The sequence below is a fragment of the Notolepis coatsorum genome (genome assembly GCF_963971535.1).
Source record: "Notolepis coatsorum genome assembly, chromosome: 1".
Classification (NCBI taxonomy): domain Eukaryota; kingdom Metazoa; phylum Chordata; class Actinopteri; order Aulopiformes; family Paralepididae; genus Notolepis; species Notolepis coatsorum.
Window position 1 is genome coordinate 220,623,797 of NC_140165.1, and position 144,179 is coordinate 220,767,975.

At 44.8% G+C, this 144,179-nt stretch overlaps 3 protein-coding genes across 6 annotated transcripts; 1 reads left to right on the forward strand and 2 right to left on the reverse strand.

Annotated features, from left to right (window-relative positions):
• Positions 1-358: 358 nt before the first annotated feature.
• LOC311239347 (NADPH--cytochrome P450 reductase-like) lies at positions 359-85,787 on the forward strand. Of its 2 annotated transcripts, XM_084327652.1 has the most exons (16): positions 359-806; positions 21,780-21,967; positions 36,828-36,876; positions 38,049-38,177; positions 45,573-45,725; positions 47,897-48,021; positions 48,658-48,747; positions 52,238-52,336; positions 54,441-54,557; positions 56,622-56,740; positions 58,173-58,354; positions 58,715-58,864; positions 72,135-72,402; positions 82,082-82,227; positions 82,476-82,561; positions 83,599-85,787. In XM_084327652.1, the coding sequence occupies exons 2-16, from the start codon at positions 21,789-21,791 to the stop codon at positions 83,741-83,743; spliced, it is 2,037 nt and encodes a 678-aa protein (XP_084183778.1). In that variant the 5' UTR covers positions 359-806; positions 21,780-21,788; the 3' UTR covers positions 83,744-85,787. The 2 variants fall into 2 exon arrangements, with proteins under 2 accessions (XP_084183778.1, XP_084183779.1); XM_084327653.1 differs by lacking the exons at positions 359-806; positions 21,780-21,967 and adding an exon at positions 33,700-33,948.
• Positions 85,788-90,618: 4,831 nt separating this feature from the next.
• On the reverse strand, positions 90,619-98,139 carry mrpl44 (mitochondrial ribosomal protein L44). The gene is made up of 4 exons (XM_084316991.1): positions 97,958-98,139; positions 94,802-95,270; positions 92,617-92,795; positions 90,619-90,913 (listed from the first exon to the last, which is right to left on the reverse strand). Exons 1-4 carry the CDS (start codon positions 98,128-98,130, stop codon positions 90,739-90,741), a joined length of 996 nt encoding a protein of 331 aa, XP_084173117.1. The 5' UTR covers positions 98,131-98,139; the 3' UTR covers positions 90,619-90,738.
• A 9,579-nt stretch (positions 98,140-107,718) lies between these two features.
• On the reverse strand, positions 107,719-120,439 carry mffa (mitochondrial fission factor a). 3 transcript variants are annotated; one of them, XM_084317542.1, is made up of 8 exons: positions 120,257-120,439; positions 119,349-119,557; positions 117,422-117,600; positions 116,719-116,810; positions 115,584-115,751; positions 110,272-110,331; positions 109,530-109,614; positions 107,719-108,947 (listed from the first exon to the last, which is right to left on the reverse strand). In XM_084317542.1, the coding sequence occupies exons 2-8, from the start codon at positions 119,551-119,553 to the stop codon at positions 108,816-108,818; spliced, it is 921 nt and encodes a 306-aa protein (XP_084173668.1). In that variant the 5' UTR covers positions 119,554-119,557; positions 120,257-120,439; the 3' UTR covers positions 107,719-108,815. The 3 variants fall into 3 exon arrangements, with proteins under 3 accessions (XP_084173668.1, XP_084173669.1, XP_084173670.1); XM_084317543.1 differs by lacking the exon at positions 115,584-115,751; XM_084317544.1 differs by lacking the exons at positions 110,272-110,331; positions 115,584-115,751.
• Positions 120,440-144,179: the final 23,740 nt, after the last annotated feature.

Below are 144,179 nucleotides of genomic sequence, written 5' to 3' on the forward strand. Positions count from 1 at the left end.
TTTTTTGCACGTTGACTGGAAGCAACTCACTGACAATCGACGGCGTTATTATACCCATAGCTATAATATAAAATATAGGTTTAGCTCTACAAACTACAACTACGTTTACATGGGGTTAATGGACGGCAAGGCCAGGTCACTTCCCGCCCGGAGTATTTCTAAGAAAGGGAACTGTGTATTTCTTCCAAAGCAAAGAGGAAGAGGCGTGTTCCCTTGTCTGCTCTTATGAGCGGCGAGCCAAGCCTCCCAAGGCCGGTCACGTGACTTTGTTGATATAGGTCTCTCGAGGATAGTTAGATGATGGTATCGTTCAAGGTAAAGTCCGTGGCGACGGTCTGAGGTGGACTGGAAACAGATACAGGCGTCAACAGTGTGGAGGATCCTTTAAACCAGAGCCTGCCTCACGGACGTGGAGACATATCGTTCCGTTGGGCGGATGATTACATAACCGTGACCCCTCGCCCGCTGCACTTTAGCAGCTATTTATTATTGCTCGTTACATGTGTCCGGCATCGGCATTAGGTAACGCCGTCAAGGATTCGTCCACTTCTGTGAAATAGGTGTGCTGAGAAAATTAAAGGAAAATCGCTAGTCTAATAAAGTGCGTAAACTAGCCAAAAACTATTTAGGAGGAAATACACATCTAGACGTGTTCAGGAGAAGCGTCCGTTCCGTTTATTAAGCTACCTGCGCTGAGGAGTAAGTTGTGTACACCCCCCGCGTCGAGGCTGACTTGGTTTGGTCCTGTGTGGCGTAAAGTTTCCTTCCGCATTGTGCACAGTGTGCCTGACAGTGACGACGAGAAGGTAAGCACAAACCTCAAGGTACATTACAATGTGTTTTCTATATTGTTGTCGCGTGTGTCAAGTCACAGGATTGACAGGGGAGTAATAATAGGGTAAACTAAAGTTGTTCTACCTTAACTCAGAAGTCGAGCCTCTCATCATCAGAGTTCACCAGCCAGCCAGAGTGAGTAACAGTGCTTTGACACTGCGTTATGCAAAAATAGTATGTTCTTCTCTTGGCACCATTTACTAATTGTTTATTTTCTAACTTATATGTCAGTCGATGCATATAGGTGCAATGCGATTTGTACGTTGTTGGGTAACGTTGCTGTGCCTACAAACCAACGTTGTTGCATTGTAGTATCATCAGTTGTAGCCAATGTGATGATCTCGGTTCCAGGGAATAGTCAGAGCCTGGCTCTTACGAAACCTACCCCCATTCATAACTACTTAGCCTGGCATCCCCCCCCCCCACATAAAGTATTATACTACAGCATTGTGCTCAAATTCTAGTTCTAGTAGTTCCTCTTTTCAGACAGATTTCCACATGGCATGTGATGCAATTATATAGATAATAGTTGAGATTTGTTACATCATCATGCTGATATGCTGACTGTGACTGCCTCCCCTCATTCATGCTCAAGATAAGCATATTAAAATGAACTCTAGTGACCTGTTGTGCTCCACCAAACACCCAGCATGTGAATGGATCAGCATTCAAATATATTGATTGATCCCACGCACCACCTACCTTAGCAACACCTTGACAACCACCTTTAACTTGTCCTGCATGACCCGGACACCAAGCTCTTTGTTTTTATGTTTTTCTAAAAGTAGCCTACTTGGATTATCTCCAGTGGAGGATGTTTAAAATATGTACATGGATAGTAGACGCATGTAAGGGAGAGGGTTCTGTTACTAACCTTTCCCCAAACATTTTATCAAATGTCAGCATTGGTCTTAGTGTATTGTGATGTGGGAGATCAATCTAGTGTGGGAAGACCTTCATCAGATGAAAACAAAACACAAGATCTAACTTTATGTCTGGTCAGACAGACTGACTGCAGGGTGGCCACAGGTCCTTAAAAAAGTCTTAAAATCACATTTACTAATAAAAGGCCTTAAAAAGCACTACATAATCTTAGATATATTCATGGGAATGTCTTAAATATTTATATATTGATTGCTCTAAACGGGATCCAAGATTAATGCCAAGCGCCAAATGGTGGTATCAGGTAAGAGAGATGAGGTAAGGAAGGGGGAGGGGGGGTCTAGTTGAGAGGATGAGGGGAACATGGTTTGGGGGGCTGGTGGGGGGTTGAAGGTGGGAGACAAAAGATGAATGGTAATAGATTGGGGGGGAGAGGAGGACTATTCCCTCACACTAACCGGCAAAACACTCCATGTTTCACCAGGGCTGTGTCCCTGAGCTCTCAATTAGTTAGTTCTCCCCTTAACTCATTCAGCGCCAGCCCTTAGCCGGGTCCCGTTGTAGCTATGCCACGCTTTAAAGATAGGAGTGCGTCACCTTGTTTGTATACTATCTATATTTGATATTAGGCCTAAAAAAAATGTTTGGTCCCTGTTGCCGACCGACCCTGCAGATTTAGGTGTGACCCAAATTATTTTATGAGTTAAAAAATATATATAAATAAAGTAAAAAAACAGGAACAGGAAGAAGAAAAATGAAATGAAATAAAAATATATATTAAAAAAAAAAACAGGAACAGGAACCAATTTTTTTTTGTTAGGCCTTATAGCTAGGGGACAATACTATGGTCATTTGACACTGACTTTTTTCCGTCCAAGATGCAAAAAAGAGAATTTTTTCATGCACACGCTCACGCGTTATCCCGTGGTGAATATAAGTATAATTTCAGAGTGATACGGGATAATTCCTGGGAAGCGAGTAGGCGCAACGTGAATCCTACTATAAGCATTGGCGTTTCTTGCCTGGACACGCTACTGTTTCCAAATCAAATGTATATAATAGGTATTATGTTTCATCATGAATGCATGAATGGGGGGGGGGTCGTTTCTGGTGCTTTGATTGCCAGTAACGGCATTCGTATTGAACACTAAAAACGCTGATCAGCTGGATCGGTATCAAAACATTGTTGGATCAAGCTGTAATTGATGTCGGATAGTCCTTACCTGTGGTCGGTGGTATTCCAATTTTTTTTTTTTCAATTGTCTGATCGCGATTTCCAGTATCGCTGTCTGTCTGGTCCCGGACATAATTTGGCACAACTTATGGATAGAGAGTGCCAGATGCGAGCTCTGAAGGCTCATGGCGTTCCATGGGACGTCCCACTAGAGTGACACCGATTTCACAAATTCTTTTATGACAGGGAGACATCGAGAGGCACTTACTTATGTCCTCATATAAGGACCTGCCCCTAGACACGATTTGGAGAAAGGATATCCCTGGGTTGGATATAGATTTTGATTGGGATGCAGTCTGGGAAAATGTTAGGCTATCATCACGCAACCCAGATCACCAACAGATTCATCTACATTTTGTTCATAGGACTTATTTGACCCCCAGGCGATTGAACCTAATGGACCTCAGAACCTAATGGGCCTCAGACCTGACTCTCGATGTACCTTGTGTCCAAACGGTGCCATTGGAACATATATGCATATGTACTGGGAATGCCCTCCTGTTGAGGTCTTCTGGGAAAACGTTACCTCTCAGCTATCAGAGATTTTCGCTTTGACCATACCAACCTTGCCTTCTGTATTATTGTTAAATGATGTTTCTCAATTGCCGACGTCGGTACATGTAAAGAGACTCATTTTGGCCGGCCTTACGGCTGCCAAAAAGCTGATTGCTTCACGCTGGATACAACCAGATAAGTTATGTCCGAAGCAGGGCGAGCGAGTGCCATTGTCCACTTGTGTTTTTTATTTTTTATTTATTTTTTGTTATTATTATTTTTTCTCTTCTCTTGTAATTTTAATGATGTATATTTTCGGGACCCCCTTTGGCTGTGGGTCTGGTGGCCGTGGGCTCTGACTGGGGGGGCCGTGGTTGGGGAGTCTCTGCGGGTTGAAGCATTAAAGTGGCGTGGTGCTTTGGCCCGTGGGGGCGCCGGACTCCGGGTCCTTCGGGGTTGGGGTTCGCAGCTGCCGGGCCTGGGGATGGAGGGGGCTCAGGAAGCCTTATACTTTGTGACAGCTTATTTGAACTAGATATGTATGCAAATGTATATTCTGTCTAATTTATTGTCTGATCATTTTGGTTAGTTTATGTTTTGGATATCTTTTACGTATTATTGTTATTATTGTGTTGTGAGTTGTGATGTTTCATGTTTGAAAAATGGAAAATAAAAAAATTTGATCACAAAGAGAGTGCCAGATGCGTTTGGAAGTGCTCGGATGAAGCGTCTTAGGGCCCGCGTCCACCTAGCGCCAGGGTTTCCGTTAGAATTTTTTTTTGCAGGTCTGAGTGTCCGGTAGATTTCAATCTACCGGACAAATGGGATAAATTCCGGTCAGAGTTTATTGAGCTTAAAAACAATTGATATGCCTATATAAAGAATGACATCATCAAGGCATTTATAATATTTTAACTTAAAACTAGGCTACTTTTGCGTATATACAGTCATTAATATATTCCAAATAAAATAAGTCCCTCGAGACTTCGTGCTGCTGCCGACTTGAGGTGTCGGTGGGCAGTCTGCCCGACCTTAATAAACAGCAGTCTGTTATAATCACATTTTTATGAGCTAACGAATTCCGTTATATTGGACATTTATATTAATTATATCAAGCGAAGAACTGAACATTATCGTGGGTTTGCGTGATTTATATCTCCACCTCCCAACGACTTGGTGCTGGTCATAATGTCCGGTGAAAATAATTCCCTCTAAACACAATTTGATTATTTGAATTGTATTAAAATAGGCTAAAATTAAATAGCCTATGCGATTAACGAAACAATCATTTGTTTCATCGTTGCTTCACCAAGCAGCCGGTCTAATAATGACATTCTGTTGTCAGCGCGAGCTGGCTGCTGATATATTTACGTGAAGCATGGAGCAGCAGTGTTTTTAGGTCCGGTCTGGAAACCGCTCAGCAGCGCCCCCACCCAACAGCTGAATTGCCAATGGCTGAATTGGAGTACTGCACCCTGCCGGCCGGCAGATGGATGCTTCTCGCAAATATATCAGCAGCCAGCTCGCGCTGACAAGACAATGTCATTATTAGACCGGCTGCTTAATGATTGTTTGTTTCGTTCATCGCATAGGCTATTTAATTTTAGCCTATTTTAATACAATTCAAATAATCTAATTGTGTTTAGAGGGAATTATTTTCACCGGACATTATGACCGGAGAGATTAAATATGTCGGACTTCAACAGATTTTGCCGGTCAAAAACCGGTAATTACCGGCTAACGGAAACGCTGCCTAGCGCATATTTCTCCGTGAAACATGCTGGGAGTGCGCCGGCAGCGCTGGCTTGATGTGCATCTTGTAGATGACAGAAAGAAATCTACAGCCATGCCGCGGTTTTGCACATATTATAGCATATTTGAATAACTTTATTGTATATTAATTATATATACAGTTATTGCCTGACACCACAGTTCGCCCTTTGCTTTTTATTAGCTTTTTAGTAGTGTATTCGTGTAGTTATTATTATTAGTTTTGTCGCGAATCTCAATGGTCTGTGTGGAGACAGCCAGACAGGCAGGCAGCTCCGGTGTCAGGTTACAAACAGAGTGGTAGATGAATGGCTGTGATTGGTTGTCTGAAAATGCGCTCAGCGCCTCGCTCTGAAAGTTCAGAAAGTTTCAACTTTCGTCCGCACAAAAACGCTGAGAAAAGACGCCGACGGCAGCGCATTTCCTAGAGGCGGCCGCATGCGGCCGCATGCGCTCCCTCCCCATTGTAATACATTGAAAACAGACGCGTGCGGTCCTAAATATGCGCTAGGTGGACGCGGGCCCTAACTCGGCTCTGTCTAAATATAGCGCCCAGTGACATTTGAGTGTAACACAGAGTTAGATATAAGGTTTCAAAGGGTGGGCGACACTGCCATCTTGCAGGATGCGGCCGGTATTGCACTTTGGCAATCTCAAAATCCCTTCCTATGGCAACACCATAATTGATCAAGAATGGATGAATAATGAATAAAAATAGCGAATAAAAGAAAAAACTACCAAAACCCGAGATATCTCGGGTCTGGCAATTAAAGAGTTAACCTCCTGTATTTCAGAGCAACTCTCATTCATGATTTAGTGTCACTGGAGCCGTGGTAAAAATAGCCTTGTGGTAGTTAACGCTACCACGTTAGCCTTTGCTGGACATCTGCTTCACAGAATGTTATTGTGGATAGCAAACATGGTCCGTCATCATCGGGCCTATGAAGTAGTGTTGGAGCAATCATAGGGAATCCAGGTGCATGTTCAATCTGAGAAGGTTTTGTCAGGCTGAATGCGACTGTGGTCAAGCTAAGGTGCTTAGCAATGGTGGTTAAGGCATGATGTGGAGGGGAAATAAGGCGGTGCTTGGGATCGGTCAGTTGCAATGACTGCCTCCTTCACTTGATTTCAGGTTCATATGATTCGGGGCCGGGCTACATCAGGTTAAACAACCGTTGGGCATTGCAACATACTTTATAGGTATGCGCAGTGACCTGACCTGCAGTTGCCCTAGCTACAGTGTACCTTTCGATTTGTTATTTTGTCTGTATCTGACATGCAAATAGTTTTCTTGGACAGCGTTGGGGCCTAAAGTTGGGGAGATACAAATTGGCTCCCAAAAATTATTCTGAACAGCCAGCAGAGCAACCATTGGGGAAGCTACTCTCAAAACGTAGTTTTCAACCAATTACTTCACACTGGAAGAAGTTGAACTACAGCAAAACTACCACCAAAAGTAATAGTTTTATTATAGTAGATTTAATTAAAGTTACTTAGAAAAAGTAGTTAATACTACTTTATAAATATGTAATACAAAATTGTAACATACCGTAACACAAAATGAGTTATATGACTACCAGAGAATACGACTCTGGTGCATCCTCTCTTTATTAGCTTTAATAGATGTTTGCCAGTCAGGCATGAACCAGCACAAAATAACCACAGAACAAATAAATCAAAACATTAAAACATGGAAGACTTTATTTTGAATTGCCACCTTTTTTTGTTTGCCAACTTTCCCATGGCAGTGGTCTACTCAGCTTATTTGACAGAATGACAGGGAAAGGGATGAGGTTGGTCAAAGGGGTTCTCACTCAAAATTATAAATAAATATAATTTACATATATTTGTGAGGGGAAAAAAACACGTGTGGGGGGGCTTTAATTTTTTTTAATGTAGGCTTTAAATAATTATATACAGTTATATCCACATAAAACTGTGTCCAACAGAGTTTTTTCGGTTTAGTTTGTTTGTTTTAATTTTCCTAAATTGAAATGTAACCTTCTTACTTCTAATTTACTGTCTTTACTACTATGTGCTATGCTACTATCTATACTACTATGCACTCAAAGGAAAGCACCCAAATTCCCACTGCTAGACGGACAGTACCACTTAATAAAATGAAGCTTGTCTAACCATTTATGAGTTATGCAGTGATGTAGTTATCAGAAAAGTAAACAGACTATCTCTTCTGCGTCAGGAAACCAGCGGTGCCCTTCTGGCGTCCTGTCTGAAAGGGCTGTTAGGGTTTTTCTGAGGCCATCCACCTGTTGCCCAGGTTCAGATAGTTCAGATTGCCTAAAACTGCATTTCCCAGATTTGTGATTCTTCATTCAATAGATGCATCTTTTTTTTAGACTGTCGGGCCATATTGGGACAACATGCCTTACAACTTCCTGTGCTTACTATCTTACCAAACAGACAGGCTACTAGCTGTGGCAAAAAGGGGAACAAAATCAAACTTAAATCAAATGCCATTTCTATTACTACCTCAAGCAATCAAGATGTATCCCGCTTCTATTCCGCTATGCTGTGGTTTCTGATACAGAGAAACCTGTTCAGCTGTTTCTGTTATATTGTCTTTGGTGCCAAATACCCCAGAGTTGTCAGTCAAGATGCTGAATGAACCCTTTGCTGCTGTTCCAGACAGTGTGGACTGATACATAATCCGCTGGTAGTAGGCGTCCAACGGGGAGATCTAAGACCTAAGTGAAGTAGCTGTCATGGATACCAAGTTGCAACAAACTTGAAACAGAAACTTGGCACACGCTGCTGCACTTTATTGTTAAGGCCGTTTGTATGGCAACTGACTGTGGCACCAGCAGCTATAATTCTTTTGCAGTGCAGTTACAAGAGATTGGCTTAAAAACAAGGGCTCCCACAAGGGAAACCAAACATCTGCCAGTCCGCCAAAGGAGAGTTTCTCTGGCTAAAGGTACGTGCAGACACAACGCGGTACCGCTATGCACAAGTTATTTTAACTGGACCATCGACGGCAACCATGCCGCCAAATCTTGTTGAGCATAGTTCAATATTTGCCGCCAGCCGCAGCCAAGAACCAACCATGTAGCGCGTGGGCCAGGGTTTCCACTAGCTATGTCTTTGGCCGACCATGTGGCCATCATGTAATACACGTGCAGTCATAGAGAAATGCCTGAAAACATGGTTAGGCCATGGCTACATTGATCTGTCACTGAACAGATCTTTGACGTAAGGTATTACACTCCGTTTGTTTATTTTTTAATTTAGACGTAATGATGGTAACGTATCATGTCGGTTCCAAAATGTCACCCCATTCGGACCTTTCTGTCCATCAAAACAGACACAAATCTGACAGAAATTAACACGGCGCTGTCAACCCTGTAAGAGCTGTCCCCCAAGCCTGTTTTTGGGCTTCCAACTTCGTCAGGGTTTTTCGAACAGACGTTCGAACCTTTGTTTTTAATAATGAAATTTTTTATTATTATTTTTATATCTTCAAACTAAATCCTCAATTTGAATAAAGTGATTAATCTGATTAAATAAGTCTTAAACAAAATTAAATCAACTTTCTTTAATGAATATAACTCATCAGTTTCGTCAACATAAATAATCCAATAAGGGCACGGTTGGTAGGAAAGTGATGGTGACGTCTTGATGGAGTTCCAAGTGGATACAGATAGGCTACATCATTTATGATAAATGTTTTATTTAAATTTGTATGACAAGTGTAGCCTAATTTTTATCTGCAACTGTGAAGAAAACCCCCATTGGTTTAAACAGAATGAATAGACAATTTTTTTTGAATTTTGAATTTTTTTATAAACCATTTCAAATTCGAATGTTGATTTAGAATTCGAACACCAACGTAACGAACGAAGGTCCGAACGTTCGAACGTTTGGGCTCAGCCCTACAACCCTGTCCAACAAACGGATGATACTCAAATAAAAATGAATTGAAAACCGATGTAGACGGGACACTGTAACGTTAGCTGTAGCCTACATTAGCAGAAGTAACGTTAATCATAAGTACTTACCGGTAACAGGCAGTCTTCATTAACACTTTAATCGCCATGGGTTAAATTCATAATTTACCATCCCTCGCCAGCTCTATTTGTCTATGGAGAAGTTCCCCTTCTTTGCAGGGCTATAACTTTTTAAATTCTATTGCTAAATTGCCATTATTATGGCCCATTCAATGTCCTATATGTATTGTTCAGGGTGTAGCAACGTTAAACTTTTTCATTCACATATTCATACTAAAATAGTCTAAAGTATAAGTATTTTTTTATCGTTTTCTGCAGCTTTCTTCAGAACGTGATTTATAGCCCTAAATGCATTATATTGATGATCAAATACAGTTTGGTAGGAATCTGTGCGAGATAAAAAATTTCAACTGGACGTGGTTCTAGAAGTTTCTACGCATCATCTGATGATGACCGGATGGGCGGGGGATCGTTTATAATTCCGTGGGCAGTGTTAGATGATTCATCCAGAGTGGGTCATATGTTCATCATAGCAGTTTATATAGAACACGTTAGAATATAACGCTGAATCTTACCATGGCTTCCTCGCGCCGCTGGCAAATGAGCGTGGAACAGAATCTTTTCTATTATGGGATGGAGAAATGCCCGATCCATTTCCAGGTTGTATAATAGTATATACGTCCAAATCATGTTGTTTTTTCGAGTTATTTGCACCGATCGATGTTCACTGTGTCAATACGGAATCTCTCTAACGATAGCGTGCCCGGACCACATATGGATGAGCACTACCGGTTCAAAGGTTAATTTCCGGTTGGCGATCTGCCGATCGGCCACCAGATGGCACTCTTGAACCCTAGAGAGTTGAGTGGAGCTTTGCAGTGTGTCTCAGGGCTCCGGAAAGGAAATATGATTTCGATGACAGATTTTTGAAATATTGACATCAAAGACGAGTTACGGCGTCTTCGGCAGAATGAGCATGGCTAGGAATGACGTGTAAACTCGTCCACGGCGATCATAGTGTTAAGGTTGGTGCCATTTTGGTGATCCATTTTGTGAAGAAATTAGTTCTCTCTGATGTACTATGATGTAACAATATCTTTGTTGGCAGACTGACAGACTCCTTTGGACAATCTCACGTTTAATGTTAACGGTTACCTAACGTTAACATAATAGGTTTGTTTTCTGTTTTATTTCACTGGTTCTGCTGCCTTAATGTTTTCCACTGTCCATCTTCATTGTTAACGTTAGTAGTGGGTAATTCTTTCTGTATAAAGGAACGTCTTGTTTACTGTAGTCTTCCGCAACCATAGAGCCATATGGAATCCGCGATCACGGAATCGCGGACGGAATCGCGGAATTGAGCAATAAAATGGAATCAACTATTTTTTTTACTTTTTTTTTTAATGTTGTGGGACTTGTACAGCACTTTGTTCAACTTTGTCAGTGCTGTAAAGTTTAAACCTTTTTAAATCTTAGACAAACAAAACACTTTGCTTTCATGAAATATTGTAAGCAGTCATTTGAGGCTTTATAAAAGCAGCACAATGAACACAAATCTGTCAGTGCCGAGTCCGACCTCATCTTAAATAACAAACAGCATTGCTTGTTGTAGTTAACAAAGAGAGGCAGAGTTGATTTTGCAAAAATATATATAATTATTATAATTTTTTTTTTTATAATCGAATTTTATTTTCATATTCGAATCCCATGCCCATCGAACGAAGCTTCGAAGTATTTAAGACAGCCCTATTAAATGGACTATTATATCTTATTAAATTGTGGACATTTATTCATTCCCACTTATTAGACACTCTTTCTGATGGTAAAATTTGCATACAAAGCAAAATACAGAATTCTGAAATATTAAAACGGAATCTGGAAAAAAATAAAATGGAATTTGGAAAAAAATTAAACTGATTTCATATGGCTCTACCATAGAACTATATCAAACTGGAACGCAACGGAGGGTTTTGTGATTGTTGTTGAACTTGCGAGTGTGTGTGTTGCCAGAAGGTGATGTCACTGCCAGAAAATGCTCTCTCCTCACAGGACAGTCTACTATGGGTAGTCTAGTCTACTATGGGAAAATGCTTTCCTTCTCTCATCACAGACAGGGCAGTAGTCTCTCTCCCTCTCTCTCTCCCTCTCGTCACAGACAGGGCAGTAGTCTCTCTCCCTCTCTCATCACAGACAGGGCAGTAGTCTCTCTCCCTCTCGTCAGAGACAGGACAGTAGTCTCTCTCTCTCTCTCATCACAGACAGGACAGTAGTCTCTCTCTCTCGTCACAGACAGGGCAGTAGTCTCTCTCCCTCTCGTCACAGACAGGGCAGTAGTCTCTCTCCCTCTCTCGTCACAGACAGGACAGTAGTCTCTCTCTCCCTCATCACAGACAGCACAGTAGTCTCTCTCTCTCGTCACACACAGGGCAGTAGTCTCTCCCTCTCTCGTCACACACGGGGCAGTAGTCTCTCCCTCTCTCGTCACACACAGGGCAGTAGTCTCTCTCCCTCTCTCTCTCTCTCGTCACAGACAGGGCAGTAGTCTCTCTCCCTCTCGTCACAGACAGGGCAGTAGTCTCTCTCCCTCTCTCTCTCTCGTCACAGACAGGGCAGTAGTCTCTCTCCCTCTCGTCACAGACAGGGCAGTAGTCTCTCCCTCTCTTGTCACAGACAGGGCAGTAGTCTCTCTCCCTCTCGTCACAGACAGGGCAGTAGTCTCTCTCCCTCTCGTCACAGACAGGGCAGTTGTCTCTCTTGTCACAGACAGGGCAGTAGTCTCTCTCGTCACAGACAGGGCAGTAGTCTCTCTCCCTCTCGTCACAGACAGGGCAGTAGTCTCTCTCCCTCTCGTCACAGACAGGGCAGTAGTCTCTCTCGTCACAGACAGGGCAGTAGTCTCTCCCTCTCTTGTCACAGACAGGGCAGTAGTCTCTCTCCCTCTCGTCACAGACAGGGCAGTAGTCTCTCTCCCTCTCGTCATAGACAGGGCAGTAGTCTCTCTCCCTCTCGTCACAGACAGGGCAGTAGTCTCTCTCCCTCGTCACAGACAGGGCAGTAGTCTCTAGGGCTGACCTTCGAAGCTTTTTTTGGCAATCGAAGCTTCGGGGCCGAGCTTCGATTTTAATTCGAAGCTTCGAAAAAAAAATAAAAAAATATATTTTTTTTTAATTTTTTTTTTTAATATTTTTTTTTAATATTTTTTTTATCTTATGTTGTGGGACTTGTACAGCACTTTCGTAAACGTTGTTGTTTTTAAATGTGCTCTATAAATAAAGTGGGTTGGATTAATTAATTAAGTAGCCCCTTTCGTGACTGACTCATCCAACAAGGTTTCACTCGGCTGTGTGATTTAATTCAAGGTGGATCGCTGTTGTCGTTTGAACAACTTCAGATTTCATGGGAACTACCAATCCCCCAAATCAAGAATGTTTAAGATGAATGAAGTAAGATTTTGATTATTTGAAATATGGCCTGTGTAGACTAAACTATGCACAGAATTATGTCAGTCTACAAGGTCCGGATTCTACATGGTCCGGCAATGTAGACCTTGTAGACTCCACTACAGACCAATTATCAGTGAATGTTCATGCATTTTTAAGAAGGGCAACTTCCACAAAAAAACAAAGAACTCACCAAAACATCTCAGTAGCACCTTATCTAAATGTTATATTTCATATATGGAGATTCATATTTATTTATGTATTGCATGCATTTCTACATTTTATTTCCTATTTTGTTTATTCATCCCAGTATCTTTCTTTCTTATGTGTGGAATTCTACAAGGTGCGCGCACACACACACACACACACACCTACACACACACCTACACACAGACACACACACACACACACACACACACACACACACACTTACATTTAGTCATTTAGCTGACGCTTTTATCCAAAGCGACTTACAAGTTCTGTACGACAAGACAGCAAGAAGGGTACAACTCTATCAGCTGAGTAACAATGTTCATCAAAGTGTTGCGTGTTACAGTGTAGGTTAGTTTATTAGGACAAGTGCATGACAGTAAGGTTAGTCACGGTTAGATTTTTTTTTTTTTTTTTTTTTATCATTTCAGATAATGGTTGAAGAAGTGAGTCTTTAGTCGACGGCGAAAGATTGGACGGGATTCGGCTGTAGTTCACACACACACACACACACACACACACACACACACACACACACACACACCTACACACACACACACACAAATCGAAGTAAATTTTTTTTTTTTTTTTGATTTTTTTTTTTTTTAACTTCGATTTTTTTTTAATGTTCGAAGCTTGTGTCATCGAATCGAACGTTCGAAGCTTCGAAGCATTTAAGACAGCCCTAGTAGTCTCTCTCCCTCTCGTCACAGACAGGACAGTAGTCTCTCCCTCTCTTGTCACAGACAGGGCAGTAGTCTCTCTCGTCACAGACAGGGCAGTAGTCTCTCCCTCTCTTGTCACAGACAGGGCAGTAGTCTCTCTCGTCACAGACAGGGCAGTAGTCTCTCTCCCTCTCGTCACAGACAGGGCAGTAGTCTCTCTCCCTCTCTTGTCACAGACAGGGCAGTAGTCTCTCTCGTCACAGACAGGGCAGTAGTCTCTCCCTCTCTTGTCACAGACAGGGCAGTAGTCTCTCTCATCACAGACAGGACAGTAGTCTCTCCCTCTCTTGTCACAGACAGGGCAGTAGTCTCTCTCGTCACAGACAGGGCAGTAGTCTCTCTCCCTCTCGTCACAGACAGGGCAGTAGTCTCTCTCCCTCTCCTCACAGACAGGGCAGTAGTCTCTCTTGTCACAGACAGGACAGTAGTCTCTCCCTCTCTTGTCACAGACAGGGCAGTAGTCTCTCTCGTCACAGACAGGGCAGTAGTCTCTCTCCCTCTCGTCACAGACAGGGCAGTAGTCTCTCTCCCTCTCGTCACAGACAGGGCAGTAGTCTCTCTCGTCACAGACAGGGCAGTAGTCTCTCTCGTCACAGACAGGGCAGTAGTCTCTCCCTCTCTCTCGTCACAGACAGGGCAGTAGTCTCTCTCTCTCTCTCGTCACAGACGGGGCAGTAGTCTCTCTCCCTCTCTCTCTCGTCACAGACAGGACAGTATAGAGCATTATAAGCTGCTGACTTGGAATTTCGGTTAAATATCAATGATATCGTAATTATAATTTGTGCTGTCTGAATATGCTGTCCATCTGAATGGCTCCTGACGTCCGCTGTTCAGAAGTGGACAGATGACAGCTTCAGAGCGCTGCACCTGGTATACTTATAGTCACTCTGTTTGCATAGTACTGCTACTTCTGCTCATTCAGAGCTCTGTTACAGTTAGCCTACCTCTCCACTGTCAACTGTACTAGAACTGTCACACGGATATCTGAGATCACATTACAGTGTCATAGTATAACAGTGTAGTCATGCAATGGCCAATGCTTAGGATTAATAATCGGTGTATTGCAGTTTGTTTTACACACTGTGGCAATGTGGAGACCAAGGCCCTAATAACAAGTCCAATTAGCTATTAGCTTGTGGATTAGCTATCTTTACAAAAAATGTATCCCTAGTATTCTCCGCTTCTCTAACCAGAGTGTAATCTGAGAGACTCAAGATCATCAAGTTCCCCTCAGTATTGAGTTGGGAGGAGCTGTTGCTGCATACTTGTTAGGAAAGAGCTTTGTGCCGTGTGTGTTTGTGTGGTTCTAAAGAGATGTTATGGCAACCTTTGACTTGACACGTCTGCTTTACAAGGGATTTCTCATGTAACCTATTGAAGGAAAATGGTAGGCTAGTAGGGCTGTACCGAATTCTTCGAAGCTTCGATCATAATGTTGACATTCAAATTCTAAATCAACATTCGAATTCTTTATTAAACAATTTTTTTTAATCTTTTTTTCTTCTGTCTATTCAATCTGTTTAAACCAATGGGGGTTTTCTTCACAGTTGCAGTTAAAGATTAGGCTACACTAATATTATAATATTATATAAGACCGTGACGTCACCATAACTTTCATACCAACCGTGCCCTTATTGGATTATTTATGTTGATGAAACTGATAAAAAAAAGTTGATTTAATGAATGGCGGCTGGGTGGTGTAGTGAAGATTGCGCTCGTCACCAATGCAAGAAACTCCGGTCTCGACTCCCCGAGTCGGCATTGCCTGCGGCTTGGGCCAGTCGTCATACTATCTCAATTGGCAGAGGTAGCGGGTGGAAAGTCGATGGGTGGGGATTGGACGTTGTGGACAGCGACTCCTACAGGTCGGTTGGGTGACGCCTGTACATCAGAGACAGGAAGTATCGGGGGCAGCGTGAGCCTCCCACGCGTTACTCCTCGCTACTGAGAGTCCGCACTGTCTGGTGGAAAGATGCGACAGGCTGCCTCCTCGTGTACCGGAGGGGACACGTGATGCAAGGCTTCTATCCTCACTACAGCCGACCAGTGGGAGGCATAGTCTAGCAACGTTCAAGACGGGAGGGGAGAATTGAAGGGGAGAATTGGCAATACGAAATTGGGATGGGAGAAAAATAGAAAAATAAGGAGAAAAAGTGGATAAAATATATATATTTATTTTTTACCCATGGAATCGATGGGAGCCCCGCATTTTGTGAACGCAGAGCATGAGCAAAATATTGAAAATAAGGAGAAAAAGTGGATAAAAAAAAGTTGATTTAATAAAAGAAAAAGACTAATTTAATCAGAGTAATCACTTTATTCAAATTGAGGATTTAGTAAAAAAAAAAAAAAAAAAAAAAGCAAGTTGTAGTATATTCAGCCAAGAGTGCGATTTATACTGGGGAGAAGGAGAAAAGCATTTTGTAATGCTCGCATTCGACAGCAATAATGCCTATTCTTTGTAGTGGCAAAACCAGTTTTATGCCAAGTGGTAAGGTGGTAAGAGCCGGCAACTGCACCTCCTCATCCATCACGCTCAACATAGGGGCCCCCCAGGGCTGTGTTCTGAGCCCCCTCCTCTACTCCCTGTACACACATGACTGCGTAGCACAGCGGAACAACAACACCATCATCAAATTTGCTGATGACACAGTAGTGGTGGGCCTGATCTCTGCCAACGACGAAAGGGCCTACCTGGAAGAGGTAGAGAACCTGTCACAGTGGTGTCAGGAGAACTGCCTCTCCCTGAACGTCAGCAAAACAAAAGAGATGATTGTGGACTTCAGGAGGTCGGGGGTCAAGGACTACAGCCCCCTCAGCATCGACGGGGCACCAGTTGAGAGAGTGAACAGTTTCAAGTACCTCGGAGCCCACATATCCGAGGACTTGACATGGACCACACACATTGACAGTGTTGTGAAGAAGGCACGACAACGCCTCTACTTCCTCAGGCGCCTAAGGAAGTTCCAAGTCAGTCAGAAGATCCTTAGGAACTTCTACTCATGCACAATAGAGAGCATCCTGACCGGCAACATCACCTCCTGGTTTGGGAATAGCACTGCACAAGACCGTAGCAGACTACAAAGAGTGACACGTTCAGCCGAACGCACAATTAGAGGGGGGCTTCCCACCCTCCAGAACATTTACAACAAGCGGTGCAAGGGGAAGGCTAAGAGAATTATTAAGGACTCGAGCCACCCGAACAACTGCCTCTTTGAACTGCTGCCGTCAGGCAAGCGATACCGGAGTCTTATGGCGAGCACAGAAAGACTCAGAAGGAGCTTCTATCCCCAGGCCATCAGGCTGCTAAACGAACAATAATCGCTAAACGAACAATAATCACTATGCAACAACCATCAAATGCACACAGCACACACACCCACACGCACACACTCACTCAAACAAACAACACACTGCAGCACCCACTCTCCACACTTTAGATCACACAAACACACTTACACTTTATATTTATTGATAAAGGATTTGCACTACAACTCGTACACCTACTGTGAATTGTACCTAAACTGCACCTCGTCCATTTATGCCTTGCACTATATAGTATTGTATATTAGTACACTGCACAGTATTGTATATTGTATGGTAACTACGTCTACGAACATTGTACATATGTCTAAACTGAACACTGTGACCTCTTTTTTTACTTCTAATTTTTACTATGTTTTTATTTCATACTTATCTTGTCATGCACAGTCTCTGGAGTGCAACAGTAAGAAGCATTTTGTACAAAAGTATTCTGTACTTCTGTATGACAACTATTAAAGAAACTTGAAACTTGAAACTTGAAGTCCCTGTGTAGTTAGTGATACTTGAGAGGTAGGTTAGCTGAGTAGCCTTGCCTTGAGCCTTGGGAACCCAACCTACTGTAAATACCTCTGGTAATAGGGAATTCTCCTTTGTCCGAACAATAGGGGTGTACACGATGCGGATGCACACATTTTCAGATCGAGTACCAATTTCGATTTTGAGGTCTTGATTTGATTAGATTTTTTTATTTCTTAATGCTTTAAAATGTATTCATACTACAGAGCTCTAATTCTGAATTATATAGACCATGGCAAAAAAAATTATGTGTAAAATTGTCATTTAAACATTATGCTTACTGTCTTGAGTCGAGCCATCATATATATATATATATATATATATATATATATATATATATATATATATATATAAACCCATTTAGTTCATTTTTGTACATCAGTGCCCACATTCATCAAATAAAAAAACTAATTTGTAAATTATAAACTTAAAGTGTGCATGGAATTCGCAGTACAGAACAGCTTAAGTTTAACTTTCATTTCTATAGTAGATTTAACTTCACGTGAAAGAAGGGTCTAGAGGCGAAGTATGAAAGTATGTTTTAGTGATGCACTAAATAACGGTTAGCTACATGATATGTCAGATAGAAAATGTAAGGTATATTTTTCAATTGGAACATAATGTCAACTCTGTCTGTCCAACAAATGGATACTGTAGTAATTGAAAATGTATTAAAAACAAAACCGATTAGACACAGCGGATCAAAGTAGCTGCATAATGTTAAAGATCAAAGTAAGCACTCTACAGATATTGAACAGTGACACCATTATCAATGTTCGGTGTCACCGGTATTACCAGTGTTGTCATACGTTTATTATGGAACTTTATTAGAGTTTATTAGTCATGGGCGGCAACAACCCTACTCATTATTCTGAAATAAAAACAAATCCACATGCAGGCTAATTAGGGGTGTAACAGTACACAAAAACCACGGTTCGGTACGTACAGTGGGGGAAAGTTTGGATTTCCATGTTCCCCTCAGGGGTGATGTAGTGTGCACTGTGCAGTAACTAATTGTACTTGTAGGGCTGTCAATGCATATTCTATATTGAAATTAATAATCGACTTGTAAAAAGAAAAAAAAATAATGACCGGTAATCTCTGTGTTGTGTGTGGGTTGAACGAACACCCGGCCCTTTGCGCAAATTATATTTTGGGAATGAGTGAACTTGGGAGTTTTTAATAAAATTCTGCATGCAAAAAATAGTTCTGCACGTGCGGTCGTTAGTGGTTAACATACCTGTAACTGAGGGGTACAATTCCCTGACTGTATTGAGAGTATGGTATATTAAACCACTACTTAGTTATGTACTTTAATTACTGGCCATACAGTACATGAATATATATGGTGAACACCCACACAAGAATACGGCAATGACACATAAAGTTATATTTGGAGGGTATTTATTATTATCAGAGCAAGCAACGTTAGGTTACAGATTGAGAATTATACTCGCGCTTGTAAGGCGAAGAACACACGTAAAGTAGGTCAAGAGCGTAAGTCAATGAGAATAGTAAGATGGGTCTAAACTGACGCCACCTGTGGCATAGCAATTACATAAGGCACACTAGTACCAGCTGGAGACACTGGGGGGTTCCCTCCGGGTGTAAGGCCGGCAGGGTAGAGGAATGTTCGGGTGCAAAGTCTGGGTCAACGCGGAATAACGAGGCTCCAGATACAGGAGCCAGTGCAGTACTCCCTTGATTGGTAGACAAAGCAACAGCTATAATCCAGTATGCTCGACAGCATGGATGAAAGCTAGCCAGCCTCTTCCTAGAGGCGGGCTCGAGTGATGCTCCTCACGGGGGGTAGATCCCACACGATAGTGGGGTAGACGGTTCTCTGCTCCAGCAGTCACGGTACCAAAGCAATATAATCCAACCAGAAAGGGTTCTGCCGTCGCCGGTGTAGGTTCTCCGGTGTACATATCCAACGGTTCTCGTCTAGGACTCCTCGGGTGGGGGCACGAGTTTAGGCCGCCCAGCCTGGATAAGTGCACTAGCTATATACACGACGAACCGGTGGTAATGCTGGTCACTGAAGAACGGTAGCCGCACGATACACTATAAATGATAGACTATTACTTCACATTAGAATAAGTCGAACTCAACGGTACTGCGTTAAACTCTGACACTTTAGCAATCTATTCGCACGCGGTTCTCAAGGCTCTATTCAGAGGCAAAGTTGCCCACTTCACTGCACGTTGTCTCGTGGTGAAGGCTTTACTAGTAATGAACGAATTGCTGCTGTTTCCACCTGCGCCGTATTTATACGTAAGGTGAATTATCTAGTGCCAACCTCAGTTCTGTCTCGTATTACTGCGCAAACCTGGACATGTTGAGACATGCCTTGGCGTTGCCTTTGAACTTGCCGTTGGGGGTATGGTCGTTGGCGCCTAGGGGTCGCTGTCCAATAGGAGAGCGAATATTATGGTCTGGTTTGTACCCAGGTAAAGGGATATTCCGTGTATATATACAAAGAATATACAAGGGATATCAAACGATATACAAATATTATACAAGGGATCTCAAGCAATAAATATATATATTCGGTTTAATCTGACCCTTTGTAACAATACCGTTGTATTAGTTCGGTACACAGCCGTACTGAACCTAAGGTCCAGTACTGAAACGGTTCGGTACGGATAGGATACGTATACCTTTACACCCCTAAGGCTAATGCATTGTTGGCAATTCACATTAATCATCTGGCATCATATGCAGTTGTCTTAACGGATTTATTGATTTTAAATGCTAAAAAAAAAGAAGTCGTATGACTCTGTTGCACTTGACTATGTTAACATATAGTCCTGCATCAATTTCAAGATCCTCGTCAACACCTACAAAGCCCTTCACTCCCTTGCCCCCCGGTACCTAGCGGTCGCGGACCTCCTCCATCCCTACATCCCGCCCCGGAGGCTGCGGTCCTCTGACTCCGGTCTCCTCTCCATCCCCACCACCAACATGCGGACTGTTGGTCCCAGAGCCTTCTCTGTGGCCGCACCCACCCTCTGGAACTCACTCCCTCCAAACATCTGTAGTGCTACATCCCTGCACTCTTTCAAATCCCAACTCAAAACCTACCTTTTCACCAAATTTGTAAATTACTCTGCCTGATTTCCCTTTTTTATTTTCTTTTATTAATATGTTGTTGTTATGTTGTTCCCTGTCCCCCTCCCTTAGCTGTTAAGCGTCTTGGGTCTCCTGAAAGGCGCTATATAAATTTAAGATATTATTATTATTATTATTATTATTATTATTATTATTATTATTATATGCTAGCGCTGAAGTGCATGCCAATGTATTTAGTCTTATGAATAGACTTTTTCATTTATTTATATAAATCAAATCATCATATTGTAACCACTATATACCCCCACAGCCTACTGTATGTAACCACTATATACCCTGTATGTAAGTTAATGTAACCACTATATACCCCCCACAGCCTACTGTATGTAACCACTATACCCCCTGCAGCCTACTGTATGTAACTACTATATAACCCTCACAGCCTACTGTATGTGACCACTATGTACTCTCCTCATAAATACCAACTTGTAACTCAGTGAGTACTTTTGTTGGCAAATACGAGGACACCCAAATCGGTAGAGATGCACCGATAATATACCGGACCCGGTAGGATATGGGGACAATTTCACCCTTACACAGCAAATCAATAGCAGTGAATCTCCCCAATAACAGAAAACCATGGTAGTTATGAAGGACCCATAAGGATGCTAGATATCTCTTATGTTGAAAAAACCTAATTTGGATCTCAATCGTTTTTGTCCAATAAACCAGTAAAACAATGGATCAGATGCAGGTCGGTACTTGGTATTGGCAGTCGAGCGAAGTTGGTGACCCAGAATCCGTACCGCCAGTGAAAAGGGGGTGCTGTTGAATCCCTACGTCATTATTTAGGAACCGTTTCTTTAGGTCTTGTGCTTTTTGACGTTATTTGACTCGAACGTTATTTTTTTTTTAAGTTAAGATCTCTCTCAGGCTGGGAGGTATAGCGAATATTAAGGTATACCGTCATGGTTCCATCTTCCATGCAAATACTTTTACTTTACTGTCGTCAATGATGTATAGCAGTCGTACAATTATACATGTATTTCTTTTTTAAGTTAATCGAAATATTGTAGATGGTAGAGGTAGATATAACAGTATTATAAAGATTTTGGGTAAATTTTTTATAAAAATACAGGCCTACCATTTTGAATGAAATGGCACCATGATAATAATATTACCAAAAGATTAGAGTGGAAAAACCAAATACAGTTAAATATCTTTACATCGCCATGGATGGGAAATTGTATTGCCATCACATTTTGACCCTATTGCCCAGCCCTAACCTCTCTCCTCTCTTTCTCTCTGGCAGCGCGCAAACATGGCGGACCTGGAATCCGAGGCGACCACCCCCCCGGAGCCCATGGCGGAGGAGGAGGAGTCCCTCTTCAGCAACCTCGACCTCTTCCTCTTCTCCCTCATCGCCGGCCTCCTCATCTACTGGCTTATGTCCCGCAAGAAGCCTGAGCCCATCCCTGAGTTCAAGAGGCTTGACCCACTGTGAGTACCGACCTGGGATTTCTTAAGCATTGGGGTCATGACGCCAAGTTCGGTCCCCTGATGTGAAAATAAGGTCCCTTGGGAATAATTTTTAAATGTAGCCTAATACTACTAAAACTACCACTAGCACTACCACTTCTGTCTGAGCTCCTCCTGGGGGGTCATCAAAGAGAAGCAGGCTATTCTCGGTCCTCGCTCCACAATGACTTACTTGACTTAATCTTCTTTACCCCATTGGGGGGCATAGGGCATCCACCAGAGCTCTCCATCTCACTCTCTTGCCAGGGCCTTTGCTTCTTGCCAGCACACTCCGATGTTCTTTAGGTTTTCGAGTGTGGAACGTCTCCAGGTGTTTCTCGGCCTACTGCCTTTCCTCTTCCCCTGCGGGTTGTAGTCCAAGGCCTGTCTAGTGATGTTGTTTGAGTCCTTCCTAAGGGTATGCCCTAGTATCCACAATGGTGGAATGAAATTCCCACCACAGTCAGAACAGCTGAAACCCGCAATTTTCCACCGTTGACTAAAAACACTTTTTCAATCAATATCTGAGATGAAGGAAAAATAAACTACTAACCTTATTGTCTTTTACTATTATGCACTTTGCTACTAAGGGATCTACCTTGCCTATATTACTACCTACTGTACTATACGAATATGTCTATACTACTATGCACTCACGACTGTAGCACTCAAGTTCGACACCGTTTGATGAACAATCTTACTTACCCTTAGCTGCCAGAGTTGTACCCTTCCTGCTGACTTGTACAGAACTTGTAAGTTTCTTTGGATAAAAGCATCAGGTAAATGACTAAATGTAAAAAGTAAATGTAATGGGTGGTAATGTGGATGGGGAGGGGATTTGTGTCACTTGAATGTGAAGTGAAGACCCTGAAAGCAACCTTTAGGACAAACTATTTAGAAACTGAGCAAGTTAAAGGCACTAGTGAAAGAAATGTAGATGACTTTATGAATGAATGAATGATGTTTATTTTTCGGTCTTGTTTACAGACAAATCAAACACACCCGTGTGGACTTACAAAAGGAAAATTAAAAATAAATCACAAATGTACTATTCAAGGCAAGCTCACACACAAAATCCAAAATCAATGACAGAAAAAAAGGAATAGGCTGAAGCACATGCTTATTTTTGCCTATCCCTTACAAATTCTTAAACTAAATATTTTAATATAAGAAAGAAAAACTTAAAATATGCTGCAAGATGTAATTTTGTGAAAGAAAAAACAAATGTTTGATGTTTTTACTCACAACTACTCCTGAATTATTTGATCCTTTAAGGCTTTTTTAAATCTCCCCTAAACACATCTAGCTTTTACATTAGTTCTTACCTTTTTACATGTTTTTAGAATACATAACCCTCTTAAATTATAATTTCCTTCTCTTGGTTGAAAGCGACATTGAATACAAACTGGTAGGCTTTTACTCTTAGCACCAAAAATTATTTCCAAGGTTTTTAATAATAATAATACATTTTATTTGGAGGCGCCTTTCAAAACACCCAAGGTCACCTTACAGGGCATAAAAACAAAACAGTCAAGATTAAAACAATGATCTTGGCAAAAGTGTCAGTTGAGTTAAAAAAAACAAGACAAACAATGTATAAGTATGAAATATAAAACAATGGCACACAAGGTACAGTTATAGTGCAGTGTTTCCCATTAATTACCTAGACTGTGGCAGGCTAATATTCTTTTTTAAATATAAAGTTTGCCAATAGGGATGTATCGGTAGTATTGGCAGTGGTAGTAGTCTTAATAGTAATCCAGTATATATATTTTTTGTTTCAAACAGGTTCAACACAGGTAACCACTTTTGCTTCATTTCTTTGATGGCTCAAATGTATGCTCTAGTCAATTTTGTGTTTTGAGCACAAAGTTCATCATAGATCTAGCCTCTTTATTTTGCTCTCAAAGTGCACCAGATTGATGCATTTAACTTACATTTTTTTTTTTATAATAATACGTTTCGGGTCCTATCAAACCATTTCTTTAACTTTATCAATTCCCTTTCTACTGTTTTCAATCATTCTTTTATGTCCTCCCCTGAACAAAGTAAATTAGTATCATCAGCAAACGTAAATTTTTTCTAATTATTCGATACTGTAAAAATTTCTTAAGTAAAGTATAAATAACTTGGGTCCCAATACGGAACCCTGTGGAACACCACAAGTTACTCTTCTAAGATGTGATTCTGTAATATTAATATTTACATATTGAAACCTATTCTTTAAATAACTTCTTAACCAATGACCACTTTAACACTACATTATATTTATCTATTTATTAAAGAGATTTGCACTACATTCATACCTCATTTGCACCTTACCTTAACGTTTTGTACCTCATTTTCTGCATTGTACCTCACTGTTTACTAATTTTTACTCACTGTACTTAGATTGTACCTAGGTTGTACTTTAGATTGTATATTGTACTGTATATTGTATATTCCTCTTTACTTACTTTTTTTACTTACTTTTTACTTACTTTATTTTGTATTTCTTTGTACTGTACGAAGCACACTCTCAGGGGCTCATACAGAACCAAGCATTTCACTGTAAAGTATGTGTATTTTATATTGTGATGATTAATAAACAAACTTGAATACAATGAACTGAAGTTTGCATCTAACCAGAGTGCAAAGGAGCAGTAAAGTGCATTCCAATGTACATTTGTATATATATATATTAGAGGTGGGCATAGATAATTTTTTTTAATCTAGATTAATCTATCTGCAATCCTGGATTTAATCTAGATTAATCTAGATTAAAATGGCAAAAAAAAACTGCCGAAGGCATTCAAAATATGTGTGTTCTACCCAAATAATGACCAGAAGTAAGTCCTTACTTTTTCTTTCCTCCTTATGTTTCTCAGGCCAGGTGGCCCATTACACCATGAGCCCATCTCCCGTTTCCAAAATGCATTACAGACTGTTTGAAAAAGCTGTTTTGCTATGATAATTGGTAATGAAATATCAAAATAATGTTCAATAAGATATACTTGTGTTTAATAAGTTGTTTTATTCAGAAGTTAACACAAATAAATAATATTACCAGTACAGTATCTAGCACACTCTCAGGAGCAAAACAGAAAGAAGCATTTCAAACTTGAACTACCGTAATTCCTCTAGTAACCGGTATTCAATTAAAAACCGGGTCTCTATTAATGACCGGGTGCGCTGTTGAGCTAAGCAATTATAAGCCGGCCTCCTAATACAAGCCGGGTTTCATGTATATTAGAGGAATTACGGTATTTCCCTCAACGGATTTACCATAGGTAATATATTTTGTTATTGTTGTTATATGCTGGCCTGGCTGTGCAGTAAATACCATAATGGTATGGTGTTAATGTTTACCAAGAGAGTAAGCCTACCTCAGAATTGTATAAAACGAAGTTATTATTATTATTATTATACCAGTATTGTGATTGCACTATTTTACTTTATTTGACTTTTTTTGACCACCTGTAATTGCACTGTTTTCTACCGTATTTCATACAGTACTTGGTTTCAATAAATGAAACCAGTACATTTTACTGGGTTCAAACTGACACAAATGTTGATTTATTCATTATGATCTGTTTGAAAATTTGAAATATAGGCCTCTCTCTTATACATGCCTCCTCCTAATACAAGCCTGGTATCCGCTACAGTTGAAACAAATACAAGCCGGGGTTACTATTAGAGGAATTACGGTATGTGACATGGCTTGACTCAATCAGTCCAATCTCTATTTCTCCTTCTTCCACCAGTCACTCAGGCAGACCAGCTTGTTTTATGTAGCGATGTCTACTTATAGTGCCTATAATATTTTTCCCGTTGGGTGCCAATGCAAATCAACTGCTCCAGTGGAGTTGCTCAGTGGCCAATGGTGTCAACTGTGGTTGTACTGGGCAGCTCCCAGGTGTGAATGGAACTGTGTGAATGTGAAGCAGGGCGTTCCTGAAAAAGAGCATCTGTGCTCAGCGAACCTACCCTGGGTAAATAAAGGTAAAATTTTTTTTTTTTTTTTTTTTATAGATTAATGCGTTAATTATATTATCGCGCGATAATAGTATCGCGTTAACGCAGCACGTTAACGCCGTTAACGCCGTTAACGGCCCAGCTCTAATATATATATATATATATTAGAGGTGGGCATAGATTAATTTTTTGTATCTAGATTAATCTATCTGCAATCCTGGAGTTAATCTAGATAAAAATGGCTAATTTGAAGTCTGCTGAAGGCATTCAAAATATGTGTGTTCTACGCAGTGTTGTGCTAGTTACTGAAAAATAGTAACTCAGTTACTTTACTAGTTACTTCATTTCAAACATAACTCAGTTACTTTACTAGTTACTTACACCCAAGAGTAATGCGTTACTGTGAAAAGTAACTATTTAGTTACTTTAAAAAATATATATTGCTCCCATTGATGCCCTTACAGATTCTTACAGTCAATATCTGTTGATCATTTTGACAGTTTCCCCTAATCTCTCTCTCCTAGTATGTCTCTTGCTCTGTCTCTCATTCTCCCCCTGTATGTCGCGTATGTCCCTATACCATAAATGTCATGATGTCATATATGTTGTGTATGTCATAAATGTCACTATGAATTGAAAATGGGGGACCCTGATGTAAACAAGACAACGTCTTTCCCTGGTCTGCATCCCCTTAACAATTGTGTGTATTGAGCTGTACTATATTGTACCCATTCTGCAATCTGTTAAATAAAGTTTTCATTCATTCATTCCTCACTCCCCCACCACTTCCTTCCTCCTTCCCTCTCTCACACACAGAAGAGAGAGAGAGAGTTCTAGGTTGAAAATAAGTGCACGCTAGGTTGAATGAATGAATGAACAATTGATGTCGCCGTTGGAACGTTTCATTATAAGCGCCTTGCAAGTTGCAACGTTGGTTAAGATATGAAAATACTTGCCAGTAGTGATGATGCATTAGTCATTAGCTAGCTTACTTACAGAGACTTGTGGTGGAGTGAGCTGTGTTCAACTTCGAACGAGCCTGCCAGCTTGATTTGAGCCAGGCAGAAAACTGGTCAAGAAACGAACGTTTAATCCACACCACAATATGTAAACAAAGGTTTTAACCATCCACAACAGAATACTGCAGTCCAAATGTATTTCCGATGCTTGATTCTTCTCTCAGACCGACGCAATGTCTTGAACTATTATGTTTATTGGCGACGCGAGTGTAGTAGCAGTATGTAAACAAACACGCCCACAACGTGTCTCCGCACACAGCAGTTCTATGCACACAGAGTAATTCGACCAGGTATACATCAGCTAATGTAATTGGCTCCCAGACCCAATTTTGAGAATAGATTAACGGCGGTAATTTATTTATCGCGCGATAATAGTCTGCCGGGTGGTGCAGCTCTTCAGTATTTGAATAAAAAAGAAGAAGATCCACTGCCTGAATTGGTTGAGTTGATAATAACTCGACCCCCCCCCCCCCCCCCCCTTATCTACAGTATGCAAAATCATGCTCTTACAGTTAAGATCATGTAATTATATGGTTAGAATTCCCTATGCAGGTCCTAGACTTATAAGTAGAGGATGGGTCACGACCCATTATTTAGCACTGGGAGAAGAAGACGCTATTTCTTACAATGCAATTAGTCTCTTAGTGGTAACAGAGATGCCATTTTTCTTTTCTTTTTTAGATTAGATTCAAATGTATTGTCATTATACAGCACAAGTACAGTACAACAAAAAGATGTTTGGCATCCAACCAGAGTGCAAATGTAACAATAAAGTGCAATAGTAATATACAATGTACAGGTGATTAAACTGGGTATAAAAGATATAAATTGGTACTACCGAGTAATGGTGCAAAATGCAGAGTTGTATTACTATGTACAGTGATACAGGTATAAATGCACTGGTATTAAGTCATACTGGCCAGCAGCGTAACTAGTAAGAGTAGGTAAGGGATGTACAGATACAGATACTGTATGTAAAAAGGATTACAACCAGGTATGTACAGACAGATGTGGATATATATACATACAGTAAGAATAAATATATGATATATACAGCATTATACAATAGTTATATGGGTTATAGGTAGGTATATAGAAGCATTATATTCATTATTCAGACAGATGAATATATATATGCAGTAAATATAAATGTATATATACGGTATATGCATCATACAGAGTTATATGGGTAGACTATAGTATGAGGTAGGTAGTAGTGTTGTCACGATACTGGAATTTTGAACTTCGATAACGATACCTTAAAGTATCGATATTCGATACCATTTTCGATACCACAGGGAAAAAGGTTCAATCATAAAATGTAAAAAAAATATATATATATTTTTTTTTAATAAATTTTGCTTTTGTTGCTGGTTGATTCTCCTCAGCTTTTCTCTGGTACTATAAGAGAAGATAAATATAACACTTTTAAAACACCTTGTTTATCTTTAGATCACACATTTAAAAATAACTGTTCATCTCACTTCAATAATTTTTATTGCAGAACATGGTATTTTCTCAAGCAGACAGATGTAAACACTGTAATCTGTGTTGCATGTACCTGATAAACTGAACTGTTTGTATTACAGTCATATTCCGACTTAACTGAATGCACATGTGTGTATTACAGGTATTGAAATGAACAATGCAACTTCCTTATACAAAAATGAGTATTGAAACCGGTTAAAATATTCAGAATCGATATGTATCGATTTTTCGATATTTTAGACAACACTAGTAGGTAGTTATGATTATTGTTACAAAGGGTCAGATTAAACCGAATATATATATTTATTGCTTGAGATCCCATGTATACTATTTGTATATCGTTTGATATCCCTTGTATATTCTTTGTACATATACACGGAATATCCCTTTACCTGGTACAGGACAGACCATAATATTCGTTCTCCTATTGGAAGCGATCCCCTAGGCGCCACGGCCATACCCCCCAATGTCTAGTTCAAAGTCACCGCCAAGACATGCCTGGACATGACCGGCTCTGCGCAAGAATACGAGACAGAAATAAGGCTGGTACTAGATTGTTCACCTAACGTATAAATACGTTGCAGGTGGATACAGCAGCACTTAGCCTAAAGTCAAGTTAACCTAGAAACGTGTTACCCTCAAACGTAAAGCCTTCATCACGAGTCAACGACCAAGTGAAGTGAGCAACCGTGCATCTAAATAGAGCACTTATAACCGCGTGCGAATAGGACAGTAAAAGTGTCAGAGCTTAGTGGAATAACGTCAAGTTCGACCTAGTTAATGTGAAGTACCGCGCACCGGAGAATCTACACCGGTGAATGCAGAGCCTTTTCCGGCTGGACTATTATATTGCTTTGGTACCGTGGCTGCTGGATTAAGAATCGTCTACACCCACTACTGTGTGGGATTTACCCGTGAGGAACATCACTCGAGCCCGTCTCTAGGAGAGGCTGGCTGGCTTTCACCTATGCTGCACGCATACTTGGATTATAGCTGCTGCTTTCGTCTGCCGATCAAGGGAGTAATGTACCGCCTCCCGTAGCTGGAGCTTATTGATTCCCCGTTGATCCAGAGTTTGCATTCGAACATTCCTCTCCCCTGCTGGCCTACAACCGGAGGGACCCTACTAGTATCTCCCGCTGCCCTACTAGTGTACCATAGATATAATTCCTATGATACAGGTGGTATTCATTATCTCCTGCGTAATATTCTAATGGACTTACGCTCTTGACCTATTCATGCACATTCTTCGCCTTACAAGCGCTATTCATAGTTATCATTCTGTAACCTACCGTTGCTATAATAATAAATATTCTTCTAAACGAGTACTTGTGTGAAACCGTGTTATTGTGGATGTGTTCATCTCATATACCTGTGTACTGTATGGCCAGTAGTAATGTACATAAGACAGTAGTGGTTTAATGATACCATACTTATTCAATACAGTCAGGGAATTGTACCCCTAAGTTACAATTATTATGATATATATATATATATATATTATATATATATATAACATGGACACCCATGGGTCTCTGACATCATGAAACAAACATCTCCATAGAGTTCTTTTGCACTCATCGAAACCGGGAAACGGGTGAATTCTAAAAGTGATATTATATGATGTTGAAAACAGTGGTGGTCACTGTTTATTTTGAACTGAATATAAGCGGCTGTTTTGTAATCCCTTGAGACCCACTGGTTTTTATGTTGCACAGGATTGCCACTAGTCTTGGTTTCCTCCAGAGGAAGGTGGGGCATAGCAGGACTCTTTTCTGGATCCTCCAATCATGACTGTTGACAAACAAAGTTGTGATTGGAGGATCAAGAAAAGAGGGCCGGGTTTGAGATGGGTAAATGGGTAAGCTCTTCAGTGACAAACTTCCCCTCCAGAGCTTTTGAAAACCTTTGGTACACCACACGTCCAGTCCCACGTGGAAATACAGTGAGACTTTGTGAGAGCTTCCTGCCGGACTGATCTACCAAGACCTGACAATGGTATCGAAAACAACACCACGCAGACCAAACCAGACATGTTTCTATGTTACATAACTTCTTATGCTGTGTGTGTGTCAGCTGAAGAATAGGCCCCTCTGGTGTTGCATAAGGCATTATTTGTCATTAATTTGACAAGGGGAGTGTCTGTTCAGTAGGTTTGGGCGATATGATGAGATTATCATGCACGTATCGTGCACGTGACCACCATAATGGCTCTCATGTGTCCCCGATAACGGAATGATATTCAATCATGCAACTTGTGCTACAGTCAGTCTCTCTCTTTCTCTCTTGCTTTCTCTGTTTCACTGCATTTTCACTGCATTGTTGTAGCCTATCAAAAATAAGTAACATTATGTGAGCCCACGTTCTGACCCTGTACATAATGTTACCCTATGTAGTGGAGAAAACCTCGGAAAGATGTCGGCTCTCGTTAGCAAAACATAATGCAAATGCGCCTATTTGGCGATTCTTTGTTTGTAAACCAAGCTTAGAAGGGGAGCCAGAGAGCGTGAACAAAGTGGCTTGTAAGCTGTATGATAAACAAGTCTGGACTAAAGATGGAAACGCCACAAATCTCCACTCCCATCTTAAAAATCACCATCCAACAGAAACCGCAAGTCTGCCTCAGACTCCATCCGGTTGAAAAAGACACTTTCAAGTTGAAAAAGACACTTTCAAGGAAATGGTAAATACATTGGATTCCCAATATTACTTACCGAGCCACAGATGGGTCAGGTGTGGAAAAGGCGGTCGAGGATGCAGAGTTCTATGCACTGACTGCAAACATTTGGTCAAAGTGTAAATTTTACAGCCCTATATGTCCGTCACTGCCCACTTCATCAATTCTGATTGGAAGTCGGAATCAAAATTCTTGAATCTTCCCCCGAGACATGCAGGGGTTGTAGCAAAGGCCTGTGTCAAGCGAGCAGCAGGATTGTTTGAACTATTTTTTTTATCCACTTTTTCTCCTTATTTAAATTTTTTTTTTCTCATCCCAATTTCGTGTTTCCAATTCTCCCCTACCCTGTCTTGAACGTTGCTCGCATATGCCCCCCACTGGTCGGTTGTAGGGAGGATAGAAGCCTTGCATCACGTGTCCCCTCCGATACACGAGGAGGCAGCCTGTCACATCTTTTCACCTGCCAGCACGGACTCTCATTGGCGAGGTGTAACGCATGGGAGGCTCACACTACCCCCGCTACTTCCTGTCTCTGCTGTGCAGGCGTCCCCCAACCGACCTGTAGGAGTCGCTGTCCCCAACGTCCAATCCCCACCCATCGACTTCCACCCTCTAACTCTGCCAATTGAGCCAGTATGACGGCCGGCCCAAGCCGGAGGCAATGCTGACACCGGATTCGAGACCGGAGTCTCTTGCATTGGTGACGCCACCCAGCCGCGATTGTTTGAACTTTCTAAATAAAAGCTGCAATATATTATGTGTCTTTTCAGCTTTTTGGGGGGAGGGGGCAATAATATCTTATATTGTTGTTTTTCTTAAAGCAAATGAAGGGAATTTCAGTATGACCCAAGCCTGAGAGGTACATGCTCTGTAGCCTGTTGTTCAACAGGTGTTGCTCATAAAGGAGCCGGTAAAGGAAGTTAGTCACTCTGCCTTAAAAATAATCGGTAACTTCTCGTATGTTTGCATGCTTGTAGTTATTAAACAAACCCTTAAGGGGAAAGTGTGTGAGTGCACAGAACTCTGGAGAATTTAGTAAACGTTCCAGCGGGAGTGACCTTTGTTCTCTCTCTCTCTATCACTCACTCACTTCTGTCACGTCCACTGGCCCTCCCTCCCTCCCTCCACTTCCCGCTGTCCGTCTCTTATCTCATCAGTGCGGTGATGGGAGCTCAGCCTGGGTCTCGGAGGCCGCTACTTCCACCGGCCACGGCACAGATCCCTCCTCCCCGAACACAGCGCCAGTCTGGGGCTCTGATTTGTTTCAGTGTGCGAGGGGGGTGGGGTGGGGGTTGGTGGGAGGCACAGGGGGCGTGGGTGGGGACTGGGAACAGTCACGTTCGCTGAGTGGCTGGCCAGGGGCCTGCGCACTGGTCATGTGAATGGAGACAGTGTTGGGAGGGCGGAGCTGGAGGGGAGCGGATCACGGCCAGGCTGCTGATCTCAATCTCTGGGAGGGAGACCCTGACCATGTGTGAAAACAGGAGGCAGGCTGGCTGGTGGAGGGGAAAAGCTCCGGAGAGGGGGAGCGAGAGCATGTTCAGCTCTAAGAAGAGGGTTTTCTCGCACAGAGGATGGGGGGGTTCAGGAAGGGAACGCAGCTCGTAGTCTCCCCTCCCCTCAGCTGGTTACCTAACTGTGTTATGAAGGGGGTGTAGCCCTCCGTGTCTTTCCTGTTCAGGCTTTTGTTTTTGGCCCCAAACCCATTTTGAAAGTTCCCTGGAGAGCCAGCGAGGACGGCCGGCCAAGTCTCTTTTGTAAGTCCTCTCCAAAGGTGGAAAGTTGAGGCAAAAGACAAGCAGCCCTTTCTTTGCCCCGAGTTACTTTGTTTTCTTTCCCCCCGCCCCGCAGAACCCCCCCCACCCCCACCCCTCCACACACACACACACACACACACACACACACACACACACACACACACACACACACACACACTCTTTGGAAGCTAAGCTTCTCTGCCATTGGACTAGAAGGACCATGTCACAAATGGAATCCTTTTATGATAAATGAGGTTGCCATAGTAATGACATTCCCCTGTCTCTCCTCCAGCGTGCCGGGCTTGGGGGGTGGGGGACACTTCAGTAAAAAAGAAACTACCATTCACAGCTCTGCCTCTTCAATGGTCCACGAAGGAGTCCCTCCGAGAGCTCTCGCCAAGCGCCTCGAACGGAGCGGTGGACGTTTTCCTGTTCCTAACACCTTTCAGACTGGGAGAGGGGAAAGGGGTGGGGAGGAGGAGGGTGGGTGGGTGGGTGGGGAGGAGGAGGAGGAGGATGAGGAGGGAAGGGATTTTCAACCCCTGAGTGCTTCAGTGTGTGTTTGTGTGAGTCAAAAGTGCGGGTCCCGCAAACTCCTCGTTTATAATTTTTTTTTTATGGGAAAGTCAGTTTCCCACCATTGTGTCTGTCTTCGGTAGTTGCCAGACGTTGACAGCGCTCGCAGACTTTGTGTGTGTGTGTGTGTTGGCTCTGGGGGAACGGACGCTGTTGGGCTTTCAGAGAGAGAGAGAGAGAGAGAGAGAGGGGGCACAGGAAGAGAGGCAGGGTTCAGATCGTGCTGGGAGCTCTCAGGTGACAAGCAGACAGCAGTTTCTTGGGAAGCCGTGTCACGGTGCTGCTGTGTGTGTGTGCCTCCCACACCCGGTTTGTTTTCCACCCGTGGTCGTGGAGCGCTGCGCCTCCGCTCTTGGGTTTCTTGCGCCCCGCGGCGGTTCCTGGTGTGGCCGGGCCGGGCTGGCGGTGCCGGTGGGACGGCGTGCCTAGCGGGCGACGTGCGATGGGCTGTGTGTTCTCCCTGCCAGAAGACAGGATAGATGCTGCAGAGAGGTCAGTAGAGGAAAAAAAACAACCTTTTTGATAGTTCCAGTGTTTTCTGTAAAACAGAACCTGCATGTGTTAGTCGTATGGCTCTTTAGAGACTGCTTACTCAACAACTCTGTCCAAGAGTGAGAAACGGGAGACTGAGAGCCTCTTGGGGATGTCGTCATGTTATTTCTTTTTTTCTTTTTCTTTTGGTCAGTCGGGATCCAAATTGGGTCACACGGTCGGTCTCTGGTGGGTCTTCACGTCATACGAGGTCAAGCATGTTTTTTAATGAGCCCCGGTCCCAGGGTGAGACTTAAAGGAGTCTCTCGTGATTTTACATGGTCCAGGGATTGAAAAGGTCTAGGAATTCTTGGAATGATCGAGGATTCATTCATTCGAATGCGTTTTCTTTTTTGACATGGCGTAGAAAAAACCCTGTACATGAGAGTAATCATTAGGAGGATAACACTCAAAAGACATTCAGCCAATTTCCATTGTGGTCTTGTTGGGAGGGAACCGTTTTTAATGCCCTTTAGCCGTCTGGCTCTAAGCTAACGACACAAATAAAACCCTTGTTGAGTGATTCTGGAGCCGGCGGAACAGGCCTAGTTGATAATGGTTCAGACGGAACATGTTTAGCCATATTGGAATGCAGGGGCTTGAGGGCAAAGGCTTGCTTCGAATTTCTATCAGGAATTCACACCGCTCCTGGGAGTGCAATTCATATCAACCACGGGGGCCCCTTCATGGTGTGTTCAGCACTGATCCCACATGTCTGCAGCTCTGCCTCATTCATGCTCTCCGGAGGGATTCCTAATGTCGCACATTTGTTGTTATTTTGGCCTTGAGACGCGGAGCTGAAATGATGCGGATGTTTTTTTGTTTGTTTCGTTTTTCTATAAAGTTCTCAAGATGCAGCTCAAACTGCGAATAGCCCAACGATGAGGTCATATATTCTGGAAAAGTACATTTAGGATTCATCCAGTTTCTTCCGAAGCACGAGAGTTCACTCCATTAAATAACACGGGTCAGGCCCTTGTTGGGCTAGAAGAAGCGGGAGGGGGGGGTGGGAGCTAGTGTTCTCTCTTATCTTCCTGGGAATCTCTTGACATTGCACTCGGCTCCTGTTGGCTACCCTGTCGCCATAAGCCTATGAATACTGATGAATTAGAAATGAATTAGTTTTACTTTGGGATGCCGTCTACTATGCCGGTTGTCTTCTCATTATAATTTTCAGTTCATCAAGACCTTTGATGCCGAACGCTGCAGCTCTGCCTTTTATTTGGGGAGATAATGTCCCCCCCCCCTGCTTCCTTTCCCCTAATGGTGTTTGATCTGTCCCCTTTCCATAAATTAATTAGTGGATATAAATTGAATTAAAGGTCCACCGGGTCATTTTGGGGGGGTGGGTGCTCTGATAAGTCAAAATAACGTATGATATATCTTTAAAGGAACATCCCAAAATTATGGGAACTGCAGAGACTCATCTTAAGCGCAATGTTGGTTCACTTTGTTTCAAAGGGTGATGTTTTTGGATTTGTGTTGAGATTTTAAACGCCATTCAAGCATTTGTAACTACCGAGTTTCTGTAGAGGTAAATCTTTACACAGCTTTAGACTTGAAGAAAATCACGAGGTGTAGGCTAATCCATAAAATAAAGCCATTCCTCATCTTACTGACGTATTCCTATGTATCTGGAAGTTTATATAGTTGTCTGAGGTAGTTTGTTCTTTTCTGCTGTTTGTTTACTTTATGAGTAGGTCTAATACTTTGTGATTGCTCAATGCCTTGTTGAAATACTTGGTTGACTAATAGTCATAGACTAATCAATGTTTATTTTATTTAATAGACAAATATTTGAAGTTGTGTTTCCCACATACAATCATGCAGAGGGATCAACTAACAAGTCCTTGGTCAACTGGTCAATCACTGATTAATCCACTAAAAGGGAGTAGTCTTACAACTTAAAGGAGCACTCCAGACAAGTGTGTCCAAGTAGCCTCTGAGAGCGGTCCAGGTACACGCTAGCCTAGCTTAGCACGAGGACTGGAAGCAGTAGGGAGCAGCTAGAACTAGCTCAGTCAAAAGTGAACAAATACAACTTCCAACAACTGCTGCACAGAGATGAAACCGATGACGATCTTCTCGTCTGACTCTGGAGAAGATGGCAAATAAGTGCATTTCCCAAAATGTTGGAGAGTTCATTTTAACTTACCCTGGCCACGGCTTCATTTGCTCTTACAAGTTCATCTACAATTCATAGTATTCGAGACATCTTGGAAGGTAAACGACATGCGACTAATCGATAAAACAACACGTGATTTATTATAATTTAAAGGACAACCCCAGCCAACAAGCTCTGTTGGTGGCATTGTGCCATTTTGGTAGGAGGTGAGAATCCTACTGTATGAGGGGAGTGAGGACACTGTCGCCAGGCTGGGAGCCTCGTGCCCAGAGACGGTTTAGTACCCAAGACACCCTGGCTTAGGAGAAATAAAGCAGCAGAACCTTGTCTCTTGTGTCTCCTAAACCTGCGTGTTGTGTATTCCTAAACCTGCGTGTTGTGTATTCCTAGCCTTGTCACAGCGCAGCCATCCCAACCTCCACCAGTTAATGTTTACTTAGAAGATAGAAAGTACGTCTGCCTTTTCTCACATCCAAGGCCACATGGAAAATTTGAATGTCTCGTCTATCCCTGCAGAGAAGGAAAAGGATCAACCAACAACCTTTTTAATGTTTTAATAACATCCCAAAGGAAGTGTATGATTTAACATGTCGGCTACTTTTTGTGTTCGCAGTTCAGCTCAATGTTTTCATTGTCATTTTAGGCAACTGCTAATAACAGTTGACGATTGCCTGAGGACTCCGGAGTAAATCGTGTTTCACTCTCTTTCTTCCAGACCACCCTCCACACGAGAGACTAGTTTCATTGAGAAGATGAAAAAAACAGTGAGTAATTATTTCTTTTTGACTTGCTTCGATCAATGTGGTCAAAGAGCACGATGATTTATTAAACGGTCCTACCTACCGATCTGGCTTTGTCTAGACCTGTGTCTGGAAAGAGACTTCAGAGTCTGACAGGGTTTTCTTTCAAGTTGGCCTTGAGAAATGGCATTGGTTTTGACTGAATTCTTGTGGTTTGGCTAGGAGTTCAGACATCAAGAGGATGGCAAAAGAGAGCCCTCTATGTTATAGTTTTGTCTTTGTTTATTATGAAACATCATGGGAACATCGTAGAGCAAGGATAATGTACTCAATGTTTGGCACTCTGTGTGTAGTACTAGTGATGCACTCTATTCGGTTTGAATCGTGATGAAGAATAAATAATTATATTGTGTGTGTATATATATACAGGGTATCTGCGGGGTATTGAAACATATTCAATTCTCAATTTAAGGCCTTAAAAGGTAATTTGCACAGGTATACATTTTTGGGGGCGGGTGGGGCGGCTCAGCCTTATGATTCCTCCAAGATGATTGTAAATAGAAGCCATTTTGGCCACATTGAATTCCCAATAAGTGACGGCGCAGCGCACCCATCGCCTTTTGGTTGAAAACTCAAAGGTCCCAAACGGGAAGAATAATGCAATTACACCTGGTTGTAGTCGACATGGGGCAACATTTTTATGCAAAATGCATTTGACTATTTAAAGGAACACGCCAACATTTTGGGAAATTAGCTTATTGTCTTCTCCAGAGAGAGACAAGAAGATGGATACCAGTTTCCTCTCTCTGCGTTCAGTAGAAAGCTATCTGGCTGCATGTTAGCCTAGCTTAGCACAATGAATGGAAGCGGACATGACCAGTTAGCCAAGGCATTGTCCAACTAACACCTCTCCTGAAGGCTAACCGGTCATGTCCGCTTCCATTCATTGTGCTAAGCTAGACTAACATGCAGCCAGATAGCTTTCTACTGAACGCACAGAGAGGAAACTGGTATCTATCTTCGGTAAGCTAATTTCCCAAAATGTTGGCGTGTTCCTTTTTAAGGGGAGTAGCCTTTTCAATGAAAAACTGACAGGAATTTTTCCAACAAATCATCAATTGGCAAAACTGTCGAGTTGAAACCGTCTATGAACTAATCTTTGGGAGCGCGCTGTAAACCTGTCTGCATGTCAACAGGGGAAGAACATCGTGGTGTTCTACGGCTCTCAGACGGGCACGGGGGAGGAGTTTTCCAACAGATTGTCCAAAGACGCCCAGCGCTACGGCATGAAGGGCATGGCGGCCGACCCCGAGGAGTACGACATGGTGAGGACAGCCACAGTGGAGCCAAGAACATAAAACCACATGACCGATTTAACCGTTTCACTGCCCCACTACCAAACGGTTAACCCTTTCACTGCGACAATACAGAAGGTTAACACTTTCACTGCCACACGACAGCAGGTTAACCCTTTACTATCACACTACAGACGGTTAACCGAACGGTTAAACTGAGAAAAATGGCTTTAAAGTTATTTGACTATCCAGTGATTTTGTAGTTACTGCAATTCTTTATACCATTTTCCTCCTAAACAGAGCAAGATCGAACTCTGAAACTTTTGTCACAAGATAAAATGGATATTGAGGAGTTCAATTTAACTTAAATATACCATGGGTGTCATGGAATCCTAGGGTCATAACACTTCCTCAGCACATACATGATCACGGAAACAATCAATTCTTATTCACCTTATGTTTCTGTACAACAGCGATGCTGGTAGCTTGCCACCTTTTGTAATTCCACATCCTATGTGCCTGTGGCACCATATCTAGAAAGGGGTATATTAGCCTCTGGCAATTTTGAATGAAAAAGGGAATTGTTCTCTTTCTTCACAATTATCTTTTTACATTTGCGCAGAGAGACGCAAGCTCTACAGATGAGCTCCTCAAGAGACCTACTGTACCATGCCATTTGACCTGTGTTGTAAAATGTAGGTAGGAGGAGCTGAGACAATAGAGGGAGGGGTTGGTCTGCTTGCTGGCGGGCGTTTCACATTTCACGTTGTGTTGAGGCCATGCTGTACTTTTTCATGGGCATTTGGTTTTGAATTAACCATTATCACAGGGTTCGCACAAGGTCCTTGAAGTGCTTAAAGGAACACGCCACATTTTTTTGGGAAACCACTGCTGCGTGGGCTATTGTTTTTTGAAAAACAGGGCTTTTGAGGTGATGAAATCACTGCGCCCAGGCAGCAGTGGTTCAGCAAAATATATATCTGTATATATCTGCTTGGAAAACTAAAATGTCATTTTTTTATTAAAAAAATTCTCCACGTGGTAAATACATAGGTCACAACATGTTTACAGGTTTTAGTTTTAGGAGTTGTATTTTAGTGTATTTCGTGACTGTTGGGAACTAGGCTACACTGGCACACCTACTTTCAGTGAATGACGCTAAGCTAGGCTAACGGTGCGGCTGTTCCCTAAGCCTAATGCATGCACAGAGAAGAAAAAGGTATGTATCTACTTGTCTAACTCCAGGGTAGATGGCAAATAAGCTAATTTCCCAAAAAGTTGGCGTGTTCCTTTAAAGCTTGATTTTTTTTAAACAAATAAATCACTGAAAACTGAATCAAATCTAACTAATCGCTGTTTCGCACGCTCCAACTGCTTTTCCTCATTTCTTCGCGTGTGATGCTCTAGCTTGCTATAGCTGGCAAGCAGGCCAAGAAGATGCTTAAAAAAAACAGCATTTAAAAGTGAATTGTATCCTTTGAGTAACATCCTTGAAAATGAAAAATAGTGCTTGGAAAAGTACTTAAAAGTCATTGAATTTCATTTTGCGATGTCTGTGGGAACCCTTTTTTATCATATACAGCTATTTTGTCAAATGCAAAAAGAGAGTGGAAGCGATTGAGTCGGAGAGGAAGAGGGATGACATGTTTTTTTTTTTTTTTACGAGTTTCAAAGCCTTTCCTTGTTGTTAACAAGATGAATGTAGGCGCAACAGCGAGAAAGGAGTTAAAATATTTCTGTCTACCTCTCTGACTCGATCGCAGGTAACTTTTTATTAAGATCCAGCAATTTTCCTATTTCTCAAATATTTGAGTGACCCGTTTAGGTGATTGGATTCTCTCATTCCCCATACGTTATGCTCTTTCTCCAAAGCCTTGTTGATTACAAGTTGAACGGAGGCACGGCAGTGCGAAAGTGTCAATAAATAGCGATCTTTACTCTTTATCTTACATTCAACCTGCAAACATTTCACCTGCTTAGTTCATACATCTTCGTGTAACTGAACAATTATTGCTTTTGTGCATAGATTTATCAGTTTATTATACGATTTATCAGTTTATTATATGCCACATTTCATGTTGCTGAGCTTGTAGTGCAATCTACTCTGCCTGCCTTCTAGTAATGGACAATAACAATCTTTAAATACTTGACCTGCCACCATTTCACTTGCTTACTTCATACAATGTAATTGTAGCTAAGATATTAGCTGGAGCTTGTAGTGTGGTGAAATACCACAAACATCAACATGGACTGACGACGGCTGATTTCCATTGACCAATCAACGGTCTGCAGGTAGAGTTCCATAAAGCTGCCATGACATCAGATGGGTTATGTGAGGCAGCTCACAATGCAAGGCAGCCGGCTGTAATGTGGATGCCGGCTGAACTGTCCTGTCTTTGGCTAACGTTAGCTAGCTAGCAACATGCCGGCAATGTGGCAGTCCGTTGGCCACTTTTAGCCGCTCAATGCGCAATCGATATGTTTCCCCCCCCCCCTCGAAATGGTTGAATATGTGTGGTCCATGCTCAAACTACTGAGACACTTGGCGTTACCAAGACTGGAGGGTGATGTGGCTAGAAGACATTTCAATTACAGCCGGCAATGTCCTGTGAGCATTGTGCATTGTGGACTCCTCACACGACCCACCTGACGTCACGTCAGCTTTACGGAATGCTGCCTTTGTGTAGATGTAAATAAAAACACAGACAAAGATTGCCCCACAACAAATTAAACAATATGTTATAGGCAAAACCCAGAAATAAAACCAGAAAAGAACAGAGGTTAAAACTACCTCTAGTAATGTTGGCATGACATAATTTGTTACAGATTTGGTGCATCATTTAACCATTGATTTAACCAATTGATGAACAATTTATGAACGATCCCCCCCAAATCACCAAGACCTTGCGGAACACCTTAGAAAAGATTTGCATTCATCGGCGATCAGATGGCGAGTGCTTCTGTTCTAAAAATGGCTCAGAACCCCCCCAACCTCACCCAACCCGCTCTTTAAACAATGGAAGAGGCCCTCTGCCTCTCTCTCTCTCTCTCTCTCTCTGCAAAGTTGCAGCGCTCATGCTGTCATTGCTGTGTGACTTTTAGTGAGTTTTTTGTTGTTTTTGTGCAGTAGCTCATTCAGGACCTTAATTCAGGGCTTTAGCTGCATATGCAACCTTTTGGGGGGGAAATGTGAGTTCATATTTGACTTGGTGGCACTCGTTAAAGATTAAGATTAAACTGGACTTTGAACATGTCTTATTCATTCCACACATTGACAATGTCACCATGCACCGACACAAACACCCATCCTGTCGTCCTTCCCCCAAGGGCAGCCGAGAGCAGATAGGGGCTGCGGCGTGGGGCCGAGCCCGGGGACCAATCCAAGTGCTCCTATCCGTCTTAGTCAGGGATGCGACAGCGTTAGCGATCTGTTCTGCATGTTTTTCCACTGCGTTTATATTCTGGAGGGGAAACCCTTGCGAGCATGGGGAGAACATGCAAACTCCACACAAAGGCCCGGGAGATACCCCACCTGGGTACCTGGCAACGCAGAAACCTGGTCCCCAAGCGGGAATCGAACCCCGGACCTTCTAGCTGTGAGGCGACAGTGTTAACCACCACAAACTCGCTTGTGCAAGTGAGGGAGAAATCCCACACGGACGACGCAACTGTCTGGTCTAGTTCACAAGGAGAATGAGCTCAACTCAGCAGTTTTGTCCATATAGATGTATTATTTATTTTGTTATCCGCACTACTAGGGCTGGGCGATATGGCCTAAAATTTTTATCTCTGATTTGTTCACACCACATCCGATTTATGATTTTAATCTATTTTTTTCTCTTAAAAACTAGAAACGCCAAGGAAATCATTCAAATAAGCTTTGTTTTTATTTGACACAAAAAAACCAAGATGATTTTCCCTATTGGGATTGAAGTGCAAACCTAACTTTCACCAATCTTCACTTAAAAAAATTAAATAGTAATATATTAGGGCTGGCAATTTATCGCGTTAATTAGATTAATTAATTACACAGCAAATTATCGCGTTATGAAAATTAACTCAAAATTAATTACAAAAAATAAAAATAATAAAAAATCTTTAAGAATTTAATAAGAATGTAGAATACACATTTACAGACTTTTTTTTTAATATGGTCCATTTGCATGTTCTTGGTATCTGATTCTAGGGACATCTATGAATCTCAGGGAATGTATTTCCAGTGTCAGAAATACTGTGGGCTAGATCCACAAAGAATGGATTGCAAGTTGCACCCTTACTTACAATGCATTATGAATTGAAAATGGGTCTGCATCCCCTTAACAATTGTGTGTATTGAGCCGTACTGTATTGTACCCATTCTGCAATCTGTTAATAACATTTTCATTCAATTAATCAATCTGTGCGGTGATTGATTGAATGAAAATTGTATTTTGAGTAAATTGTAATGAACCAAATGAGAATATCAATACATTTTTTTTTTATCTTTGACTGTGAATAACACCATGCTCAAATTGACCAGACCTGAAAAATCTAAGCAAATTAATAGATGGAAGATGATTAAACAGAAGGTTTTGTAGATACAGTACTGAATTCTGCCATCCGGACACATATGATTATAGAATATAGAATATCAGGCATCAAATGGTTATGCGATTAAAATGCGATTAATTAGATTAATTAACACTATGATCGCCGATGACGAGTTAAGACGTCATTCCTAGCCATGCTCATTCTGCCGAAGACGCCGTAACTCGTCTTTGATGTCAATATTTCAAAAATCTGTGACCGAAATCATATTTCCCCTCCGGAGCCCTGAGACACACTGCAAAGCTCCACTCAACTCTCTAGCGGTTTAAGAGCGCCATCTGGTGGCCGATCGGCAGATCGCCAACCGGAAATGACCCTTTGAACCGGAAGTGCTCATCCATATGTGGTCCGGGCACTCGCTATCGTTAGAGACTCCGTCTTGACACAGTGAACATCGATCGGTGCAAATAACTCGAAAAAACAACATGATTTGGACGTATATACTATTATACAACCTGGAAATGGATCGGGCATTTCTCCATCCCATAATAGAAAAGATTCTGTTCCACGCTCATCTGCCAGCGGCGCGAGGAAGCCACGGTAAGATTCAGCGTTATATTCTAACGTGTTCCATATAAACTGCTATGATGAACATATGACCCACTCTGGATGAATCATCTAACGCTGCCCACCCCATCCGGTCATCATCAGATGATACGTAGAAACTTCTAGAACCACGTCCAGTTGAAATTTTTTATCTTGCGCCGATTGCTATCAAACTGTATTTCATCATCAATATAATGCATTTGGAGCTATAAATCAAGTTCTGGAGAAAGCTGCAGAAAACGATAAAAACATACTTATACTTTAGACCATATTTTAGTATGAATATGTGAATGAAAAATGTTAACGTTGCTACACCCTGAACAATAGATATAGGACATTGAATGGGCCATAATAATGGCAATTTAGCAATAGAATTAAAAAAGTTATAGCCCTGCAAAGAAGGGGAACTTCTCCATAGACATAGAGCTGGCGAGGGATGGTAAATTATGAATTTAACCCATGGCGATCAAAGTGTTAATTACAAATCCTGTAATTAATTAGATAAATTCTTTTAATCGCCTGACAGCACTATAATATATATATAAATGGTTACTCTTGATCAAACAAAGATGAATGTCCCTATTGGGATTAATAGTGCAATAACTTGCTTTTTCCCCAAACTTCACTTAAAACAAATAAAAGGTGCCTGTTGATCATCAAACGAGAATGAATTTCCCTATTGGGATTAATAAAGTGCAAATATAACTTTCACCAAACATCACTTTTTGTAAAATAAAAGGTGACTCTTGAAAAAAGAATTTTGTTGTTGTGAAAATCGATTTTCATCTAAAAAAATAAAATCTTCCAAAATCATGAATTCAAATTCATCGATTAATCGCCCAGCCCTACGCACTACTTGGCATCTTTGCCACAAAGTCCAGCAACCAGAAACGGAATCACAATTGGGAAAGTGGGCAGAAGTCATAGGTGATTTCCTGAGGGTGACGTACGAAAGGAAAAAGAATGTTACCTTTTGTTCTGCTTGTCAATCTGAAATGGATCTGATGAAGATCTAGAAGCGGTTCCGATTCACCGTCTCTCATTTTAACACTTTAAGTGCCGAAAACGTGTTTAGGCGTCCTTCCCCGCCATGCTCAAGTTGCAGAGGACGCCGTAACTCCTCTTTAATATCAATATTTCAAAAATCTGTGATCGGAATCATATTTTCCATCCGCAGCCTTCACACACAGTTCTGAGCTCCTCTCAAACCTCTAGCGGTTCAAGAGCGCCATCTGGTGGCCGATCGGCAGAAGCGCCAAACAGGAAGTTATGTGGTTGAAGTGCTGATCGTCCATATTACTTCCGGGCACTCTCTATAGGTCCCGGGACTCGATCTCGACACAATACATAGCGATCCGTTGCCAATAACTCGATAAACAACATGATTTGGACGTATATACTATTATACAACCTGGAAATAGATTGCGTATTTCTACATCCCATAATAGGAATATTTCAGTTGACACGCTCATCGTCCAACGGCGCGAGGAAGATACTGTAAGATTCAGCGTTATTTTTGAACGTGTTCGATATAAACTGCTCTGATGATCATATCACCCACACTAGATGAATGATATAACGCTGCCCACGGAATTATAAACGATCCCCCGCCCATCCGGTCATCATCAGATGATACGTAGAAACTTCTAGAAGTACGTCCAATTGAAATTTTTTATCTCGCACAGATTCCTACCAAACTGTATTTCATCATCAATATAATGCATTTGGGGCTATAAATCACGTTCTGGAGAAAGCTGCAGAAAGAGATGAAAACATACTTATACTTTAGACCATATTTTACTATGAATATGTGAATGAAAAAGTTTAACGTTGCTACACAATGAACAATACATATAGGACCTTGAATGGGCCCTAATAATGGCAATTTAGCAATAGAATTTAACAAGTTATAGCCCTGCAAAGAAGGGGAACTTTTCCATAGACAAATAGAGCTGGCAAGGGATGGTATATCATGAATGGTAGCATCAGAATGCAGACTTGTTGGTCTCTTTCAATACGACGTTCCATGGAGCCCGACTAGACTCAACATCGTTGGTTCAACGATCATAATCTCTTTAGTGTCATTGCATAACCACTTTCCAAGTGCTGTATTTACTAAATGACCATACTGATTTGATATCGTTTTCTTAATACGAATATTAGGCGAGTGATATTAAATATTAAGTGAGACAATATTTGAAACTATATTTGAGCTGAATGCATGTGAAACAAAGAAAACAAAGCCATCACATCCTTCCACTAACTCGTACTCTTGCTCTTGTGTGGCTCCAGGGTGAGTTGTCCCGTCTGTCGGAGATCAACAACTCCCTGGCCATCTTCTGCATGGCCACCTATGGGGAGGGAGACCCGACGGACAACGCCCAGGACTTCTATGACTGGCTGCAGGAGAACGACGACGAGGACCTGTCCGGAGTCAACTACACCGTGAGTGTTTCCGCCTTTAAAGCTACAATGTGTACGATTTAGGGATGCACCGGTCCGACTTTTTCAGTCCCGATACCTGGGCTTTGGGTATCTGCCGGTACAGAGTACCGATGCGATACCCATTGTTCAATTAATAAACTGTATGCCTCACTGTGTGGAAGAGACTGGGATCATTCTTTTGTGCAAGGCAACATCAGGCTTGACTTAAACCATTACTTTACTATCTTAGCAAAACAAAATGTAACAAATTAACACATGGATATAAATGTACTGAATTGTTATTTCTTATTTAATTTTTTTATAATATTATTATTAAAAAAATTATCCCATATATATATATATATATATATATATATATATATATATATTCCCCCCCCCCCCCCCCCCCCCCGATACCCGATCCAGCTATTTTAGTCATATCGGGGCCAATATCCGATATCAATATCGGACCGGTGCATCCCTAGTAAGATTGTTCCGTTTGAGTTTTTCTTTTGCTCCAAAATACATCTTAACATGGACACACTGACTTGACGGTCTACTGTGAGCGAGTTTCATTGACCAGAGTAGCAGCAGTGCAGAGATATTCCATTCCCAAGTTTCACTGGGAGGCTCTTCCTGCTAAACTATTAGTTGGAATAAGCGCACAATGTTGTGGTTGTTTAGTTAAGTCTACATTGTCCTCATTTGCCGGACTGTGCTGAAAGAGGACCACAGAGATTCAATAACCAGAAGTGCTTATTCCAACAAATTTCCCTTTTGAGTATCTCTGATTTGGTTAGAAGGGCAAGCCTCTCTTTGAAACTTCAGAATGGAATATATCTGCACTGCTGCTAAACAGGTCAATGAGACTCCTCACACTAGACCGTGAGTCAGTGTGTCCACCCTTAGATATGTTTTGGGGTAACATTAAAACAAAGAAATCTGTGATTGAAAATCATACACATTGTAGCTTTAAGCTGAAGATATTTGCCGTCCATTAGCGATTACCCAAGTGAAGTTAAGTTGTACTTTATTAATCCCCATGGGGAAATTATTCCTCTGTTTGACCCATCCAATGATCCAGTGGTCCAGCCATCCAGCGATAATATGTGTTAGCGGCCATAACAAGAATGTTAATATCGGTCATCCAACAGTGCTGCTAGCCACCTAGCCAGTGCACCACCGCCTCTCACTACTGTGCAGTGAAATGGCATAAACACATTTTCTTTTTAAATCACAATGTATTGAATGGGATCGAATTAAAAAAAATTGTGATTCATCATGCTTTATCGAGAATAGATTGATAATGGAATCGTGGCCCTAACAATCATAATCGAATCATGAGGTGAGGTCCCTGACTGCTCATTCCCCACTCTACTTTGTGTGCTGCACGCTGAAGAATGGGCTTTGAATGCTGGCTTCAGCTGTATGCCATGTGCGTGCTGTCTTTTCTAGTTTGCCATTGTTGGGGTCCAATGTCCCTGCTCCCAATTGAGTGAAGAATTTAACTTCTGACTGTGGGAAATCTAGCCTGATTCTCTAGCGTAGCCACATCCTTCCTTCTGCCATTCAGTCCCATTGTCTCTCGGTCCGAGACTGGCATGACTGCATTAATTAGAGAGGGAGAGACTGGGAGAGAGAGAGGAGGGAGGGAGAGAGAGGGGGGAGGGAAGGAAGGAGAGAGACGGAGAGAGACGGAGAGAGAGAGAGAGGGGGGGGGGGGGGGGGGGCGTCTTTTGTTTTGAAGGGGAATTTTGTCATTGTTGTACAAAAGAGTTCACAAGAGGACACATGAGCACATAAACTGCTAAAGGCAATATGCAGATGATTTATATAACCAAGCTGTCATGCTCTTGTATTTGAGCAACTTCTTGTTGGCACATCATTTGAACTGACTGAAACTCAAAAGTGCTTGTGCACACTTAATCAAATTAAACAATCCGTCTGTTTCTCGGTTGGGCAGCGTAGATATTATCCAGTTGTAGCCCACATGTAAACATGGTCATGGTGTGTGTGTGTACGTGTGTGTACGTGTGTGTGTGTGCGTGCCTGCGTACGTACGCGCACACGCGTGTGTGTACGTACGTGTTTGTGTGTGTGTGTGTGTCAGTAGTTTTCTACAGCAAAATCCGCTAGCAATCATGCCTACATCTGGTCGTTGACCTTATTACTGCATTCCGTCCTTCCTTCAGGTGTTTGGCCTGGGAAATAAGACGTATGAACACTACAACGCCATGGGGAAATATGTGGACAAGAGGCTGGAAGAACTAGGAGGCCAACGCATCTACGACCTGGGAATGGGAGATGACGATGGCAAGTGAGTGACCCACAAGAATAATTACTCTCAACAAGACTTTAATCACATGGATTTAAAAAAAAATAAGTGATCAGTGTCATAGATGCAAAGCATTGTCACAAAAAGTGATCTGCAGCGTTGCATAACGTTGCTAACGTTACGTTCTTCGCGTTGATAACGTACATTGCGAATGGTAACAAAGTTGATCTTGTTGGCTTAGCTAACGGAAGTTAACATTTATAACCTACCACACGTCTGAATTCAACTCTTGTTTCAATGCTGCTGTTTCAGAACCATGGACAGCACACTATTTACTCTCTATTCTTTGCAGAGGGGAGGCAACGTTAGCTTTAGCTTAGCCTAGTAGTAGAGCGATGTACCTTCTAGCTTTTGGTGGATGCTAGCTACTGACGTTAGCACCAACAGGCTGCAAAATTCTGTAACACATTCACAAACGTGTATTAATTCATCAGTTTCATAGCCTGGCTTTTTTTTGTGTCTTTACTTAGTATAGCAGCACACAGGGGTGGTGCTTTAGCGGCTAAAGGGCTTAACCAGATGGCTAACGATAGCTCTGTGTTGTTGACGTTATGTGGAAGTGTGATTGACGTTACGCAGCGTGAGCCTGACTCTCCTGGCTGGTTTGATGTTTTGCAGTCTGGAGGAAGACTTTGTCTCGTGGAGGGAGCAGTTCTGGCCAGCTGTCTGTGAGCACTTTGGAGTCGAGGCTTCTGGAGATGAATCCAGGTTCTTGCACATTTTCATTCTTGTTGTTGTCATTGTGATTGTTGTTGTTGTTGTTTGTTGTGCGTTTTAATTATTTCCCTTACCTCTGTGATGTATGTATCGTCTGTCTCTTTTCTATTTTATTTATAGAAAATGTTGTCCCCTTTCCCTGTTACCGTTCGAGAGTCCCTTTTGTCCTCTCACCAGGCCGTCATTGTAAATAATAATTTGTTCTTAACACATTGGCGACCACGGTTTGCAGTGTAATATGGTTCTGGACGACCAGGGTTTGTCAACAAACCGATGTACTTTCTAACCGCTATATATATACTTTATAGTATTGCTATCTGTCCATTCTCATTGTCACTTGAGTGCATAAACCGTGCCTTCATAATGGCTTAAAGAAAATAAAAATCCATCGGTTGGTTGTCATTTTATAGCGTCGTGAATATAAGCTTTATCGCAGTTTTCGTCTTGTCTTTTTTCTGGGAAGCTAGATATGAGGCTAAAGGCTAGTCACGTTATATCAAACGCCATTTCTGTTGTATATATACGAATGAAATAAAACAAACTGCTTAGCATCCGGACTATTACAGAGCATCTATGGATGAAATGGGGGCGGCGGGGGACGCCGATTAATATTATTGATTAGCAATACAGTGTGCGTTCAAGTAGCCACATTCAACTGATCGATCGCTTGCGTGTTACAACAATGTCCAATCCGGCTGTAATTTGGGTGAATAGTATCCTACCGTCAGGCCATGTGATCGCCGGCAGCATTTCGTCATTATTCATCGGAATCTGGTAGATCGATATGTCCATTGGCTGATCATAAATCCCATTATTCCAGGCTGAAATCTGCGTTCGGTAACGTGATCAAAGATGGAGGATGTTCGGCTGGGATCCAGGCTCATATGAAACGCCCCTAGACAATAAAAAAAATAATTTTCCCATTCGGCCTCAATGATACTGCAGTGGAGCGATGGCGCCCCTAAGAGGATCTGGCCGGTATTGCATGTTTCGGAAATCAAATATGCGGGTAGATCCTGCAAGTCGATCGGGGACGTTAATACCGTTATTAATATGGAATAAAACAATAACAACTTGCCACGAGTTAACTCGTGGCTCTGGTCCTCAACGGGTGGAATCGAAACACGTGTTAACACATTGGTGCCCAGGCACGGATATATCCGGCTTTCGAGTCCATGCGTTGTGGACAGAGGCACGGATATATCCATGGGAAGTTGTTATTGCTTTTATTCCATTTTAATAACCTGTTCAAGGTCGCCGAGCGGCACTGCAGATCTTCCCTACTCTATGAATTCGACAATGTGCAATACCGGCCAGATCCTCTTAGGGGGCGCTATCGCGCTACTGCAATGTGCCCTGTGGGCGAACGGATCAGTCTCTTTGTTTTCTTTCAACGGAGATTTCAGTAGCACGATTCTTGATCTGCAGCCTGTAGCTTGGAATACGTTTCGAATCGCAGATTTCACCATGCAATAAGCGGATTTATCATCAGCCAATGGACATATCGATCTACCAGATGGCGATTGATAACGGGGAAATGCTCGGGGGGATCCCACCGGCTCATGGTAAGATCTTTTTCACGTAAATTACAGCCCGATCAGAGCTTGCTATGATACTCAACCAGCCGACCAGCGTATGTGGCTACTTAGACGAACACGGTTATTGGTAATCAATAATAATAAACGACGTCCCCCGCCCCCCCCTTTCATGCATACATGCTTTGGGATCGTCCGGATCATATGAATATCATTTGAATTATTTCTGTAGCATCTGTAAAACGGAAATGCCATTGGATATAACGTTAGCAGCTATTAGCTCTATAACTAGCCTTCCAGAAAATATACTAGACCAAATCCGCTATAATGCTTATATTCACGGCGCTATAAAATTTGAACCTATTGATGCATTTTTTTTTCTTTAAGCCTTTTTGAAGGGACGGTTTATGGACTCAATTGACAATGAGAATGGACAGATAGCAATACTATAAAGTATAGATTTAGCTGTACAAAAAGCCCCACGTTTGTTTACAAAAGCTGGCCCTCAACCATTGTTAACACATTCCTGGCCAACCACTTATAAATACGTGATTGGGCGCCATCCTTTGAAGGCCAACCACGTATATATATGTGGTAAACTCTGTTTTGCTTTTATTCCATTTTAATATCCTACTCAATGTCACAGAGCTGTATTTTGGCTGGAAAAGGCATATCGGGACTCCGAAAGTGCAGTACCTGCCAGATCCTGGTATTGGCGCTGTCTCGATAATGCAGTTTCCCCTGTTGCAGACCGGGTGTCACTTTTTTTTCGCTCCGGGTTCGTTTTTCTGTTAGCCTAAAGCTATGGCTTCACCAGATCGCCTGGAATACTTTTTGCAACGCCGAATTCAGTATGCAGTAAAGGAATATAGCATCAGCCAATAGACATATCGATCTACCAGCGCTTTGAGATTTGCCCCGCAATTGTAATGCGCATTACAAATAAAATCTATTATTATTATTATTACCAGATTGCGATCAAATAACTGGGAAATTCTTTTTGGAATCCAACCGGCCACAGGTAAGAGCGATTTGACGTCAATTTCAGCCTGATCGGGCCTTGTTCTCATAGCCATCCACCCGGTCAGCGTATGATGTTGCAATAACGAATGCCGTTATTGGTAATCAATAATCAGAAACGACTTCCCCCGCCCCCCCCCCCCTTTCATGCATTCATGGTGGAACATGATACCGATCATATGCATTTTGATTTGTAACTCTAGCTTGTGTAGGGCCGAAACGCCAAGCGATTTAACGTTATTAGCTTAGCGCCCTATAACTAGCTTCGCAGGAATTACCCCAGACCATTGCGGTATATAGTTCATATTCACGACGCTATAAAACAGGAACGTATTGATGGAAAAAAAAATCTTTATGGCATATTGAAGGGAAGGTTTATACTGTCAATTGACAATGACAATGGACACATAGCAATAATATAAAATATAGATTTAGCTCTACAAACAACCTCACGCACAGTTGTCCCTTTTCCCTGTTACCGTTCGAGAGTCCCTTTTGTCCTCTCACCAGGCCGTCATTGTAAATAAGAATTTGATCTTAATTGACCTGCCTGGTTAACCCTTTCACTACCACACTACAAAGGCTTAACACTTTCACTACCACATTACAGAATGTTAATGCTTTCACTACCACACTACATAAGGTTGACCCTTTCACTACCACACTACAGAAGGTTAACCCTTTCACTACCACACTACACAGGGTTAACGCTTTCACTACCACACTACAGAAGATTAACCTTTCACTACCACACTACAGATGGTTAACCGTCTGTAGTGTGGTAGTGAAAGGGTTAAATAAAAAACAAATAAAATAGTTATTATTCTTCCCTTCAGCATAATACACTCTTTATTGCATGTATATGTTTAATGTACATGTGTGTATGAAGATGGTGACTGTAGGCTGTCTGCCCTCCTCCCACACAGCATCCGGCAGTACGAGCTGAAGGAGCACACTGACCTCAACATGAACAAGGTCTACAGCGGAGAGATCGGACGCATCAAGAGCTTTGAGAACCAGAAACCGTAAGAACCAGAAACCTATTCTCGGTCACCGAGGTGCCAAAGTCACATTGTCCCAATCTGAGGACAACAAATCAGAGAAAAATGGCTGCCACGTGATTATGGTCAATTTCCGCCATTTGGTTTGTTGTCCTAAATCCCTATGGAAAATATGAAAGGGATTCATCAAATGCTTGCAAGGACTGTGTTGAACAGAGGTTCACAACAACAGACATTTAAGACTTAAAAATACATCCGCTAATTTCAACTTTGTGAAATTGGAAACCTTAGTTTAGTAACAACAATCAATATCAAGAGTAACCACATTGAAATTATCTGACTGAATTGTCCTGAATTTTGAATATGAGTATATATAAATTAGTACTACTGATTAATTATGCTAATCAGATATATGTACATTGTTATAGTATTATGTAAAAGGTATAAAAACACTATGGTAGTGAGTAAGTAAGTCATACTGGCCAGTGGTATAACTAGTAAGTAGGTATGGATGGGAGTAGGTAAGGGATATAGATAGTAAATACAGGTATGTCAAAATTATTATATGCAGGTATATTCAGACAAATGTGGATAAATATATATACGGTAAATATATTTATTATATTAAATATATATATATGGTACAGCATTATTGTACATGCTATAATACAGAGTTATATGGGTAGGCTATAGTTTGAGGTAGTTCTGATTACAGAGGCAGGTATAAAGAGATGATGCAGGTGCCGTGGTAAAGAGATCTGGAGCAATATCTAGCTCCTTTCCTGGCAAGCTAGCATGACATGTTTGGTATAAATGGATTCCTTGCAATCTCAAGATTCATATATTGGTGGCCTGACACTAGCGTAAGAACTTAAGAACTAAGACAGTGATGTTGATGTTTGATGATCCACTGGATAAATCAGTAGGATTCAGATGGTTGAAAGTAAGAACCAGTTAACCAGGTCAGGACCGAGGAGGAGTTATAATATTTTAAGATCATGGTGATCAATGAGGCAGTCTAACTGAAATATAACCTAAATGATGTTAGCAGCAGGCTACAGTTAAACAACTCAAATTAATATTTTAGCTTTTTATCTCACAGGACATTTTCATTTAGAATATGTAAATATATACCTACCTTGTTGTATTACATTTGTTACTACTACTTCTTCTCAGTAGGATACACTTATTTTATATATATTTTATATTGGGGCCAATACAGTATTTTAGGATTATGCCCCAAATGGTGGAAAAACTGATTCAAGACACAGTCACGTGACTTAGGAACTGACTGTGTTGTCAGTCGTTGTAATTCTGTATCTGCTTAGTCATTGTTGTAATTCTGTATCTGCTTAGTCATTGTTGTAATTCTGTATCTGCTCAGTCATTGTTGTAATTCTGTATCTGCTCCGTCACTGTGCACTACATTTCACCTACTTTTCCAGTCATGTTTTCCAGTATAGCTGGTTCTGCGAAAAAACTAAACGGAGGTATTTCTGCCCCCTAGTGGAAGATCAATGGATACTTTATTGCAGCCCCTTTCTCTCTGTTTTTCCATTGATTGATTGATTGATTGAAAAGTTTATTAACAGATTGCAGAATGGGTACAGTACAGCTCAATACATACAATTGTTAAGGGGATGCAGACCAGAGAAAGACTTTCGTCTTGTTTACATCAGGGTCCCCCATTTTCAATTCATCATAACATATATGACATACATGACATACAGATAGACAGTACTGCTACATCTATACATTTATGACATATCAGATTTGCAAATACAGTACTGTTTGTGATACAAGTGTCCAGAAAAAGAGTGTACCGGTATATACATTTGACGTAGAAACTGTACATTGGAGGAGGTTGGGTGGGTGGGTGGGTGGGGGCTGTACATTGGAGGTGGGGGGGGGGGGGTTGGGTAGGGGGGACACACACATTTTACACTGTACATTGGAATACTGACAAAGCCTTACTTGGTCATTTACTGTACTCCACTAAAAACGATCTGCTTCAAATCTGCTTTATTAAGTCTAAGGTGTTTCTTTGTTGATGTGGTTGCATTTTCACCTTGTTTCTGACTGTGTTCAGGTCTCTTGACTACTTTCTTCATCCTCTTTTTGTTTACAGGCCTTTTGATTCCAAGAACCCCTTCCTGGCAGTGGTCACTGTCAACCGCAAACTGAACCAAGGTGGAGGCCGGCATCTGATGCACCTTGAACTAGACATCACAGGCTCCAAGATTAGGTAACAATGTGATCACGGGTTAGTTATAGTATTAGATTAGATTAGATTTGATTCAAATGTATTGTCCATATACAGCACAAGTACAGTACAACAAAAAGAAGCTGGGCATCCAACCAGAGTGCACATGTAACAGTAAAGTGCAATAGTAATATACAATGTACAGGTGATTAAACTGGGTAATAGTAATAGTCTCCTGAACACAAGATGCAGAATTCGGGAGTAGGTGTTGAAAAGTGACTATAGCTCGGCCGAGAAAGTGCCGAACGACTTGGGATTGGTCTCTCCATGTTCAGGAGACTCTGATTTATAAAAGTCTATTAGATCATGTCTCCAGCACCCCCATATCCTAGCAAACAAAATGATTCAGTTTAAACTGCACAACTCAACCAGCTCTTGGTGCACGAAATATCTTGTTCCTCGACCTCAGTTTGTCAGGCTGGATGACATAGTATCGGATGTCATCTGGACAAAAACTGGAGCCCCCCAGGGAACGGTTTTGGCGCCCTTCCTCTTTGTTCTTTATACTGCGGACTGCAGACATAGCGAGGCCATGTGCCATATGCAAAAAAATTCTGACGACACAGCGCTGATCGGTCTAATCAACAAAGGCGATTACCAAGCCTATAAAAAGGAGATTGACTCATTTGTCCACTGGTGCGATGCCAACTTCTTGGAATTAAACATCGAAAAAACCAAGGAGTTGGTCATCAACTTCAGTAGGAAGAAGGTGAATGTCTCTCCTGTCATCATTAGGGGGCAGGAGGTTGAAATAGTCCAGTCCTATAGATACCTTGGCGTTCACCTGTACGGTAAGCTGGACTGGAAGCAGAACACAGATGCTGTGTTTAAAAAAGCCCAGTCTCCGCTCTTTCATCTGAGAAAACTTTGTTCTTTTGACATCAGCAGGTCACTTCTCTATGTATTTTACCAAGGTATCCTGGCTAGTGTCCTGTTCGCTTCTATACTTTAAGCAAGTGGCTTGTCCTTCCGCGTTCCCGTTTTGCGCTCTGATTGGCCACGCACGTTTCTGGTCATGTGACATGTGCGCCAATCGTGGGACGGCAAGTTTTTGGACGGTTAAGCTTAGGCGCTCTTTCGAAGTTGGTTAAGGTTAGAGTTTGTCTTAGAGCATGGCGATAGAACGCCTGCCCTGATTCCAAACTCTAACCTTAACCAACTGCGAAAGAGTCGCCTAAGCTTAACCAGTGATAAACTAGGCGTTAGGTAATTTGCAGGCTGTTAGACCCGGAAATAGGCGCAGAACTTGCCATCCCACGATTGGCGCACATGTCACATGACCAGAAACGTGTGTGGCCAATCAGAGCGCAAAACGGGAACACGGAAGGACAAGCCACTTGCTTAAAGTATAGACGCGTCCTGTTCAATGCTGTTCTCTGCTGGGGGGGCAGCATCACTATTTCGGACAAAAACCGTATAAATAAAATCATCAAAAAGGCTGGCTCAGTGATTGGCCTTCCTCCTGATTCCCTGGAGATTACCATAGCCAAGCGAACCAGGACTAAACTGAACACTATTTTATCTTTTGTAGGCCACCCATTGTTTAGTATTTTTGATGCTCTGCGAACCTCATTTAGTAACAGATTGCTGATGCCTCAATTCTCTACTGAGCGATTGAGAAGGTCCTTTGTACCTGCTGCGGTAAAAAAAATTAACGAATACCGATAGCACTAAGAGGCTCTCCTATTGTGTTGTGTATCCTGTAGTGTATTGTATCCTGTAACTGTGTCTTTCATGTTTGTATATGTGTATTCGCTCTGGTGGCAAACCATGTTTCCCCTCGGGGATTAAGAAATAAACCATAGCCGTAGCTACAACCACTTAATGGCAAGGCTCTCATCCACATTCATTCATTTTCTCCCCCCGCTCTCTCTCCCATGAGCTCAATGTAATGCGGAAGTGCAGTGGTCTATGCTGCCTGTGGAGATGCAAGGTTTCTATTGGATACCGACTAGATGATGCTGCCTGACCGACGCTCATACAGTAGCTCGGTCTTATTTTTAGACTCTTTCTGAATGCATGCCTGGATGTCTGGACTTGTTGCAGGTATGAGTCAGGCGACCACGTTGCTGTGTTCCCAGTCAACGACACTGCCCTGGTGAACAAGCTGGGAGAGCTCCTTGGCGTGGACCTTGATACCGTTATCTCCCTCAACAACCTTGATGGTACGGCATTGAACTCACGTAGCACCTTGACACGATCAGCCTGGCCCTCCAAAACGTCTCACAACACTTTCATCAATCAATTCACATAGTTTACAATGTCGGTGAAGTAATTTGTTTGCAATTGCAGACACGGTATTACTACTCCGTAATAATACTGTAATTACTGCAGTAATATTAAAGTGTTTTTCTCTTTAACTAGATGCTATTTGATCATCCATTGACTGTTGTTGTTGTTGTTGTGTATCTTAGCAGTTCTTAAACAAGTTGTCTATTAAGCTTTTATTTAAAAAATAAGGTAACTTGTTTTTTACCGTTATATTCTGGAAGATAAGAAAGAAGAGATATTATTGCGCTTATCACTCATGACTTGTACCATCAAGTTTATGTATTACTATCGGTCTAAAATGTGATATTTCACAATATTAGTTAACACTTGATAATAAGTGATGAAAGGGTAATTTATAGCCCCAAGTGTATTTCCCCTTTTTTTATCCACTTTTTTTTTTTCCACGTTGCTAGACTATGCCTCCCACTGGTCGGCTGTAGTGAGGATAGAAGCCTTGCATCACGTGTCCCCTCCGGTACACAAGGAGGCAGCCTGTCGCATCTTTTCACCAGACAGCTCGAACTCTCAGTGGCGAGGAATAACGCGTGGGAGGCTCACGCTGCCCCCGATACTTCCTGTTTCTGCTGTACAGGCGTCACCCAACCGACCTGTAGGAGTCGCTGTCCACAACGTCCAATCCCCACCCACCGGCTTTCCCACCCTCTAACACTGCCAATTGTGTTAGTATGACGACCGGCCAGCCGGTAGCAACGCCGAGAGCTGGGCTTGATACCAGCATCTCCTGCGTTAGTGGCGAGCGCCTTGCCCACTGCGCCACTCAGCCGCCTACCCAAAGTGTATTTCCTGTTGTAGTGTTGGCTAATACAGTAGCTGACAAGGAAACTATAAAAGAAGGAAGAGTCTTCCTGTTGTAGTGTTGGCTAATACAGTAGCTGACAAGGAAACTATAAAAGAAGGAAGAGTCATTACGTTAGAACACCAGCGTTCTATGATCTGCTTGGTGCCAGACTTTGGTGCCAGTTCTGTTGAAGCCTATCGGAGATGCATGGAGAAGCAAAATATAAAAAAGCTATTTGAGGAATGAGGAAATATACATCGACCAATATATCAAACGTTGCCTAGTTAACAATGCCACACATTGCGGATGATTCTGACATCCGATCATAAACAAGGAGATGGCTGATCTCATTCAACTCCATGTCGGTCGAACTGAAAGTTTTCACACTTGGCACCAATGTGCGACCCCTCCTTCTTTTATAGCTTCCTTGGTAGTTGACAGGAAATATGCTGGGGCTCAAACTGTTTCCCTAGCAACGGAATTCTCCTGAAAAGGTCTATAAGTGCTGTTTTTATTGTGTTTTTCAGAGGAGTCTAATAAGAAGCATCCGTTCCCCTGTCCAACCACCTACCGTACGGCCCTGACGCACTACCTGGACATCACGCACCCTCCCCGCACAAACGTCCTGTACGAGCTGGCGCAGTACGCCTCAGACCCCAAAGACCAGGAGAACATGCGCAAGATGGCTTCTTCCTCCCCTGAGGGCAAGGTGTGTGAGAAGAAGCTGATTCTGATGAAAGTGTTAAAAGGAAATGGTAGCTTTAATATATCCCTTCCTTACTTCCTTCCAAATTCTCAACCTGTGGGAAACACTGGATTAGGATGTTCTGTATTGTGTGGGAAACACTGGATTAGGATGTTCTGTATTGTGTGGGAAACACTGGATTAGGATGTTCTGTATTGTGTGTGAAACACTGGATTAGGAAATTCTGTATTGTGTGTGAAACACTGGATTAGGAAGTTCTGTTTGTGATACTGTAACTTCTCTTGTATCTCGTTTAGATGTGTCAGGGGGGAGTGTCCGGCTCTTCGTCTCAAGTGTTCAGCCATGGTATCTCTCTCTCCTCAGGCTCTGTACCAGGGCTGGGTGCTGGATGCCTGTAGGAACATCTCGGCCATCCTGGAGGACCTGCCTTCTCTGAGGCCTCCTATAGACCACCTGTGTGAGCTGATGCCACGACTGCAGGCCAGATATTACTCCATCGCCTCCTCCTCTAAGGTTTGTTTTCCATATATTCTGACACCTACTCATCATATAGTAACATTCTATGATGTTTACCTTTTGAAATGGTAACGTTTTAGATGGTTATTAGCTGTATTTTATTTATATACAGGTGCAGCTCAATAAATTATAATATTGTGGAAAAGTTATTTTATTTCAGTAATTCAATTCAAAAAGCGAAACTCATGGATTATAGATTCATTACACACAAAGTGAAATATTTATTTGTTTTAATTTGTATGATTATGGCTTACAGCCCAAAATTCAGTATCTCAGAAAGTTTGAATATTACATAAGACCAATCAAAGAAAAATATTTTTAATATAGAAATGTCGGCCTTCTGAAAATTATGTTCATGTATGTTCACTCAGTACTTGGTTAGGGCTCCTTTTGCACAAATTACTGCATAAATATATTGACTTCCACGATATTCTAATTTATTGAGCTGCACCTGTATATAATATATATATATATATATATATATATATATATATATATATATATATATATATATATATATACTTATATATATACTTTTTTAAGATGTGAAGCACTTCATAGACTCTGGCTCTAGTGAACCAAAGATGTAATAAATGGTTACTGAGAGGAACCACTTGTCACGCTGTGATAAAAAATTATATGAAAGTCATTACTGGATGAAAATCTGTTGACTGAATGCGAGGCGGTCCATGCGTGTTGCGTCCTCTGTCCTCTCAGCCACTGACCTCAACAGTTCCCGTTTGAATCTCTGAGAAAACGTCATAATTTTCAGAGAAACATTATTTTTCACGTTAGTTGTCAGCAAACGAACAAAAAGGAGGAAGAGAGAGTCTACAGTCAGCAGGGACTGTTGTAGCATTGTGTGTATCTGTGTGTGTGCGTGTGTGTGTGCTCTAGCTGCTCTTTCCATTTGCTCAGGGTTGATTTGGACGGTTAGACACATCATGTTCACCTGTAATTACACTCTATAATCTGTACTCTGTCTCAAGTAGTTGTCAAGAGTGCACTCACTTTCTCTCTCTTTTTCTCTCTCTCTCTCTCTTTCTCGCTCTTTCCCTCTCTTTGTCTCTCTCGCTCTTGTTGTCTCTCTTGCTCTCTCGCTCTCTCTCTCTCTCTCTCTCTCTCTCTCTCTCTCTCTCTCTCTCTCTCTCTCTCTCTCTCTCTCTCTCTCTGTGCTTTGGTAGTTGTTGACGGCTTTCAAGGAGTTTGTCTGGTAATATCAGCACATCCATTATGTCAGACTCAGGCTATAACATGTCACTACATTTTGTTTACAATTTCACAATTCATTTTATGAGGAAAATGTAATTTTGCATCTAGTTTTAGTTTAGTTTCCTTTTATTTTTGCACAATTTATAAAAAAAAAATATATATATATACAGTGCAGGGAGAGGCAGAAAACCCAGTGGTTTTTTCAAGTTTAATAAAAAACATTGTGATAATATGGAATCGTGAACTCTGTATCACATATGGAGCCATGTCCCCGAGTTCAGTTCATTGGTGGAGGTTCATGGGGTTCAGGGGGTTCATGGAGTTCAGGAGACTTAGGGGGTTCAGGAGGTTCAGGAGACTCAGGGGGTTCATGGAGTTCAGGAGACTCAGGGGGTTCATGGAGTTCAGGAGACTCTGGAGACTCAGGGGGTTCATGGAGTTCATGGGGTTCAGGAGGTTCAGGGGGTTCATGGAGTTCAGGGGGTTCAGGAGACTCAGGGGGTTCATGGAGTTCAGGGGGTTCATGGAGTTCAGGAGGTTCAGGAGACTCGGGGGGGTTCATGAGGTTCAGGAGACTCAGGGGGTTCATGGAGTTCAGGAGGTTCAGGAGACTCAGGGGGTTCATGGAGTTCAGGAGGTTCAGGAGACTCGGGCTACGTTTAGACGGAGAGAGTCTGAACAGAAACCGCAAAAGTCAGACGACGCTGTAACGACTCGAGACGACGGAGCCCCACTGTCACACGATTGGCGCATATGTCACATGACGTGCTGTGAAGACCCGCCCTACTCTGCTCTGATTCGCAGACTGTGGGTGGGGAATGTGATTGGACCAAAGCAGAGTCACTCACAGACAGTGGGTCCAGTACTAATAGTTGTGATAGCCGCGGGACAGATTCTTGTGTATTTAAAAGTACTGCCAATGTAGCCTTCAGGTGATCGCCATGGATAGAATCAGACATGCTTTGTTTACGCTTCTAGGCTACTGGCGCATGCCTGTGATGTAAGCAGTACGCGCAACGAGAGCCTTGACAACCCTTTCGTCATCGTTTTATGCGGTTTGACAGTTTAGATGAGAGCGCAAAGGTTTATCGTTTCTAGGAATTCCACCCTGGAAGGTGGTCTCACTTTTTTACGGTTTCACCCCGTAAAAACGCTGTTTCCATATAAACGAAAGGCACATCCGAAAAAATATTTTTGTGGATTCACCTGCTAGCGTTTCAGTCTAAACAGGGCCTCAGGGGGTTCATGGGGTTCAGGAGACTCATGGGGTTCAGGAGACTCAGGGGGTTCATGTGGTTCAGGAGACTCAGGGGGTTCATGGAGTTCAGGAGGTTCAGGAGACTCAGGGGGTTCATGGGGTTCAGGAGACTCGGGAGACTCAGGGGGTTCATGGAGTTCAGGAGGTTCAGGAGACTCAGGGGGTTCATGGGGTTCAGGAGACTCAGGGGGTTCATGGGGTTCAAGAGGTTCAGGAGAATCAGGCCCTTGTTACACACAGTGTTTTTGTGCTCGTTTTTATACGTTTTTGAATACGTTTGCTGTCCCTGTTACATAGAAATGTCGTTTTTGCCGGATACGTTGTGGCCCTACTGAAAACGCCAAAACTCGCCGACAACAGTTGTGTAATCTGCGCAGAGCCGTTGTTGCTCAACGCCCATGCGCAGTAGACTGTCAGACTGCAGTGTAACCTACAGCCCGCGCGCAGCACCGTGTATATCCCTCCTGTCTGGCTGTCTGTCTCGAGCCCGGGGAGCAGCACCGAGCAGCGGCCGAGGAGCAGCCCGCGCGCAGCACCATGTATCTCTCCAGTCTGGGCTGTCTGTCTGTCTGTCTCGAGCAGCAGCCCGAGCAGCACCGAGCAGCAGCAGCCCCCATGCCCCGCCTCATCTCTCCTGCCTCGAGCAGCACCGAGCATAATGCCATAACATTATTTTGCGAGCCCAGCTGTCAGAAACTGTACTAAAAATATGTTCACTCAGTACTTGGTTAGGGCTCCTTTTGCACAAATTACTGCATAAATATATTGACTTCCACGATATTCTAATTTATTGAGCTGCACCTGTATATAATATATATATATATATATATATATATATATATATATATATATATATATATATATATATATATATATATACTTTTTTAAGATGTGAAGCACTTCATAGACTCTGGCTCTAGTGAACCAAAGATGTAATAAATGGTTACTGAGAGGAACCACTTGTCACGCTGTGATAAAAAATTATATGAAAGTCATTACTGGATGAAAATCTGTTGACTGAATGCGAGGCGGTCCATGCGTGTTGCGTCCTCTGTCCTCTCAGCCACTGACCTCAACAGTTCCCGTTTGAATCTCTGAGAAAACGTCATAATTTTCAGAGAAACATTCTTTTTCACGTTAGTTGTCAGCAAACGAACAAAAAGGAGGAAGAGAGAGTCTACAGTCAGCAGGGACTGTTGTAGCATTGTGTGTATCTGTGTGTGTGCGTGTGTGTGTGCTCTAGCTGCTCTTTCCATTTGCTCAGGGTTGATTTGGACGGTTAGACACATCATGTTCACCTGTAATTACACTCTATAATCTGTACTCTGTCTCAAGTAGTTGTCAAGAGTGCACTCACTTTCTCTCTCTTTTTCTCTCTCTCTCTCTCTTTCTCGCTCTTTCCCTCTCTTTGTCTCTCTCGCTCTTGTTGTCTCTCTTGCTCTCTCGCTCTCTCTCTCTCTCTCTCTCTCTCTCTCTCTCTCTCTCTCTCTCTCTCTCTCTCTGTGCTTTGGTAGTTGTTGACGGCTTTCAAGGAGTTTGTCTGGTAATATCAGCACATCCATTATGTCAGACTCAGGCTATAACATGTCACTACATTTTGTTTACAATTTCACAATTCATTTTATGAGGAAAATGTAATTTTGCATCTAGTTTTAGTTTAGTTTCCTTTTATTTTTGCACAATTTATAAAAAAAAATATATATATATATACAGTGCAGGGAGAGGCAGAAAACCCAGTGGTTTTTTCAAGTTTAATAAAAAACATTGTGATAATATGGAATCGTGAACTCTGTATCACATATGGAGCCATGTCCCCGAGTTCAGTTCATTGGTGGAGGTTCATGGGGTTCAGGGGGTTCATGGAGTTCAGGAGACTTAGGGGGTTCAGGAGGTTCAGGAGACTCAGGGGGTTCATGGAGTTCAGGAGACTCAGGGGGTTCATGGAGTTCAGGAGACTCTGGAGACTCAGGGGGTTCAGGGGGTTCATGGAGTTCATGGGGTTCAGGAGGTTCAGGGGGTTCATGGAGTTCAGGGGGTTCAGGAGACTCAGGGGGTTCATGGAGTTCAGGGGGTTCATGGAGTTCAGGAGGTTCAGGAGACTCGGGGGGGTTCATGAGGTTCAGGAGACTCAGGGGGTTCATGGAGTTCAGGAGGTTCAGGAGACTCAGGGGGTTCATGGAGTTCAGGAGGTTCAGGAGACTCGGGCTACGTTTAGACGGAGAGAGTCTGAACAGAAACCGCAAAAGTCAGACGACGCTGTAACGACTCGAGACGACGGAGCCCCACTGTCACACGATTGGCGCATATGTCACATGACGTGCTGTGAAGACCCGCCCTACTCTGCCTCTGATTCGCAGACTGTGGGTGGGGAATGTGATTGGACCAAAGCAGAGTCACTCACAGACAGTGGGTCCAGTACTAATAGTTGTGATAGCCGCGGGACAGATTCTTGTGTATTTAAAAGTACTGCCAATGTAGCCTTCAGGTGATCGCCATGGATAGAATCAGACATGCTTTGTTTACGCTTCTAGGCTACTGGCGCATGCCTGTGATGTAAGCAGTACGCGCAACGAGAGCCTTGACAACCCTTTCGTCATCGTTTTATGCGGTTTGACAGTTTAGATGAGAGCGCAAAGGTTTATCGTTTCTAGGAATTCCACCCTGGAAGGTGGTCTCACTTTTTTACGGTTTCACCCCGTAAAAACGCTGTTTCCATATAAACGAAAGGCACATCCGAAAAAATATTTTTGTGGATTCACCTGCTAGCGTTTCAGTCTAAACAGGGCCTCAGGGGGTTCATGGGGTTCAGGAGACTCATGGGGTTCAGGAGACTCAGGGGGTTCATGTGGTTCAGGAGACTCAGGGGGTTCATGGAGTTCAGGAGGTTCAGGAGACTCAGGGGGTTCATGGGGTTCAGGAGACTCGGGAGACTCAGGGGGTTCATGGAGTTCAGGAGGTTCAGGAGACTCAGGGGGTTCATGGGGTTCAGGAGACTCAGGGGGTTCATGGGGTTCAAGAGGTTCAGGAGAATCAGGCCCTTGTTACACACAGTGTTTTTGTGCTCGTTTTTATACGTTTTTGAATACGTTTGCTGTCCCTGTTACATAGAAATGTCGTTTTTGCCGGATACGTTGTGGCCCTACTGAAAACGCCAAAACTCGCCGACAACAGTTGTGTAATCTGCGCAGAGCCGTTGTTGCTCAACGCCCATGCGCAGTAGACTGTCAGACTGCAGTGTAACCTACAGCCCGCGCGCAGCACCGTGTATATCCCTCCTGTCTGGCTGTCTGTCTCGAGCCCGGGGAGCAGCACCGAGCAGCGGCCGAGGAGCAGCCCGCGCGCAGCACCATGTATCTCTCCAGTCTGGGCTGTCTGTCTGTCTGTCTCGAGCAGCAGCCCGAGCAGCACCGAGCAGCAGCAGCCCCCATGCCCCGCCTCATCTCTCCTGCCTCGAGCAGCACCGAGCATAATGCCATAACATTATTTTGCGAGCCCAGCTGTCAGAAACTGTACTAAAAATATATTTTTTTTTAATAATAATATTTTTTTTGTATCTCATTCATTCCATAAGCATGTAGAATACACATTTACAGATTTCTTTTTAATATGGTCCATTTGCATGTTCTTGGTATCTGATTCTAGGGACATCTATGAATCTCAGGGAATGTATTCCCAGTGTCAGAAATACTGTGGGCTAGATCCACAAAGAATGGATTGTACGGTGCAAGTTGCACCCTTACTTACAATTCATTATGAATTGAAAATGGGGGACCCTGATGTAAACGAGACGAAAGTCTTTCTCTGGTCTGCATTCCCTTAACAATTGTGTGTATTGAGCCGTACTGTATTGTACCCATTCTGCAATCTGTTAATAACATTTTCATTCAATCAATCAATCTGCGCGGTGATTGATTGAATGAACATTTTATTTTGAGTAAATTGTAATGAACCAAATGAGAATATCAATAAATTTTTTTTTATCTTTGACTGTGAATAACACCATGCTCAAATTGACCAGACCTGAAAAATCTAAGCAAATTAATAGATGGAAGATGATTAAACAGAAGGTTTTGTAGATACAGTACTGAATTCTGCCATCCGGACACATGCAATTTGAAATATGATTATAGAATATAGAATATGAGGCATAAAATGGTAATGCGATTAAAATGCGATTAATTAGATTAATTAATTACAAATCCTGTAATTAATTAGATAAATTTTTTTAATCGCCTGACAGCACTAGTTATTTCGGGCGTTTTATTCATAATGTTATTTCGTGCGACTGTACATTGTAACATTAACACAGCGCACCCTAACTGCTGTATTCTAGCAGTGTTATAAGGCGCTTTTCCACTGCATGGTACCTACTCTACTCTACTCGCTTTAGGTACCTGGTACTTCGTTCCTTTTCCACTGCAGGTACTAAAATAAAGTACTCAGTTTGTCTCCGTGTGGGGAGGCGGGGCTGCTGGTGTACAGCTGAGAGCTCCATAGCTCTGTGAGAGCTCCACCAGCATAGCTATGTCCGTGTCATGAGCTAGTAGGCGCAAGCCAGAGTAAAACACAGTTTTCAATCAATCAATCAATAACAACATTAACGAGACTCTCGTTGTGTCTATTCTGATAACGCTAACGTTACCTCTCATTGTGTCTATTCTACAAGCGTTAACGTTAGCATTAGGCTAACAAGCTGTAACGTTACCAGTCGCGTCTATTTGCTAACGTTAGCATTAGGTAATAACCGGTTTAAAATGGATGGTGATTACCTCACGTTGTGTCTATTCTATTAGCATTAACGTTACTCATACAAACAATCAATAGCGAGTTATATTGATCGCGCTATGTACGATAGCCATGCTAAAACGCTAGCACAACATCAGCACAACATAAGCTTAAGCCTTAACAAGTCAGCAATCTTTTTGCGAGACTAAACTCTCCGCTCGGTGGCAAATTGTGTTGACGTCGGTTTTGTTTAATCAATAAATGAGGCAGAATACACAGTGACTGTATTGTTTGTTTATTGAACTTGTGCCTGCTGCAACCATAATGAAATCCTATGCGAGACATTCAAGATGGCGGCTCTCTGTTTTCGTTCAGACTCTCCAAACAGTGACGCGTCTCTCTTCTGACCATCAGTGGTCTGCAGTTTTTCACGTGACATTTATGGTACCAGTTCTACCCGCTTGGCTCGCGCTTGGAACCAGAGTCGAGCAGGGACTAAAAAAGTACCCGAAAAAGTACCTGGTACCAGGTAGTACCAGGTACTTTGGTAATGGAAAACCGAAAATACCGAGTAGAGTAGAGTAGAGTAGGTACCATGCAGTGGAAAAGCGCCATTATTAGAGGTTATTTTGTACAGTACCATCTGCACTGAAACATACATTTCTACAGTACATGCAGTTGTTGGTAGATAACCGTGATTATGTTTATTTATTTATCTATCTCTCTGTGAGCAAAACCTATTAATATTACATATGTGTTGGCGGAATCGCGTCAATGTTTGTTATGAATAAAACGCCCGAAAGTTACAAAGTAGCCTACAGTTGACAGCTGGGCCGTGTAAACGTTACAATGTACAGTCGCGCGAAATAATGTTATGACATTTACATTTACATTTAGTCATTTAGCTGACGCTTTTATCCAAAGCGACTTACAAGTTCTGTACGACAAGCCATCAGGAAGAGCACAACTCTATCAGCTGAGTAACAATGTTCATCAAAGTGTTGAGTGCTACAGTGTAGGTTAGTTTATTAGGACAAGTGCATGACAGTATGGTTAGTTAGGGTTAGATTTTTTTTTTTTTTTTTTTTTTTTAAATTCAGATAATGGTTGAAGAAGTGAGTCTTTAGTCGACGGCGAAAGATTGGACGTGTTTCGGCTGTCCTAACTGGGGTGGGTAGTTCATTCCACCATTGTGGGGCAAGGACTGAGAATAGGCGACTTCTCTTTGATGACCCTCCCGGAGCTTGGATAGGAGTAGGTCTGAGGCGGCCAGAAGATGCAGAGCGTAGGGGTCTTGAGGGTGTGTAGTTAGAGACCATTGACCGGAGGTAGGCGGGAGCAGTTCCCTTTGCCGCACGGTATGCTAGGTCAAGGGCCTTGAAGCGGATTCGTGCAGCAATGGGGAGCCAGTGCAGGTCCCTAAGAAGTGGGGTGACATGGGCCGACTTCGGTAGGTTTGAGATCAGGCGGGCCGCTGCGTTCTGAATGAGTTGAAGAGGCTTAGTGGCAGTGGCCGGGAGGCCAGCTGAATTATGAATGCCTGAAATAACATAACATTACAAAGTACAGTTGACAGCTGGGCTGTGTTAAAGTTACAATGTACAGTCGCGCGAAATAATGTTATGAATGCCCGAAATAACATAACATTACAAAGTACAGTTGACAGCTGGGCTGTGTTAAAGTTACAATGTACAGTCACACGAAATAATGTTATGAATGCCCGAAATAACATAACGTCACAAAGTACAGGTCCAGCTCAGTATGATGTCATAATCAAACATTCTAGAACATTTGTGATGTCACAGTATGATGTCATAATCAAACATTCTAGAACATTTGTGTATCTATTCAACAATTCTCTCACAGCTGAGTGTGGACGACAGCGGGGACGAGGGAGAGTAACTACCTCCCCGCGCATGCTCAGTGCTGAATTCGAGACTAGATCCGTTGTGGTCTGACCAAGCCTCGTTCTGACAAAACGAAAGCGCTCAAGGTGCAAAACGAATGTCTAACTCGGCTGCCACGTGTGTTGCGCTCTGGAAAGCGAAACTCACCTGAAAAACGAAACGAAAACAGCCTAGGTGTAACTCCAGCCTCAGGGGGTTCATGGAGTTCAGGAGGTTCAGGAGACTCAGGGGGTTCAGGAGGTTCAGGAGACTCAGGGGGTTCAGGAGGTTCAGGAGACTCAGGGGGTTCAGGAGGTTCAGGGGGTTCATGGGGTTCAGGAGGTTCAGGAGACTCAGGGGGTTCATGGAGTTCAGGGGGTTCAGGAGACTCAGGGGGTTCATGGAGTTCAGGGGGTTCTGGGGTTCAGGAGGTTCATGGGGTTCAGGAGGTTCAGGAGACTCAGGGGGTTCAGGAGGTTCAGGAGACTCAGGGGGTTCATGGAGTTCAGGGTGTTCAGGAGACTCAGGGGGTTCATGGGGTTCAGGAGGTTCAGGAGACTCAAGGGGTTCATGGAGTTCAGGACTCTGAGGTTCAGGAGGTAGAGCGGTCGTCTGGTAATCTGAACGTTTGCGGTTCAATTCTGGCTTCTCCCAGCAGCGCATCCATGTGTCCTTGAGCAAGACACTTAGCCCCTAACTGCTCCCGATGAGCAGGTTGGCTCCTTGCATGGTCTCCTCCGCCGTCGGTGGGTGAATGTGAGGCATAAGTTATAGAGCGCTTTGGAGAAAAGTGCTATATAAAGCAGTCCATTTACTATTTGTTATTTTGCCAGGGACCATGCACAAAAAAACATTAATCTCAATTCACGAGAGAAGATAGATTGCACCAAATTGAGCAATTAGCTCATTTCCATCTGTAGTACAAAATACAATAGATATACAAATACAAATACAAAAGATAAGATAAGATATTCCTTTATTGATCTCCTTGGGGAAATTCAGGCAGCATGGGGGAGGGGGGAGGGGAGTTACAGGTAGTAAAAACAAGCGGTGTAAACAATTATGGATGTTCGATATTGGCTTTTTTACGGATATACCGATATTGTCCAACTCTTAAATTCCGATACCGATATCGACCAATACCGATTATATGCATGGTTTCCCCCCCCCCCCCCCCCCCCCCAAAAATTGAATCATTTCAGGTCATAAACATTACTGTACATATCTCTTGTCGTGGAATTAACACAACATTATGCATACTTTTGACAATAAATAAAATAAGAATTTGTTCTTACTTGCTTGCCTGGGTAAATAATGGTTAAATAAATGTAAAAAAAAAACTATATATATATATTTTTTTTTAAACCGATACCGATCATTTTCGCTATTACATTTTAATGCCAATATCGGCCGATAATATCGGACATTGACATATAACAAATCAATATAATTAACTAACTGAAATATACAGTATTCACATAAGGTGCAGTATGCATAAGGTAGTGTTAGGGCGTTTTCACACCTGTAGTTCGTTTGCTTTGTTCCGATTCAGGGAGACACTGGGACTATAATGATACAATGTTGCACTTGTCCCTTAGTTCGTTTGTGTTCACACTGCTGTGTTAACAGCGGACCAAAACAAACGCACAGGCGAGCAAACTGTCACTCATTGGTCAGACTTTGGGGTGCCCCCCCCAACCCTGAATCTCCGCGTTACATTGAATCGGGGAGGGGAGAGCGGGGGGAGCAAATTAATGAATGTGGATGAGAGCCGTGATGTAAGTGGTTGCAGATACGGCTGTGGGGGTGCTAGAGACATGATCGAATAGACTTGTATGCGCCAGAATCTCCTGAACACGGCGTGAGCCATTCCTAATCGATCAGAACTAATTCGGCAGCGAAAAAGCCAGTTTTTAAGCAGAGCATCCCCCATGCACATGCGCAGATTGCCCACAGATTGTGATGCAACGCACACCCGCCCTGGACTGTTCCATCAGAGGGGGGGAGCTTCGGTGGCCAGTGTCCTTTCAGCCGAACAGGATAATGAAACAATGATCCCACTAAATGACCAGACACGTCTTATGGCGACATCTACAATTACCTCATTGAGTCTCCAGGTAGACTAATGTTTATATTTAAGTGCAGTGGTCTGTAGCCACTCACACTGGCCACCGAAGCTCCCCCCTCTGATGGAACAGTCCAGGGCGCGTGTGCGTTGCGTCATCATGCAGCGTGTATACAGTACGGCAAGTGAGTTGTGTCGGTTTGTTAAATCGATTGCATTCTCACAGCGTACGAGTCGCGTCGGGTTCGTTTGGAAGTGCGCCGAGACCACCCTCTCTAGGTGGTCTCGGCCCGCTTGTTTTGTTCCGCAACAGAATGTGATTGCTGTGTTCATATATGCCCAACTGAACCGAAATAGGGGGTAAACGCTCCAGGTTTCGGAACAACGGCTCCAAACGAGCCAGGTGTGAAAAGGCCCTTATTGTCCTTTTTAGGTTCCTATTAGTTCTAGTTTGATGTCTGGCAGCAGTCCCTGCCCACTGTTGTGGAGCCTGATGGCCGCTGGTATGAAGGACTGGCCGAGGCGGTTAGTTGAGTGTCGGGGGGGGGGGGTATGAGTCTGTGGCTGAACGTGCTTCTCATCTTGACTAGCTCATCGTAGAGGGGGTGGGAGGGATTCTCCACCACGATGGCAGCCAGATTCATTCTCATCCCCCTCTCTGCCATCACCTCTAGTCTGACCAGCTCGACTCCCACCATGGAGCTAGCCTTCCTCACCAGCTTGTTCAGTTTGTTGGTGTCCCTCGAGTTGATGTAGCCCCCCCAGCATGCAACAGCATAGAAGAGGACGCTGGCCACTACAGACTGGTAGAATGACTGCAGCAGTCTATTGCAAACATTGAAGGACCTGAGTCTCCTCAGGAAGAAAATAAAATCACAATCATAACCACATTCCCACCCTAGCCTCCCTCAATTGCATTACAGAAGTCCATACAGCCACACACACACGCACACACGCACACACACACACACACACACACACACACACACACACGCACACACACAGAAAAACTGTCACCTATAAAATATGAGAAATCATGGCTATAAAATATAGAAATGTTAAGCATCAATCAAATTAATACAGATTGTATCATCACATCCCTATTGTGGCCTATGGTTAGCCACTCTGCCCCCTAGAGTTGGTTCTCGGGGCATGGCACATTGTGTAAGACCAGTTCAATATATGGTTCAATCAGTGGGCTCCAGTTGCCATGTCAGTACCTTGGTCCTGAGCGATGGCAGGAGTGCACATAGCATGCATGTCTCTGTGGGAGGAAACCCACTCACAGCCTCCACTCAGAACCATCCTGTTTGTGAGGTCACGATGCTGCCGTAAACCACCACACCACTCACAGCCTCCACTCAGAACCATCCTGTTTGTGAGGTCACGATGCTGCCGTAAACCACCACACCACTCACAGCCTCCACTCAGAACCATCCTGTTTGTGAGGTCACGATGCTACCGTAAACCACCACACCACTCACAGCCTCCACTCAGAACCATCCTGTTTGTGAGGTCACGATGCTACCGTAAACCACCACACCACTCAGAACCATCCTGTTTGTGAGGTCACGATGCTACCGTAAACCACCACACCACTACGTCACCCGTGTGTTATTTTTTTTTATCTACTTTTTCTCTATTTTTTCCCCCTCCCATCCCAATTTAGTCGTTATGCCAATTCCCTTCCTGGTCGTTGCGCACTTCTGCCCCCTACTATCGGCCTGGGGAGGGAGAAGACTACCACATGTCTTCCTCCGATACATGTGGAGTCAGCCAACCGCTTCTTTTCACCTGTCAGCGAGGACTCTCACCGGGGGAGTGTAACGCGTGGGAGGATCACACTATCTCCCCCAGATCCCTTCCCTGCTGAGCAGGCGCCCCGACCGACCAGTAGGAGTCGCTGTTTACAAGGACCAGGATACATACCCCACCGGCTTCCCACCCGCTAACACTGCCAATTGTGTTAGTAGGGACGACTGACCAAGCCGGAGGTACCGCTGACAGCTGGATTCGATCCCAGAGTCTCTGCGGTGGTAGGCGAGCGCTTAGTCCGCTGCGCTACCCAGCCGCCCCGGTCGCCCGTGTGTTCTAAAGGTGTCCTGTTCTCTCCGCCTGCAGGTTCACACCAACAGCATCCATATCTGCGCCGTGGTGGTGGAGTACGAGACGAAGACGGGGCGCCTCAACAGGGGCGTGGCCACTAACTGGCTGAAGAACAAGGCGGTGGGGGATAACGGCCACAAGGCCACGGTCCCCATGTACATCCGCAAGTCCCAGTTCCGTCTGCCCTTCAAGGCCACCAACCCAGTCATCATGATCGGCCCGGGAACCGGCATCGCTCCCTTCATGGGCTTCATCCAGGAGAGGGGCTGGCTTAAAGAACAAGGTATTCAGGTGTGTGTGTGTGTGTGAGGGGGGGTGTCCATAGTTCCTGCTGTCACTACTGTGGCTGCACAATTGAACCCTTGCACTGAAGAACCGTTTGAGTGTTTTGAAAGGGTTTTGGACAGCTCATCCATTTGCAGTTGTCAATCCAAAAATCAATCCAAAGATCAATCCAATCAATTATATGAGTGTGTAAATGGGATAATATCACCAGAAGGTACTCTACGGTCTTTAACTATGGATGAACACAATACTCATCTTCATCCGAGCTACTCCATTAATTAATAAAATGTAAATGAATTACAAATAATTTAAATTAATGATGATCTCAGAACAGAGCTGTCAAAAACATCCTAATTGTCACCATCAGCGTATGAGAGATTCCCCATAAGCCATAGATTTAGAGAACCACCTCAAGAGAACCCAGGTTCAAGTGCAATAAGAGTAAAACGTGTTTTGTGTACTGTATATTCTATGTGTTTTGTGTACTGTATATTCTATGTGTTTTGTGCACTGTATATTCTATGTGTTTTGTGCACTGTGTTGTGAAGGGCCAGATTAAAGCTGAGAATCTACATTTATTGTTTTATATACATTGTATATTATTTATATATACACGGTATATCCCTTTAAACCTGCGTTCGAACCATAGTAATATTCGCTCTCCTTATTGGATAACGCCCGTAGGCACCAGCCCGCAAGCCCCCAAAGTCAGGTTCAAAGACTAACCCAGGCATGTCGTAACATGCCCGGAGACAGCGTATTGATTCCAGACAAGAATTGAGGTTTGGGACTAGATAACCACTTAAGTATATATACGGCGCAGGTGCGCACAGCAGCAGTTCGTCTAAAGTCTGTCTGTGTTCGGTAACAGTGAAGTGAACAGCAGTGCGTCTAATAGAGCGTTGAGAACACGTGCGAATAGAATAGTAAAGTGTCAGAGTTTAATGCAGTAATGTCAAGTTCGACCTATTTTAATGTGAAGTAAATAGTCGTTCATTATTGTATATCGTGCAACCCAGTTCGTTCGTGTGTAGCATTACCTAACGGTTCGTTCGTGTTAGCTAGTGAACCTTAGCCAGGGTGCGTGGCCTAAATACGTTGGTGCCAGTACCCGAGGAGGCCTAGTCGGAGAACCGTTGGACATGTGCACAGGAGAACCAGCGGCGGCGATTGCAGAACCATTACTGGTTGGATTATATTGATTTGGAACGTGTTACCCGGAGAAGAGCCTCGTTGATTTCCACTATCGTTTGGGATTTAACCTCGTGAGGATTACACTCGGGCTGGCCTCATGGACAGAGGCTGGCTAGCTATCATCGTTTGCTATCGAGCATTGGATTACAGTTATTGCTTTTGCTGCTGATCGTTGGATTTACAAGGACTGACTTCTGTACGTGGAGTCCCTTTATTCTTCATTGAATCAGACTGAGTATCCGAACATTCCTCTATCCTCTAGACCTTACAACTCTGAGAGGAACCCAGTGTCTCCAGGCGGTACCAGCGTTGCCTTCTATAATTGCTATTATACGCCAGGTGGCGTCAACCTAGTACCCATCGTAGGAATCCTGCTATTCCCAGTGACTCATGCTACTGACTGACTTTATGCATATTCTTCGCCATACAAGCGCGACCCTAATTCTCATTCTGTAACCTAATGTTGCATAATAATAAAATACCCTCAAATACTATTTCTTTGTCAATGCCGTGTTATTATGAGTGTCCACCATATCTATTCGATGTACTGTCTGGCCAGTAATTAAAGTACATACATAGCAGTGGTTTAATCTATCACAATCTTTAATACAGTCAGGGATTTGTAACCCCTCAGTTACAATTGGTCCTTCGAGCCGGAGGGTATCGGTAATCTTTAATATCATATTAATATTGATATGGCCAGCGGTGGACACTCTCCAAACGGCTCCCCCAAGCTAGAGCGCCCGCAGCGCAAACGTCAGCCACCTCCCTACCTGGAGGACTTCGCTTTCGTTTTACCCCCTAGCTTATCTAAACGGACGTTAAATACGGATAAAACGGATAGTTTAAGCATGCCCAATCCTATCGACTTGTCGGCCCTTCCAGTAGAGACCCCAGTGGGTTCAAACTAGGGCTGCAACTAATGACTAATTTGGTAGTCGACTAATCTGCCGATTATTTTTTCGATTAGTCGACTAATCGAAAACCAATGTAAACAACAACAAAAAAAAAAAAGGATTTTTTTTTTTTTTTTTAATTACCTATCTTTGTGAAAGTGGCTTCTCAGCTCTGGTCCAGCTGAAGACAGAGCAGAGGAACAGATTGGACATGGAGCATGACCTCAGAGTTGCTTGTCTACCATCACCCCAGACTTTGAGACTCTTGTCAGGACCAAACAACAACATCATAACATGATGATCCCATAGCAAATTAAAATAATGACTCATGAAACATTTGAATTTGGATCTTTAAGCCACTTTAAATGAAAATGTATTTGAAGAACAATACAGCAATCACTCATAACAAGATAAATAAATTAAATAATACAAATTAAAGTGGAAGTGTACTTTAAATAACTTTTGTTTGCTGTGTGTGAGAGGAGTCCGTGTGTGTGTGTGTGTGTCTTACTCTGATCGCTGTGTGAGTGAGAGGAGTGTGTACTGTGTAATTTGTGTGTGTCTTACTCTGATCGCTGTGTGAGTGAGAGGTGTGTACTGTGTAATTTGTGTATGTGTGTGTGTCTTACTCTGATCGCTGTGTGTGAGTGAGAGGAGTGTGAATGTGTGTGTGTCTTACTCTGATCGCTGTGTGTGAGAGAGAGGAGTGTGAATGTGTGTGTGTCTTACTCTGATCGCTGTGTGTGAGAGAGAGGAGTGTGAATGTGTGTGTGTCTTACTCTGATCGCTGTGTGTGAGTGAGAGGAGTGTGTATGTGTGTGTGTCTTACTCTGATCGCTGTGTGTGAGTGAGAGGAGTGTGTATGTGTGTGTCTTACTCTGAGCGCTGTGTGTGAGTGAGAGGAGTGCGTGTGTAATGTATTGTGTCTAGTCCAGGGGTCTCAAACTCGCGGCCCGCGGGCCAATTGCGGCCCGCGGGATGATATTTTGCGGCCCCCTACTGGACATCAAAGTGTAGTGTTAATGCGGCCCGCGCACTACTGTTTGCCGAGTCGTTGCGCGAGAGTTGGACGTTTTATTTATTTGATCACTTGTAGGCTACCATAGCGCAGGCTCATGACAGCAACGTTATGTTAGTGACTTGGTTGAAACGTGATTCCGGAGTGATATGATATCAAGTAAAGTGGAAGCAAATGCATCCTCGCTATCTCTCTCCTCTGCGAGCAGTGCTGCGCGCTGTCCGCCTGCACTGCCACCGTCTGTCTGTGTACGAGTCTGGTCCAATCACATACGTGTCCCGTCAGCGTTTTTCCCCCTCACCCACAGTCTGCGAATCAGAGGCAGAGTAGGGGAGTAGGGCGGGTCTTCACGGACTGCATGTCGTCTCTCTCTTTCAGTCAGTTCAAGTCGGAGCAGAGTTGACAGCGCTGCGTATCTACAGTAAACTCACTCCCAGTTTTATCTCTGTGAGATAAATGTAGCTATTAGCCTATTTTCGCCAGCAGGCAGCCAGCAGAAAAATATGGCATTTTCAAAGATGGTCAGTAAAAGAAAAGTCGACTGCAATTCAAAGGTGAATGGACGGAAAAAGTCCCAGCCAGGGGCGTAGCTGGAGATTCTGGGCCCCATGAAAGAATCAATTTGTGGGCCCCCAATCTATTAAAAAATGTGGGGCCCCCAATCTATAAAAAAATATGGGGCATTTATTTATTGATAAACGCATAATATGGTTTTTACCTATTTTTTTTATAAACAGCTTTGTGATAGAATAAAGAAAATGCACAGTGCATTTCCATAGCTGTGGATGAGTCCACTGACACCACTGAGAAGCCTGAAGAACCGTTCATGTTCTGAAGAACTGTTCATGTTCTGAAATGTTATTGCTAAAGATTGAGAAGATTGGATCAGTTGTACTTTTTTTTTGAATACTTGAAACCCTTTTTTTGTGGAATATTTGATGCGGCCCAGCCTCACCCAGACTCTACCTCCAGCGGCCCCCAGGTAAATTGAGTTTGAGACCCCTGGTCTAGTCTGATCATCATCTCCTGCAGGGGAACAATGTTTTCAATGTCCAAAATTTGCTATGGGATCATCATGTTATGATGTTGTCTGGAACCCTGAGAAGCCACTCTCACAAAGTTTTTTTTTTTCTTTTTTTTTAATGACTAATCGACACAACAATTTCTCGTTGACGATTTTTTATAATCGACGTCGTCGATTATGTCGACTAATCGTTGCAGCCCTAGTTCAAACGAAACTGACTTAGCTCATGGGGGGGACCAAGCGGGACATGACGTGACTATACCTAAAGACAGCGCCACCGGGATAGACCCCGGAGAGCCCCAGGATAAAGAAAGCGCCCCCGGGATAGACCCCGGGACTCAAGAGACCCAAGAGCGCGCACCCGAGACAGACCTCGGCGCGCAACCAAGAGAGGAGTACCGCGCTCAAGAGATGGACCTCGGGGCGCGGGAGAAATCAAGAAGCAGCGCCCAAGAGATGGACCTCGGAGCGCGCCAAGAGGACAGGTCTCCACCAAGCCCTGTCAGCGCCCGATCACCTCCATCAGCGTCATCCCCCAGCGAGGCTGAACAGAGACTAGCGCAAGCCTTAATCGCCACGCTGACAGCTTCAACCGAAAGAGAACGTATCCAGGGTGAGCGCGACCGTCTCCAAGCACAGACACTTAGTGAGCGCGAACACTCTGCAGTGGAACGAGAGCGCCTCCAAGCGCAACAACAGAACGAGCGAGAACGCATCCGACTAGAAGAGAGTCGCCTCCAGGCCGACACAGCGATGACCATCAGACTGGAAGAGAGGCGCCTCCAGGTTGAAGAAAACATTTAGCGAGACCGCGCCAACGCGCAACGCGAGGCACAGCGCGACGTCGCCAATGCACAGCGCGAGACGGAAAGAGACCGGTGGCAGGCGCAGACGATGGAGCAATTGCTCCAGAGGGCGACTCCCCACTCCTCCACCCGGAGCTCCCGGAGATCATCACGACACGGGTCGAGGGCACCTTCCCCTCCCCGACAAATCTACACGGGACCCAGCCAGCAGGAAGAACCTGCCTACATCGCCGAGCCCCCTCCCCCACCAGTCTATACGGGACCCCGCCAGCAGGAAGAACCTGCTCACGTCGCCGAGCCCCCTCCCCGACCGGTCTATACGGGACCCAGCCGACGGGAAGATCCCGCCTACGTCGCCGAGAAACTAACTAAGAGACTCCAGGACCTAGCGGAGGACGGGGGAGGACATCAAGCCCACCAGCACGAACCTATTTTTGACCAGGAGGCCCAGTACAGCCCCGACCTCAGCCCCGAGCCACTGCGTTACAAACCCCCGATCCAACCCATGGGTGAGTTTAATACACAGTCAGCACCAAGGAGCAGTACCTGGGGGCCCGGCCTCTGGTACCCACCCAGCACTAACCCACGACCCCACGTACGGGGAGACTCGCCAAGGAGGCCTCTCCCCCTACGCGCATCGGTGTCCCAGCCATCCATGGCATCTTACCTTGGAACACCGACGTTCCCAGACTTTACGCGCGAGGACAGAGCACAGTACACAGAATTACGCATGTGTTTAGAGACTAATGTCCGATGTCCACGACGAGTCGTATATATATGCCATCCTTCTCAAGCATCTCAAAGTGCCCAGAGCGCATAACATAGCGCTGGCATATTCGAACTCAAGAACCCCCTACTCAGATGCTCTGGTGGCCCTCGACGCGCGCTATGGACGCATATGGGATTACGTGATCCAAGAAATACGAGATATCGACCGCCTCCCCCCAGCCAAAGACAATAGAGCACTGGATGACCTCTCTATCAAGGTACAATCCCTCGTGGGGATGCTGGGGTCCCAAAAGGAGAAGGGGAGATATGAACTGTATGCAAATTCTAACGTGGAGCGGATACTGGAGAAGCTCCCTCCAGCCCGTCAAGAGCGTTTTCGGCGGCAGAGAGACAACCATGACCCCAACGGCCCAGAACCATCCCTCCTAGACCTGGCTGATTTCCTCGCCAGGGAGGTCAGCAGTCTACGATTAGACACGTTCGTGTGGGGTGGCTCTGACCCCAAAGATGGACCGAGAAGGTTCAACGACAACCGCCGGTCCGTGACCGTGATGCACCAAGCCGAGGCTGAGTCACGGCAGACGAGCCACAACCCCCACGTCAAGGAGAAGTGGAAGGCTGTTTGTCAGTACTGTGACAGTGAGCACCAGCTGTCACAGTGCGACGCCTTCAAAGACCTAACCACCGCCGAAATAGGCCAGTGGCTTAAGGACAAACGCCGCTGCTTCCGCTGCGCACGCGGCCACATGGCAGCCGACTGCCGCCTGAAGAAAAGATGCGGCAAGTGTGACGGCGCCCACCTAGATGTCCTGCATGAGAGCAACAAGCGTTCGTCAGGAAACCAAAGTAGGCCCGTCACGGTGATGTACCAGGCCGAGGCGGTGTCACCACCGGCCAGCCTCAACACCCCCGCCGAAGAGGAATTGAAGATCGCATGTACTTACTGCGACGGCGGACACTGGCTGGCACAGTGCGACGAATACAAGACACTGACCCCACGCCAAATTGATCAGTGGCGTAAGGCGTACACGGAGGGCGCCGCTGACCGCATCACTGTGCGAGGCCCAAAAGCGAAGACTAGCCCGACAAGGCAACCGACCAACAGGAGTGCTCCACATAGACCCCAAGTACAGCGGGAGCCCCCGAGTGCTCATCAAAGTGGTCAGAGTGCTCCTGAGCTACGAGGACAAGGTCCTGGACACTTACGCCGTCCTAGACGATGGGTCAGAAAAGACTCTCCTCGCTTCCGCCGCAGCCCAGTTGGGCCTGCGGGGTACCAAAGAAACAATGACAATCCGCACTATTCAGAGAGACCTAAAAACCATAAAGGGCAAGAACGTCTCATTCACAATAGCAGCGGTCGGGCAGCCCGAGAAGCGGTACAGCATCACTAAGGCATTTACAGGCCATGACATAGGTCTGTCAAGCTACAACTACCCCATCCCACAGCTGATGGCGAAGTACGCGCACCTACGCAGACTACCTATACCGCTCATCGACGGCGCCACACCGACCCTGCTCATAGGCTCCGACCACACGGACCTCATTGTCCCAATCGAGGCGGCCCACATTGGACCCAAAGGATGCCCAGTCGCGGTTCAGACCCGACTGGGGTGGACGCTCCAGGGCCCCCTCTACGGACTTGCCAGCCAACCCACGTCTACACGCTGCCTGCACACAAAGGTGAGCGACACAGGCCACTCTCTCGTACCGCCCGTTGAGAGGCTATTGACATTAGACGAGAAGCCTGTGAGAGAACCGTGGGCTCAAGAAGAGGGAGTTCCGAACTCCACCCCCCTCAGCTGCACGCCAAGCGATGTAGCTGACCTCGAACCCAGCACCCCAAGCTACCTCTTGATGGGGCGGCCGGAACCGGCCCCTCCTCAGATGGGGTACAGACCGAACAAGAGGAACAGACGGAGGATGTGGAGACACAGCCAAGCACAGATCGACCAGTCTCGGGCCCGCTTCCTCCTAAGCTACCTACCATCCCTTCCAGCCCGTCAGAAGCGGGTCAAGGACAGGGACAACCTGAAGGTGGACACAGTCGTTATGATCATGGACCAGTCACTACCCCGAGCTATGTGGCCGGCCGGCCGCGTAAGCAAAGTGATCACTGGCGCCGATGGGAAGGTCAGAGCGGCAGAAGTCATAGTTCAAGGGCGGACTTACACCCGACTTGTGGCGAGGCTGATAGAGTTGCCGGAGATCCCTGACTCCCCTGATGACGATCATGACCCACTGACTTTGTAGATTGCCCTACTCCTCACAACAGATATTGAGCAGTTGACTGGACTATTAATCTGTCTCCCTTAACTAATTAGGTGCGGACTAATTAGGAGGCGGCTGTTGTGAAGGGCCAGATTAAAGCTGAGAATCTACATTTATTGTTTTATATACATTGTATATTATTTATATATACACGGTATATCCCTTTTAAACCTGCGTTCAAACCATAGTAATATTCGCTCTCCTTATTGGATAACGCCCGTAGGCGCCAGCCCGCAAGCCCCCAAAGTCAGGTTCAAAGACGAACCCAGGCATGTCGTAACATGCCCGGAGACAGCGTATTGATTCCAGACAAGAACTGAGGTTTGGGACTAGATAACCACTTAAGTATATATACGGCGCAGGTGCGCACAGCAGCAGTTCGTCTAAAGTCTGTCTGTGTTCGGTAACAGTGAAGTGAACAGCAGTGCGTCTAACAGAGCGTTGAGAACACGTGCGAATAGAATAGTAAAGTGTCAGAGTTTAATGCAGTAACGTCAAGTTCGACCTAGTTTAATGTGAAGTAAATAGTCGTTCATTATTGTATATCGTGCAACCCAGTTCGTTTGTGTGTAGCATTACCTAACGGTTCGTTCGTGTTAGCTAGTGAACCTTAGCCAGGGTGCGTGGCCTAAATACGTTGGTGCCAGTACCCGAGGAGGCCTAGTCGGAGAACCGTTGGACATGTGCACAGGAGAACCAGCGGCGGCAATTGCAGAACCATTACTGGTTGGATTATATTGATTTGGAACGTGTTACCCGGAGAAGAGCCTCGTTGATTTCCACTATCGTTTGGGATTTAACCTCGTGAGGATTACACTCGGGCTGGCCTCATGGACAGAGGCTGGCTAGCTATCATCGTTTGCTATCGAGCATTGGATTACAGTTATTGCTTTTGCTGCTGATCGTTGGATTTACAAGGACTGACTTCTGTACGTGGAGTCCCTTTATTCTTCATTGAATCAGACTGAGTATCCGAACATTCCTCTATCCTCTAGACCTTACAACTCTGAGAGGAACCCAGTGTCTCCAGGCGGTACCAGCGTTGCCTTCTATAATTGCTATTATACGCCAGGTGGCGTCAACCTAGTACCCATCGTAGGAATCCTGCTATTCCCAGTGACTCATGCTACTGACTGACTTTATGCATATTCTTCGCCATACAAGCGCGACCCTAATTATCATTCTGTAACCTAATGTTGCATAATAATAAAATACCCTCAAATACTATTTCTTTGTCAATGCCGTGTTATTATGAGTGTCCACCATATCTATTCGATGTACTGTCTGGCCAGTAATTAAAGTACATACATAGCAGTGGTTTAATCTATCACAATCTTTAATACAGTCAGGGTTTTGTAACCCCTCAGTTACACACTGTATATTCTATGTTTTGTGCACTGTATATTCTATATGTTTTGTGCACTGTATATTCTATGTTTTTGTGTACTGTATATTCTATGTGTTTTCTGCACTGTATATTCTATGTGTTTTGTGCACTGTATATTCTATATGTTTTGTGCACTGTATATTCTGTGTTTTGTGCACTGTATATTCTATATGTTTTGTGCACTGTATATTCTATGCGTTTTGTGCACTGTATATTCTATGTGTTTTGTGTACTGTATATTCTGTGTTTTGTGCACTGTATATTCTATGTGTTTTGTGTACTGTATATTATATGCCTAGACTCCTGACTGCAAGGCGAAATTCTTAACTGGGATAATGGCTTCCTTATACAGGGAAGGAGGTCGGTGAGACGGTGATGTATTTCGGCTGCAGGCATAAGAACGAGGATTACCTGTACCAGGAGGAGCTGGAGGAGGCAGAGAAGACTGGAGTTCTATCCCAGCTCAGAGTGGCTTTCTCCAGGGACCAGGAGCACAAGGTATGACTTGTCTGTTGTCTCAGAACAGTGTTAAAACAACATGCATCCACTATGCACTACCCTCTACCCACTATCCACTACCTACTCTCCTGCACACCCCAAACCTCAGCATGGCTAGACAGGCAGAAAGACTGCAGAGGGTACATTTCTACAATATGATATGACATTACCGTATGGTTGAAAGGTTTCACAAAGCATTGTGTTTAATTAGCACCACATTGTCTCTCTTTCCTCTCTCTATTATGCAGGTCTATGTACAGCATCTGGTAAAGCAGAACAAGGAGGAGCTCTGGAGGCAGATCCACACGGACAATGCTCACATCTACATTTGCGGGTAAGTAATAAACTGAAACAAAACATTGTTGAGATGATTCCTGTGTGTAAAGAAAATGCAGACCTGCCCCTAAATTTAAAGGGGAACTCCAACATTTTGGGAAATTAGCTTATTTAACATCTTCCCTGGAGTTAGACAAGAAGATACATACCTTTTTTGTCTCTGTGCGTGCATTTTAGCTTTGGGAATAGACGCTCCGTTAGCATAGCTTAGCTTCATCACTGGAAGTGAGGCAGGACAGTAGCCTTACAGTGCCTTACAGTGTATTGCAAGGTCTGACATTGACCAAATTTGATATGCCTGACCTTGGTGGGCTCTAGGTCAACTCCTGAAAAGGGGGTCAATGTCAGACCTTGCAATCAAAAGTTAGGGGGCGCACTGAAATTATGGCAAGGGTTATTAGCCCCCTAACTTTTGATTGCAAAGTCTGACATTGACACCCTTTTCAGGAGTTGACCTAGAGCCCACCAAGGTCATGCATATCAAGTTTGGTCAATGTCAGACCTTGCAATACACTGTAAGGCACTGTAAGGCTACTGTCCTGCCTCACTTCCAGTGATGAAGCTAAGCTATGCTAACGGAGCGTCTATTCCCAAAGCTAAAATGCACGCACAGAGACAAAAAAGGTATGTATCTTCTTGTCTAACTCCAGGGAAGCTGTTAAATAAGCTAATTTCCCAAAATGTTGGAGTTCCCCTTTAAACACGGTTAAATACATTGGCATATATATATATATATATATATATAGTCCATGCAGCTCCACACCAGTCATGGATGATCCCACGTTGGGAGCCGGTGTGGGGGGGATCTGGCTACTGCGGCTAGTGAGTCGAAGCCAAGTGCGGAGCTTCGAATGGGTCATTTTGTTCTTACAAAAGCTAACGAAGTTTGTTTCCGCAGTTAGTTAGTAGTCGGACACCTTAATTCCCTCATTTGTTTTCATTGAACATTTCAGACGAGTGTGGTCTGTTCTCAGGCACGAGGTTAAAAAACGCCTATTAAATCAGCGTCTAAACAAACCCTGTCTCCGTTCCCAGGGATGCGCGGAACATGGCCAAGGACGTGCAGACGGCCTTCTACGAGATGGCGGAGGAGGTGGGGGGCATGACGCGCGCCCAGGCCACCGACTACATAAAAAAACTGATGACCAAGGGACGGTACTCGCAGGATGTCTGGAGCTAAAGGACCTCAACCCTAACCTCATCCCCCTTAGTACTTACTTGTATATTCTCTTTTTTTTGTTTTGTGTCTTTGATTTGCCCGAACTGGATAAGACTGCTTGACGCTAAACACCATTCTTCATGCCTGATCCCAGAGAGCCACATAGAACCGGAGGACTGGATGCTTTTGACCCCTTTCCTAGACGTGTCATAGCAGAGTAACCACCGCTGCAGCTAATAACATTGATAATGGTTCTACTTGATTTAGGTGACAATAGAGGCCTTGCATGGAATGTTTGGAATCCACACTTATCCTTCATGTTGGAAGAAACAATGGTTACTATGTGCAAAACAACGGTTAGTATGTGCAAAACAACGGTTAGTATGTGCAAAACAGCGGAACTATATGCAAAACACTGGTTGGTATGTGCAGAACAACGGTTTCTGTGTGTTTGATATGTGAGAACATTTTATAAATTGGTGTCTTATTAATGGATGTTATAAACAAGTCACAGTAGAACAGTAACATCATGTCTTTCCTACTCTACCACTGCAGGTATTTTCTTTTGAAAGTAGTTACCAATGGTTACATGCAGCCATGTTGGAAGTAGGAGAACTACACAAACATTCCATTGCAAGGCCTCAATTGTCAATAGCATTGTATACGCTGGCACACCTAGATCAAGAGGAGCCATTGCTAAAGAACTAAACAAAGAAAACAGTTTACCCTGCTATGACACATCTGTGAAAAATGGTTAATTTGGCAACAGCATTTGGTTGATAAATGAAGGTATACGGTATATACATACAAATTCATATTGGACTTCGGCTATGGGCTCTCTGAGATTTTGGTTAGTAACTGATGGTTTGGAATATCTTTTACGGTAATTTAATTTAATTTTTTTAAGTAGAAACACATACAGACACCAATTTTGCTCAATTCAGATTTCATTATTTTATTATTATTATTATAATATGTTCTCAAAGTGGACCACTGGAGTTTTGACTGTGCACATTGAAAGTCATAGTCTTTGACTCCTGAGTGGAAGTCCTGTCCCTTTTGCAGGGAAAGGAGGGTTTGCTAACACATTCCCACTGACCATATTCACATGGTGGCCATTTTGGTCTTGTGTCATGCTCAGGTTGGGATTCCGTTCCACTCTCAGGGCAGACCCGAGCATGACGTAAGAGCAAAATGGCTGTCATGTGAATACGGTCAATGGCTGTATATAATGTAATTATACTGTGCAAATGAAGGTATAGGTGGCCTCTGAATGCTCAGACCGTCTACTATTTAGTAGACATGTTCGAGTACACTATCTTGGAACATTCACAAACTTAATGGTGTAGTGGAATACCTTGGAAAACAGAAATAATCTTGGAAAACACCACAAACATAACTGCAGAAGTTGGAATCGTGTATTGAAAGACTAATGTGATTTTTTTTTTTAATTTTATGTGATCCTGCAGTAAGCAGTTTGAAGAATGAACTTCCAGACAAATGTTTTAGGCTTGATGGAGAACTTGCATAATACTAGTCTCTTTCTCTGGGGGTTGATCTAGCAATAGTAATGGAGTGTATTCAAAATACATTAATGTTGTTAAAAAGCATTGAGGAAGATCTTCCATTGAGTAAGAAATTGGTAATGTAGCTACAATGTTTATTTACCTTTGTGTTTTGACAAGGGATTTGGCCTTTTTATGCATATGTTGCCGTTTCATTTTAATTAATTACAGTAACCTTTTTGAGAGGCACAGAAGGTTGTGATGCAATTGTGAAGCTCCTTTATATACAGAAGACAAATTGTGTTTTTTCTTCCACAAGACTGCCTTTTTAAAACACCTTTTGATTAAAATGAATCCATAGGTACCCTGTAATATTTGTAAAATGTACATATAATGAAAAGTGATCAACTTGAAATCTTGAGGTTTGTTTATTTGATATACATTTCATTCAGTTTACAAGGGAAAGAATCTGAGAACAGACGGTATTGGAAGGTTCCTTATATGAACCTGGCACTCGTAGAACAGACTGTAATGGAAGGTTTCTTATATGAACCTGGCACTCGTAGAACAGACTGTAATGGAAGGTTTCTTATATGAACCTGGCACTCGTAGAGCGTTGGAAGTTTGCTGCCATCAGGCGTTGTTCTCGGCATTGACTATATTCACACCGTGGCCATTTTGCTCTTGGTGGAAAGGAATCCAACCTGAGCATGACACAAGAGCAAAATGGCCATCGTCTGAACATGGTCAATCGTTGTCAATTCTGTACAATTTGACACATCACTGTGTAGAGAGAAGTTGAGAAGATGTTATCATGGCAAACATCTTTTATACTTGTATTATTAATTGGCTTTCTCAATGTTGTTATTACATATCCCAATAACTCCTATGGACAGTTCGGGGAGTATAGTAAAAAGGGAACTTCATACTTCAAAAAAGACATAGCATTAAGTTCATCTGGGGGAGAAATTCTGTTTTCTTCTTCTTTGAACATGTGGGTTTATTATTTTAACAGGTGTGCTGCGCACAACCTTTTTCTTTTTGGTAACCTGCTCGCCTTCCTTGGTGGCAAGTGCGATGATTCTGCAACACTTCACACCCTCTGTTCACATACTGTGTGAGGCAGGGGGTTACTGAACTAGGACCGTGTTCCTTGCGATTGGACTAAACATGTGATTTACATCTTGTCGACTTGCTCACAAACTGAACTTGACCCCATAGAGGGAAATACTAAACAAACAGCTGAATGAAAGCGTCTCCCCGGACAAGGAGGTTTTTATTTTTTTTGAAGTATAGATGTCCCCTAGACTCTATTGCTCAGCCTGTGTGCCTTCTTTAACACATGCTACCTGCCTTTTGAATTGTTTGCATTAACTCTGATGCATCGTTGCTTATTGAAAGCTTCTTAAGGTCAGCTAGAGACAAACAACTCCTATGACAATTTCCTGTTACTTTTGTGTCTCTCATTCCATTTTATAATGTAATATTTGATTATATCTAGGCATGTCTTTTTTTTTTTTTTAATAAAGAATTAGTCAATTTGTGACTTCTCTTCAAAGAACGTTTGACTATAAGCAACCAATGAAACCACGCCTGCTGTTCTGTCATAAATAACCAGAGTTGTATTATTATAAATCACCTGTTTGTGGACAAAGATGTCTGCGGTGTAATACTATGAATAGAAGAATGACCATAGCGTATGTAATGTCCTTAGTACTGTACAGCAAACCAATGCAAACACTTTAGGGTTCTTATTTTTTTATAGTAGATTAGGACATCCTTTTTTTTTTTTGGCGAATATTTTTTCATTGAAGGAACTTAATTTCAGAATGTTCATTCAATTTGTTGGGACAATAACATTTTTAAAAGACGGGAATTTATCCAGGAATTGTCACAACATATATATATATATACACACACACCCCTCTGTATAGGTTAGGACATACTTTCAAATAACTAACTGTAGTAATGATTTCAGAATTAGTTTTAATAAAAACAAAGCCATTTGGTTACATTTGTTGTTAAAGGTTAACATAAATTAAGTACATTGCTAGACTCGGATACAATATTTATTTCTACCAGTATAGATGCATTATAGTCTTACAAATAAATACAAAATGCTATTGAAATAGCATTAACATCCTGTTTTACCAAACAACAGTATTGCAGAGACCCAGCTCATTGGCCACTAGGGCTGACCTTCGAAGCTTTTTTTTGCAATCGAAGCTTCGGGGCCGAGCTTCGCTTTTAATTCGAAGCTTCGGAAAATAATAATAATTTCATATATATTTTTTTGTATCTTATGTTGTGGGACTTGTACAGCACTTTGGTCAACTTTGTTGTTTTTAAATGTGCTCTAAATAAAGTGGATTGGAATAATGAATTAAGTAGCCCCTTTCGTGACTGACGCAGCCAACAAGGTTTCACTCGGCTGCGCTGCCTGGGTGCAGTGGGGCTGCTCTCACAGCCAACGACATGACATTACATAATTATGTTGCAACCTTCGTCTATCAAGCAAACAATTATATAAATATTTATATGTAGTTGATAGAGACAAAGGCAGAATTCGACTTAATTAAGCACGTTTTGGGCATTTTCACACCTGGCTCGTTTGGAGCTGTTGATCCGAAACCTGGAGCGTTTACCCGCTATTTCGGTTCAGTTGGGTATATATGAACACAGCAATCACATTCTGTTGCGGAACAAAACAAGCGGACCGAGACCACCTAGAGAGGGTGATCTCGGCGCATTTCCAAACGAACCCGACGCGACTCGTATGCTGTGAGAATGCAATCGATTTAGCAAACCGACACAATAATAATAATAATAGTGAGCCGTGGGTCAACGTGGAGCAGCGATGACTCGGTACACTGCCTCGTTGATATTTGGGCAGACGATCACATTCGTCAGATGCTGGAGAACACGCAAGTGTACAGAAAGTTTAGTGACTGTAGTGACGCTGCAACAGCAGCACCGTGCGAGACAACACCTCCTCTCTCTCTCCCTCTCACTGACTCCCTCTCTCTCACAGAGAGAATGAATGTGGACTGTTCCATCGGGGAGCTTCGGTGGTAATGTGAGTGGCTACAGACCGCTGCACTTAAATATAAACATTAGTCTACCTGGAGACTCAATGAGGTAATTGTAGATGTCGCCATAAGACGCTTCTGGCCATTTAGTGGGATCATTGTTTCATTTTCCTGGTCGGCTGAAAGGACACTGGCCACCGAAACTCCCCCCTCTGATAGAACAGTCCACATTCATTCGCGCGTCATCTCGCGTCTCCAGACTCTGTGGGCAATCTGCGCATGTACATGGGTAATAATAGGTGCTTTAAAATGGGCTTTTTCGCTGCCGATTTAGTTCTGATCGATTAGGAATGGCTTGCGCCGTGTTCAGGAGATTGAGGCGCATAAAAGACTATTCGATCATGTCTCTAGCACCCCCACAGCCGTATCTGCAACCACTTACATCACGGCTCTCATCCACATTCATTCATTTGCTCCCCCGCTCTCTCCTCCCCGATTTCAATGTAACGCGGAGATTCAGGGTTGGGGGGGGGGGGGCACGCCCCAAAATCTGACCAATGAGTGATAGTTTGCTCGCGCGTGCGTTTGTTTTGGTCCGTGTGAACACAGCCGTGTGAACACAAACGAACTAAGAATCAAGTGCAACAATTGTATCATAATAGTCCCTGAATCGGAACAAAGCAAACGAACTACAGGTGTGAAAACACCCTAAATAACAAACGGCATTGCTTCGCTTCTTCGTCGACATGTCCTTGTTGTTTTCAACACAGATAATCTCCATGTGCTTGTTGTAGAGAGGTGGAGTCGAGGCGCTGCTTACTTTCGTTTCATTGGAATGGAGGCGGGAAGGCGCCGCTTACTTTCGTTTCATTGGAATGGAGGCGCAAGATTTGAGGCAAAAGATTATAAAATTAAATAAAATTAAAAATAAAATAATTGAAACTTCGATTTTTTTTTTGTGTTTGAAGCTTGTGCCATCGAACGAAGCTTCGAAGTATTTAAGACAGCCCTATTGGCCACCATTGTAATTTAACAACAATCACCTGCTATTTGATTACAATCACTAGTTTGTGACCAAGACGTCTGCGATCGAAGACTATTAATATATCTTTAATTTGATAATGGAACACCAACTCTTCCACTGGTTGCAGGAGACATTTGCTACATTTTGTCTGGAAACGAACCAATCATTCAAATACACAAACTATTATTTGCCGTCTTATTACCAAGTAAGTGAAGCTGCAATATCTTTAGAAGAATCATTTACTGTGTAGATATTCTTCCAACATGGTTAAATACTGAATATATCCACTAGTTCCCATAAAAAAATAAATGCATGCTATAGATTACTTTCTTATGGCCAGTCATAGGGTATTACAAGTTTGTCCTTATTGTTTATGTGATGCTTTGTAGCCTCATAAATTAGAAATATCAGTATCAGAAATGTTTTACTAATAATTCAAACTGACCTTTTAACTGTAATGACATAATTTCTTATATAATAGACGTTTAGCCATCTACTTCACATCATAACCATTTCTTTAGACTTGTCTATTTTTGAAAAACAAAAATAAGCATAATTTCTAAAACAAAGGTTCCATAGGACGCCACATTTATAATGTACATGGCTGCTTTATTATTAGACCGACAATATATTACATAGAAAATGCAAAGTGTCAAATGGACAAGCTTTCTTGTTTACCAACATCGGTAAGCCACAGGTAATTAACACGTGAATAATGTTGGAAACTAGAGGAAGTCATACACTTCTATCCCTGTGAAGCTTAATTAGCTCAAGACTGCTGCAATTTACCTCTCAAACCCTGCCCTCTTTTCTTGATCCTCCAATCACATCTGTTGCTTCCCATGAACAGCTGCTTGGGATACACTACCCCCCCCCCCCCCCCCCCAGAGCGTTTTGGCAGATCACTGAACTGCATTTGATGTCGCCTGGATTCTGCCCAGGCATATACCATGGTGCAACAAGTACATACAATTAACAAATCAGATGCCTTTGACTCTGCTCGGTCTGCGTCTGGCAGACTGTTGAGCATGGCACAATTTGTCAAATTGTTGGGAGATGGCGGTTTTATTTCCACTCTCTTTCCCCCTAGACTCTGTAGTTAACAAGAGGGAGGGTTTATATATTTTGTGGGGGGGGGAAAACCTTGGCTCAAATAGTATTTGTGAATAATTATTAGCGTTCTTTCTGCCTTGGAAGTACCAGATGGGTGGGGTTTAACTGCATCAGGTCAGGTCTTCTGTCAACTGTAGTCTTATTTATTATATATATATATATATATATATATATATATATATATATATATATATATATATATATATATATATATTGAATCCCACCCATCTGGTACTCCCAAAAGGATTAAAACAAACGCAGAGGATAATTTGCAAATACTATTTAAGCCAGATCTGGCATTAACAAGGGCTTGTTGTCCCCTGCTGTTGAACAAGAGGCCTCTCTTTAGCCGCTGCTGATGGACCGGACGGCCTGAGGCTGGTGCTCCGCTGGCGAGGAGAAGTCGGAGGGTCTGCGGCTCTCGGTGAAGCCGTAGAGGTTCCTGAGGGCCACGCGAGCGGCCTCCTCCTCAGCGGCCAGGACCGTCTCCCCTGGTCCCTGAGCCAGCAGCTTCCTGTCGCTGAGGTCACAGACAAACACAGAGAAGGACAACTCTTCAGCCGAGCTCATCGTGAAATATGTGTGTTTGTATTTTTCAGCAAAGTATCGGCACATCCGAGGACTTGAGCAGGTGCCTGACATAAATGGCAGGAAAGAACACACACACTACATTTACATTTAGCTGACGCTTTTATCCAAAGCGACTTACAAGTTCTGTATGACAAGTCATCAGGAAGGGCACATTCAGCTGAGTAACAATGTTCATCAAAGTGTTGAGTGCTACAGTGTAGGTTAGTTTATTAGGACAAGTGCATGACAGTAAGGTTAGTTAGGGTTAGATATATTTTTTTTATTTTTTTTTATTTCAGATAATGGTTGAAGAAGTGAGTCTTTAGTCGACGGCGAAAAATTGGACGGGTTTCGGCTGTTCTAACTGGGGTGGGTAGTTCATTCCACCATTGTGGGGCAAGGACTGAGAATAGGCGACTTCTACTTCTACTAAAAACACACTACTTTAATCAATATAAATAGAAAATAAATTTGTATTATGATAACCTTCATACTGTCTTTTACTATCATGCACTTTGCCACTAAATAATCTTCCTTGCCTATATTACTACCTACTATGCTAATATGTCTTTACTACTATGCAATCAAGACTAGCACCCAAGTTTCAACACTGACGAACATTGTTACTCAGCTGAAAGAGTTGTACCCTTCATGCTGACCTGTTGTACAGAACTTGTAAGTTGCTTTGGATAAAAGTGTCAGCTAAATGACTAAATGTAAATGTAAAAAGAAACACTTGAGAGCAATAGTAATTGAGAGCAGCAACTGAGAACTCGAACCCGACTGTACTTGACGGGTTTGGGCTGAAACTGAGAACACTAATCCCAGTAGGGAAATTATTCCTATGCATTTGACCCATCAAAACCAGCCACAGACAGGAGACCAGGGACCAACACCAGATTTAAAGCCAGTATCATTACAATGGCAGTAGTGTACCTAGCATGCGTGTCTTTGTGTGGGGGGGGGGGAACTATAGTACACAGAGTAAACCCAGCCCAAACATAGGGAGAACACAAGTTAAAGCAAGGTATAGATAACATTCAGCCACTAGATGTCGCACTAGAGCACCAGCATGTCATTTATCCAATCAGGTGCATTCTATGTGGGGAAATGGGAAATTAATTTTGGACCTGCATTTTCTTTAAAAAACATTATGTTTAAATGTATGATAAATTCATTAATCAATACTTTCTTTGGGGGAAAAGCAATACTTATATTCTGCACCTTTCTAAAAAGCTGTGGATGTATTGTATAATTATTATTATTTTTTTTTAAATGTATTATTACTTTACATAGAAATGCTATCTATAGCACCTTTAAGTTTTACTTTATTAAATTCATCCTCTGCATTTGACCCATACCGACTATTTAGCAGCAGTGGGCAGCCACACATGGTGCGACGCCCGGGGACTAACTCCAGTTGTGATGCCAGTACCTTGCTCAAGGGCAATGCCAAGAGTATATACCTAGTATGCATGTCTTCTACGGAAACGCACGCAAACACGGGGAGAACCCCAGGACTTTCTTGCAGTAAGCCAGGTACCAATGCTAACCACTGCAATACCGTGCCATTCTTAACGGAAGCATTCTTAATCCGGTGTGAAGGCTCTCATCTTTTCTTTGTATATGATGTATATTTTAGATTGTACATACCTGTACAGCCCAACGAAGAAGAGCGGGAGAACGGTGCCGGCCCCGGCCGACCTGACGAGCCGGGGCTCCGGGAGGGGAATGTTCCGGTGCGTCAGCTCCTCCACCAGCTGCCCCATGGGGTCCACCACGGTCCACATCTCAAACAGGTCCTTACCCACCAGCTGGGTCACCAGGAAGTCCTGGAGGGAGGGAGGATTGGATTAGAGGGAAAAAGAGAGAGTATACACTACAGTACATGTTTGTTTGAGTATGTGTGAGAGAGAAAAATAGAGAGAAGAGAAGGGAACAGAAAGAGCGTGGGGGTGGCGGAGAGAGAGAGATGTGTATTCATCTCTATTCTGTGATTTAAGAGAATTGGTGATTTTTGATTGCATTAGCATTCATATGATTAATTATGAACAAATGTAACTATTTGAACTCTGTGTTGGTTTGTTTGTGTTTTTTCTTATCTGTGCCATGTGACCATTACCATCCACTTAAGGAGTTGTTTATACTGTATGTATGCTCCTTCCAGTCACATGTGATTCAAACAATATGAACTCCTATATAAATCACATGATATTACTACTACTTGCCTCAACGACTATCGCCCTGTAGCTCTCACCTCCATAGCCATGAAGTGCTTTGAGAAGCTAGTGAAGGGCTACATCTGTTCCTCCCTCCCCAACACCCTGGACCCCCTGCAATTTGCATATCGCCCCAACAGGTCCACGGAGGACGCCATAGCCCATGTGCTGCACACGGCAGCATCACACCTGGACAAGAGGCAGGGGAACTATGTGAGAATGGTATTTATTGACTACAGCTCAGCATTCAATACCATAGTCCCCTCCAAGCTTGTAGTCAAGCTCAGAGACCTGGGCTTGAACTACGACCTCTGCCAGTGGGTCTTGGACTTCCTGACAGGAAGACCCCAAGTGGTGAGAGCATGTAACTGCAGCTCATCATCCATTACTGTGTCCTGAGCCCCCTCCTCTACTCGCTTTACACACATGAGAGGGCCTACCTGGGAGAGGTAGAGAACCTGACGCTGTGGTGCTGGGAGAACAGCCTCTCTGCAGCTAAAATCCACAATCATCTCTTTAATTTAGCTGACGTTCAGAACGGTTCAGAACGTCAGCAAAATTAAAGAGATGATTGTGGATTTTAGCAGGTCGGGGGCTAGGGACTACAGCCCCCTCAGCATCGACGGGGCAGCGGTCAAGAGAGTGAACAGTTTCAAGTACCTCGGAGTCCACATATCCGAGGACTTGACATGGACCACACACATTGACAGTGTAGTGAAGAAGGCACGGCAGCGCCTCTACTTCCATAGGTGCCTAAGGAAGTTCAAATTGAGTCAGAAGATCCTTAACACTTTCAGAGCCCTTGCTTAACCTTGATTTACCGCTTGAATGCCCACCATCCACTTCAATGTTAGCGTTAAAAACGCCTAATCTATGTTTTAAATTATCGCTATGTGTCTAATCTGCCCGTCGCTTATCAATGACTAACATTGTCGAAGCGGATTGTTTTTTTATCGGTTCATTTTCGTTTTATAGCATTTTGAAAAGCCCTCGTTTTCAAGGAAAATATAAAGATTCCATGCTAAAAGACATTTACTGGAATATTCTAGAATACACAAAAACGTTGTAATTTTTCGGCCTATTTATGAATCGTTTTCAAATAAACGCTAGATTATCGATAGTATATGTGTACGTATGCACGCTAGAGACGCAAGCTGAAAAATCGATTATCTTATTTCCTCATCAGCGATCGCGCACACACACACACATAGGGCAAACGCTGAGATCTCAGCGAATACAACTCTGATTATCCCAAGACTGGTAAAATAGATTCCTTACCTCAGATCAGATGTTCTCCAAAAAGATCATTCCAATTCCTGATCGCCATTCCAAATATCGATCACGCTTATTGATTGAGTATTGGCTACTGTGAATATATATTCCAGGCTGATTCCCGTCCCGCGATGACTTCCATGTTGAGCAGACAGCTTGCCAGCACAAGGAACCAACTGGCTCCGCCTCTACATATCTACAGATCCCAGGTCAGTCTAAGCAACTGACCTGCAGTTACACAGGGATAGACGATAGGGTCCGCTTTGAGTACCCTTTGGGTCAGCTTTGAGCGGGAGTCTGCTCCGTGTACGGTCCGCTCGACTATGGGAAGGGCTTAAGTCTCTCACCCTGAGGAAGAAGCCTGCTGTCTCTGCTCCGCTGCCCCCCTGGAGAGCTCCGATCACGGCCATGAACGTCGTGAGCATCACATCGTCTGGGACGGGGCATTCGGCACTCATGGTGAGGTCCTCAATGCCAAGGTCCCTCGCCACGTGGGAAACCACTGCAGCACTGGTCAGGTGCCCCACTAGAGCAGCCACACCCTCACCTGGCAGGCTGGGGAAGCTGGCCCTGCACCAGTCCGTCAGGAAGCTACCAGTGAAAACCGAACCCTGTGCGCTCAGCTGAACATTGTCCCTCAGGACGAGAGCAGCCGTCTCCGAGTCCACGCCTAGGTTCTGTCTCCTCTCCAGCTCCGACTGCAGGTAACAGGGATTAACGAAGGCCGTCTTCAGCAGCTCCAGAGAAAACTTCTCGTGAAGACGGGCGCTGAAAGCCTGGACCTCCGCGTGGTAATCCCAGTTAGGCTTTTGGGAGCTGGAAGGCAGTAGAAAGGAGAATTCTAGCTTCAGTGTGTGAATGGATGACATTCAATTCAAACAAACCTATGCCAGGAATGTACATTATATTGTTCATTCAGACTTAGCTAACACACATTAGTTAAATAATTACACTTCCCATAAGGGGATTCCCCCCCACCAACCCCCCCCCCCCCCCCCCCGGCCAAGGGAGATATTAGGTTTACTAGGCATTAAGCAGGACTCCTCTACTACAGTACCCTCCAGCAGAGAAACCAATTCATTCATTGCAACCATTTTAGGGGATTTGAGTCCAAACATCTACCAGTCAGCCAGGGATGAACCCCAATAATAATACGTCAACCATCTTAGTTTAACTTGGTTCATTATTAACCAGCCAGTCGGCAGCCACCATATTGTAATTTTTTATATAAAGGGATCCCCCCTGTAACTGAGGGGTACAATTCCCTGACTGTATTACTAGATATGATACTTACTACCACTACCTTTGTACTTAATATTCGGCCACCCAGTACTCGGCATAAATATATTATGATGAACACTGTCACGTAGATGAAACGGATCCAACACAAATGTACGAATTAGAAATAGGTCTTTATTTCTACACAGCGATGGTGTGTAGAGCAAGCACTTAATCAAATCAATCACATTTATGAATGGGAATTAGTATGCACTTTTATGGCAAGAGTATTCGTCGGTATATCAATAGAGAATGTCCAATCTCTGAAGGCGCAGGTGGTACATATACGACCTGGAATAGTTAAGGAATAACAGCAATGATACTTTAATGATTATAGACTGGATACACTAGGGGGGGTTAATCCGGTCGCTTGTAAGCCGACAGGAGTAGGAAGGGGGGGGGGGGGTAGAGTCCGGCTGCCTCATCCGGCCAAGGGTATCCCAGGTGAACCCACTGTAGTGCCGTTCAATGCGCCGGCGATCCTTGGACCACAGATGAAAGCAGGTGGACTCTTTGTGGGCCGGCGTCCTCCGGTCCACGGAGGAGAGACGTGAAGCGACCTCGTCTTGCAGAGCGTCTCCTCACCTTGCGTCCTCTCCAGGGGGGGGGGTTCCAACACACGGCAGTGTCGGGGGTCTTTATCCATGGAATAATCAACGTATACAAAGCATAATCCGTGCCTGGGAAGGCGGGCTGTCGTCGGTAGAATAATCCGGTATACAGGTCCACTCGCTCGTCGGCTCTGGGGCTCCTCGGGTGCAATCTCACATGGGGTCGATCATCCTGGATAAACAGCCAGTTTTCTGCCCGAAACGGTGGGGTACTGACTACGGTAGTATTCTCACCGCACGAAGCACTATATATTAACAGACTATTATTAGCTTAATAGACTACGTCCAACTCGACGATATAGTGCCAAATATGACTATTCAAATATTAATATACACGATGTCTCAATACCGATGGTAGGCCGAACTTGGCCTTACTCCCACACGTGGCGTCGCGGGGAGGCTTTACGTCTGTGACTCTATTGGAGGGTAAGAAACTGGACTGAAAAGGAAGTCCTACTTTAGTAGCGCAGTATATATACGCACTATGAACAAATAGTCCCATTAGTGGTGCGGTAGCCAGATTCCTACGCGGAACTAGGACTTGTTCGTACATGTTGAGCGGTACGTTTGAACTGGGTCTGGGGGGTATGGCAGCCTGGCACCAAGGTCTCGACCAATAGTAGAATGGAGACTATTATGGGATGTTCAGTAGGCTAGAATGGATATTCAATGCATATTGTACAAGGAATATACAAGGGATATCAGGGAATATTAGAGAATATACAAATACAATTAAATATATATATATAATAAATATATATATTCGGTTTAATCTGGCCCTTCACAACACCCCCCCTAGCCAAGGGAGATTTTAGGTGTGCATCGGGCAGCAGCAGGACTACTCTACTACAGACCAATGTACCCCCCCCCCCCCCCCCCCACCCACCCAACCCCACCCCACCTACCCAACCTCCTCCAATGTACAGTTTCTACATCAAATGTATATACTCTCTTTTCTGGACTCTTTTTGTATCACAAACAGTACTGTATTTGCAAATCTGGTATGTCATAAATGTATAGATGTAGCAGTACTGTCTATCTGTATGTCGTGTATGTCATATCTCATATGTTATGATGAATTGAAAATGGGGGACCCTGATGTAAACAAGACGGCAGGTCTTTCTCTGGTCTGCATCCCCCTAACAATTTTATGTATTGAGCTGTACTGTACCCATTCTGCAATCTGTTAATAAAGTTTTCAATCAATCAAGACACGGACCTTTGACCTCCCCTGCAGAGAAACCCATTCGTTTCAGTGCATTGGGAGAGATTCGAACTCGGGTTTCCCGCATGAGAGTCCTCCAAGCATCTACCAGTCAGCCAGAGCCAGAGGTGATGAACCCCAATAACACATTATATATAACACTCGTTGGGTTAACCATCTTTTTATGAAGGTCTACGGTCTAGCCACCATAATGCGTCAGGCATTGTCGAACTACGCCTATAAAAAAATAATGCCTGAAGCTTGTTTAAGATGAAGTAAATGTGTATATATAATCTGTATACAGGGACAACAGGGTGTCTGTATGTATGTATGTGTATATATACAGGGTGTGAATGCAGGTCCATGTTGCTGCTCAACCTTGAACGGGACTAGTTGATCTCTAGCATTACCGTGGCTTCGGTGGTGGAGGTCCTTCAATCTTTAATTTCTTGGCCACGAGAAACACCTTCACCTTCATCCATCGCTTCTTCTCTCTCGTCTGTGTGAATAAGATATTTCTACAAACGTGTTGGTAATGAATTCCTAATGTTAGAGCACCACGGTGCATGATGCCCGACGCCATGACAGCAGAGCAGCGGCGCGTCACAGTGAACACCGTCCGACGAGGAACAAGAGATTCCCTATGCTTGTTTCCGTCCCGTGTTGTTACCATGGAGACAAAGCTGCGCTCAGCAACAAAGTGGGGAAACCGGCCGCTACTACTCGTAACATATTTGCCTATCTAACATTTCCAAACGTACCTAATAATACTATATAACGTTACAGAATAAACGGATCAAGTTGCAAGCTATTTTTTGAACATGAATACTTTCACGGTGGATGCTGATGAACTTAGTGAGGAGGACGGTCGCGGCGAGTTGGAAGTGGGGAGAAATGAAGACGTTGGAACAACTCAGCTGGAAGCTGGGGATGCCGAGGTAGTACTGCTAGATACTTCAGACAAACGAGATGGACAGGAACCCGCGATGAACCGCACCTCCCCTATTAGTGCAGTAGTCAATGGAGGCCAAGTCGAAGAAAACGGGGAGAATCACAAAACATCACAAGCTCCAACCCAGGAATGGAAAAGAGAGAAAGACTCATGGCCAAGAATGACGAAGACATTTCTGAAAGACCACTGCAAGCTAAATAAACTTTACGTGACACCTTGCCTGAATGACACATTGTATTTGCATTTCAAAGGTTTCTCCGCCATAGAGAATTTGGAGGAGTACACCGGCCTGAAGTGCCTCTGGCTGGAGAGCAACGGGCTGCAGCACATCCAGAACTTGGAGGCCCAGACGGAGCTGCGGTGCCTGTACCTACAGCAGAACCTCATACACAAGCTGGAAAACCTCGAGCACCTCAGCAGGCTCTGCAACTTCAACGTCTCCAACAACTACATACACACCATAGAGAACATCTCCTGTCTCCCAGAGCTCAGCACTTTGCAGATTGCCCACAACAAGTTGGAGACCGTGGAGAGTGTGAAGCACCTCAGTCAGTGCCTCGCAGTCAGTGTTCTGGACCTGTCGCACAACCTGCTGAACGACCCGGAGATCCTCACCGTACTGGAGAGCATGCCCCAACTGCGAGTGCTGAGTCTGATGGGGAATGCGGTTGTGAAAAAAATCCCCAACTACAGGAAGACCCTGATTGTACGTCTCAAACAGCTCACCTACCTCGACGAGCGGCCCGTGTTCCCCAAGGACAGGGCGTGTGCCGAGGCCTGGGCGGCGGGAGGGCTGGAACGGGAGCGCGAGGAGAGGGAACTGTGGCAAACACGGGAGAGGAGGCTGATCCAGGACGGTTTAGATGCCCTGGCAATCATCAGAGATGAAGGCAGGGAGAAACGGCGCCTCAAGGAGCTTCATGAGAGAGGTAGACATGGTTACTGTTCTCTAGAACCCCCTTCCTCACACAGGTAGACATGGTTACTGTTCTCTAGAACCCCCTTCCTCACACAGAGGTAGACATGGTTACTGTTCTCTAGAACCCCCTTCCTCACACAGAGGTAGACATGGTTACTGTTCTCTAGAACCCCCTTCCTCACACAGAGGTGGTTACTGTTCTCTAGAACCCCCTTCCTCACACAGAGGTAGACATGGTTACTGTTCTCTAGAACCCCCTTCCTCACACAGAGGTAGACATGGTTACTGTTCTCTAGAACCCCCTTCCTCACACAGAGGTAGACATGGTTACTGTTCTCTAGAACCCCCTTCCTCACACAGAGGTAGACATGGTTACTGTTCTCTAAAACCCCCTTCCTCACACAGAGGTAGACATGGTTACTGTTCTCTAGAACCCCCTTCCTCACACAGAGGTAGACATGGTTACTGTTCTCTAGAACCCCCTTCCTCACACAGAGGTGGTTACTGTTCTCTAGAACCCCCTTCCTCACACAGAGGTAGACATGGTTACTGTTCTCTAGAACCCCCTTCCTCACACAGAGAGGTAGACATGGTTACTGTTCTCTAGAACCCCCTTCCTCACACAGAGAGGTAGACATGGTTACTGTTCTCTAGAACCCCCTTCCTCACACAGAGAGGTAGACATGGTTACTGTTCTCTAGAACCCCCTTCCTCACACAGAGGTAGACATGGTTACTGTTCTCTAGAACCCCCTTCCTCACACAGAGGTGGTTACTGTTCTCTAGAACCCCCTTCCTCACACAGAGGTGGTTACTGTTCTCTAGAACCCCCTTCCTCACACAGAGGTGGTTACTGTTCTCTAGAACCCCCTTCCTCACACAGAGGTGGTTACTGTTCTCTAGAACCCCCTTCCTCACACAGAGGTGGTTACTGTTCTCTAGAACCCCCTTCCTCACACAGAGGTGGTTACTGTTCTCTAGAACCCCCTTCCTCACACAGGTAGACATGGTTACTGTTCTCTAGAACCCCCTTCCTCACACAGAGGTAGACATGGTTACTGTTCTCTAGAACCCCCTTCCTCACACAGAGGTAGACATGGTTACTGTTCTCTAGAACCCCCTTCCTCACACAGAGGTAGACATGGTTACTGTTCTCTAGAACCCCCTTCCTCACACAGAGGTAGACATGGTTACTGTTCTCTAGAACCCCCTTCCTCACACAGAGGTAGACATGGTTACTGTTCTCTAGAACCCCCTTCCTCACACAGAGGTACACATGGTTACTGTTCTCTAGAACCCCCTTCCTCACACAGAGGTGGTTACTGTTCTCTAGAACCCCCTTCCTCACACAGAGGTGGTTACTGTTCTCTAGAACCCCCTTCCTCACACAGAGGTGGTTACTGTTCTCTAGAACCCCCTTCCTCACACAGGTAGACATGGTTACTGTTCTCTAGAACCCCCTTCCTCACACAGAGGTAGACATGGTTACTGTTCTCTAGAACCCCCTTCCTCACACAGAGGTAGACATGGTTACTGTTCTCTAGAACCCCCTTCCTCACACAGAGGTAGACATGGTTACTGTTCTCTAGAACCCCCTTCCTCACACAGAGGTAGACATGGTTACTGTTCTCTAGAACCCCCTTCCTCACACAGAGGTAGACATGGTTACTGTTCTCTAGAACCCCCTTCCTCACACAGAGGTACACATGGTTACTGTTCTCTAGAACCCCCTTCCTCACACAGAGGTGGTTACTGTTCTCTAGAACCCCCTTCCTCACACACAGGTAGACATGGTTACTGTTCTCTAGAACCCCCTTCCTCACACAGAGGTAGACATGGTTACTGTTCTCTAGAACCCCCTTCCTCACACACAGGTAGACATGGTTACTGTTCTCTAGAACCCCCTTCCTCACACAGAGGTAGACATGGTTACTGTTCTCTAGAACCCCCTTCCTCACACAGAGGTACACATGGTTACTGTTCTCTAGAACCCCCTTCCTCACACAGAGGTGGTTACTGTTCTCTAGAACCCCCTTCCTCACACACAGGTAGACATGGTTACTGTTCTCTAGAACCCCCTTCCTCACACAGAGGTAGACATGGTTACTGTTCTCTAGAACCCCCTTCCTCACACAGAGGTAGACATGGTTACTGTTCTCTAGAACCCCCTTCCTCACACAGAGGTAGACATGGTTACTGTTCTCTAGAACCCCCTTCCTCACACAGAGGTAGACATGGTTACTGTTCTCTAGAACCCCCTTCCTCACACAGAGGTAGACATGGTTACTGTTCTCTAGAACCCCCTTCCTCACACAGAGGTAGACATGGTTACTGTTCTCTAGAACCCCCTTCCTCACACAGAGGTAGACATGGTTACTGTTCTCTAGAACCCCCTTCCTCACACAGAGGTAGACATGGTTACTGTTCTCTAGAACCCCCTTCCTCACACAGAGGTAGACATGGTTACTGTTCTCTAGAACCCCCTTCCTCACACACAGGTAGACATGGTTACTGTTCTCTAGAACCCCCTTCCTCACACACAGAGGTATATGTTACTGTTCTCTAGAACCCCCTTCCTCACACACAGGTAGACATGGTTACTGTTCTCTAGAACCCCCTTCCTCACACAGAGGTGGTTACTGTTCTCTAGAACCCCCTTCCTCACACACAGGTAGACATGGTTACTGTTCTCTAGGACCCCCTTCCTCACACAGAGGTGGTTACTGTTCTCTAGAACCCCCTTCCTCACACACAGGTAGACATGGTTACTGTTCTCTAGAACCCCCTTCCTCACACAGAGGTGGTTACTGTTCTCTAGAACCCCCTTCCTCACACACAGGTAGACATGGTTACTGTTCTCTAGAACCCCCTTCCTCACACACAGAGGTATATGTTACTGTTCTCTAGAACCCCCTTCCTCACACAGGTAGACATGGTTACTGTTCTCTAGAACCCCCTTCCTCACACAGGTAGACATGGTTACTGTTCTCTAGAACCCCCTTCCTCACACAGGTAGACATGGTTACTGTTCTCTAGAACCCCCTTCCTCACAGAGGTAGACATGGTTACTGTTCTCTAGAACCCCCTTCCTCACACAGAGGTAGACATGGTTACTGTTCTCTAGAACCCCCTTCCTCACACACAGGTAGACATGGTTACTGTTCTCTAGAACCCCCTTCCTCACACACAGGTAGACATGGTTACTGTTCTCTAGAACCCCCTTCCTCACACAGAGGTAGACATGGTTACTGTTCTCTAGAACCCCCTTCCTCACACACAGAGGTGGTTACTGTTCTCTAGAACCCCCTTCCTCACACAGAGGTGGTTACTGTTCTCTAGAACCCCCTTCCTCACACAGAGGTAGACATGGTTACTGTTCTCTAGAACCCCCTTCCTCACACAGAGGTGGTTACTGTTCTCTAGAACCCCCTTCCTCACACAGAGGTGGTTACTGTTCTCTAGAACCCCCTTCCTCACACACAGAGGTATATGTTACTGTTCTCTAGAACCCCCTTCCTCACACAGACACACAAACACACTTCGTTCCTTAGAAGTGTATCTAATAGTACAGTACACACATGAAGGGTGGGTTGTCAAGAATCAGTCCATATATTAATAAATATATAAAATATATATATAAATGATCTGTTTTGTTCCAGGGGAAAGTGAGGCCTGCGTCGTTCCACAGTCCGAGAGTTCCTTTGAGGAGAAGCTGACCCATAATCGGAGCCCGGGCCGCGAAGAGAAGATTCAGGCTTTTGTGCAGGAGAGTCTGGATGCCCACGAAGAGTTCCTCCAGAATCAGAGAGAACCAGTGGAGACAGTGGTGCCAGGCGAAGACCAGCTGGACGGAGAAGATCTAGAGGGAGACCCATCGGGAGACGGGTTAACGAGAGAGAAGTTGGAAGATGAGTCAGAGATGACACAGCCCGAGAGAGAGGAGACGGAGGGAGACGACCCAGAGTCCAATAGAGAGCGACACGAGGGAGCAGCGAGCACAGTGGCAGACGTGCTGGAGAGAGGGCAACTACAATATACACAACAGGGGATTAAACAGACAAACACATTTGAGTCTGTGGAAAACCAAACAGAGAGAGGGAACGCAAACGGTGAAGCATTTGAAAGAAATCAGTCTGTGTGTAAACAGCCTGTCCTCGGCATCAGAGCTCCCTCTCTGCTGGAGGACATCAGTGCTCCCTCTCTGCTGGAGGACATCAGAGCTCCCTCTCTGCTGGAGGACATCAGAGCTCCCTCTCTGCTGGAGGACATCAGTGCTCCCTCTCTGCTGGAGGACATCAGTGCTCCCTCTCTGCTGGAGGACATCAGTGCTCCCTCTCTGCTGGAGGACATCAGTGCTCCCTCTCTGCTGGAGGACATCAGAGCTCCCTCTCTGCTGGAGGACATCAGTGCTCCCTCTCTGCTGGAGGACATCAGAGCTCCCTCTCTGCTGGAGGACATCAGAGCTCCCTCTCTGCTGGAGGACATCAGTGCTCCCTCTCTGCTGGAGGACATCAGAGCTCCCTCTCTGCTGGAGGACATCAGTGCTCCCTCTCTGCTGGAGGACATCAGAGCTCCCTCTTTGCTGGAGGACATCAGAGCACATGGTCCTGGTCCACTGATGACACAACTTGAGGACATGGAGCAACTGGAGACCATTCGCCTACAACCACAGCGACCACTGTGTATCGACGATCTGCCTGATCTGCAGGATGTCGACACAGAGTATCAGGACTCCATAGATATCTTCTCTTCTCAGCAAGGGTCCAGGCCCAAAGTGGAGGTCATATCGAGTGACGGCGACGAAGACAAACCAACGAGGTATCAGTGCAAGGCCACACCTACTTGGATTCCAGACACGGACTTGCTGTTCGTCAAGGTGTGGGACAGCAACACCTCAACTCAAGTCCCTACGAAGCCATTCCTACCACTGGATCCAGAGCCTCCCCAAGGAGAGAAACCAAACCACGCGACCCGGCCACCGCGCTCTCTGATCGAGGAGCTGGACTGACCACGTCCAAGGGCCTGTCTGGTATTTTTTGGAGCATAACTTTGAGATGTATTATTACAGCACAGCCAGAGTACCTCGTTCATGTTTTTGCTGTAAACAAATAGTGTGTTGGCTCAAGTAATGAAGTCGTTTAATATACAAGAAACTGGCTTTTTCTGAAGTTTAATAATTGAGATTTGAAAGCCATAAGTGGTGTTTTCTCTTTACGTTCAATTATTTTTGTGATTGTGGTTTATTATTGTAAACAAATCAATAAAAGATGTTTGTATCTTCTTCATGTTCATTGAATATCTTTATCTACATGGTGCTACACAATACTACTAATAGTTTGTGAATATCTATTTCATATCCAGTCAAGGAACAAACATTTGTAATCAGCCCAATGAGGATACTTTAAATATGTTTGTAATCATTCCAGACTGCTGCTCACAGCAGAAACAGACTGCTGCTCACAGCAGACAAGACCATTGTGAAAAATCAAGGGCTATTGCACTCTGAAAGGATAGACAACGCCTAATGCATCTTCAAATATTCAATTCACATGGGGTAAGATAGACGTTTCAGCAATCATCAGTGTGGCTCGACGCCAAAACGTCTTTTCTCTGCCTCCATGGGAAATTGAATATTTGAAGACGCATTAGCGTCTGTCCATCCTTTTAGAGCAATAGACCGGTTGTATATGTCAAACTCAGTGTGCGTGTGCATCAAGTGGGCAAAAGGAGCGTAATCTTGGTCAGAACGGGGATACAATATATATTTGCATTTGTTAGCCAGTCGCTAGCGATCTAAACAATCAATCCATGCCAAAGCTAGATATGTAAAAGGTGAACGACTCACACTACAGCCATGCTGATTTGGCTAAATGACATCGAGCCGTTTTCTTTTCTTTTTAAACAACTTTTAGTCAGGGGAGTGTCATGGTTTCTCCATAGAGCTGTTGTACCTTTTTAGCGCAGCAGCTAAAGTCATCACACACATAATAAACCTCTCCATAAAACAGGGACACATCCCCAAGGACTTCAAAATTGCGAGAGTAACACCCCTGCACAAAAAGGCAGTAAATTAGACCCAGGCAACTACCGCCCTGTTTCTATCCTTACCTCCATCTCGAAAGTCATGGAAAAAATTGTATACGAACAGGTAGAAAAATACCGTGCGGAAAAAAAATCGAATCTACGAATTCCAATCTGGCTTCAGAACATCCCACTCCACTGACACATGCCTTCTCTATTTAAACGACCACATCAAACAAGAGGTGGACGCGGGCAAATACTGCGGCATGGTCATGCTGGACCTACAAAAGGCCTTCGACACTGTCAATCACACCATTCTGATTGACAAGCTAAAAGCAATTGGTTTTGATAGTCTATCAGTGAGCTGGATGCAATCCTACCTGGAGGGGAGAGAGCAGATGGTGGAGGTAAACGGTACCCTACCCCCCCCCCCCCCCCCCTCACAGTAAGCTGTGGTGTTCCACAAGGAAGCATACTAGGTCTGCTACTGTTCCTAATTTATGCAAATGACATGTCGTCAGCTTGTGACTGCAACTTGTTCCTGTTTGCGGACGACTCAGCCCTGCTGGTCTCTGACAAGAACAAGTTACAGGTTGAAAAAACCCTCAGCTCAGAACTAGGCAAAATCTGCATATGGCTCGCTGATAACAAACTATCATTATACATGGGCAAAACAAAGTCCATTCTCTTCGGTTCAAATAACAAACTCAGCAAGACCGACGGCTTCTCAGTTACAGTGGGTGACAATATTGTCACAAGGAAAGAAGATATTACCTACCTGGGTTCCATCCTAGAGGCAAATCTTTCCTGTGACAAAATGGCATCCAATGTAATAAAAATAGTCAACCAACGAACTCGATTCTTGTACCGGATCTCCTCACTGGTAAACAAGAATACCCTGAAGACTCTGGCAGGAGCACTCATTCAAGGGTACTACGACTATGCTTGCACCTCATGGTACCAAAGCACCTCAAAGGCGCTAAAAACAAAATTACAAACATCTCAAAACAAACTGGTCAGACTACTGCTTGACCTTACTCCTAGAACCCACCTCACCCCTGCCCACTTTGACAACCTAGGATGGCTTAGAGTAGACGACAGAGTACAGCAACTTGCAATGGGCCTGGTCTACAAGATACACTACACGACCAAGGTACCCATGTACATGTCAAAATACTTCCCAAAGGTCAGTAAATACCACGATCACAACACCAGAGGGAGCTCCACAAATCATGTTAAACCCAGATTCGGCTCAAACAAGGGACTAAACACGTTTCGCAATTATGCCACATCAATGTGGAACGCCCTACCCAAAGCTGTAAAGGAATGTGAATCACTACCCACTTTCAAAAACACTCTCAAAAAACACCTACGGGAGACTGCAATTCGAAACTGGCCCCTGTAAATGTCCTAACACAACCCCCTCCAATGTACAGTAAATTACCAAGTATGGTCTTGTCAATATTCCAATGTACAGTTTTGCTTGTACAGTTGTAGTGTCCCCCACCCACCCCCCCAACCACCTCCAATGTACAGTGTCCCCACCCCCTCCAATGTACAGTTTCTACATCAAATGTATATACTTTTTTCTGGACTCTTTTCGTATCACAAACAGTACTGTATTTGCAAATCTGGTATGTCATAAATGTATAGATGTAGCAGTACTGTCTATCTGTATGTCATGTATGTCATATATGTTTCGATGAATTGAAAATGGGGGAACCTGATGTAAACAAGACGAAAGTCTTTCTCTGGTCTGCATCCCCTTAACAATTGTATGTATTATTGAGCTGTACTGTACTGTACCCATTCTGCAATCTGTTAATAAAGTTTTCAATCAATCAATCAATCAATCAAGCTTGCGCAGGTAGTGGGCAACTTAAGTTACGTGACTCGACTCAGTCGGTATTGCTGATTGGCTCGAACACGGTATGTTTGTAAACAGCGAACAGGTCTATAGCCCTCGTTGTTTCACCATGATACTTGACATATTCCGGGTATCTGCAGGTTTCAACAATTTAAATTTAAGACCTTAGAGCAAAATGTAATACCAATTTCACGACCATGATAGACAAAAAAAACAGCGACACTTTACAGGAGGCTGCGCTTGCGCTTAATTCTAAATTATCGCACGTTCCATACTACTAGCTTTCGCCAGACGCACCAAGCTCCCGGTAGCCAGTCAAGAAACGACATGAATACAAAAACATTTCATATATTTAATATAATTTCATCTCCCGACAGCCTGCGAGACTTTTTAATACCCGTTTAGGCCTTAAATGGAGAATTATGAATTTAACAGTTGTAATACCCAACAGATACTCCAATATTAAAATATATATATTTTAAAGTGTGGTAGGCTACATACAGGTAACACGCATCAATGACTGTACGTGCATGTCATAAATACACCAGAGCAGGTTGTTAAGCTATAGTCATAGGTATTTATTTAAATGAAAGATATGGTTATCAGCATTATCAGGTATACGTACGTACATGGAGAACGGGGGAAAGAAACCAGTGGTGATGAAGAACTGAAAAACTTTACTTCCGGGCAAAGTCATGCCAATGGTTAATGATGTTTAATGTCCTTAAATCATACAACGGAAATTAATGACAAACTTGATATAGTGAGGTGTGCATTCATTTTGGAGTTTACAATTAAAACACATGACTAAACGCAACATGTATCATCCTAACAATACAGCAGTATGAGATTTCTCAAAACCTATTCACATACCATTCCGTTTCCAATAAATATTCTACTTGCAGTCCAGTCCACTTACAGTGCCTCTCACTCGAGGCCAGGTTGTGGATATTCTTTTTGAGTCCCCTCGTGTTGTAAACACACAAACCTCGGGAGCAACGATAAACCACAGGTTCGAGTGCCATGAACAAATATTTACAGCGCGTCGTGCTTAGCGGCGTCGAACTAGAGGGAAGCCCATAAAAACCAATGGAAAAATAAGAAATAACAATACAAAACTGTAAAAAAAAAAAGAAAATAGGTACAGATACATGTATACAACAAGCAGAATCAAATATCCCTTTGTGCATTTGGTTCTTGTGCACTCACACATACATACATACATACATACATACATACACAAAGGCGTTACTCTATGGCTAGACTGATATGACCAGGATGAGACCATGTCGTTACCACTGTGAGACAAATTGCACAGTAAAAAGTACAGTAGTTTTCCAGTGCTCAATTTCCTCTGTGAGAACCCCTTCCCATCATCCCCGTCATATCATCCTACAGCTCTATGGGGACTGAGTGCAGCGGGTCGCATTTTGCTAGCATTTGACACATAGTATGAGAGAGAGAGGGGGCCCACACTCCTCTCTCTCCCTGTGGTTGGTGGTAAACGGCTCTAGCGGCGGAACCACACCCAGCTGTTGATGAGCCAGAAAGCCACGGTGACGGAGTACAGGATCATCTCGCGCTTCGCTCGCTCCTTGTTCTCCTCCTCCAGGAGCTGGAGTCGCCGGTTCAACTTGATGATCTGAGGATGAGAAAGAAACCAAAAAACGCACGATGGATTCAAAGTTATAAAGGTTAGGGGCGCCAGGGTGGCGCACCACGTAACGCACTGCGGTGCAACGCGAACGTCCCGGGTTCGACTCCCAGACCCGGCGACCTTTGCCGCATGTCCTCCCCATCTATGTCTTCTCCCACCCTTCCTCACTGCCAGGTCTGTGTAAAATGCCAAAAAAAAAGTATCTTAAAAAGAAAAAAAAATTATAAAGGTGAAGTCGTTTTATAAAATGTTTCCCCCTTTCATCCAACCTTTGATTACACGGTTTACTTTTCTGATATTTGTATATTCAGAGTTATATATATATATATATATATCTGTACTTCCTCTCCCTCCTCCCCCATGACGCCCGAATTTCCCCAAGGGGATCAATAAAGGAATATATCTAATCTCATCTTCTCAATTATTTAGTTTTACCCTCTGTAATGATCAAATCTGTAATGCCGTGAAACAGCGTCCTTCTTGGTATTGCATTTAGTTTGAAATGCGATGGTCAGTCTGAAGTGTGAGCTGGAGTTGAGCAGGGGATGGAATTTGTAACGATCTTACCTGACGTCGAAGTGTTGCTGCATCAACAACAGCCATGTCATCGGGCGCTACGTCCAGAGTGGCGTCAAGTGTGGACAGTCCAAGCCTGGGGAAACAACGTCAGGAACCATAACAACATTAGTGAAAAAATAGCATATACTGTATAACCCTTTCATCCATATTAAAATGGGAATGCCACCTATCTTAAGACTTCATGTTATTCCTGTGCCCTAGGACAGTTTAGTCATGATCTATGAATATGCACCACTCTCTCGGAGAGCTTAAAATAAGAGAAACATCCCATTGAATTTGTGATTTGACCTGTGTAAAATCTGGGGCAGTGAATTTGAGGGCCCGTAAAATGTTTGTGGGAGCTCTTAACACCCAAATGTGGTTTACATTACGGTTCAGACCCATTAGCAATGCTAGAATATAAACCTCATTTGGGTGTAAAAATGATTAATGGCTCCACAAAGTCAGTGCCCAATTATCGTCTATGGAGCAGCCCCACATTTGACTCTTTCCGATCCTAACTTTGGGAGCACACGGTGCATGTTCACAAATACCTCCCAAGCTGCCCTGAGCCACAGGAATACACAAATAAAATTTGGTGCGATTTTACAAACACAAACTTTCTCACAGACAACAAATCAAAAATCAACAATTTCGTCATTTTCCCCGGTCGGTAATGAGATGAAAGAAAAAGAAGGAAAACCAGGAGGGGAATAGAATGGAGTCGCAGTGTCGCCAGGCAGGAAGTTACCTGGATTCATGCAGGGGGTTAGAGGTCGCCGTCGCCGACCCCCCTCGCAGTGACGGCTTACTACAGAGGCAGGGGACACAGGGTCGGGACACAAGAGAAGAGAGAGAGCAGCTAACATGGAGTGTTGCATACAGTAGGCTTACATGCAGTCACTCTCACAGCTTTCTTCTTTCCATAGAGACAATGGTCCTCATGCTCGAACGTGTACGTAAGTGTCTTGGTAAATATCTTGGTAAAAATGTCATACCAACAGATTTACGGAAATCCTCCTCCGAATTCCTGAACGTGTGAAACGGTCTACGTAAATGAGTGGAAGCGTTCGCAGCTGTGCTCCGTTGAATGAAATACGTCATTCATTCTTAAACTGAAATGCGTATTCTCGTTAATTTCATTTGCATACAGACACGCCCCGCCAGCTCCTTTTAAGGCGAATGAGGCGTGTGCAAAACAACAGAGGTTTGGCATTGCCATCCACAAATGCTGATCCATTCTACAGGTAGCACGGCAGCGATTGCGACTGATCTCAAAATGAGATTAGATTCAAATGTATTGTTATTATACAGCACAAGTAATACACCATCCAACCAGAGTGGATAATAATAATAATAATAATAATAATAATAATAATAATAACTTCATTTTATATAGCGCCTTTCAGAGGACCCAAGGTCGGGGGGGAGATGACAAATTAACAAACATAGTGGACAGACACAACATATACCGTACATATAAAGTGAGAAAGTTAGGGGTTAAAGGCCAAGTTGAAGAGGTGGGTTTTGAGCAGTTTAATAAATTAATTGAATTGATGAATAAATTGTGTAGCATCCAGTGAGGCAGCCTCATGGCGCGAGCACACACAAACACACGTACTGTATATACAGTATATGTGCGAAATGAATCGTTCCAGCAGTAGGCCTCTATTATTCTAATGACTTGTTTTATTAGGTATTATAGTAGTATGTCCTACTGTAGAACATGACATATTAGCATGACATCTCATTGTAATGTCAATAATGAACCTTCCACTGCACGATTGGCTCTTGACAATGTACAGTATCTTCACTAAGCCGCCTGCCTCACAGGTCTGCTGCATCTTAATAACCCAATCACGCGATATACTGAAAGACAGAATACGAATTCCACATAAATCTATAGTTCATTAACGATGCAGCAGCTGATACTGTACACGCACACGTGCTCTCTCTCTCTCTCTCTCTCTCTCTCTCTCTCTCTCTCTCTCTCTCTCTCTCTCTCTCTCTCTCTCTCTCTCTCTCTCTCGATTAGATTAAAATGTATTGTCATCATACAGCACAAGTACAATACAACGAAAATAAGTTTGGCATCCAACAAGAGTGCAAATATAAGTACAATCAAGACGTTTCTACACTGGCTCTTAGATGTGCGCAATCAATAAATAAATAAATAAAACCAACAATAAATAATATAAGAATAACAAGACGGTATATGGAATATTAATAGTATATTCTACTATAGCTATATCGCGGTGATCAGTTTAGTTTTTATTTATTTGTTTATTTTCTGACATGGTTGTCGAGTCATGACTATAAATGTAAAACATAATTGTTAATGATACAAATAGTGTCGTATTTATTATTATTATAATTATTTAATTCCACAGATGTCTGTCATATCGAAGTGATATTGGCATGACATATTTAGCATGACATCTCATTGTGATGTCAATACTGGATGACTGCGCTCATATACAATGAGATGTCATGCTAAGATGTCATGTTCTACAGTAGGACGTACTACTATAATACCTAATAAAACAAGTAATTCGAATAATAGAGGCCTACTGCTGGAACGATTAATTTCGCACATATATACAGTATGTGTGTGTGTGTGTGTGCTCGTGCGCTAAGGCTGCCTCACTAACGCATTTGTTTTGTTTAGCAATGGAAGGAATACATCAAACTAACAATAAATAATAATATCATCGAGAAGTAGCTATATCCGTGGTGATCGGTTTAGTTCTTATTTATTTAGTTTGCAGTGTGTGTGTAATGCTCACAATGCCTCATTGAGTCAGAACTATAAATGCAAAACGTAATTATACAATTATTGTCGTATTAATTATCATTATAATTATTTAATTCCACGGATGTCTGTAGTATCGGCAATCCCCAATGACTTGTCCCAGAGAAAGCTGTTGAAACCACGGGCGCACACCGGTCTGTCCGATTTACAACTGCCTATTCGAGTACGTAAATCCTATAAAGAATTTAAAACTTCATTTTTTAGCGTTTATCGCTTTTTCTGGTCAAGCATGACCGACAGAAACAGGATGAATGGGATATAGATCAGGGGAAGACACTCTGAGAAAATACGGCGAGTCCGGGAGTCGAACTCGTGTACCCCAGATCCGTGACGAGCACGGTTGTCCCCGACGCCGAAATAGCGCCGAGATACGCGGTGAGCTACGGGAGCTCCCCCTATAAAGAATTTAAAATACCAAGCAGTTCGAGAATGCCGAATAAGTACGTAAATTGAGTTACGAAGGGAATCCTTGGTACGTTTAACGTTTGTCTGTTCGAGAATGAGGACCAATGTTGTGTTGTTCGGACCACCAGTCAGTCTATAAAGAATACCATGCAACAGCAACAACAACACAGTGTCTCGTACAACTGGACGTGGGTGTTCCAGTAAGATTATGTTTTACCTTGTCCATCAAAGATAAGGTTCAAAATTCAGTGAACAGTACATTTATCTGAGGAAAGAATTGTCTGGAACGTTCACACACACACTACCTGGAGCTACCTCCCAGGCACCGGCTGCTAGGCTGGGAATGTAGAAGTGAATCACCCCAGTGCTTTAGAGCATGAGATGGATTCACATTCATCACTCTTTTCTGTTCCGAATATAATGATACAAATATAATAATAAACAGGCTTTGTTGGGATTTATTAACATGCTGTATTAATCGCGTCACTCAAAAGTTAACATTCTTCTGATTTAGATCTGTTCCATATCACTGCCTAAGGTGATGCTCTTGAGCCGGTGTTCTGGAAATCTGCGCTACTTCTCAGAACGACACGCCATGTGCACATTTTAACTGGGGAAAGGTGAGCCACTGAAATGGAAACAAGATTTTTTGGAAGAAAATATCCCAAGAATAAATAATAATAATAATAATTATTGTTGCATTTGTATTATGTTTTTTTTTATTGTCTTTTTCCTCCTCCTTTTTCCGTTTTTCTCCCCTCCCAATGTTAGTCGTTATGTCAATTCCCAATCCCCTTCCTGGTCGTTGCGCACTCTACCCCCTACCGTCGGTCTGGGAGGGCGGAGACTATCACATGCTTCCTCCGACACATGTGTACCCAGCCCACCACTTCTTTTCACCTGGCAGCGTGGACTCTCACTGAGAGTGTAACGTGTGAAAGGTCACACTACCTCTCTTAGATCCTTCCCTCGCTGTGCAGGCGCCCTGACCGAACTGTAGGAGTCGCTGTCCACAACGACCCAGACCCACCCACCGGCTTCCATCCCCGCTGACTCTGCCAATCGAGCCAGTATGATTGATGAGCCAAGCCGGAAGCAATGCTGACAGCTGGATTCGATACCAGTGTCTCTTGCGTTGGTGACGAGCGCCTTGTCCGCTGCGCCACCCAGCCGCCCGTGGTTATTATTATTAATGAATTAGTTAGTGAAAGTTAATGAAATTAATTCATGAAACAGGTAGGTTTTGTGTGCATTCTCCATAAGTTAGAAAATTGCCAATTTGACCTACCTGACAGAATCAGTTAGCCTGCTCAGTTTAAGTCCATTCATTTTAGCAAATATGCAAGACAAATATGCTAGCCCTGTTATCCAGTCGGGATCGGAAAGGTGGGCAGCGAGCTGGGACGCATTCTGTCAGAAACAAGCGTGCCTCATCCCGCAGGGCATGTCCCCCCCAAAATTGGAAATATATTAATTGTCCCCTCCAATAATAATTATGTGGTATCAAGAGTAGTGTATCTACTCCCACTCTGTAATTCTAGTTTCGAAATACTCCTAAAAGCTTCATTTGCGTATTTAAATCATTAAAATGTTCTACCGGGGGACGATGCCCCCGGATCCCCATACTCTGCGTCCCCCCCAAACTTGTCATGAGATCTGCAGCCCTGACCATCACCCCTGTTTTTTTTTTCACAACTCGAGTGCGCACTCCTGTACAAGAAATTGGCAGCATCCAGAGAGTATATAATGAGCAGACAGATCCCTGTGCTAGTGTTGGGGCATATAATGTATAAAATATGTATAAAATATAAAACATATTCTGTAAAAATAAGTGATGTAATTTTATGTTTAGTACAATTATAATTTACTGCATCTTGTGAGTTTTAAATTCATAACAATCTCTGCTAAAAGTCTGGGAATCACAGTGGTTGCCATGGTAACTAAAGACTCCCAACAGATCCACTGGATAGCATGTCTATAAGTTAAAAAAAAATACTTTTTCTATCACAAAATGGTGATTTCTTTTACTTCAAATATGAAAGAAAAACGTTGACAGATTCTTAAGATACGGATGATGGATTCAAAAGAACATTTTGCAACCCTAGAAAGCTCACTGTAGGAACGATAGCATAACTGGTGTATATTTCCCAGTAATGTGAATAGAGTGGGAGCGGCCAGCTAGAATCAAGGTCTGATCTCCTACACAGCACCCTACGTCAGACATCCTGAAAGAGCTCTGCCTCAAGTGCCTTATAATCACAACCATTTACTGACCTCCACAAGCTACTTTGTTTAAAAGAAAATGCAGCGATAACATTCAATTGCATACATATGGCTTAAATTGTACCACAAATAACCAAATATTAAGCATGTCTGAACATTTACAAGCTTTTCACTGATACAGCTATCAGAAAAGTCAAAACAGATCAACTTCTCTGCAGAAGGAAACCATATGTTTCACAGCTGCGTTCGTCATAATTTCCATGGGAACGAGTGATCAAACATGGCAGCACAGACGCCATGAAGGGAAATGTTTTCAGCTTTTTTCAAGGCATATTCATATTTCTAAAGTAAGCTCAAAAGAGATGGGAGGGACCAATTAATAGAAGATTCAATTGACCCATCTTAAACACCGCCCTCTTTACCTGATCCTCCAATTGCAACTGTCGCATGACAACGGAGGATCAAGAAAAGAGGGAGGGGTTTGAGATAGGTCCATTCAGTAAGGGGGGAAAGACAAGTAGAGAGTAAGTAGCGCCGGGGGTTAGTTTACTTCCTCTTTGTCGGGCAGAGATGTTTCGTCAGAGAAAAAGGCCCTAACAGAATGGGGGTGGTTGGCAGGTCACCTGCAATGGTTCTCATCCAGGACCTCCAGGACCTGCTGGTAGGCCCGGCGCGTGGTGGACTGGATGAAAGACAGAACGCCACTAGTGCTGCACAGGTTCTGCTCCTCCTCGGCCACGGCGAGAGGGGGGGGGCAGGCGCGGATGGGGGCCGGGGCAGATGGGGCCACTCTGCTCAGTGCCCCCCCACCAATATGTGCAGGGCAAGCCAGAAAGAAGAGACAAAGAAAAGAGAGGAGAAGAGAGGGGGGGGGGGGGGTCGGAGAGGGAGAGAATGAAGGAAGAGAGACCGTGCCTCAGCTTTACTAAACTGCACAGCCACCGAGTGAAAGACCTAAAGGAGAGTTGTAGTCATGACAACAGATAAACCCCGCCAACCTCCAGCGGTGCTTCCGCTGACCAAACATCCAAGCGCTCCCAAAGGGGATGGAGGAGGACACATGGAGACGAAAGGCAAGCAGCAATTGAACCTTTGATTAGATCTCCGGGGAGGGAAGGACCGCTCAGAATCAAGGTCAACCCACATGACAGGTGATAGAATGATCAAAAGAAAAGCACCAGGGACATAACGTAGACTTGGTTTTGATGGAAGTGTGGTTCCAATTAATACAACAGCGCTATGTGTGAGTATGTCAAAGGGTTGGCGTGCACAGAGTTAATGGGTTAGTGTCCGTGACAACATGCCCCGCTGCAGTCGACAGAACCTCGCGACAGAGTGGCGTCAGGACAGACAACACCGACGAGAAACACCAATTTACACACAGACACTCGAGTGACACACGTCGGCAGCCATACAGAGGGACAGACTGAGGAGGAGAGAGGAGACGCAGAGAACCAGAGGAAGATGGAGGCTAGTGAGTGGAGGACAGAATTACGGTGCTGGTACCAGAGTGGGAGATTAACCAACCAAATATTGGTACATTTTGTCTGTGGCTGGCAAGTTTGCCTACTGTATCAGTCAGACACTCTGGCGGATAAACAACCAGATTATCCTCTACTCTTAGATTTCTTGTTTGGCAGGTAGAATAGTGGAAGTGTTTGTTGAATTTATGAATCCATTGGCCGCTGTAGACGACAGCGTTAGTCTCCTTCCCTGGTACCAGCCAACTGTGGCAATGCCAGGTAGATAGATACTCACATGGAATCGTTTCTGGACAGCTGGCTGTTGTGACGGATAACTGTGTTCTCGCTTGCAGAGCGTTCCCTCCGTAACCGCCCTTGGGAGCGCAGCTATGGGAAATAACATGTTAATACAGGCTATGGTTTTCTGCTGACAATTTACTAATTGTCTATGGGTGGGTTTGACTTCATTGGCAAGCTTTTCAAAGTGAGAAAGCTCCCTGACAGGTAAACTTCTTTCCCAATGAGAAATGTTGGCTTAGTTTGTTTAGCCTATAGGCCTACCGTGTCACGCAGTTCGTGCCCAAGGGGACAAACTTGTTACATGGTTTGGGGAGAGCCCACTTCACTTTCAGTTCAAACAATTCTAAATACAAACTGAAACTACAATTCACTAACTAATGACAAGATAATTAGCTTTCAATATTTTTTTCTCATAGAGTGGATATAAGATATTTTTTATACTGATGTTTATTATGTAAAATATTTTATATTATGTGTAAGCACTTTGTAAACACTGTTTTCAAAAAAGCTACAATAAAATAAGCCATGTTTAATAATAATAACATAATAATAATAATAATAATAATAATAATAATAATAATAATAATAATAATAATAATAATAATAATAATAATAATAATAATAATAATAATAATAAATATTCTAAGAAAATCTTCCCAAATTGATTGAATTGAGCATGGCTTGAACCCCTGGCTGACCTCTTCACTGGGCTGGATGTGGGCTGCACTCCGCTCCATGTCCAACTCCATGAAGTCCAGGGGCCGGTCGTTGAGGGTGAGGACTCTGGGCGGGGTCTTCAGTGACAGGGTCTCTAGTGGGGTGGACTGGATCAGGTCTAGGTCTATGGGTCTGCTGAACTGGGAGTCCATGATATTCCCTGACAGGAGCACAGAGAGCAACACAAGTCACAGGATGGTCAAGGAATGACATCATGCCCAGAGATTTCCATAAAAACAATGGTATAGGAGCACCGCGCCAACATGTTTTTATATTAAAAAACGTTTTGCAGTGAGGACAGCTTAGAAACAGATGCATCATTGTCTAAGGCTACGTTTAGACGAGCGTTTTGTGAACAGAAACCGCAAAAGTCGTCTTGCGGTTTCACTTTTAATTTTGCGTTTAGACGAGCGTTTTGGGGTGGAATTCTCTGTGCAGACGAGGCTGTAACGACGGAGCACCGCTGTCACACGATTGGCGCATATGTCACATGACGTGCTGTGAAGACCCGCCCTACTCTGCCTCTGATTCGCAGACTGTGGATGGGGAATGTGATTGGACCAAAGCAGTCACTCACAGACAGTGGGTCCACTCACGCCGCGGGACAGATTCTTGTGTATTTAACCCTTTCACTGCCACACGACAGCCGGTTGTGTGATAGTAAAGGGTTAACCTTCTGTCGTGTGGCAGTGAAAGGGTTAAAAGTACTGCTATAACGCTACGTTCAGAACACAGAACGGCGCGGGCCAGTCGAGGCACCTGCTGGCCCTGTAATTGGAATGAGTACACTTTAAATCCTTTAACGAGGATCCATTGGAGGGCAAGTCTGGTGCCAGCAGCCGCGGTAATTCCAGCTCCAATAGCGTATCTTAAAACTGGACTGATTCTTGTGTCTTTAAAAGTACTGCCAATGTAGCCTTCAAGTGATCTCCGTTGATATAGTCAGACATACTTGCTTTGTTTACGTCTCGGCTACTGGCGCTTACCTGCTACCTGTGACGTAAGCAGTACGCGCGACCAGAGTCGTGACAACCCTTTCGTCATCGTTTTAACAGATTTATACGGTTTGATAGTTTAGACGAGAGCCCAAAGGTTTTGCGTTTCTAGGAATTCCACCCTGGAAGGTAGTCTCACTTTTTTGCGGTTTCACCCCGTAAAAACGCCGTTTCCGTATAAACGAAAGGCACATCCGTAAAAATATTTTTGCGGATTCACCTGCTAGCGTTTCCGTCTAAACGGGGCCTAATATGCAATTGCTCTGTCCTCTGTTCCACTGTGTGTGTACATGAATGTGATTTCATGTTCAAAGTTAAACTACTGTGCAACCTTAAGTTATACACAGTACTTATTTGGAACTTAACTTATTTAGAAGTTACCCTTGTGTTTGCTATTTTATTGAAATTGTGTTTTTAAGTTGCAGGAAATTACAGCAAATGGCTTTCTATAGAGCAAATCTTTTTGCCTCCCGGATGGGGGACCAGCCCCCCTCGGGACCACCCGCTATTTGTGACTCAGCAGTGGCACCATCTTGTTAAAAAATCCTGGGGGAAGAATCTTAGGGAAAGCCCAGAAAAAACACGCTTTTCACTGTAGGTGAATCCACACAACATCCAAACAACATCACGGAGGGGCTCCAACAATCTGGAAATTGTGCATATTCAACCAATTACATCATAACTGCTTGAACCAGTTACAACAGTGGACACAGTGAATCTCCTCTGGGCCTGAAGGGATTCCACTATATACTTGTGTCTGAGAAAACGCTGAAAAGGCCAATTCACAAACAAATAGCTTCAAACACACAAACAAGAAAGGTGATACTCAGACATTGATTGATTCACAGAGAACTGTTGGCACCAACAATGAAAGCCCATGGAAAGCCAGTGGAGTGGTATAGCCTAAGCCTACCTGCTATCACTATCCTCTCAGGGACTTGCATCATGACGCTGTGGAGAACCTCCTGCGAGCCAGCGCTGTGGTCCTCGGGGGCATATTTAAGCATCTCTGGGATGCGCATCCTCTGGCTGATCCCCTCCGTGTACTCCAGCTCATAGTGGATGCGATTCATCTCCGCCATCTCCGCCGTGGGGGAGGGGAAAGCTGCTGCGTTCATTTGGCTGTGAAAGACAAGAACAGTCATTCCTTCAGAGAGAGACAGTGAGACCGTCGTATGCTTACTTGTTGTCGGTAGACAAGTGAGGATAGTTATGGGATCAATGCAAGTCTATTATTCATAACTTATGGTTGTGTTGTTTTGTTTTGATCCCGTTTAAAATAGTCATGCTACTTAATGGCACACCTTGTGCTGCAGCTACTATAGAAATATCATAGAATAATAATCTATTGATGATCTTCAGCTAACGTAAACAAATAATCTTGTAAGCTGGTGCTATTGCCAGGGGTTATAAATGATTAATGCTCGTGGTTCTGCCACGTGATGATTAAAACAAGAATAAAAGGCCTTAGTGTGGTGAATGGAAGCCAACGGTTGCCTAATGTTAGTAAGTCAGCAAGTGTGTGTTCACTTGGGAGAGATGTAGAGGCTAAGTTAACCTTTTGTGTGAAACCTAGGTTAACCTTTACAATACGTAGCAGTAGGTAGCAACTCAAACCGAAACAAACAGTCATTCATTCGTGTTTACAATAAGGCTAGCTTTCTGGCTAGGTAGCCTAACTAACAATTAAATACTCATTCCATAGTATGACCTGGTGGTTATCTCATTTTGGTTTGACAATGACAGCTAAATATAGTAGCGCCATTTCTTACGCCGTTGCCAACAGAAGTTAGCGTTAGCTTCGTCTTCGCTTCTTCTTACCCGGTTTTGGTGTGTAGGTACTATACACCTCTCTCTCTCTCTCTGGAATTCACTGAATCTAGAGTGAATGGAATCTACTCGGTATGTTCCAAATAATCTAATAGCGTTGGTGCATTGTGAAGGATGTATCTGGTAAGCAGCATCTTCTGATGGTGGTCCCTGATGCCAACAACAGACACAGCAGAGCTGAGAGCCGGACGTGACGCGAGGTTCAGCATCCCAAACAGGAAGTCACGTGACGGTATTAAGACCTGCCTGGATCCGGATGAATGTTTTAACACATTTGATTTGACAGGGGCAGAGTTGAGCATAATTAAATGAGATTGTAGTGATTGTAATGGTACATAATTCACCCACGGAACTGTTCCGCCCGAACATTCTGGAACATTTGTGATGATGTCATAGCCGCACATTCTAGAACATCGAACATTCTGGAACATTTGTGGCGATGTCATAGCCGAACGTTCTAGAACATGGGTGATGTCACCGTATGATGTCATGACCAATGTTCTAGAACATTTGTGTATGTATTCGGCAAGCAACGTACTGTAGCAGTAGCATGTTGTATTTCTGTGCTTAATAAATGCTATTCGCTCTGCCTCGAGCCACGGTCTCCGACTCTCATCTCTCGGCACTACAAGATCTTAATTTTTACTTTTGAGAAACATTTGAAAAAAGTTATGGGTACAAGTTGTAGTTAATGTTGAAGTCAGAGGTTATATGTAGGATTGTTAGTAACTGTCTAACTGCATATAAAACTGTTCCCACTAGAGGGCGCTCTAGGTGGAGCGACTCAAGAACACCACCAGGTGGCGAGTATAAATAGAGATGTCTCCTACTCTTTCTCTTTCCCCCCAGCCTCTCAGTGAGAGGAGAACTCTAGAACTGCTGCTCATACCATGTGAATAAATAAACCACGCCAGTTAAAGGCTAAAGATAGAAACCATGCCTCTTGACCACATTATTGTCGCCCTATAGCCGGATTCTGTCAACAGTTAAGGTTAGGGTTATAGGTTAGGGTTAGGTTATAGGTTAGGGTTATTTACATTTACATTTAGCTGACGCTTTTATCCAAAGCGACTTACAAGTTCTGTACGACAAGTCATCAGGAAGGGCACAACTCTATCAGCTTAGTAACAATGTTCATCAAAGTGTTGAGTGCTACAGTAGGTTACTTTATTAGGACAAGTGCATGACAGTAAGGTTAGTTAGGGTTAGATTATTATTATTTATTTTTTTCAGATAGTGGTTGAAGAAGTGCGTCTTTAGTCGACGGCGAAAGATTGGACAGGTTTTGGCTGTCCTAACTGGGGTGGGTAGTTCATTCCACCATTGTGGGGCAAGGGAGCGGTTCCCTTTGCCGCACGGTATGCCAGGTCGAGGGCCTTGAAGCGAATTTGTGAGAGCAATGGGGAGCCAGTGCAGGTCCCTAAGGAGTGGGGTGACATGGGCCGACTTCGGTAGGTTTGAGATCAGGCGGGCCGCTGCGTTCTGAATGAGTTGAAGAGGCTTGGTGGCAGTAGCCGGGAGGCCAGCGAGCAGTGCGTTGCAGTAGTCGAGGCGGGAGATTACTTGATTGGACGAGGAGTTGGGTGGCTTCTTTTGTCAGGAAGGGGCGGATCCTTCTGACGTTGCTCAGGAGGAATCTGCAGGTTCTGGTTGTCGCTGCGATGTGAGCGGAGAAGTTCAACTGGTCGTCGAGGACAACACCAAGGTTCTTAGCGGTCGGGGACGCGGTCACAGCTGCATTCTCGACTGTGATGAAAAGGTCGGTTGGGGAAGGATTTGGCCGGCAGGTGGAGCAATTCTGTTTTGCTTAGGTTCAGTTTGAGGTGGTTGGTTGTCATCCAGGCCGAGATGTCGGACAGACAGGCCGAGATCCGCTCAGAGACGTGGATATCTGAGGGAGGGAAGGAGAGGAAGAGTTGAGTATCATCGGCATAACAATGATACGAGAAGGCATGAGACGTGATAATGTTACCCAGTGATTTAGTGTAGAGGGAGAAGAGAAGGGGTCATAGGACCGAGCCCTGGGGGACACCCGTCCACAGGGGGCGGGTGGCCGACAGGGTCCCTCTCCATGACACTTGGTACTTGGTAGGAGCGGTCATTGAGGTATGAAGGTTGAGGTTATCATGTAGAACTGTTGTAATTAAATTGAATTGAAAATGGGGGACCCTGATGTAAACATGACGAAAGTCTTTCTCTGGTCTGCATCCCCTTAACAATTATATGTATTGAGCTGTATACTGTACTGTACCCATTCTGCAATCTGTTAATAAACCTTTCAATCAATCAATCAATCGATCAATCAATCAATCAATCAATCAGGGTAAATAGTTATGGAATGAATGTCCCCACAAAGCACAAAAACATGCGTGTGGTGTTAATTGTGTGTGTGTGTGTGTGTGTGTGTGTGCGTGCGTGTGTGAGGGGGAGAGAGAGAGAGCATGCACGCTGTAGTGTATTGTGTGTGTGAATGGCAATACATCCCAATGACTTATTTCATCAATAGCGCTCTCTAGTGGAAGTCTTGTGTTCCACATAAAAACAAGAGAAGTGAGAGAACACTTCAGAGAATCAGAATCAGTGACAAGCCAGTTGAATAAAAACAAACACTAAATTATTCAATGAAAAGGATCAATACAAATGTATAATAATAATAACAATAATAATAATCATCATCATAATAATATAAATAATTCAAAATAATAATGTTAATTAACACTAGTGAGTAACCAGAGACTGATGGTTTCACATGGCTCTATTCCCAATCCCTCCAGGCTCCAAACTGAGAACATGACTTTCAGTTCAGATGGAAACATAGGTCCACACGCATAGGGTGGATTTATTTTTCACCATCAGTTTTTTCTTAATCCTTGAAGTGTCTATTTTAAGATTCTGCCAGGTAACAGGTTGAAATAATGGCCCATGGGGTTTATTTGTAACCCTTTATTACACCTATCCTGAACCAGAACCTTAAAAAGAAGAAAAAGAAAACAGCATAACTTTTGAAGTTAACAACATATAGAGACAAATAAAAAAAAAATCCACAACCATTTTGACCCAAGGAATTCAGTATAATTGTTATTTTTAAGATTCAAACACATCTTGATTATATTTCAGGACAGAAAAAGCAAAGAACGCTCTATTTTCCCTTTTTACTAAAATGTAGTACATTGGACTGGAGATGGATTTTAGGTTCATATTGGAAATAATGCAATAAAGATTGTCTCCATGCTGTTATGCCCTAAATATTATAGTTTTGCATGAACAAGCCAAATGTGGAATTCTACAGAAACAAATTAACACATTTTCCCATACATTTTGACAATGCAACAAGCTGACTAAAAGCCTTCTGGAACCTATGGTTGTTCTGCAGCTTCTTCAAGGGATTCTGTTGAAGACAGAGGTTCTATGTAGGATTGGTAGTAACTGTATAACTGCATATATAACTGTTTCCACTAGAGGGATTCAAAGAGCAACATGGAATCCAACACGATGATCCTGCGCGTCAAGAGGAAGCGGGGCACCGACCCCACCGACGGGCTGCTGGAGCACAAGCGGACCCGCCCGGAGAGCAGCGCGCAGAGCCCCGAGGAGGCGGCACCGGGGGAGACGGAGCCTGCTGAGCACAACGGAGGCGAGGGGGAGAACCCTGTCAGCGTGCAGAGCCCCAAGGAGGCGGCACCAGGGTAGACGGAGCCTGCTGAGCACAACGGTGGCGAGGGGGAGAACCCTGTCTTAGAACTCGTGGCGACCAAAGGAAGGAGCAAATGGCCCTCGTTTAATGGCCAAGGCAGAGGACTACGAGCTCTGGGAAGAGCGCATGCTATGCTGCATGCACAGTGCAGGACTGAAGGAGACGATCCTGGCAGCCCCCACGGGAGACCTGACGGCGGAAGAGCAAGCCCTGGACGACCAGCGTAACGCAGACGCGTACTGTGAATTAGCGCCACTGCTCGACGACACCAGCTTGGGGCTGATATTCCGCGACACTAAAGACAAAGGCAGAGAAAGCCTGGAGGTGTTGAGAGAGCATTACATCGGGCGAGGAAGACCCCGAGTCGTGGCCCTCCACATAGCACTGGCGGCCCTGAAGAAGGGGCACACCGAGACTGTGACCGAGTACGTCAACAGAGCGGAGCAGATCACGACGCCATTGAGGAGTGCCGGAGAAGCACCAAGCAATGGGCTGATGGCAATGATGATGAGAGGACTACCGGAGCTGTACAAACCGTTCACACTCCTGGTAACACACGGTTCAGCGGACATGACGCTGAGACAGTTCAAGGCCAAGTTAAGAAACTTCGAGGCCTCAGAAGATACCCACCCAGCCACCACGGAGGCGGGAGAGAGGGTGTTGAAGGCCCGAACGACGCCAACGGAAAGGACCAGGCCCACGACGGAGCTGGCGTGTTGGCGATGCGGAGAGAAAGGCCATCGGAGAGGTAACTGCACGAGGACTGTCTGGTGTGGCTTCTGCAGATCCACGCGGCACGCAGACAGAGCGTGCATGAAGAAACGCAACCAGGGCGCGCGACACGCGCATGGACAAGATGGCGGCAATGGTCGGCGTGAGACGAATCGAGGCGACGCCTGGAGAGTAGCGGGACGAGAGGGCTTCATCCCCAGGGCACAGACAGCGTACGTCACCAGGCCAACGCAGCTGCAACAGGCCCAGAGGAAGGGACTGATCGTGGACACAGGTACGTCGTCCCACGTCATCAACGACAGGAGTCGGTTCAAGAACTTTGACAAAACTTTCCGCCCGGAGAGATACAGCATGGAGCTGGCAGACGGAAAGCGCACCTACGGGTTGGCGAAAGAGAGAGGAGACGCACAGGTATGCCTCACGGACAGCGGGGGGCGCCGGCATACAGTGACGTTAAAGAACGCTCTCTATGTACCGTCATTCCCACAAGGACTATTCTCTGTAATAGCTGCTACTGCGAACGGTGCCAGAGTGTTCTTCATTGAAGGTAAAAATGTCCTTGTAGAGCCCAACGGTACGCGATTTAACATAGAGGTGTATCAGAGAATGTATTATCTGAAAACAGAGTGTAATGACAACGACAAGTGTAATGGTGACAATGAGATGTGTAAAGTAACTGTCAGCCACGATATTCAGACATGGCATGAGATTATGGGTCATTGTAATTACGAGGATTTACTGAAACTGCAAGCAGTGACAGAGGGCATGCACATTGAAGGTGAAAAGCGTAGACCTCATAAAAAATGTGTAGTGTGCATAAAGGGGAAGTTTGCTCAATCGAGAAACAGAAATCCCACAGAAAAAGTAAAGGTACCACTTGCGTTGGTTAACACAGATCTTGCCGGTCCAGTAAGAAACGAGTCCATAGGAGGCTTTAGATATGTACAGTCTTTTACAGACGTGTGCACAGGGGCAGTGTTTGTTTACTTTCTTAAAGCAAAGAGTGACACACTCCAGGCCACGGAAAAATTCCTGGCAGACATAGCCCCTTATGGTAACGTAAGATGTTTGAGGTCCTGACCGCCAAGAACCTTGGTGTTGTCCTCGACAACCAGTTGAACTTCTCCGCTCACATCGCAGCGACAACCAGAACCTGCTGATTCCTCCTGAGCAACGTCAGAAGGATCCGCCCCTTCCTGACAAAAGAAGCCACCCAACTCCTCGTCCAATCAACAGTCATCTCCCGCCTCGACTACTGCTGCTTGCTGGCCTCCCGGCCACTGCCACCAAGCCTCTTCAACTCATTCAGAACGCAGCGGCCCGCCTGATCTCAAACCTACCGAAGTCGGCCCATGTCACCCCACTTCTTAGGGACCTGCACTGGCTCCCCATTGCTCCATGAATCCGCTTCAAGGCCCTCGACCTGGCATACCGTGCGGCAAAGGGAATCGCTCCCACCTACTTCCGGTCAATGGTCTCTAACTACACACCCTCAAGACCCCTATGCTCTGCATCTTCTGGCCGTCTCAGACCCACTCTTATCCGAGCTCCGGGAGGGTCATCAAGGAGAACCTGCCTTTTCTCAGTCCTTACCCCACAATGGTGGAATGAACTACCCACCCCAGTTAGGACAGCCGAAACCCGTCCAATCTTTCGCCGTCGACTAAAGACGCACTTCTTCAATCATGTAAATGTAAATATTTCGACATGTACATGGGTATCTTAGTGGTGTAGTGTATCTTGTAGACCAGGCCCATTGCAAGCTGCTGTACTCTGTCGTCTAATCTAAGCCATCCTAGGATGTCAAAATGGGCAGGGGTGAGGTTGTGAGGTTTGGTTCTTTCCCCACCACGGGCTTCTTAAAGTACTGTGATGATTGGTCCGCTGCTCACCCACTCGCTCTGTTCCTTTAAGGGATTTCGGTTAATTAATTGCATTCTCCTCTCCACACGCTTCTTCCTGTAGATGCCGTTTGATTGGTGCTCCCCCAACCACACGCTTGTCAATCTCATCCCGCAGCTGTCACTGCTTGTCATTAAGCATCCCTTTTGCTTTATATACGCTGATTCCCCATTTAGTGTTGTTGGATCGTTCTGATATATTCTCTGCATTTGCTGTTCCTTCCGTCGCCTGCTTTTTCCTGTGCTTTGCCTCCCAGGACTCTCGAGGAGTATTCCGTTTGGACAACCCGTTCCCCGTTACGAAGCGCTCGCCCTGTTTGATCTGCTCGCTTCACGCACAGCGCTCTGGTGAGTTTTTGCAAGACAGTCTTTGGACTCAATCATTTTTCGTGTGTGTAAACACTGAAGAGATCCTGTTTTTCGTTCAGACTGTCTCTCACCCTTTTTGCCTGTTTTGGATATTCATTGGGATTCATTATTGTTTGGACATTGCTCACTGTGTGTCTCACACCGAAGATTCTGTCACTGGATTTATTGTTTGGACATCGCTCACTGTGTGTTTCACACCGAAGATTCTGTCACTTGGATTATCTGCTTGGAGAAGTCACTTCACCTGTCACCTGTCAGTTTCTAACGGTTCACTGAGCTAACCCGCTCTCTCTCTCTCTCTCTGTTCCGCTACCACCCCGGAGTTCATGCTGAGAGGATTCTGCAGAGCGGCTCTGACGTCACGGACAGATTCCTCAAACGTAACCCCCCCGGGAGAAGCTGCAGAGCAGCAAACATTCCTCAAATGCTTGTTTCCCAGTTTGTTTCTGTTCTCCACCAAGTTCTTTCTGTTACTCTGTAAAATAAACAAGCCCTAGATTTTGGCTAACTCTGAACTACTCTCTCTGTGCCGTTTGCGTTTGGGGTCGGTGTCAAACCATAACATTACGATCCAACCAATATGACGACCCCAGCCGACACAGAGAGAGTCAGCACAGCATTGGCAGTCCAGCTAGAGACAACCAAGGAACACAGCCTACAGCTAGATGCGGCTGCGGCTGCTGTACAGGAACTCCGAGAGCAGGTCCTGCTTATTCAGGGGTCCCTGGGGGCTCTGGCTAGCCAGCAGTCTAGTCTTCTCCTCCACTTACAAGCACTGAGTGAAACCATTAACACCTTGCTTGCAACCCCACTTCCTTCAGGAGCCTCGGCCGGAGCATCACCCGCAGCCCTGGCAGGCCCCGCGCTTCCCGATCCCGCACCTCGGGAACCCCGTCTCTCCGAACCACGGCTGTTCGACGGCAACCCCGAGGATTGTGCCACATTCATCATGCAATGTGAGTTGGTTTTTCGTCATCAACCCAGTCGTTTCACTTCAAGAGGAGCCCAAGTGGCCTATATGACTAACTTGCTCTCAGGCCGGGCAGCCCAGTGGGCCACTTCCTCCTGGGCAATGGAGGCAGACTTCTGTTTCTCCTACCCAGACTTCGTGGCTGAGCTCCGCAGGGTGTTCCACCATCCAGCCCGTGGTCTGGACCCTGGAGCCCGGTTGGGTACCTTCCGGCAGGGCAGCGGCGGGGTTACCGACTACGTGCTGGAGTTCAGACTGGCGGCTACGGAGAGCGGTTGGAACGACCAAGCACTTCGTCTCACCTTCAGTAGGGGGCTCAGCGACGCAGTCAGGGACCAGCTCGCGACCCGGGAGGAACCTGAGTCCCTCGAGGACCTGTTCAGCCTCGCCATTCGCATCGGCGGACGCCTCCAGGAGAGAAGACGTGAGAGAACCCGACGGGGACCCCCAGACGTACCCCCCGAGGACCACGACCTCGAGGAGGTTTTCAGTACCCCAGACGTACCCCCCGAGTACCACGACCTCGAGGAGGTTTTCAGTGAGTCCAGGGCTCAGGTCTTTCGGCCTCGCCGGCCTTACGACTGTGCCATCGACCTCCGCTCAGGGGCTCCCTTTCCCGGCGGCCGCCTCTACAGTGCTGACCGCCCTGCCCCCTCCGTGACTGGTGGGTTTGTTCCCTCCCGAGCCGTGACCGAGGAGGAACCCATGCAGCTGGGACGCAACCGCCTTAGCCCGGCCGAACGGGAGTCCAGGCTCTTCTCCGGCCGTTGCCTCTACTGTGGCCGGGATGGACACCGTGTCTCCAATTGCCGTGCCCGGCCAAGAGGACCAGGCTCGCCGGGACCCCGGGAGATCCTGGTGAGCCGTCTTTCCTGTTCCCCCACCCGTGCACCACCCAACCGTCTGGCGGACGTCACCCTAGCCTGGGCGGACCAGCGGGCGACGGTGGGTGCACTCATGGACTCTGGTGCTGATGGGAGTTTCATGGACGTTGGGTTTGCCACCCGGGCCAACATTCCACTTGAGGACCTCGAGAGGCCCTTGGAGGTCTTCGCAATGGATCATCGCCGCCTGGCTGACGTCACTCAACGCACCTGTCCAGTCCTTCTCACCGTTGCTGGTAACCACGTTGAGAGGCTCCAGTTTTTCGTCACCAGCTCTCCTCTTGTCCCTGTGGTCCTGGGCAGGCCCTGGCTCGCGCTGCACGAGCCCCACATCGCCTGGTCCTCCGGTACCATCAAGGGGTGGAGCTCCTCCTGTCGTGCCCGGTGTCTTCAGGTGCCGTCCAGCCCCCTCACCGGGTCCCAGTCCCCGTCTCCGGCCTCCCTCGCCGGTCCTCTGTCCCCGTGCCCGGCCTCCGCTGTCGGGCCCCAGTCCCCGTCTCCGGCCTCCCTCGCCGGTTCTCTGTCCCTGTGCCCAGCCTCCGCTGTCGGGCCCCAGTCCCCGTGCCCGGCCTCCGCTGTCGGGCCCCAGTCCCCGTGCCCGGCCTCCGCTGTCGGGTCCCAGTCCCCGTCTCCGGCCTCCCTCGCCGGTCCTCTGTCCACGTCTCCGGTCCCCCTCTCCAGGCCTCTGTCTTTGTCCCCCTCTCCAGTGCCCCTGATCGCCGGCTTCCTTCGGTCCCGTCCGGGCAGGCCGGGGCCGAGTGGGTCGCCGGGTGGCTCCCGTGGAGGGGGGAGTACTGTGAGGTTTGGTTCTTTCCCCACCACGGGCTTCTTAAAGTACTGTGATGATTGGTCCGCTGCTCACCCACTCGCTCTGTTCCTTTAAGGGATTTCGGTTAATTAATTGCATTCTCCTCTCCACACGCTTCTTCCTGTAGATGCCGTTTGATTGGTGCTCCCCCAACCACACGCAAACCATAACAGAGGTGGGTTTTAGGAGTAAGGTCAAGCAGTAGTCTGACCAGTTTGTTTTGTGATGTTTGTAGCCTTGTTTTTAGTGCCTTTGAGGTGCTTTGGTACCATGAGCTGCAAGCATAGTCGTAGTACCCTTGAATGAGTGCTCCTGTTAGAGTCTTCAGGGTATTCTTGCTTACCAGAGAGGAGATCCGGTACAAGAATCTTGTTTGTTGGTTGACCTTTTTTTATTACATTGGTTGCCATTTTGTCACAGGAAATATTTGCCTCTAGGATGGAGCCCAGGTATGTAATTTCATCTTTCCTTGTGACAATATTGTCACCCACTGTAACAGAGAAGCCGTTGGCGTTGCTGAGTTTGTTATTTGATCCAAAGAGAATGGACTCTGTTTTACCCAGGTGTAATGATAGTTTGTTATCAGCGAGCCAGGTGCAGATTCTGCCGAGTTTAGAGCTGAGGGCTTTTTCAACCTGCAACTTGTCCCTGTCAGAGACCAGCAGGGCTGAGTCGTCCGCGAACAGGAACAAGTTGCAGTCACAAGCTGATGACATGTAATTTGCATAAATTAGGAACAGTAACGGTCCTAGTGTAGCAGGGTGGATTATCCCTGCTTTATGGGAGTGGATGTACACGGCCACCTGGTAGTGGGAACGTAGCAGAGCTGGGTCCGGCTGAGTCCCCGACTGTAGGCCAGGAGTATTGAAGTGGAGGTCGAGCAGCGAGAGTGGATGGGTCCTTCTTGCCCTCCAGGGCGATCAGCAGTAGCTCCCCACACACCCACACTTCCCCCAATACTTCCTGGGCCCTCCCACACTCGATGGCAGTAACAATGGATGATATATTCGCTCCCCAAAGCAGTACCCTTCCTGATTGACGAGTAGAGACCTTTCCCAATGAACTATAGGCAGGGGGTGGGGAAAGGGTTAAATTGTAATGAGCATTACCCGGAAAGGAAAGGGTTAGATAGAATGCACATTAACAGACACGCACACAGTGGTCCCATTGAGCTCTTTTACTGAAAGTCTGATTCACGTTACAAAAATTTACACAGGAATGAAAGTTATTTCCGCACTGGGCACCTAGTGCTCTCGCTCTACAGTACGGACTAAAGTTCTTCCCACACTGGGCTAGACACAGTAATAACCCCTTCCCTTTAAGGGTTTATAATTTATATACTGATTCGCTTCTCCGTAGGTGGGGAGAGAGGGGAGGAAGAGGGAGAGGGTTAAAGGAGCTGTTCAATGGGATTTTTATAAAAGAACTGGGCTGAAGGGGTGGGGCGACACGCGGGCTAAACTGTGGTGCTAAACTGTGGACGACCCCCTGTCATGACGCATATACTTCAGCTAAAACGCAATGTGGGCAATATCTACCACACTCTTCGGCAGTAGCTCGTCTGCTTCTTCGTTCACAATGTCTCTTCCGCATTAACTAAAAGCTAAGCTATCGCATACTCATTACTAACCCGCTTCGTAACTGGGTTTATATCTCGCGTGCTTGAGGTCCGGAGCTCCAGCTCCGTGCGACCTGTTCCTTCTCTGGAAAACGATGAAGAGGAAGTTCCTCCGTCGGCGCCATGCCCTGAGCCCATCCTTCTTCACCTGTGTCTCCCTGCCCACCGTCGCCACCAGCTCCCCCTGGCGGTACCTGTATCATGTCCCACTATTAAGTGTCAATGTTAGGATAGGGAGGATCAAGAGAGGTCAGCAAGTTAAAGTGGAAATGAAGCAGTGAGCAATGTGATCCTAGTTTGTTTGTTGTGTACCTTGTGTAAGACAGGGTTCTATAATCAAATGTGAAATCTATCTTATTTGTCTGAAAAATCAAATATAATATCCCTGTTTTCAACATGGGTGCCGCCATTTTGTTGCTGACGTCATGGCTGACGTCATGCCACTGGTTGGGTGTATACACGGCTGGTTAGCTGCCTATAGTGAATGGGTCAGTCAGTAAATAAAATGTTGCCTACAAAACAACGGGACCGCGGTGGTTCTGTTTGTATTGCTCCTGGCTGTTCAAACAAATTTTACCATGTGAGAGAGAGGAAAGTTGGTTAATTTCCACAAACTACCAGTGAAAAAAACAGTGTTGTTGGCACGTTGGCTCAGGCTGGCTGCACTCAGGCGGCGCGACCAGCCTGTTGGACAGGGAAGGAGGATCTGCAGCGAACACTTCATTGCCTCGGATTATGTTGTTGGGGGTGGAAGGTTTGTCCAGAAGACCACTAATCAGCTGAAGCGGTTCCCTCGGTCTTCGACAGACAGACCGGCGTTAGCTCTCGGGAGCGATCGCTAGCTAGTTGGCACCAGCCGGGGACCGGAGTTAGCTCTCGGGAGCGATCGCTAGCTAGTTGGCACCAGCCGGGGACCGGAGTTAGCTCTCGGGAGCGATCGCTAGCTAGTTGGCACCAGCCGGGGACCGGAGTTAGCTCTCGGGAGCGTCGCGGAGCATTCAGCCTGCTGGCTACCTAGATCCACTTCAACCAGCCGAGCGTCGGGAGCTCCAGCAGCTTGTTGATGTGCTAATAGCCTGGAGCCAGCTACCGTTAGCTTGCCGAGGCTATTAGCACACCGACAAGCTGTGTAGCCAGCTACCGTTAGCTTGCAGAGGCTCCAGCACACCGACAAGCTGTGTAGCCAGCTACCGTTAGCTTGCCGAGGTTCCAGCACACCGACAAGCTATGTAGCCAGCTACCGTTAGCTTGCCGAGGTTCCAGCACACCGACAAGCTGTGTAGCCAGCAGGCTGAATGCTCCGCGACGCTGGTTGAAGTGGATCTAGGTAGCCAGCAGGCTGAATGCTCCGCGACGCTCCCGAGAGCTAACTCCGGTCCCCGGCTGGTGCCAACTAGCTAGCGATCGCTCCCGAGAGCTAACTCCGGTCCCCGGCTGGTGCCAACTAGCTAGCGATCGCTCCCGAGAGCTAACGCCGGTCTGTCTGTCGAAGACCGAGGGAACCGCTTCAGCTGATTAGTGGTCTTCTGGACAAAACTTCCACCCCCAACAACATAATCCGAGGCAATGAAGTGTTCGCTGCAGATCCTCCTTCCCTGTCCAACAGGCTGGTCGCGCCGCCTGAGTGCAGCCAGCCTGAGCCAACGTGCCAACAACACTGTTTTTTTCACTGGTAGTTTGTGGAAATTAACCAACTTTCCTCTCTCTCACATGGTAAAATTAGTTTGAACAGCCAGGAGCAATACAAACAGAACCACCGCGGTCCCGTTGTTTTGTAGGCAACATTTTATTTACTGACTGACCCATTCACTATAGGCAGCTAACCAGCCGTGTATACACCCAACCAGTGGCATGACGTCAGCAACAAAATGGCCGCGCCCATAATGCTAAATGCTTCAGAAATGCACACAACAAATCGTTTTTTCTTAGAAACTGCTTATTTTTATAACGTGATTTCTTCTGTGGCTTATCTAAATACTAATGTGATGCTATGAATATGTATTTATCGCACTGCTTCATTTCCACTTTAAGTGTCAATGTTAGGATAGGGAGGATCAAGAGCAGTCAGCCAGTTACACAATGTCATCGCGAACACAGAGAATGCAAGGAATTAGCGTTAGACACATTGAATTATTGTTAGACATATTCAGGTGTCTACACTAGTATGCTTCCTTGTGGAACACAGCTCACTGGAAGGGGGGGGGGGGGATAGTGTACCGTTTACCTCCACCATCTGTTCTCTCCCCTCCAGGTAGGATTGCATCCAGCTCACTGATGAACTATCAAAACCAATTGCTTTTAGCTTGTCAATCAGAATGGAGTGATTGACAGTGTCGAAAGCCTTTTGGAGGTCCAGCATGACCTCTTGTCCACCTCCGTAACCACCTTCAGATTGAAGAGAGCCTTGACATAAGGATTTCACACTCAGAATACTTTTGAGGTAACCACTGGTTGCAAGGCCAGCTTCAACAAGGATGTCTGAGTAGCCAGCACCTCAACACTTATGCAATTCATGGCCGTGTGTAACTTGCCAGGGATGATGATGACGTGCTTCTTGAATTCCTCTACATACTTCCATACTATAGGACAGGCCTTCATGACCACCCCATTGCGCCGCCCCTGTGCCTCAAATAGATCCGCTATCAGCTCTATCTTTAATCTTTCAAAATGTTCAGTTGCTATCGCTATTAGCTTTATCTTTAATCTTTCAAAATGTTCAGTTGCTATTGCATGCACTCATCTGTGTTTCACTACACACATGAGTGCATGCTTACCAACTGTCCGTCTGCAACACTACTATCACCAACATCTAAGAAGGGAGATCCCCCATTGAATGGCCCTTCTAAGGTTTCTCTCCTCCACACTGCCTGTGGAGCTTTTTTCCCTATTGTTAGGTTTTAGTGAGTTTTTCCTTACCTTCGTGTGGGGTATGTCTGGGAGTGCTTGCATTCTTTAATTTTTTTTTTTTTTGCATTCATCTAAAAATGTTTGGACCTTATGGTGTTCTTGTTCTGTTCTTGACTTATTGTTATGTTTTCTTCTTGACTTGTTTAAAGAAGACCTGTACGGCCCATGGGGACATTAACGTGTGTTGTCGGGCCTTATAAATAAATTTGATTTGATTTGATTTGACATAAGGATTTCACACTCAGAATACTTTTGAGGTAACCACTGGTTGCAAGGCCAGCTTCAACAAGGATGTCTGAGTAGCCAGCACCTCAACACTTATGCAATTCATGGCCGTGTGTAACTTGCCAGGGATGATGACGTGCTTCTTGAATTCCTCTACATACTTCCATACTATAGGACAGGCCTTCATGACCACCCCCAGGTCAAATGTGTTGATAGTGTGTGGCTGCGCAACACCACTGCATTGTCTTCAATGGGCTGGTTAATGGTGGTGTAGAAGTCAACTGTAGATTTTCTAGGAGGCACTTTTCTGTGCTTGAAATAAAACCATTGAATCCAGGCACCGGCTGCTTCAACGTCTGCAGAGGAGATAGATGTAGTGCTCCAACACTGAGGCATCATATGACCTTTGGTTTTCAGCTGGAGGGGTGAAGCATGGTTGGTATAGTATGGAAGTATGGTGAAGTATAGTTGGTATCTGAAACTAATAAACTACAGAGTACTACAGGTCAAATACTTACTTGGAGAATTGTTGAAATTGCTCCAAAAGAGAGAGCTGGGGGCTCAGTGGGAAACGTGGCATGTGGTATGTATTTCCTTCTTACTATTTTCCCCATGTTGGAAGGTTACAGTTTAGAGTCTGAGCTGTGTACTTTTTGTCTAAATCCAGTCAGGAATACATACTACTACAGTTTCAAATAGATGTTGCAATTTTGCAACAGTGAACCTTCATTTGAAAGGTTATCAATACATGGAAAAATATAGATGTGATCTAAACCATTTCTGCTTATTTCTTTTTGCTGTTTTCTTGTGCTGAAATAGAGTCAGGATGTTTGAATCTTACAAATACCGATTTTAATGAGTTGTTTGGGTCAGAATTGTATGGGGGTATCATTTGTCCCTGAATGTTGTTTACTTAAAGATTTATGCTATTTTCTTTTTTTCCTTCAGTTTCGGTATTATGTAATAAAGGGTTAATTCGTATTGGATAACAGCATGGAGACAATCTTTATTACAATATTATTTCCAATATTAACCTCAAATGTATCTTTTCCAATGCACTGCATTTTTAGTAAAAAGGGATAATAGAGATTCTAAATTCTTTCAGCTTTTTTTGGTCCTGAAATAGAACCAAGATGTGTTTGAATCTTAAAAATAACAATTGTACTGAATTCCTTGGGTCAAATTCTTTGTTAACTTCAAAAGTTATTGTTCTGAAGGTCCAGATTAACACATAGAGTCTGCGTTTATTATTTTGTATAACTTATATATTGTTTATATATATATAAGATATATATTTTCACGTCATCTGTTTACCTACCAGTATTCATCATTCGCTTATTTGTATATGTTCCACTCTTAACGCCGTAGACAGCGTGAGCGCATGCGCAAGGTTTCTCGGGACATGCCCAGGCAGCGTGTACCACTTCCGCAATGCATTTGATTTCCGGGGTTGGCCTGATTGGCCGAGACGGCCACGTGACGCGCGTGGCACGCCCCCCGCGGCAGCCGCAGCGGCAAGCGCGCTACTGCTGGAATTCACTTCGCCTTTCACATCGCTGCCGTTGGCGAAAGCAGGATGAGAGAGCGTAGATTTCGCTGTGTATCATTTAATCATTTATCATTTAACATTTGAAAGGCATACATTGTTGTCATACAGAAGTACAGAATACTTTTATCCAAAATGCTTCTTACTGTTTTTTTTCTTTTTTTTTTTACAAATGAATGACTAATTCGGTCAGAAAGCAGTAACACAACAGTTGCAATGTTGTGTTACTGCTTCTCGGCATAAGCCCCAATAAGACCGTCACCAGAGCTCAGCGATGCTGCTCGCGTGAGCATATTCTCCCCGCTGGTGATCGCAGCACGGAGGGTCGCGGACCAGCCTGGCAGCATAGCTATAAAGACATATTCATAATCCAACATATGGGTAAAGAAACAACATATTCCGATTGGAAGGACTCCCATCTCCTCCTTCCTGCTCGCGTCTCACACAGGGCTGAGCTGTGCGCGGCTTTGCTCTCACTCGAGTGAGGAGGAGCGGAAGACCGCTGGTTCTCCAACATACAGCGGTGTGCTCTTCAGAATGTACCGGGAGAAACGTTTACTGTACCCCGTAGACATAATAAGCATATAAGCAGTGCTTACTAACGTTATTAGTTACGTTATTTCTGACCGAATTAGTCATTCATTTGTCTAGCACAGTCTCTAACAGTGTAACAGTAAGAAGCATTTTGGATAAAAGTATTCTGTACTTCTGTATGACAACAATGTATGCCTTTCAAATGTTAAATGATAAATGATTAAATGATACACAGCGAAATATACGCTCTCTCATCCTGCTTTCGCCAACGGCAGCGATGTGAAAGGCGAAGTGAACTCCAGCAGTAGCACGCTTGCCGCTGCGGCTGCCGCGGGGGCGTGCCACACGCGTCACGTGGCCGTCTCGGCCAATCAGGCCAACCCCGGAAATCAAATGCGTTGCGGAAGTGGTACACGTGCCCAGGCATAGTGTGAGTTATAGAAAAAACTTTCGGTAGCAGTAACAGGACGGCAGGCAACGTATCTTGACAGAGAGCTGTACAGCTAATTAGATACCACATAATATTGTCGAGCCACTATTGGCACAGTATAGTGACTTGTTTGAGCGAAGTAACGTTGAGAGACTTATAGCTGAATCCAGCGGCGTTTTGGATTTAACTGCCTATTGAAGACTTCATGCGGGTTAGCCTAAGTACACAAGGGCTAACTAGCTATCAACCATGCCAACGGGCGTTTGGACTAATAGCTATTAATTCTGCCATCGGGCGCTAGGAATACAGGGACCAGGTCCGTACGAGACCCTCTTCACCAGCGACGACAGGATTATCCCAAGTTTGTCTGCAGTTCTCTGGAGTAGGAGCTCCAGAGAATTACCGTCTCCATCCACCATCTTGCTTTTCCCTGTGCCGTTCGCTCCGCCTCACTCCATTCAGAGCTCCAACGGTCGGGTACCCGTGGTATAGGACTATCGTTACCTCGGACATTGTGGCATTGATATTATAGTAGTAACCGGAGATCTGTGTTCATATGCTATGTATGTTTTGGCTATTAATATTAAAGTGATTGTTCAAACTGGTATCACTGTCCCCTCGCAGTTAATGGAGTGTCCGCCATTTTGTGTACCTATACTGTCTGGCTAATTAATATTCTAGTAGTGGTCTAATCTAACATTTAAATACAGTCAGGGTTGTGTAGCCCCTTAGCTACAATTGGTCCTTCGAGCCGGAGGGTATCAGTAATAATAATATTAGTGATAATATGGCCAGCGGCGGACACTCTCCAACCAGCTCTCCCCCAATAGCGTGCCCTAGGCGCCAGCGTCAGCCCCCTCCCTACTTGGAGGGCTACGCTGTAGATTTACCTCATAGCTTATCCACGAGGACGCTAAGCAGGGATAAACTTAGTAGCTCAAGCATACCCAACCTTACCGAGGAGTCAACCCTAGATGTAGAGACCCAAGCTAGTTTAAGTGAAACTAACTTAGCTTACAGGGGGGGACAAGCGGGCCATGACTTGACTATACCCACAGAGCACCGCGCCCCCGAGATGGACCTCGGAGCATGTGAGAAGACCAGGTCACCGCCAAGCCCAGTCAGCCCCAAATCAGCATCATCAGCGTCATCCCCAAGCGGGGCCGATAGGAGGCTAGCGCAAGTCATGATCGCCACGATAACCGCCTCGGCCGAAAGGGACCACCTCCAGGCGCAACGAGAGAGTGAGCGCGAACATCTCAGACTGGAAGAGAGGCGCCTCCAGGCTGAAGAAACCATGGAGCGAGACCGCGTCAATGCGCAGCGCGACGCAGAACGAGACCGCGCCAATGCGCAGCGCGAGGCAGAGCGAGACCGTCTACAAGCACAAATGATGGCGCAAGCGCTCCAGAATGTGACTCCCCACTCTTCCACCCGGAGCTCCCGGAGATCATCACGCCAAGGGTCAAGGGCACCCTCCCCTCCCCGACGAAGCTACATGGGACCCCGCCTAAGGGAAGAACCTGCTTACGTCGCAGAGCAGCTAGCCGAGCGACTACAAAGCCTGACTGAGGACGAGGGAGGACAGAGGGCCCACCCGCACTACTCCATCTCAGACCAGGAGGCTCAGCGCAGCCCCGGTCTCAGTCCCGACACGCTGCGTCATGAACCCCCAACACGCCCCAGCGGGGAGTTCGAGCACCAGACAGCACTGAGGACTAGCGCCTGGAAACCCAGCCCCTGGTTCCCGCCCAGCACGAACCAACGACCCAACGCACAGGGAGACTCGCCGCGGATGCCTCTTCCCCCACGTGTGTCAGTGTCACAGCCCTTTATGGCACCCTACATTGGGACCCCCGTATTCCCAGACTTCACAAGAGAAGACCGAGCGCAGTATACCGAGCTGCATATGTGCCTAGAGACAATCATGTCAGGAGTACAGGACGAGCCATACAAGTACGCCATCCTCCTTAAACATCTCAAGGTAACTAAAGCGCACAACATTGCGCTGGCATACTCTCAATTCTGACGCCCATTCGTCGAGACTTAAAGACAATCAAAGGTGAAAACGTCTCGTTCACCATTGCAGCGATCGACCAGCCTGAGAAGCGGTACGCGATCAGCAAGGCGTTCACGAGCTACGACATAGGTTTGTCACGCTACGATTACCCCATCCCACAGCTGAGGGAAAAGTACGACCACCTACGCCAACTGCCCATACCGCCTATCAGCGGCGCTACACCGACCCTACTCATTGGCTCCGACCACGCGGACCTCATTGTCCCAACTGATGCGGTCCACATCGGACCCAGAGGATGCCCAGCCGCGGTTAAGACCCGACCGGGGTGGACGCTCCAGGGCCCCCTCTCCGGGCCTTCCAGCCGACCAACATCCACACGCTGCCTTTACACCAGGGCGAGCGACACAGACAACACTCTCCTACAGCACGTTGAGAGGCTATGGACACTAGACGCGCTGCCATTCAAGAACGAACGCAAGATGGTTCGGTCCAAGGAGGACAAGTATGCCATCGCTCTACTAGAGCAGAAGACTACGAGGGTCGAGGTCGACGGAGTGCTAAGATACGCAACCCCACTCTTGAGGCGGGAAGGGATGCCCACTCTGCACGTGCCTAAGGGAGCGACGCACCACTACCTACAGAGCACTGAGCGGCGCCTCGCCAAGAATCCCCCACAAGCAACGATCTATCGCGCCGAGATCGAGAAGCTGGTAACGGCCGGCCACATAAAGAAAATTGAGGACCACGAGGCAAAAGGGACGACAGAGTCCTGGTACGTGCCCCACCACAAGGTCACCCACAACGGAAAGAACCGCATTGTGTTCAATTGCAGTCATCAGATTGGACAGCAGAATCTGAATAGCCTACTCCTGCCTGGTCCTACACTCGGACCCTCCCTCCTCGGCGTCCTGATACGCTTTCGTCAAGACAAAGTGGCCATCAGCGGCGACATCAAGGGGATGTTCCTACAAGTTCGACTGATGGAGGAAGACAAGCCTTTACTGAGGTTTCTGTGGAGGGAGAGGCTCGACGACGAACAACCCTCGATATACCAATGGGAGGTACTCCCCTTCGGCACCACCTGCAGCCCGTGCTGCGCCACGTTCGCGTTACAGAAGCACGTGGCCGAAGACCCCGGAGCCGACGATGATGTCCGACACAGCGTTGAACGAAGCTTCTACGTGGACAACTGCCTACAGAGCGTATCCACGCCAGAAGAAGCAGAGAGCATCCTAATGAAGCTACGGGCTTCGTTAGCCAAAGGTGGATTCGACCTCCGACAGTGGGCCAGTAGCGACCCTCAAGTTCTCCTACACCTCCCTCCAGAGACTAAAGCCGCTAGCAGCGAGACCTGGATGGCGCACACCCCAGGCGAAGCGCAAGAGATGACCCTGGGCCTCGTCTGGCGCTTCAAGACGGACTCGCTTCACTACCGACACACACCTCTGAGGATGGATCAGGAGACGTCCACGACTAGACTGACCACTCGGCGGAGTGTGTACCGAACACTCGCCAGCCAGTACGACCCAATGGGGTGTATTCTCCCCTACACCACCCGGGCGAAGATGCTGGTGAGAGAACTGTGGGCCAAGGAGCAGGGCTGGGACGACCCCATACCCGAGCACCTAGCCACCACATGGAGAGAGTGGGAGGATGAACTTGTCTTACTCCGCGAGGTTGCCATCCTGCGGAGTTACTTCCCCCCTACCATGCGCTTGGAGACTTGTGAGATCGACCTGCACGTCTTCAGCGACGCCTCTGAAGTGGCGTACGGATCAGTGGCCTACCTGAGAGCTCGAGAAGAGGGAGGAGAAGTCCACGTAGCCTTCGTCCTGGCCCGCTCGAGGATAGCTCCCCGCAAGCAGCAGTCGATCCCGCGACTAGAGCTCTGCGCAGCCCTGGTAGGCGCGCAACTCGCCAAAATGGTGCAAAGTGAACTCACCATACCGGTGCGTGAGATCATCCTATGGTCAGACTCCATGACCGTGATCACCTGGATCCAGTCCGCCTCCTGTCGGTACAAGGTTTTCGTAGGAGTCCGAGTATCCGAAATCCAAGACCTGGTAGGAGCGGAATGTTGGAGATATGTTGACACCAAGCAGAACCCAGCGGATGTCATCACACGGGGGATGTCCCTAGCCGACCTCACCCGTCCTAACTCATACAGTGATGGTCCAGAGTTCCTCAAGCTCCCGGAGGAGAAGTGGCCTATCTCCACACCGTGGGAGGCGAACCAAGACGAGTCAGAAATAAAAAAGTCCATGTTCTGCGGGCTGAGTCAAGCCCCGGCTCCAACAGGCCCGGACCTAGACGACTGTCAAACTCTGGAGAGTGCCCAGAAAAGGACATTCCTATGGCACCACCCGGAGCTCCCCCCCACCACAGACCTCAGTGCATCTGCCTACAAGGAAGCGGAACTTCTTGTGCTGCAGAGGGCGCAGAGAGACTCTTTCCCAGAGGAAATGGAGTGTCTGATAAGGGCAAAGCCAGTCCCCTCAGACAGTCGACTCCTCACCTTAGCCCCAGAAATCGACGCCCAGGGCCTCATCAGGGTGGGTGGTCGGTTGAGACGGGCCCCCGGACTTGGCCGAGGATGTTAAGCATCCCATCGTCCTAAGCAGCCGACACAGGATAACAGATCTGATCATTCAGAAATACGACGAGGTGGTGTGCCACGCGGGGACCGAGCGAGTCTTTGCGGAGATCCGACGGCGCTTCTGGATACTCCAAGGGAGAGAAGCTGTACGCCGATTCCAACGAACTTGCCCAACCTGTCGCAAGTGGAGGGCACAGCCTATTATCCCGAAGATGGCAGGTCTGCCCCCTCCGACTCGGCGAGCAGGCCTTCCATTCCACGGGCGTGGACTGCTTCGGCCCATTCAACGTCAAGAGAGGAAGAGGAACAGAGAAAAGGTGGGGCATCGTGTATAAATGCATGACCACCAGAGCTGTTCACATTGAGCTCCTCCAGTCGATGAGTACGGACTCGTTCCTCATGTCATTCCGGAGGTTCCAAGCGAGGAGAGGGACCCCCTCAGTGCTATTGTCAGACCAAGGGACAAATTTCCGAGGAGGAGACACGGAACTGAGAGCGAGCTTCCTGAACATGGGTGAAGAACTCAAGACTCGCCTTGCTCCGGCGCAGGTCACCTTCCAGTTCAATCCTCCGAATGCCCCCCATTTCGGGGGAACGTGGGAGAGAGAGGTCCGATCAATAAAGACTGCTATGTACACCGTACTTGGAGCCCAGACAGTGGGCGATGATGTCCTGGCTACGGTCCTCACCGAGATTGAGGGAGTTCTGAACTCCAAGCCCCTCGGCTACGTTTCAAGCGACGTAGCTGAAGTCGACCCCATCACCCCAAACTACCTCTTGATGGGGCGGCTGGACCCTTCCCTTCCTCAGACGGTGTACAGACAGGACGAGATGAACGGACGGAGGATGTGGAGACACAGCCAAGTACTGGCCGACCAGTTTTGGGCCCGCTTCCTCCTACACTACTTACCCTCCCTTCAAGCCCGCCAGAAATGGGTGAAAGACAGGGACAACCTGACCGTGGGGACCGTCGTGATGATCATAGACCAGTCACTACCCCGAGCTACGTGGCCAGCCGGCCGTGTGAGCAGAGTGATCAATGGTTCGGATGGGAAGGTCAGAGCGGCAGAAGTCATCGTCCAAGGGCGGACTTATACCAGACCAGTAGCTAAGTTGATAGAGCTTCCTGCGTTCCCTGACCCCCCTGACGACGACGATAACCCACCGACTTTATAGATTACTTCCAACTCCCCATAGCCCATTATGGAGAAATTGACTTGACCCTGGATATTAATCTGTGCCCCAAATTTTATTTGCTAATTAGGTTCCGACTAATTAGGGGGCGGCTGTTCTGAAGGTCCAGATTAACACATAGAGTCTGCGTTTATTATTTTGTATAACTTATATATTGTTTATATATATAAGATATATATTTTCACGTCATCTGTTTACCTACCAGTATTCATTATTCGCTTATTTGTATATGTTCCACTCTTAACGCCGTAGACAGCGTGAGCGCATGCGCAAGGTTTCTCGGGACATGCCCAGGCATAGTGTGAGTTATAGAAAAAACATTCGGTAGCAGTAACAGGACGGCAGGCAACGTATCTTGACAGAGAGCTGTACAGCTAATTAGATACCACATAATATTGTCGAGCCACTATTGGCACAGTATAGTGACTTGTTTGAGCGAAGTAACGTTGAGAGACTTATAGCTGAATCCAGCTGCGTTTTGGATTTAACTGCCTATTGAAGACTTCATGCGGGTTAGCCTAAGTACACAAGGGCTAACTAGCTATCAACCATGCCAACGGGCGTTTGGACTAATAGCTATTAATTCTACCATCGGGCGCTAGGAATACAGGGACCAGGTCCGTACGAGACCCTCTTCACCAGCGACGACAGGATTATCCCAAGTTTGTCTGCAGTTCTCTGGAGTAGGAGCTCCAGAGAATTACTGTCTCCATCCACCATCTTGCTTTTCCCCGTGCCGTTCGCTCCGCCTCACTCCATTCAGAGCTCCAACGGTCGGGTACCCGTAGTATAGGACTATCGTTACCTCGGACATTGTGGCATTGATATTATAGTAGTAACCGGAGATCTGTGTTCATATGCTATGTATGTTTTGGCTATTAATATTAAAGTGATTGTTCAAACTGGTATCACTGTCCCCTCGCAGTTAATGGAGTGTCCGCCATTTTGTGTACCTATACTGTCTGGCTAATTAATATTCTAGTAGTGGTCTAATCTAACATTTAAATACAGTCAGGGTTGTGTAGCCCCTTAGCTACAGTTATGCTGTTTTATTTTTCTTCTTTTTTAGGTTCTGGTTCAGGATAAAGGGTTAAAAATAAACCCCATGGGACATTATTTCAACCTGTTACCTGGCAGAATCAGAAAATAGATACTTCAAGGATTAAGAAATAAAATCCACCCTATATTATATGCGCGTGGACCTATATGTTTCCATCTGAACTAGACAGACAGATAGATAAATACGTTCTTAATCCCTCAGGGAATCAATGCTTGCTAACAGCAAGATTGGATGTTGGAAACTTCGCATTGTGGGGTAGATTAGGACTCGGAGGACTGATGACATCACCATAACACGGGGGCAGCCATACTCAATACAGTCCCCCATTACAGGCTATATACAAGGGTAAATATCAAAGTGATTCTATATAAACGGCTTCGCTGGAATTCTGTTGCTAGGGAACAGTTTGGACCCAAGTGTATTTCC

Bases quoted from the DNA above. Each gene is read 5' to 3' on its own strand.
- LOC311239347 (XM_084327652.1), top strand. From the start codon at position 21,789: ATGGCGGACCTGGAATCCGAGGCGACCACCCCCCCGGAGCCCATGGCG. The intron at 48,748-52,237 runs GTTCTTGCACAT...CCTCCCACACAG, and splicing joins GCTTCTGGAGATGAATCCAG to CATCCGGCAGTACGAGCTGA. The intron at 72,403-82,081 runs GTATTCAGGTGT...TTCCTTATACAG, and splicing joins GGGCTGGCTTAAAGAACAAG to GGAAGGAGGTCGGTGAGACG.
- mrpl44 (XM_084316991.1), bottom strand. From the start codon at position 98,130: ATGGCGTCGGGCATCATGCACCGTGGTGCTCTAACATTAGGAATTCAT. The intron at 95,271-97,957 runs GTAATGCTAGAG...ACTGCCTTCCAG, and splicing joins CCTCCACCACCGAAGCCACG to CTCCCAAAAGCCTAACTGGG. The intron at 92,796-94,801 runs GTGAGAGACTTA...CCCTCCCTCCAG, and splicing joins CAGCAGGCTTCTTCCTCAGG to GACTTCCTGGTGACCCAGCT.
- mffa (XM_084317542.1), bottom strand. From the start codon at position 119,553: ATGAACGCAGCAGCTTTCCCCTCCCCCACGGCGGAGATGGCGGAGATG. The intron at 115,752-116,718 runs GTGAGTATCTAT...GGCACTGAGCAG, and splicing joins CTGTCCAGAAACGATTCCAT to AGTGGCCCCATCTGCCCCGG. The intron at 109,615-110,271 runs GTAACTTCCTGC...TTGTTTCCCCAG, and splicing joins AACCCCCTGCATGAATCCAG to GCTTGGACTGTCCACACTTG.